Raw genomic sequence first — 108,338 nt, 5'->3', positions numbered from 1 at the left:
ATGACAGAGGGACACCTCTAGAACAGAACCAGAAAGTGGCAACCAGATCTGATGTGTAATTTCAAAATAAAAGCCTATCAAAAAAGTCATTTTTATCTTTTCCCCCTAAGTTGCCGTGCACATTACTGAGAAACTCTCTGTTTCCAAAGACTGCTACCACTTCTGGGTTACAGAGGGACAACTCTAGAACAGAACCAGAAAGTGGCAACTAGATCTGATGTGTAATTTCAAAATAAAAGACCATTAAATTAGTAGTTTAGATCTATTCCACCCAAGTTGCCGTGCCCATTGCTGAGAAACTCTCTGTTTCCAAAGACTGCTACCACTTCTGGGTGACAGAAGAACAACTCTAGAACAGAACCAGAAAGTGGCAACCAGATCTGATGTGTAATTTCAAAATAAAAGCCTATCAAAAAAGTCATTTTTATCTTTTCCCCCTAAGTTGCCGTGCCCATTGCTGAGAAACTCTCTGTTTCCAAAGACTGCTACCACTTCTGGGTGACAGAAGAACAACTCTAGAACAGGACCAGAAAGTTGCAACTAGATCTGATGTGTAATTTCAAAATAAAAGACCATTAAAGTAGTAGTTTAGATCTATTCCACCTAAGTTGCCGTGCCCATTGCTGAGAAACTCTCTGTTTCCAAAGACTGCTACCACTTCTGGATGACAGAGGGACACCTCTAGAACACAACCAGAAAGTGGCAACCAGATCTGATGTGTAATTTCAAAATAAAAGCCTATCAAAAAAGTCATTTTTTATCTTTTCACCCTAAGTTGCCGTGCCCATTGCTGAGAAACTCTCTGTTTCCAAAGACTGCTACCACTTCTGGATGACAGAGGGACACCTCTAGAACACAACCAGAAAGTGGCAACTAGATCTGATGTGTAATTTCAAAATAAAAGCATTTCAAAATAGTCATTTGTTATGTTCTTCCCCCCAGTTTGCCTTGCACATTGCTGAAAAACTTTCTGTTTCCAGTGACTTCTCTCACTTCTGGGTGACAGAGGGACACCTCTACAAGACAACCAGAAAATATCAAACACATATGATCTATAATTTCAAAATTAAATCCCTTTAAAATAATACGTTTTTATTTTTATATACACAAATAAGTAGAAAATGTAAAGAGCTGCCTCACTCAATCATCTTATTTATATACAGATTTTTCTATAATCTCCTATACATGTACTACTTGTATACAAACCAGATTTCAAAACAGGTGTGACACTAAACAATTTGTGAATAAAAACTGAATGCAATGATGTGGAGGTGGCAACATATAATATTTTATTCGTAATAGAACATAGATGGCAGATCAAAAGTTTAATCTGAGTAAATGTAACATTTTACAGGAGATATATGTTGAGTCAAAATTTCACAATGTCTATCAATCCCAAAAAAGTTGGAACACGGCCATTTTTAACACTCTGTGGCATCTCCCCTTCTTCTTAAAACACTCAGACGTCTGGGGGGAGACCAGTTTCTCAAGTTTAGAAATAGAATTGCTCTCCATTCATGTCTAATACAGGCCTCTAACTGTTCATTCGTCTTGGGCCTTCTTTGTTGCATCTTCCTCTTTATGATGCACCAAATGTTCTCTATAGGTAAAGATCTGGACTGCAGGCTGGACATTTCAGTACCCGGATCCTTCTTCTACCTCATGGTTGTGATTGCTGCAGAATGTGGTCTGGCATTATGTTATTGAAAAATGCAGGGTCTTCCCTGAAAGAGATGAAGTCTAGATGGGAGCATATATTGTTCTAGAACCTGAACATAGTTCTCTGCATTAACGGTGCCTTTCCAGACATGCAAGCTGCCCAGGCCACAAGCACTCATGCAACCCCATACAGTCAACGATGCAGGCTTCTGAACGGAGCGTTGATAACAACTTGGGTTATCCTTGTCCTCTCTGGTCCGGATGACATGGCGTCCCAGTGTTCCATAAGGAACTTCAAATCGTGACTCATCTGACCACAGAACAGTCGTCCATTTTGCTTCATTCCATTTTAAATGAGTCCTGGCCCAGTGCAAACGGCTGAGCTTGTGATATTTTCTGGTTGTCTTGTAGAGGTGTCCATCTGTCACCCAGAAGTGAGAGAAGTCACTGGAAACAGAAAGTTTTTCAGCAATGTGCAAGGAAAACTGGGGGGAAAAACATAACAAATGACTATTTTGAAATGCTTTTATTCTGAAATTACACATCAGATCTAGTTGCCACTTTCTGGTTCTGTTCTAGAGGTGACCCTCTGTCATCCAGAAGTGGTAGCAGTCTTTGGAAACAGAGAGTTTCTCAGCAATGGGCATGGCAACTTAGGGGGAAAAGATAAAAAAATGACTATTTTGAAGTGCTTTTATTTTGAAATTACACATCAGATCTGGTTGCCACTTTCTGGTTCTGTTCTAGAGGTGTCCCTCTGTCATCCAGAAGTGGTAGCAGTCTTTGGAAACAGAGAGTTTCTCAGCAATGGGCATGGCAACTTAGGTGGAATAGATCTAAACTACTACTTTAATGGTCTTTTATTTTGAAATTACACATCAGATCTAGTTGCAACTTTCTGGTTCTGTTCTAGAGTTGTTCTTCTGTCACCCAGAAGTGGTAGCAGTCTTTGGAAACAGAGAGTTTCTCAGCAATGGGCACGGCAACTTGGGTGGAATAGATCTAAACTACTAATTTAATGGTCTTTTATTTTGAAATTACACATCAGATCTAGTTGCAACTTTCTGGTCCTGTTCTAGAGTTGTTCTTCTGTCACCCAGAAGTGGTAGCAGTCTTTGGAAACAGAGAGTTTCTCAGCAATGTGCACGGCAACTTAGGGGGAAAAGATAAAAAATGACTTTTTTGATAGGCTTTTATTTTGAAATTACACATCAGATCTGGTTGCCACTTTCTGGTTCTGTTCTAGAGGTGTCCCTCTGTCATCCAGAAGTGGTATCAGTCTTTGGAAACAGAGTTTCTCAGCAATGGGCACGGCAACTTAGGTGGAATAAATCTAAACTACTACTTTAATGGTCTTTTATTTTGAAATTACACATCAGATCTAGTTGCAACTTTCTGGTCCTGTTCTAGAGGTGTCCCTCTGTCATCCAGAAGTAGTAGCAGTCTTTGGAAACATAGAGTTTCTCAGCAATGTGCACGGCAACTTAGGGGAAAAAGATAAAAAATGACATATATATATATATATATATATATATATATATATATATATATATAGTGTATTAGTTTTGTATTAGTTTCTCAGCATATATTATTTTCTGTTTGCAAATGCTGCGGCTGGATTTGAGTAGCTCAAACATGGACCGGATGTGCGCTTTTATTGTGAAAGCAGCACGTAAATGGGTGTACCATAATGTCTTGAGCGACCGCGCACTTGTATATTGTGTGCTGGGCCGGCTGGAGTCAGAGCCGGCTAGCTTTACCGCGGTTTAATAACTTGGTGTCGCCGGTGGCACTGTGATGGCGATGTTGTATTGTTACGAGCAGACAGAGACGAATAAAAATGAAATGTTTGTTCCGAATACACATGGCGTCCTGTCTCATTATGTATGTCAGAGTAAACGACAATGAGAATTGATTAACCTTTCTATGGTTTTGGGGTTGCCACTGATCCCGTTCAGTTTTTAAGTGCATAAAAGTTCTACATCAAGAATGTTTGACTTGATCAGAAACATCTGCATTATAAAATTATGCAAAAACATCCATCTTCATTTAATCTTAAAATACTTTGGTGTCATATCCGCTGACCTGAGTGCTTTTCTCCTGCAGGGTGAGTCAGGCAGGTAAAGTAAACTTGGATTAGTCCCCATACTAATGGAAATCAGGAGGTCCCTTTAAATAGGAGATGGATTCCTGTGGCAGAAGGAAGATGGTTCTATTGGAACTGTGGTAATCTGACTTTAGCTTTCATAGTAGTACTCTGTCTACTAACTTCGGTCCTGTCCCTTATCCCTTCAAAGTTAAAGTTTATGATTGGAAAGTTCAGAGGGTATGAATATTCCCAGTGACAGTCTCTCACTCTGCTCTAAATAAGTGTATTTAGGGCAACATGATTACTTTACTACCAGTTCTTGTCATGCTGTGGTTGATGTATGGGTTTTATAAAGAATAAAAACACAAAGTCATGTGTGATGGTCAGGGGGTGTTTACTCTCTTATGTACAAGCATGTGTCACCGAGTTGGAGACTGTCTGAGATATACAACAAAAAAGAAAATGCATAAGGTGCTGCAAAAACACAGATGGATAAATCTAGACTCCATCAACTTACCCCCCACACTTCCAATCTACCTCCTACATCATCCCTCCCCCACAGATTGCCATTGGCTCCCACTGGAGAACCCGACCTAATAGTTGAAGATTAAAGTCCCTATATGCTGCTGTCTTTATGTTAGAGATACTTATGCTGCTATAATTTTAATGACATCAAAAAACCTTTTATGGATCAGTGTCAAAGGTCAAATCAGGTCTCTTCATGTTATCTAATTCTCACACAAATGGTGTGGTTTGTGGACTCTGTGCTGCAAAAATATTTTGTGTTCCTATCATATTTTAATAAATACATTAAAGTGCAAAATAATAAAATAAAACAAAATAAATCAGAAACTGCCTCCTATGATTACCTATGGTTACCAAAGGGGGCTGCAGCCTTAGGATGACCTTTGGATTTGGATTTGGAAACCACTGAGACCATTTCTGTTTTACTAGAGTATTTTAGGGTGCCTGCCAGACCTTTGATGACTCGCTTATCAATATCTTTAGAACAAACCATTTGTTATGCAAAACACACAATTTGAAGGAACCATGTACTTGGAAAAAAAACACTATTTTCTTGTGTATTTTTGTAGAGCTGAACTGTGTGGATGCCCCAACCGAAGTTTCACTACAACATTGTACATGAGAGGCAGTAAAGTCGGTATCAGCAAATTCACCATTTCAGTCTGACATAGGTCATTATGAATGCAACATAGTGAGGATGGAAATCAGTTCATGTTTGACTCTGTGTGCTGCTGCTGTGGGATATGGCTCATAGAAATCTGGACACATGGTGAACAGGGGGAAATCTGACCAGTTTTCAGATCTGAAAGCAGATCTGTTTGATTCTTCCAGCTCTGACACATGCAACATGGCTGCCATCCATCAACACATAACATCAAGGAAGCAGAGTTTCTCTTAGAAGGCTTAGTATTTATGTGAATAAAAGCTGATAAAAATGAATCATGTGAAAGCTTCTCCTGAAGCAGATAACTAAGGATCTGTTTTGGTCTGGATTGAATTCAGACTCTGTTCTACTCAACATTAAACATGGATTTACCGACTGCTTTTCCACCTGGATCCACCTGACCATTGTGGATTTACCATATCTCTGGGCTATTTCAGGTAAAGAAGTTATTTTCAATGTTTTTGATAAATAACACAATGAATTAACCTTTTGACCACTCCATGTAGCCCAGCCTCCCTAGAATACAATCTCATCAAAAAACCAAGTTTGGTCAAAACAAATAGTAAAAAACTGAGATGGAATCTTTCCCATTAAACATATATTAGGAATTCATCAGCTTGTAAAAGGCTGGTCCATGAAGAATAGCTACCAAAGAGCATTAGTGGTGGCATTACAGGCAGTTACTGGAGAGTCCATATCATTTTAGCATCTGACCACATGGATGTGAGCCCTACTGAATTATGTTGCATGCTGCTAATATTACATTTACAACAATAGTTCTATCAGTGATAGTTGTTGACTTCCAAGGGGTACTTGTATCAAATTAGACAAATTAGAAGAAGTAACCCAAACAGACATAGTTAAGTAGCTAAAGACATTGATCTCTGCATAAAAAACATACCAGTTATATGTAAAGTGTATGGGAGAACAGCTCAAGGACTCCTTGAAAAACTGAGAAAAGAAGTAGTGCCGGTGATTACTTCTAGTTGGCCTCTTGTTTTTCTCAAATGTTTATACATTTTATTGCTAGCAATGCAAGCTTGCAGAAATGTTTATAGCTCAAACTTCAAACCTGCAAATGTTTATATTTTTTCAAGCATGCATGTCTTTTAGCATCACATTGACTAGTTCCATTTCCATTACAAATGTACCAAATCTTTATCCATATTCTGCTAATAATTTCTCAATTGCAATGTTCCCATTAAACAAGAAATGAAATTAAAATCACAAGTGAATAAGCTTGTTCACACGATAAATCATAAAAAAATCACGGCAGTGACAGATGTATACAACAACATAAGATATATTCATATTTCAGACATGGTGCTAGCACTCGTCTATCAGCCATCAGAGTATCTTATTCAGTCATCGGAGTGACAAACTCCTCACACCTGGGAACAGCTATGTCTGCAGCAATTTTGGGAAATTGTACTTGGCAACTTCACAGAAGAGCTATGGATTCAACACATTTGAATGACACACAAGTATTTATGAACTGTGTGATGCTGTGAGAGCTCTGGTGAAATCAGCTGAACATTGTCCAAAAAAAAAAAAAAAAAAAGACTATCATCCTCCTACTAAACTCCCGACCCCACTAAGGGACAAGAGTGTACAGAAAATAGATGGATGGATCCTCCTACTACTTCCTGTCATTTTGGTGTTGTTTTTGCCAGTGGCTGTTGATAAATTGACTCATATAATACAACAAAAGTTTTCCATTGCAGTTCTGCAAGATACAACTATTTCAACACAGCCAATAAACCATCTTACCGTAAAACAAAAACTATTGAAAAACATGAGCTTTTTCAAACTCTGCGTGCTTCCATTAAGTATATTTATTTTCATAATTACAGTTTACGCAATTTCCTGGATAATAGAAATGCAGCTACTGTTGGATGCTGTGATAAGTGCTTGTAAAACTATTTCTCCATCATTGCACACCACTTCTGCCTTTTCTAGACATGCTAGCTTTTTCAAGTTTACTCAAAATTGAGGCAGAGTTGTTTTGAAATTGTTGAAGAAAAGTAAGTGAACCCAAGATCCTATTCTGCTTTTTACCAAATTTTTTGCCCCGTCCGTGTTGTAAAACTAACAGAAATGCACCTCCAGTCAAAGGTCTTCCAATCTTTAGTGTTGTAACAGCAAGAAGTTATTCAGCTTCGTTTTTTCTCTAAGGAAGTTTCATTGTTATCTCGAGTGTTCTTCTGTTGTGACCCTGATTGACACAGCTCCACGAATGCAAAAAATGTGCTTGTCAAGAGTCACAAATTCTAAAAAAAACAACAAAAAACCCCTTTAAAATAATCAGCATAAATAAAAAAAGGGAAAGTCAGTATTTCCTTTAAAATATACAAATAAATACTTAGTTTTGTTTCTTTAAAACGGCATCAGAATTTTTTTAGTAAGAAATGTGGCTGCTTTTGATTGGATCACTTGGCACACTAATCATGCCAAAAAGCTGTGTGTAGTGATATGTATGGCATATAAAACATTGCCTCTTGGTTTAGCTGGTGGTAATGATATCCCTGTGTCTTATTGGGCACACACTCTGTCTGTATGAGCAGTCTTAAATAAATATATACACAATTTCTGCAGCAGAAAGGAGTGGAAGCAGGGTTGATGTGAAGACTTCAGTGGTTTATGAGCCGCTCTTCTGCTCCCATTCCTGTGAAACAAAAGCACACTCTATAACAACTTGGAAGCATTGTTTTGTATGTGTTTGAGTTTCAGTCTAGTATCTGTGAAGAACAAAAAAAAACCAGATTCTATACTTTTATACAGTCCTGACCAGTTACAAGATAATCAATCTCCCATGTTAGTTTTACTTGATCAGTGTATTTATGACCCTTGTACTATTTCCACATTGAATCAAATTAAAACCAAAAACTTCAGTTGTATTTACTAGGATTATATAGGATAGACCTTCACAGATTGATGGATAATGGTGAAAAAAAACTAAATACATAGATGGCGACTGATGTTAATTGTTTCTTGTTAAAAGCCTGATCTATGGTTGACACTTCTGCGAGGCCTGTCTGACATTTTGTAACGGTGCCTATAGTTTCATGTGGAAAAATATGGTGGATGAGCAAGAGCTCCGCCTAGCAGAGGTTGGCAAAGACAGGCGTCTTCATGACTCGGCCCATAAAGTGTATGCAGCCATACGACGTTCAGCCATGCTTTTGGCATGGCTGAATTCTGCTGAAAAGTAGAATTCAGCAGAATAACTCTGATGCAAAGGTACAATTGAAGATCCAACCTGCAGGTCCAGAGAAAACTGAAAAGCTTGGAAATTCCAACTCTGTTTTTGGCTTTTAACTGCTTCAAATGTTTGAGGGCTTTATTATCTTGGGTATCATTAATGTACTAATGGACATCATGTGGTGTCTGAAGTCAAACTGTTTTGTTCTGAATTTGGGCATTTAGTTATTTCTCTAATTCAGTTTTGTTCTAAAGCCCAGTGGAAAGTCCGATCAAGGTGTGCAGATTTTTTGTCTGTCTGGGAAAAAGTTAATGTTTGTAAAAACAAATATCTGCATTATTACGTCATAGACCAGCTTTGTGATGATGACGATGTATATCAACAGTATCACTTATTATATACCCCAGCATTGTATACTGGATTATATAATCCAATATATAATAAGAGGATTATTATATACTCCTTTGCTCTGGTGGGCAAAGTTCATATGTGCACAGATGAGATAAAGTTAAATTTAATCAAAGCTTACCGTATGTCCCTGTACACAGTCCCTTTGTGGTGGAAATTTAAAAAAGCAATAGCAAGCAGAAGTTTAAAGTTGCTTATGACTCCATGAGAATTCTGCTTAAGAAACCCAGGTTCAGTAGTACAAGTGAGACATTTTGTAACGCACATCAGGACTTTCCAGGCACTCTTGAGAAATTTGTTATACAAGTTTGTGTTGTTTGTGCAGCTCCAAGAATAGTTTTTTTGTAATGTTGTCATGTCCTTCTGTCTGTGCACTACAACACCAGTCGTCTTTGTGGAAACACTGATATGAAAATCTTTTTGTGTTATGTATCATGTCTGTTCTATTTTATGTCTATGTGGACAATGTGTCTATATAGTCTGAATCTATATATGTGTGTGCGCACATGCGTGTATGCGTGCATGTGCATGCGTGTGCATGCATGTGCGTGTGCGTGCATTATATATAAGTGAAAGTAGAAATAAATAATAACATGATGTAATTAGCTTGGTTAATTATTTCTTTTGGCCCATTGTTACAAATAGCATTTCTGGTGTCATGGACAGGTCTGTAAAGTGGAGAATTTTAAGTACTTCAGGTTACTTTATGGTGCTTATTCCATTATTTTTCCTCAAACCAAATAGTTTGAGGGAAAACTATATCCTCAAATTACCGCTGGAGGTACAGTAAGATGAGCAGTGACATGAGTCAGCAGAGTGAACTCTGACCTTGGCCTTCCTCAGCACATGTCCTCTGACTGTCGATGGCTTCTGGCTACTTTGCTGCCGGCGCAGTAACGATGCGCTGTTGACTGGCAGTGTACAGGACTCTGTGTCGCTGGTGTCGCAGCTGGAGAAGGGAGAGGACTCCTGTGTTTTCCGCAGCATGGCTGGAGACTGTTAAGGGGAGAAAAACAGAAAATTAGGCTGCCACCTTGGCCAACCGTAGGTGAGGAAACAGAGGTGGAGTTCCAACCTGCAGGTCTGAGGAGGCAGCTTTGGGTTCAATAGTGAGACCCAGGGTCACTCCTCCACTCAGGGCTTTCTTCAGACTCTCCTTGACCTCAGTTGCCTCCAGCTCCACGTTCACTCTCTCTTCCTCCTTCAGCTTGCACTCGTCTTCCACCTTCTTCAAGCGCTCCAGCAGAGATGCCTGTGAACGTTTGCCTGGAGTTTCCGGGAAAAATAATTACTAGTTTTGGAAAATCCAGCTAAAATGAGGCTTCTTCTTGGCTGATTTCCTACCTGCAGCACCCTCCACAACAGTCCGCAGGTCTCTCCTCTCCTTCTTCAACTGGTTCAGATGGTTCCTGATCTCCTGTTTCTTTTTCATAAGCTCCTCCTCTTTGGCCTGCAGCCTCTTGGCATCTGCCTCGACACGGTTCTTGCCATACTTGCACTGCTCTGCATCTGCACAACAAAGACTGGCTATTAAAGCATCTAATAAAGGAGACAGTGAGAAGACTGCATGATGTCAGCGACATGGCAACCCAGTGCACCCTTAGCCAGTGTTGGAGTACGCGAGACCGGTCTCGAGACCATTTTGTGATGTTCTCAGTCTTGTCTCAGACTCGACCACATTTGGTCTCGGTCTCGGTCTCGGGTGCTGAGGTCTCGGCATTTTATTTCAAGACCAGTCAAGACCACAACTGTGAAAATATCACTAAACGTACAGCATACTGTCCAGTTTATTTGTTAACATCTTTGTTTTCAGTGGATGCAAAATGCACCGATTAAAATCCAAGCAATTAAGTGTTTCTGTTACTCTCCCCTCCCCTCCCCATCTTTCACTCGCACATGGCGCTCTGAGACTTGCACAGTGGTTTCCTCTGAGCAGCAGAAGATGTCTATGTAATCATCAGTAATAGAATAGCGCTGCATAAATCATCAGAAATCCGATGGCCACAGATAACTCAGCAGCGCTTCGCTTTCACAGACAGTGGGGACTATGTCTAACTTGTTTTGTCACTTAGAAAAGAAGCTTAAAGAAAGGAAAGCTCCGTTGACGTGAAGTTAGCAAAGCTAGCTGTACAGAAACACATAAGCATTTGTGATGAAAAAAGTTCTCACTCACTGCACTTAATTATTGTGCGGAGGTGTTGACTGACTTGTCGCATATATGGGAGAACAATGTGTCCAAAAGTCTGCAATATAGTGATGTTGTCATGAGTTGTAGTTTGCGGTGGTGAGAATGAACGTAGAGAACCAGGTACTGATGAAGATGATGATGAATTTAATGAGGAAAGTGGCTCAAAAACAATCCAGATCAGGCAGCACGGCAGAGACAAAAGCACACAGCTAAATACCGGTAGCAACTGACAAAGACTGAACATGGAGCAAAGTAGCCTCAGGACTATACAGTTCGACTGAGAACTACTGACAACAAGCTACATACAACAAGGACCTGACAAGAGACAAAGACAGCAGGTGGGTTTAAATACACTGGGAGGGTGATCAAGGAACGAGACACAGCTGGGATCAATCAACAGGGGAAGACGCAGAGACAGAGACTCACAGGACAGAAACTGAACACAGAAAAACCTTACAATAACTACACAGAAACACAGATCATGACAGATGTGACATTCAGGAACAGTACGATTCTTCTGAACGGCTCTTTACTTAGAAAATAGGACTGGAGTGTCACTGAGAGCCGTTCTTTGTTCTTGTAATGCTCTGCGTACACTGCAGTAGCTATCATTATTTTATGTAATTATGTACATAGATATTTTTTAATTAAATAAATAAAACACAAGAACGAAAGAGCACACAGAGCATGCACATTGCTCTATGATTGACTTTGTTCAAAGTGGCAGCTGTAATGTGTACCATGGTGTCAGACTACCTGGCTTCATGTAGCAGGAGAGATGATGAGAACAGTCATGGTGAGCGCCTTGTACTTGGTTACTTCTTGCTTGTTGCTCCTTGGTCAGTGTTCATAGTTGAGCATTATTTACCGTCAGGGCATTCCCTCAATTGCTATGTTTAATGGTGCAGACAGTGATGGTTTCTGACATGAGCAATATGGACAAATGCCCAGGGCGTTATCTTTTTAGGGATGGCACGAGACCACCACGGATTGTAGTACAAAGATGGAATATTGGTAAAATGTATTAAATATTTAATATCTAGGTGTTTTTATGGGAATATGGATCTTCCAGATCAATTTGAGAAGCAATTTTGATCATATTTCACCATTTTAACGTGTCCTGTAGCGTGGGGCGCTGGTTTTGGTCTCGACTTCCCACGGTCTTGGTCTCGACTTGGTCTCAGACCCTAAAAGTCTTGGTCTTGGCTCAGTCTCAATATGCTCTGGTCTTGGTCTTGTCTTGGTCTCGGGTTATTTGGTCTTGACCACAACACTGCTCTCATCAATCTTCCTTATTTAGTAAATTTAATTAGTAAAGCTAAGCCCCGCATTCCTGTAAACCTGAGTGATGGCAACCGGAGAACTAAGTTCAGAAAGAAGGCTGGTGTTCTCAAATCATTTATTTGGAGGGGAAATTGAAGAGTTACTTTAAGTACATTCTGCAGAGTTACAGGAGAGGTTACAAACATTCTCAATCACACATTGAACACCAAAACCTTGGAACCCTCCTTCCCATCTTTCAGTTTCTATCCTAGACTCAAATCTTCCTGGAGTCCATCACACATGTTGGGATAACTTTTTGTGAGTTTTAAAAATTGCTCTGCTAGTCAGTCCATCCAGGATTTCAAGATGTTTTTTTTAATGATTTTTTGTGATCGATATGCTTGATTTTGTGTTGCTCCATTAGAAATATTTGCAAGGAACTTTGCAACATTTTTTGTCCTTAAATTTCTTCAAAATTCTATGTAGAGAACAAAAAAAGTGATAGAAACATAACAAGCAGGTAGATGGGACACACACAAATATTTGTATTCTTTAAAGAACTTAAATAGCTCAATTTTTCTTTCTGGCTATATCGATACCTTGACAGCAAGTAAGGCTGAAGCAGCAGAGTAGTAAAAGTAATAAATACAGCTACCTTCATGTGGGAGTTAGTCACTTAAAGTCAATGTTTTTAACAATTTTTGTGGAAAATTTGCTATAAATTCAGAATTATGCATTAGTAAAGAGGATTATAGCCACTGAAAAAAAGGAATTCTGACTTTTTTCTCAGAAATAGAATTACATTTTTCATTTTGTCAACAAGAACAACAATGTGACCATCGCTTCAGAAGAACAGGCTCAAGGATGTCTGACTAGGATGGAAGCCTCCGCTTATCAGGACCCAAATGTCCCAAAACACACTGATAAAACATTGACTGGTAACAGAGCAACTGGTTTCCCTCCTCATTCCCCCTTCCCTAATCTTTCCCCCCTCCCTCTCTGCTCCTACACTCACTCACAAGAACAGTCTCTCAGGAAGTCAATCACTAAAGAGAGTCGGGCTGCACCTGAGCCGCCTGAAGATGCTGGTGGAGGATCCGGGTCAGAGAGGAAGACGGACGGACTCCTCCTCCTCTCAGCAGGATAGTATGGATCAACAGGTTCACCTCGGCACAACTCTCCTTAGCGCTAACATAGCAGACCTCACTTCATCTAAGCCACCTGCCTCTGACCTCCCTGAGGATCCAGCACTCTGCGTTTCTGAGGTCTGAGACCGGGGTCCAGATATTATCGTTACACCCGTCATCCTGCAGAATGTGTCTGGCCCCCCGACTTTGCATAGCAGGATATTACCTGTCCGGATCGCTACAAGAAAAGTTATAAAAAACAGAAATACAAAAAGCAGCGGTCTTAATTCAAACCTCAGACTGAAGAACTTTCAGCCTCCAAGTCACTTAAACTGGCTCTTTTAAACACCAGATCTCTCTGTGCTAAACCTCTATTAATTAATGATTTCATCACCGAGCATAATATTGATGTTTTATTTCTGATAGAAACATGGCTGAATGACAATAAAGAAGCAATCATACTAGTTGAATCAGCGCCTCCTACGTACAATTTTTTAAGTGAGAATAGAAAACATAAAAAAGGAGGAGGCGTGGCTTCAATATTTAATAATACCATGAACTGTAGTAAAATCTCTCTGGGTAATTTTATGTCTTTTGAATATCTTGGAATTGAGGTAAAAGGCCACAAACGAACTTTGACACTAACTCTATACACCCCAACATATGTGGAAAATTTCTTTACGGACTTGAATGAGCTTCTATCTCTCATATGTATTGATTATGATTGTTCAATAATTGTCGGTGATTTCAACATTCATGTTGACAACCCCCAAGACTGAGGGGCAAAAAAGCTGTTTAATATATTAGAGAGTTTTGTTTTAACACAACATGTCAAACAAGCAACACACACTCATGGACACACACTGGATCTGGTTGTCAGTAAGGGTGTGAATATTTCCAGTGTCTCTGTAACTGATGTCGCCTGTTGGATCACTTTGCTGTTATCTTTGAATGTTCTTTATCCATTAACCCACTTGGACAAACAGCTACTATCACAAAACGTACTTTCACAGAAAACACAGCAGAAACATTTAATCAAATCTACTCTGCTTCCTCACCCTTAAGTTATAATGACGTAGATAAGTTGGTAGATGATTTTCAGTGCAAACTTTCAGATATCATTGATTACATTCCCCCCATTAAAGTGAAGGTTGTGTCTGGTAGGAAGAAATCTCCACGGAGAAATGCACAAACAGTTCAAGCTGCAAGACAACTCTGCCGTAGGGCCGAACGGAAATGGCGTAAAACTCAACTTCACGTTTATTATGACATCTATAAAGAAAGACTACGTAACTATCACACAACACTAAAACATGCAAGAGAGGCTTTCTTTGCAGATGTCATAAACAAAAACATTAACAACGCTCGAGCTCTATTTGCTACTGTTGACAGGCTCACAAACCCTCCTATGACGTTACCACCTGAACTTCAATCTAATGCTGCCTGCAACAAGTTTTCCGGTTTCTTTTCAGAGAAAATTCAAAAGATCAGAGGATTAATCTGCACCTCCACTCCAAAGCCAGTACCAATGCTGTGCCCAAACAAAACAAATGCAGGAAAAATGACCCAATTTCAACTACTTAATTATAAAACCCTAGAGGAAATTATAAGTCAATTAAGCTCCAGTTCCTGCTGTCTGGATGTCCTATCCACACATTTCTTTAAGAAAGTCCTGCCCGTCATTGCTAATGAACTGATCCAAATAGTAAACTCATAGCTGTCTTCAGGTGTTTTCCCCCAGGCTTTGAAAACAGCAGTTATCAAACCACTGATAAAAAAGAACAATCTGGACAAATCACTACTGCAGAATTACAGGCCAATCTCCAACCTCCAATTCATCAGCAAAATTATTGAAAAAGCAGTTTTTAAACAATTAATTAACTTCCTAACAATAATGAATCGCTTTGACTCCTTCCAGTCTGGCTTTCGTGCTCACCACAGCACGGAGACGGCCCTTGTAAAAGTGTTCAATGACATCCATGTAAATACAGACTGTGGGAGAACCACAGTGCTGGTTCTGTTGGACCTCAGTGCAGCTTTCGACACTGTTGACCACGACATTTTACTGAATCGACTGGAGAGTCGGAAACTTCTCATCAGAGAGGTCAAAGGTCACATGTGGTGTACCCCAAGGTTCAATCCTAGGACCCCTTCTTTTCAATATTTATATGCTCCCACTGGCTCAGGTTATAACAGGAAATAAGATCAGCCACCATAACTACGCGGATGATACACAGCTCTACATCACGATGTCACCAGGTGACTCTGAACCCATCCAATCACTGAACAGATGCTTAGAACAGATAAATGTGTTGATGTGTCAAAACTTTCTCCAGCTGAACAGAAACAAAACTGAAGTTATCATCTTTGGACCTAAAGAGGAGCGATCTAGAATCAATGCACAGCTTCAGTTATTACAACTGAAAACCAGCGATCAGCCCGAAACCTGGGAGTAGTGATGGACTCTGACCTGAACCTCCAGAGCCACATTAAGACAGTCACAAAGTCGGCCTTCTATCACCTGAAGAACATCTCCAGGATTAGAGGACTGATGTCTCAGCGAGATCTAGAGAAACTCATCCATGCGTTTATCTTTAGCCGCATTGATTACTGCAACAGCGTCTTCACAGGTCTGACTAATAAATCAATCAAACAGCTGCAGCTAATCCAGAAGCTGCTGCTCGCGTTCTCACTAAAACCAGGAAGATAGAGCACATAACACCAGTTCTAAAGTCCCTACACTGGCTCCCTGTAGCTCAAAGAATAGACTTTAAAATACTGTTAGTTTATAAATCACTGAAAGGTTAAGCACCACAATACATTAAAGATCTGTTATTGCTGTACCAACCGTCTAGACCCCTCAGATCTTCTGGTTCTGGTTCTGTTCTGCATCCCCAGAACCAGAACCAAACGAGGAGAAGCAGCATTCAGTTTCTATGCACCACAAATTTGGAATAAACTTCCAGAAAACTGTAAAACAGCAGAAACACTGAGAGCCTTTAAATCTCAACTTAAAACCCTGTTTAGAGTTGCTTATGGCTAAATTAGGATTAGAGTGCGGGTTTTGATGTCTTCGATGTTTTTAATGTTTTTATCTTTACTTTTTATCTATTATTAATTTCTTTTTATTTCTCTTTCTCACTGTCTACGTTTTAATGATGTAAAGCCCCCCGGAAAACGTCCCAGTTAAATGACGTTTAACTAATGTCCTACGGGGTTTAGAGTCCCAGTTGATGGCGTTTCAACTAAAATCCTAGAGGTTGGAGTCCTTGTCAAACGGTGTTTTTGACAAAAGTCCCAGAGGGTTAGAGCCCCAGTTAAACGACGTGAAATCCTAAAAGGGGTGAGGGTCTTAATGTTTTTATCTTTTTTTAAATCTTTTTCAAAATCTCTTTTTCTCACTGTTTATTCAATGTCACATGCTGTTTGCATTTTAATTATGTAAAGCACTTTGAAATGCCTTGCTGCTGAAATGTGCTATACAAATAAAATTTGATTGATTGATTGATTGATTTAAATTGTGTAAGCACCATCAGGCAAATCTAGTCCTAAAATTAAATTCTACCAAATAAATTTTGGACATACTTTCGTGTGTATAAAGTCCAGGTTTACAAATCCAAGGAAGAAACAGTAATATGACTATTTTCATAGGCTAACAAAATACTTGACTTGTTTATTTTGATTTTGACATAGATGGAGAAAGAATACAAATTCTGAGATTAAAGTCAGAATTCTTTTATTCTTCTGTTTTTAGTGTCCTTAATCCTCTGCTTTTCATTAGTGCAAAATAGGGATACTTTTGATTTTGCATAAATTTCCACAAAAAACTGGAGAGACTGATCAACGGAGCCAGACACACAAAAAACATGAGTTCCTTATGCTCCACAGGAAAATTCAGAGATGCTACTGTGATCCCAACACTTACTGGAGTTGTTGCGTTTCACAGATGGCATCCCACTGACTCCATTCTTCTTGGCCTGACTCTTTGGCTCAACCTTCTGTTTGGAAGCCACTCCATTGATACTCGCTCCCTTCTTTCCCTTGAACTGTAGCAAACAGGAAAAGGACAAGGGAAGCTTTTTAAATGGCAATTATAATATTGAAACACAAAGCCCTCTTTGGGATTTTTGTCAGACATCAAGTATGAACAGTGCAATAAAGTAGAGTCAAAGATTAATACTGAACTCAACGAATCTAAATCATCTGTAATTATAACTGACATATCATGTGCCAAGCACAGTGGTGTTAGCATCATGTTGAGGGACAGTTTTTTTTTACTGATGGCACTGGTGCATCAGACAGGCTACACCATTGTACAATTTTAAATCCCTTCTTGAAACTAATTTCTTTGGCTTGGCTTTTGACATGATAAGATGTTAATATTTTATTAGTCTTTTATTACATGGCAGGCATGATAATATATTTTTGCTTAAATAAAGCTGGAGGGCTGCACCGTGGCGCGGTTGGTAGCACTGTTGCCTTGCAGCAAGAAGGTCCTAGGTTCGTTTCCTGGCCCCAGGTCTTTCTGCATGGTTAAATTGGTTTCTCTAAATTCTCCTCAGTGAGTGTGTGTGTGTGCATGGTTGTGTGTCCTATCTGTCTCTGTGTTGCCCTGCGACAAACTGGTGACCTGTCCAGCCTCTCGCCTGAAATGTTTGCTGGAGAGGCACCAGCACCCCTCCCAACCTCACTGAGGGACAAGGGTGTAAGAAAATGGATGGATGGATGAAATAAAGCTGGATTGGATTGGTACATTGCACTAGGATGTTCTCAGGTTTTTGCCCAGTTGTGTTCACAGATTAGGCTAATAAAGATGCAGTTGACTGGCTTTGTTGCATTTGCACCAAAAAAGCATTCATTCCATTTAAATATTTTGTGTAGCAACATTTTGGCAACTTTAATTGAAAAGAATTGGTGACAGGATGATAGGCAAGATGCTACTGATTTGCTATTTATTTTTCTGGTGAGTGCGATCTGTGTCGAGAAAACATGGCACGCAAGTTAAGCTAGTTTTATTGGTGACACATTAAAATAGGCGTGAGGGTGTGTGCGCCAAATGCACCATCGCCCCTCTGGATGTTGGCCTTCCGCACTGTTGTGACACCTGGTTGTGTACCACTGATGTTTTTTTATTTTTTAAGATTTTTTTTTGGCTCTGGTGGCCAACTATTGACTATTTAACTAGTCAATACTTAATTGACTAGTTAAATAGTCAATTAACTATTGACTATTTCCTGTCAATAGTTAATTGACAGGAAAGTGGGTAATGAGAGAAGGGGGAAGACATGCAGCAAAGGTCGCCAAGGCCGGGAATCAAACCTGCAACAGCTGCATCGAGGACTAAGGCCTCCATATGTGGGTTGTGTTTAGCCCCTGCGCCACCACAGCACAGCCCTGATGTTTTTTTTATTATTAAGTTTATTTGATAGGGACAGACACACATCGACACAAACTGAGCAAAACAGCAGTTCCTTTTTGCGTCATAGTGCAATAGCAACAGTTAATTCGCAGCACTTGTTCCTAGATGGGCTTTTAAACAGTACCTCTAAAAAATTTAAGTGATAATCATTTAAAATAGCACAAAATAATGTTGACAACATATACAAACAAACAGTGAAACATAAAACATTATATATGGGTAAAGTTCTGTTTTTGACATAACCAGAGTTTTGTTTGTTTTCTGAATGTACTAAAACTGGTCATGGACTTTAAATCAACAGGAAGTGAGTTTCAAACTGCAGATCTTCTCACGGACAGAGCACTTTGAGCAAAAGTGGTTCTTTGAAAGAGGACCTTACGATTTCCATCTAATTTTCATCTTTTTGTACTCAAACTGGACAGGTTTTCGTGTACCACCTTTCATAAACACGTTTTGGAGAGTACTGCACCAAAAGACATATCAAAAGCCACACCACTTGCTTGACTCGTACATACTGTGAATTTAAAAATGCACAGAGGTTGGAGTGGTACAGTGGCCAGTTGGTAGAGCTGTTGCCTTGCAGCAAGAAGGTTCCGATTTCGATTCCCGGCCAGGGGTCTTTCTGCATGGAGTTTGCATGTTCTCCCTGTGCATGGTGGGTTCTCTCCGGGTACTCCGGTTTCCTCCCACAGTCAGGTTAATTGGTTTATCTAAATTCTCCCTAGGGGTGTGTATGTGTGTGTGCGTGCGTGTGGGTGTGTGTGGGTGTGTGTGCATGGTTGTTTGTCCTGTCTGTCTCTGTGTTGCCCTGTGACAGACTGGACAGGTGTCCAGGGTGACCCCGCCTCTTGCCCGGAACGTTAGCTGGAGATGGGCACCAGCAACCCTCCCGACCCCATTAAGGGACAAGGGCGTATAGAAAATGGATGGATGAAAAATGCAATTATAACTCAGCTACCTAAAATATTGGACGACAGGATGTATAGAAAGCCAGAAGTACCACAGTTCAATAATTTAAAAAGTCCCACAGTTGATACTTTATACCTGTAAAAATGTTCATAAAACTTTTAAATGTTCATCTAAAACCATTTCTAAAATTAATTATATATCTTGATTTACATGTGTTTAATACCGAGAAAAAAAAGTAATAAAAATCTTCTTTCAGGGCTTCATCTTCCATAAACTCACAACACAGAGTAGATTCTCTCTGTTCTTCACGCTCATGCTGTGCTTCACAGCATCCGCCACCTCAGTACAATGAGTAAAAATGAAATGATCGAAGCCTTTTATTAAGAACATTGTTGCTGTAAATTGCAACTAATTGGAGTTAAAATTAACCACAACTTTACATAAGTGGACAATAAAACCAGAACAACAGTGTCTCACAGTCAAGGGAACTGGAACACTGTACTGGTTTGTCAGCTGACTGGTTGACTGAGATCTTTCGTGTAACCTACATTATCCAAATATTTAGGATGCTTAGTTATTCCATGAATTATGATTTTGCATGATTTTAGTTATTATTGTATAAGCTAATTAATATTTGGTTCATACTTTGAATAATAGTATATTGCAAATGTAGTAAAATAGGTGAATCCTTCTGAAATAAAAACCTTTGTCCACCTCTACAGCCTTCATTATTCAACAGAGCAACACTTTGTGGTCTATGGTCACTGTTACAGTTACTGGCGGCACTACACAGCCCACACATCAAAGGGTTGTGGCTAAGAGGTAGAGCTCCATAATAGCCTTTGTGGTGCCATATATGGTTGCAGAAGGAGGCTCGTAATGTAAAAAATATTAAAGGAAAAGATAATCACACAACCATAAAACATAGTTTACATTAGCAAACAATGTGAAAAGCAAATTATCTATGAGATGATCTGAGGGAAACAGAAAATATAGTGGAAGGAATGCAAGAACGAAGTCATTGGTGAGGAGTAGATTAGTGAGGATTAAAAAAGGAATAAATGTAGAAGAGTTTGTATGATAAGTTTATTAGTTAAGCAGCAGAATGTTAGTCACCTGAGTGGAGTCCAAAGGTTTATGGTCAGCAGTGAGGAATCGAGCGGAGATTTTAGAAACAGAAGATTTATAGCGAGCAGCAGAAGAGGAGGAGAAGGAAGTGGGAGCAGAGGAAGCTTTGGGGGGATAGCGCATCACCAGTTGAGGTGATGGCATATTTTCATACAGATTTGTGCTCTTTTGCTGCACCTCCTCTTTCGTCTGGCCCCGCCCTGTGATGGGAGTGGAGTACTGCAACTCAAGTTCCTTGAGTTAGACGAGGAAAGAAAGCAAACAAGGTGAGGAAGAGGAATGAGAACAAAAGAGAGAAACAACAACAAAATAAGGATGACAGGAAGGAGGAGAGGTCACAGTTAGTACAAGCAGCAGGTCAATATGTAACATTATCTTGATGGGTAAACATTATCCACTCACCCCTAACATTACCCATTCAAATTAATGGACATCCATTAATGGATGGGTAATGTTTACCCTATTCTGGATGGGTCAGCTATTACTAAAAAGTTACATTCCAATGAAAAGTATTTCAAGTCTTTGTTTTAAGATTTCATTATAATTTTTTTTTTACATTTTTCACAAATAATCATCTGATTATTTTAATCATCTGAGTCTTTACATTCGGCCCCATGTGTCTAGGTGGATTTATGCCTAAAAACTGTATAATATTGTTGTTTGTTCTCAATAATTCCATTTCTTCCCTGCCAGGTTGTTATTGTAAATAAGAACATGTCCTCTTCGCTTACCAGATTAAATAGAGGTTGAACGAATGAATGGATGTTATTGTTTAGCACAAACATCTGACTGCAGATTGGAGAGGGATTGGCAATGACCCTGTCCACTCTACACTAAAATCACATTTGGTTGAAGAGTCTAGTTTTAGTATCGTGGTGAAGCTACGTTTGAGCTGGATATTTGATGAACATGACATGTGCTTCCATTAACCATAAAATTGAGCAATTTGAGAGTACAAAAATAAATCCGCTTGATGGAAACTCACCAATTAAAAAACAACTCACATTTTTTTGATCAAATGTTTTTGCGCTAAGATAAGGTGGTTTTTCAGACACATCAAAATCGATGTATTTCGTAAAACTGCAATGGAAACAACCAAGAAGATGGCAAGAAGAAGTAGGAGAATGATGATTTAGTCAAAAATATTGGGCTTACATGACTACTTGTACTACTTAGTTGCATCAACCTTACATTATGTCAATTACAGTTTATCATCAATAAGGCACGTAACAAAAATTGAGCTATTTAAGTTCTTTAAACTAGAAAAAAAATGTTTTTGTCCAAAAAGTCAATATGTCATATAGAAGAAAAAACATTTTTTTTTCTTCTATCTGTAGATTTTGGAATGGGTCTAATGAGGAAGAAATATCACAAAATTCCTTGCAAATGTTTCTAAAGTAGAAATTGATCTCTCTGATTGCCAAAAAAAATCATAAAAACAATTGCGAAATCCTGGAGAAACTGGTCAATGTTCTCCAGCAAACCTTTGAGTCCTTCAAAGAAAAGCTGCATTAATTTTCATTTAATAACCAAATATGTGTCTGTGCTCTAGTAAAACATAATGAAGTTTGTTGTTGCAAAGGGAGAAGAAAACTTGAATGTTCAAGATTATGAGAAATGTTATAAAGCACTGCAATAAAAGTGCACAGGTGTCCTTACCATTCCATTTATAGGCACATCATCATAGTGTAGAGCCATACCAGAGGGACAGGCATAGCCATTGACTTGGCTGTCAAGGTATGGATTTGGAGAGATGGCACGTTTACTAGTGAAACTGAAGAGATAGAAGCATAAAGTTACATGGCTGCTCATGAAGAGGGAGACAACAAACCTAAAAAGAGCAAGCAAATGCTGTTCTGCTCACCAAAAGGACTGCTTGGCCAGTTGAATGACGTTGGCAGTGGTCTCCACATCAATGTAGTCATAGTGCAGAGTGGCTGGGTCAGTGGTAGAGCCAGTCTCAGCCAATAACACCCCTAACCAACGCCCCATCATCTCAGAGGAGGAGGCCTCAAGAAAAACCAGAGAACATAGTAATAATACATGAGTGCAATGCATCTCTTCTTTACTAAGTGTCTTTCAGAGTCCTATCAGTAGTTCACCTCCAGCACCGCCACCTCCTGGCCATTACGAAGGAGGCGGAAAGCGAAAGGGTGTTTGTGGTCGAGGCCAGGGTTGACCTCGCAGCCTCGAAGGGGCAGTGAGGCAATGTGGCTCTTCAGGTCATCACGGTCTTTGTGGAGGAGTAGCTGGTTGTCTTTCAGGCGGCACCAGCGCTCTCGCCAACGGTTATTGGACAGCACGTTCAGATAGCCTGTCAGTCAAAACACAGGCAGTGCATAACAGATTTCTTTTTTTTTTGCTTCTCATGTGTCCTGTCTTGACATTGTAGACAGTTCTACAGAAAGGATATCCCAAAAAGGAATCCCAATTGACTACACTAAATCAAGACGTTAGCTACAAAGTAGACACGCCACATTGGTGTAACACGGGCGTCAAACTCCAATACACTAGGGCTGGTGTTCTGACTGTCTGTGCTACCCATTAATCCATCCTACCCTGTGGTAATACGCATACTACGTCTCATACTGCTTACTCACCAGATATCTTATCGATACATCCTACCTGTGGAAGTTTTGTTTTGTCTCTTTTATTTTGTCAAAGATTAAGGTAAGCTTTCTTTAATTTATTTTATATCTGGCTTTCATTAAGCTGCTGTATTTCTTCATGTTTTAAGTTTACCTGACAGGCAGCCTGTAAACATATTTATAAATGGCATTAGTTTGCCATCTGAGTTGTCACTACTGTACTGTAAACTGTAAACAATAAAGTCATTGCTCTGTGTTAACGTTAATAAGGACAAAATATGTTGTTTTTGTGAGCTTTTCTGTCCCTATACTTTAAAATATTTTAATTTAATAATACTTCTTTTTAATAAACCATGCTAAGAGCATGTCTGTAGCGACATTATGTGGGACTGAAGCCGTGTATGTATACAGTGTAATATTAGTGTATATTAAGCATAGCACAAAACCTGCACAGTTCGGAGGACACATTTTGACTGTGTTGCATATGATAAAGAGTGCTATATAATGTATTAATGGGCAAAAACGATTTTGCGGTGATCTGTATTTGTCTGTGCTTAATTTAATTTCAATAAAATCTTGTTTCCCCTATCTGAAGCAGTTTTATTCTTACAAACTACTTACAAACACCTCTGCATTTTAAATATTTTAAAAAGGTAGGCTCTTCTGATGCAGGGTCTTGATGCACCGATATAAGCTACCCACATACTGTATTTTTCAGGTATTTTGATTAAATAATTTAGTGCTTCACCATGTTCAAAGAGGTAGGATGTTCTGATTAGGGAATTTAGCAGATGAACATGTGCCAGCTACCATTGTGAAACTTTGAAACAGGTAGAATATCCTGATGAATGCTGCATCGACAACCTCTACCGATGTGGCTTAAATTTAAACAGAAGAAGATCACCACTACTCATGGCATATAGGCTACTAAGGTTTGGCATGGGTCAGGTTGGTTTGGATTGTGTTTTTTGCCTTCATAAATGAAATGAGCATTTAACACAGCTTTGCTCAGGTTATCTTTGTCCAATAAAATGTGTCAAAATAATCAAACATAAAAGAACTGTAAGAATTTGAATACTTTTTTCAAAGCATGGTAAGTAACTGAATTCATACCAGTCAAGTCTCCCATGTTGACCAGTAAACTAGAATATTTTACCTCTCTTTCCCAACGTCCTCCCGTATTAGTATTTTCCTGTAAAATTTCTGTATTATAATATAATTATGTCACCCCGTTCTGTCAGAAGCACCATTATTTTCAAATACAAAACTTGGCAAGTATGTAGTTTCCAAAATAACTTGTATCATACTGGCTACTGAAAATGAAATTGTAACATCATCTAAAACATAGAACACATTCTACATCACCTATCTGGTGTGTAAATAAACATTTATAAGTGAACCACTAATAATGCCAAGGCTTTGCCTTGTTATAAAATCAATAGTTGGTAGTGGCGATTCTAGTCATATACCTCAGCACCCCTGATTAGGGTTGCCACCCGTCCCGTAAAATAGGGAATTGTCCCATATTTGGCTATTAAATGTTGTGTCCCATATTGAAGGTAAAGCGGCTAACTGCGGATCTCAACGTAGCGAACGTTCCAGATTACAGAACAGTTTTTGGTGAATTAAAAAAATATATTTTTGGTGAATAAAGTGGAGTAGACTTGCTACTTGTCAGATGACGGAAAACATTGAACGTATCGTTTCTGTTTCAGCGGTTTAAGCAGAGAGGTAATGAAATACAACAGACACTGACAGGCCTCTGCGTCTGCTTTTCTCTGAAGAACTACTGAGCGGGAGGAGACAGCCAGGTGAGGAAAAACTGTTCTTATCTATCGATTCAGTATTTTTATCATACCGACATTAGGCTGTTGTTGTTGTGCTATTAGCTAGCTGCTAGCTAACGACTTTGCTATCAAAGCAAGATAAATAAGAAGCTTCTTCCCTGTATCTTTAATGATAATAGTCATTCTTCAGTATCGCTTATGCAATAGGGGCAAATCGCCCGTCCAAAACTTATCATCTCCATAATAGATGTATGTCTTCTGATTTCCTTTGCTGCATAATGTACATTGCATTTATTCTGGCGTTAGGTAAATGTATCGTGAAGGAGAATAGCACTTAAATAAAAGTCCAACAAGGATATTCATTTAGAATTAAAAATAACTCACCTTGAACTACCATGATAGATATAATGTATGTAATAAAAGTGTCATTAATGAAGGGGGAAAAACTCATTCCAGACTTTAAGTAAGTTTAGGGTCTGGTTCGCAGAGTATGAAGTTAATTCCCCCTCACCACCCCAATTATTCAATGAAAAATAAATAAATAAATAAACTCAGTTAAGTAAAATAAAATTGTAATCAAAACTTTTGGAATTGTAATGATTTTTTAAAAAAAACAAAGTTTTGTTTAAAAAACTTATTTTTAAATTAAATAACTCATTTTTGTCTCGTGAGCTTAAAAAGTTATTTGCCAAACAAACTTGTATTTGCACACATCAGAAATCTTTTGTTGCGATTTTAGGCCCTGCCCCCGATGTCATGTGAGAATCACAAGGAAAACTTTGAGTCACAAACAAAAACTTAGAATAGCAAGAAAAGATTTATGACAAGTACAAATAAGTTTGTTTTGCAAATAATTTTTTCACTTCATGAGACAAATATGTGTGATTTTAATTTAAAAAAAAGTTTTTTAAGCAAAACTCAGTAGGCTTTTCTCATGATGATGTGCATTAACAATTCAATTTTTGCTTTTGTTTTTTATTTTCTCTGCAGTTCCACATTAAAGTTTGATGCAGCTCTGCTTTCCTGAATGAACCATCTTCATCTCCACTGCAAGTGTAGCAAACAGGCAGCTCTTTTTTTATATAGATTACAGTCCACTAAAAGGTTGCATTGTGCCCTTGTTTATATTTTTAATAGTGTAATTCTGTAAAGACAAAATATGTCTGGTGGTCCAGCTCTGATTTACATATCTTGCTAAATTGCAGGTTTGAATATTGCAATACTTTCCTATAACAAAATAGACCAAATAGACCTGCAGAAAGAAATTACTAATAAAATATCTTACATATGCATAGTTATATGCTCTATATAGAGATGTTCCTTAGCTTTGATTGTATATCTCACAATTTTGTAATTTATCATTGTTTATTAAACTCTGAAAGCTGAGTGGCTTTGTTAATATTCTGTCCTAGAATGCGGTAAGATGTGCCCCTTTTATTTTTGAGCACCTGCCCCTTTCTCTGCACGGCCCTGATTGAAAGGTGACGACAAATAGTCATTGTGCAGTTTGGCGACAACGTCTGTATCACACTTGTTCTTTTCTCGACGGACCACGTTACATATGGAGGTCACATGTGAAGAGAGTGGTGGTGTTTGACACGTGAAGCTTTAAAGAGATTCAACCATAGCAACTGGTCGAATCGGCAGCATTTTACAAGCTACATTCGTCTTCTGTCACTGTAGTGTAAAATCACTTCATAATTTATGTCAAGACATGTAGAATGTGTGACTGTTGGTGTCACATTGACTAACTGTTGCATCGTATGTTGTGCCGCGAGTTTGTTATGGTCCAATAAATGAGAATCTCGTACAACATCGTTGTTCTTTGTTGTATCCTTCCTACCACCACGCATCTTACAGCATGCCATCGTGACCTATTCAGCAGAAAGTTATTACTACTTAGCATTAGCCATACTTAGCATTATTGCTAATGCTAATTAGCACTAGCAATGTAAAACCAGAAGTGTACTTTGGCGCATACGTGTCAGATCTCACCCTGTTTTTATGTACAGGATAAGTAATTTACAGAGTAGCTGTGTGACAGAAGAATGGTTTATTATTAATTTTTTATGCATACACACGCATAGACTTGGTGAGAACATACAATTTTATTTCGGTGATTGGCAAGACACACAGAGGTTATACATGTCTTCGTACATATTCACTTTCAGATGTGCCAGCCTAGTGAGTTTTCTTTCCATACTTGGAGTGAGTGTGCGCTGGTGTTTAGTCCATGTCATGTTCATTCTTGACGGCATCTTTCGGCTTCGCATCATGCCATGAAGCTTTATAGATATTCAACTGTAGCAACTGGTAGAATCAGCGGCATTTTACAAGATACGTGACTTCGGTCACTATGGTGTAACACCAGTTGATAATTCACATCAACTGGTGAATTATCAACCAGCATCAGGTTGGCTTCCTCTGTGTTACAGCCAGGATGGTGGAGCTAGCTAACTGTGTTCACTCGGCTTCATGACAGCCTCTAACGTGAACACTGGCGTTTGTGTTTTGTGTTGCATTACACCAGCGTTGCAGTGTTAACTCGGCTTGTTCATGCAGCCGAGTGAACACTGTTAGCTAGCTGACAGGGCATCGATGCAGCAGCATAAGCAGTGCGGCGGCAGGGGGGAACACAAAGCTGACAATTTGACAGACAAAACGGCTGTTTTAGCAAGCAAGTGTGAGGAGGAGAAGGAAAAGCTTCCTATGAGGCAAACAGTGTCAGACTTTCCTCAATTGTGGCAGGATCTCATTACACACGCGAGTGAGGTGGGGAGGAGAGGAACTGCTGAGAGAAGAAATTATTTGATGGATCTGCTCTGAAGTGGAGGACGAGGAAGGTACAGGGACAACTTAAATATATTAATAAGTTGGTAGATTTTTGTTTCCTTGCTTCTTTAAATGCTAGTGAAATGGAGGCAAATAGTCTGTAGCTAAGCTAACTGTGCTAAATGGTTGATAATCTCACACATTCTAACCACCTCGGCTACAGATTGACATTCTTGTCTTTTTCTCTCTCTCTTTTTGTAAACCTAACTTTACTATTTTTCTTAGCAGCATAGTAAATGCCACAGTCTTTCTTGTCTTCTACTGACTGCTGCTGAACATTGTCACCATCAAGCGCGCCAAGCAGGAATGAACCATTTCATGCAGATCCAGAGGGGCGTTGGGGTTTCAGTGCAAATATGGATGTGTGTATTTGGTCTTTGAGTGGTAACATTTATTTTTTACTGGTGAAAACAATTTAAAGAACACGATATAGCTAATATTGTGTTGTTTAATTTGATATTCACATTTACTCTCAACATTCTACTTCTGCTTTTGTTGGAGCCAGGGGCGCAAAAGTTAGACCTTCCTCCTCTGATTGGTTGTTGTTGGGAGCAATGCATTTCATCAGACAGCAATCGTAGCTCAGGGAGGATGAGGAGGAAATTGATCTATTCACAGATTACCCATCTCATAGCATTGTGAGCATTCACAAGGCTGGCATCTAGCTCAGGGTAGTTAGCATGACATGACCACCGATGACGGGGCCCCAATATTTTTCTATTTCTATGAAGAAAAATTTAAAAATTATTTTCAGGAGGGCCCCCTGTCGGTCATTGGCCCTAGGAATTGTCCTAACTTTTGCGCCCTGGCTCCAACAAAAGCAGAAGTAGAATGTTGAAAGTAAATGTGAATATCAAAAACAGGAAATTGAAAGTTTTATGTGGTACCGAAAAGTCATCAGTGCATTGATGAACAGGGCCTTCCAACATGGAATTGACATGAGTCATGCCTTTGAGAAGACATTGTCTAAATTTGATTAATGAAACCCGGTCTTACCACAGGTAGGAACATCTTCCTCTGCAGATGAAGTCTGTTCATCTGTGGATGGCTTTTTCTTCCCCAGACTGATGATCTTGGTGATCTTCTTGCTGGCTCCCTTTCCAACAGCCCCAGTTTTCTGCTCTGATTTGGAGTTTTTCTTTGCTTTTCCTGAAAGAATCAAGGCTTTTGTGTCTTAATTCACAGTTAGTGATTAAAATCAAAATAATTAAAACTTTGCATTGTTTCAGTTGAAATACCTCTGCAGAACATTCACTACTGTATATAATAGTTAGTTAATAATAATTCAAGCTTGGGGAATTACTATAGAAACATATTACCTGCTCATTTATGTGGATTACTAAATCAGTACAGTAAGGACAGCAAGGAAAAACAGAGATACCACAAATATTACTATAAACACAGAGCAAGTTTATAATCAAAAGCTAATCATCATCTGTGAATTTTGCTTATTTTAAATCCAAAAATCTCCAGTAGTGCAACAAGTTGGTTTGTTCCAGTTTTAATATAAAGAGAGAAGAGAAAACATGACTGGGTTCATTCTGCTGGAGGGAGAGCAGACATTTAGTAAGCCAAGACTTTGGGGTGCAGCTTGGTCCATTTGTTTAGTGAAAACTGGGGTTTGCGCTGGGTTTTAATGTGAAAGAGTCAAGAAGATATTATGTGTGCATTATTCTGACGACGTCTGCATTAGAACAAAATGCCATCTTACCCTGTGTGTGTCTCAGCGGGGTCACATTGACTCAGTGTCCACTTATACCCCTCGCTTCCCTCTGTCTAACCTGCGGTTAGCTGGTAGACTGCAAATCTCAATTATAGGCCAAATTTCTATTGTTTCAATTAATATACCATATATGTTGTGCCATGTTCTTATTTGAGAAGAACGTGGCACCTTCAAGAATCTGGAAATTATTCCTAAGGATGAACTAGACTTCACAATCTCATTTGGTGGTGCTCATCCTCTATTCCCCTGCCCCGCTTGCTCTCTGGGACGCTGCAGCTAGCATGGCATCTTGTGAATGCTCGGACTAGTTAGTATGACCACCGATGACAGCAGACAAATGGTTTTCCTGAAATGGTAAGTTGTTTCTCCACCATTAGCACATTTAGCAGCATTGCTAAGACCTTCCTCCTCTGACCGGTTGTTGTTGGGAGCAATGCATTTCTTCAGACAGTAATTGTAGCTCAGGAAGGATGAGGAGGAAATTGATCTTACCACAGATTACCCATCTCATAGTAAAGTGTCACAACATAATGACAGTTTTAACAAATATGAAAAAAAAAAACATTATCAAAATTATACGGCAGCTTTAACCTAATAGAAGTTTCCAAAGTCATGACAACATCTTAACCTTTTCTTCAATGTTTATATGCAAATAAATCTTTGACATATTTTTCTCTTATTATTGTTGCATTTAGAAAATATAATTTGGGTCATTAAACCTAAAACAAGAGAAGTGTGTAACTTCAGAAAGTGAAAAAAAGATGAATGTGTCATTTTAGTCAGTTTACATAAGCTTCTGGTTTGAAGTGTGCACTGTACGTGAAGCTTTGCATGCAGGTGGCATGTGATAAACTGTTCTTCCAGCTATTAACTGATGTAAAATCTATTTAGAAAAAAACTTTTACTTGAGTTGATTGGTACTCTGTGTGACACCTTACAAAAAGAACATGGTTGATCATGATGGGATTTGACAGAAAATGAGCAATGTTCTATTTGCTTTGTACGTTTCTGGGTAATAAGCTGAACCGATTGAGGATGATTTGGCAAAGACAGGAAAATACAAACATTAACATTCAGCATCTGGGATGAAATGCACTTCAAAGTCAATGTAGCAGAACTCAACCAAAAAGAAGTGGGAACAAAAGCACAGAGTTAACATTCAGCTGACGACCCAAATAACTGAGAAGACAAGCAAAGTGCTACTTGTTTCCACATGAATTTGGCCTGCTGATGGTAAATAATTGGTGTGCTTTGACAGATTCTCTGCTCTGGTGTGGGTTTCAGCAGGAGGAAACAATCCCAGCAGCATATCAGTCAATGTGCTTATATTTTGTGTAAATGTATTTTTAAGTTGATCTGACGGATTTCAGTCATTATCTTCTCTCAAATGTAGAACTTTTACAGGAAAAGTTTGTGTACTCAGTGATGACATGCAGGGGCACTGCCAGTAAACTTGGGTCCCATGACAAAAAATTAAATTGGGCCCCCCTGCTGTTACAATTTCTTGAGTCTATTGGACCCATAAAAAGCACCACAATCTTAAAGGCATGTAACTGCCTTGCTTTCTTGTCGTGACAGTTTATGAGACAGATAAACTGTGAAAACGTGAATCTCCTCCAGCTCCTCCCTGATCTTCTACTGACAGCTAAAGATTGTGATTGAAAGCGCTAAAACCCACCTCCTGCCTCTGATTGGTTGTTTCTAGAGAGCACTGGGAGAAGGCAGAGGCATTAAATTATTCTCAGGTAATCTCTCAATTTATTGACAGTCTTAACAAATGTGTGCTTTTTGTTAATAAAAGTTGCATACTGCAGCTTTAATTTCACTTAGGAGGTGTTAGGAAAATAAATTTAAAATATGCTAGTTTTAAAACTTAACCACATGTACAATATTATATAAAATTAACAGCGTTTTAAAATAAGAAAATTTGGTTCTAAATCGTCTCCATGGTCCAGTACGTATCTCATTTGTAGGATGTTTCTATTAAATATAACACAATAAGTTGAATTAAAATAGTTTAGTTTTAGTTTTCTATAATTTAAAACACAGTTCTTAACCTCTCTGTGGACTGAGCAGGCATTCACAGGGGGTCATGGCTGTTTGTGTGAGTTTAACCTTTTGACCATCTTGATAAGATTTAAACAGTTGGTGTAAAACTGAATGCAACATAGAATATCTGTAAAACACATAATCTAATTTGTAATCTCTCCTAGTTGTTAACATGTCTTGATTGAAAAAGCCTAAATATAGTTTTTGGACTAATATTTAGGTTACCTGTAGTTACAGCAGATTGCCTGCTAAATCTTTTGATCTGCCTTTTGTCTGTGTGGGAAAGAATCAGGAGAAGTTCCAGCTTTCACACTGATCTGTGAAAAGCCATTTTCACAGATCACATAACAGTATGAGTTCAGCCAGTAGAGGAGAAGCTTTGCTTCCACTTTGTTTAGATAAAGGGACAACTGATGTTTGATCTTGAAAACAAATTGTAGGGAGTTTGTAACTTTTAAGAGGGTCCGAGATAGCTCCTGGTTGGATGAACAAAGATGCGCTTTATTTGAATAAATTAAAGAGAAGAATACGCCTTTACTATAAAAATTTGTGCACGTGAGAAACAAACCAGATTTGCTTTTGCAACTCTCCAAAGATGTCTTTGCCTTTCTTTCTTCTTTTCTATTTGTCTCAGGTAAATGAATGTCTGTTTTAGTGTGTTTGAAGTGTCTGTGTTGTCAATGTGATTTTATACTTTTAAATGTTAGAATAAACTCTGAAAATGTATAACGTGGAGCGTTGACTGTCATCTCTATGTGGCTTTTGTTTCCACGCATGGGATCATTGATCATTGGGGTTAGAGCCCCAGTTAAATGACATTTAACTGAAGTCCTAGAAGGGGTGTGGGTTTTAATGTTTTTATCTTTTTTAATCTTTTTCAAAATGTCTTTCTCTTTCTCACTGTTTTTTCAATGTCACATGCTGCTTTTATTTTAACTATGTGAAGCACTTTGAAATGCCTTGCTGCTGAAATGTGCTATACAAATAAAATCTGACTGACTGACTGACTGACTGACTGACTGACTGACTGACTGACTGACTGACTGACTGACTGACTGAATCTGGGAGGACAACAGAATATAATGAGCCAGAAGTTAATGATTTTATTCTCTACAGAGAGTACGGGTCAGGAGGGACGTGGCAACAGATATCTGTAATTTAAATGCAAGGTAAGGCAGGACCATCTGGACTGACAAGAGACTGTTTTTTATAATAATTTTATAAAGATTGTTTGAATTCCTGTCACTAATAAATATATTGTTTTGTTGTATAATTGTCAAAAGAGCAGTGAGACAATAAAAATCTGCATAGACTCATTGGAATGACACTAACTAACTTGTCACTGAACACAGTGTTGCTCACCTTTTTCACTGGGACAGGGGTGAGGGCTTATGCTGGTATCGGGGTTAGAGCTGCTGCTGACTGACTTGTCTGTTGTTAAGTGTGGTAAAAGGTACAGGGACAACTTAAATATATGAATATGTTGATAGATTTTTGTTTCCTTGCTTCTTTAAATGCTAGTGAAATGGAGGCAAACAGTCTGTAGCTAAGCTAACTGTGCTAAATGGTTGATAATCTCACACAGCCTAACCACCTCTCGGAGAAAAAATGGGTTCCAGATTGACAGTCTTGTCTTTTTCTCTCTCTCTTTTTGTAAACCTAACTTTACTATTTTTCTTAGCAGCATAGTAAATGCCACAGTCTTTCTTGTCTTCTACTGACTGCTGCTGAACATTGTCACCATCAAGCATGCCAAGCAGGAATGAACCATTTTATGCAGATCCAGAGGGGCGTTGGGGTTTCAGTGCAAATATGAATGTGTGCATTTTGGTCTTTGAGTGGTAACATTTATTTTTTACTGATGAAAGCAATTTAAAGAACACGATATAATTAATTTTGTAATTGACAGGGCCCCAGTTTTTTTTCTATTTCTATGAAGAAAAACACAAAATTATTTTGTGGAGGGCCCTCTGTCGGTCAGGGACCCTTGGAATTATCCTAACTTTTCCCCCCTTTACCATGCCCCGATGACATGAACTGTATGTTTACATGCTGCTAAAGTCAACCGAAATGTTCCACATTGTTTACTTCCTGTGACTCTCACCTTGGTCTTTGCCGTCACTGTGTCCATTCTCATGGATTGCTTCACCATCTGAGCTCGGCCGGTCAGATGATGTTCTCTGTCAACAGAAAATTACCAAAGCAGAAGAGGAGTGGCTTCAGAGGAGTAAACAGAATAGTTCCTCAATACTGAAGGGTTGAAAAAGGCACAACAGTGCCAAAGTTGCAATCTAAACGTAATGTACAAAATAAAAATTCCAGGAATTTCTGTAGCAGGTTGAACTGGCTGATAAAGCCGACTCTTAATCTGCAGTGTTAACTTACCAAGGGTTTGCAGTACAGTTCATATTTGCGGCAAACACATCAGGAGGCAAGTGATAAATGTGCACTTCATGTTTTAACGGCTCTGGAAACCTTTGCATCTATTGCTGTAACAACCGATTTGGTTAACTGTCCACCTCTTGCCTAAATGGGAAGAAATTTAGATTTTTGTGGAAAACCAAATTCTGCCCTGTCTTTCAAATATGTCACCAAGTTAAATTTAGCTCAAAAATAGTAACTAGGACAGAGAATATCTAATAAAATTATTTAAAAGAATAATAAACTTGAAATACCAAGGCAAAAATTTTACAAATGTTGCAATTTTGGTCCCCAATCAAATAGAGTCTACTGAACTATCAGGCAGGAAAACATTCTTAAAGAGCAGACATACTTTGCAACGCCGCCAATCTTTAGAACATGTGGGTTTTATTTTTTACCTTCTCCAGTTCTGCTTTGAGGACAGGTAATCCAGATGCAGCTCCATCGAGGTCTGCACTTCCATTCACACACACCTCCCTCATCACCTTGAAAACAGAAGGAATACTATTTTAATTGGAATGCTGAGGACATTATACAAATGAAAAAACCCGTATCATGAATGAGTGCAGAGTGAATTCAGTTTATACATCAACATGTCAACTCAGGTTGGCAGAATATTATCCAATAACGAAGGTCAATAACAAATAGGCGGATTCCTCATTTTAAAATATGTGAATATTTTTTTTGCAACATACCACCTAATTAAGCAGCTCATTGTAGAAAGCCTTCCAATGAGGTCTACATGTATGGTCTCTACCCTGTCTCTAATATGTTATCCTTCACTATACTGACCATAAGTTAGTCTTTAAGTTAAGGGATCAAAAGCAATGAAGACCCGGCGTGCTAGTAACTGCAGAGGAAGTAGATGGTCCCTGCATATCAAATCTTGGCTTGGCAGTGAAAGGGATCTACATGCATAACCCAAATGGTGGGTAGTGGGAAATGTAAAAATCTGCCAATACACTCTTTAACACACAAAACCTCTCCTATGTCCAATCCACATGCAGTCTAGACCAGCTCTGGCTTCACTGGCGTCCTCAACTTGTCGGGTTTTGGCTTGCAGGAAGCATAATTGGGTCTGGTTGGGGAAATGACAGACTGTGGCTCCATAGGTCTGGCTAAGAGAGCGACTCAGAGGATGAGGGGGCGGGAATGGACTGTATATCTTCGATTGGAAAGAGGCAACCACTGTGGCTGCCTGATGTACTACTGAGCAAACTGGAGTCAGAGTTTGAGTGCCAAAGATGACTTTTAATTAAAGGGATCCAAGATTAATTGCATATGGGCTAAATATGTTGTAATTTTCATATTAACTAAAAAAAATCCTGTTTGTGATACACCAAAGAGTCATTGTACGAGCAAAATTGTTCAAGGCTCTAACAAGTGATTACTACATTCACAAGATAAAAACAAATGCACTGCTGACAGTTTTTATTTACAAATGACAGAACACCTGGCTAGAGAGCAAAAAACCCTGGGAGAAACGTCAGACAGGCAGCGCTGGGAGCTCTTTTTAATGCTAGTGGAGCTCTGTGGCAGTATAACCAGTTACTGCCGCCCCGTTTATTGCAGATTAAGATTAGACCCTAAATAGCTGTTACTGGACTGGATAGAGAACTATAGAAGTACTTACTGGATCACAAAGTCCAACCAGAGGTACGTGTCATTCATAGTTTCATTTATAAACACTTAACCAGGTAAAGACCTGGTTAAGTGTTGGAACTTACCTCAGGTATGAATGTCAATTTCTTTGCTTCACTCTGTGAAGGGTGTCGGTGTAATGGTGACCTGGAGCTCCCAAATAAACCCACGTCAACTACATTTTGTTGCCTCACTTCCTTCCTGAATGCAGTGCCTCCGCCGGTCAAAGTGACATACCTCTTATGATTTCTACATTGTTATTGATTTCAACGCGCTCTGGTTCAATTTTAAAAAGGCTTAAAGGTGTTCACTCACCACTATTTTGCCTGGACGGAGCTAGAGCAGTCGGACCTACAGACATCTTTTACCCAGAATGCAGCTGAAACAGCTGAAACACTGGGTGCCTTTAAATCTCAACTTAAAACTCACCTGTTTAGAGTTGCTTATGGCTAAATTGGGGTAAGATTGCGGGTTTTAATGTCTTTATCTATTTATTAATTTCTTTTTCTTCCTCTTTTTAATGATGTAAAGCACCCCCTGGAGAGGCGCGGGTACCGTCCCCCTCTCTTAGAAGTGTAAAGGGGTGCGGGTGTCACCCCCCCCAGTTGAAAAGGGGTGTGGGTTTTAATGTTTTTATCTTTATTTTTATTTATTTATTAACTTTTATTTTATTATTATTATTATTATTATTATTATTATTATTATTATTATCTCTTTCTTACTGTTTATTCAATGTTACATGACTCTGTGTTTCTGTTTTTAATTATGTAAAACACTTTGAAATGCCTTGCTGCTGAAATGTGCAATACAAATAAAATTTGATTGATTGATTAAATGCATTGCAATATGAACAACATGGCAATGTTCGTGTGACCATACACACTGTGCTATTGCTGTATTGCTTTCACATCTAAAATAAATATTTCTCAAACAAAATCTATTGTTACAACTAATCATGGATCCCTTAAAAACATACTGTTGACTGATTTGTCATTGTTGTGAGAAGAAGCCAATATAAAACTGATGTTTGTATCTTTGACAAACTCTGTGCTACCTATTGATTATTGCATCTATTGACTCTGTGTCAGAGTGACATGTTAAAATCGTTGTAATTAATTAATAGAATGAATATGTTAAAGTCCCGGCTCCAACTAAAATAGACTAAATTTACATTATATTGTGTCTCGATATCAAATAAGTATCCTGAATGGTTGGTTGTGCCAGTAACTGCTCATGTGACAATGTGAGGTCATATACTATAATATGAATTATACATTTTAATGAAGTATTCATTAGCCAATATGTCGCTATCCTTTTAAATCATATATGGCACAACCTATTTTGGTGTATACTTATACCCACAGAACCTACACTAACAGATACTTTTTTATACGACCTTTTTTAAAGGCTCAATTCTAGCCAGGTTGATAACATACTATCACAACATGTAAAGTCTGTTGACTACTGAATGGCAGTAAATATTACACAGTTAAAATTCAAAGTTCACTCTGTCAAGCGTAATAGTTCATGCCTGTCAGGGGCGCTGTCAGGAAACTTGGGTCCCATGACAAAAAGTTTAATTGGGCCCCCCTGCTGTTACAATTTCTTGAGTCTATTTGACCCATAAAAAACACCACAATCTTAAAGGCATGTAACTGCCTTGCTTTCTTGTCATGACGGTTTGTTATGAGACAGATAAACTGTGAAAACATGAATCTCCTCCAGCTCCTCCCTGACCTTCTACTGACGGCTAAAGATTGTGATTGAAAGCGCTAAAACCAGGGGTGAAAGTAAGGGGGTATAGTCGGGTACTGCATACCCCTAAAAGATTTAGTGGGGGTACGGAGTACCTGCAAGAGAGGGGAGCGGCTGTCTGCTGTAAAGAATCAACAGGTTCACTGTGCAGCCGTGACTGATACTTTTTTCCCCATTTCATATTGTTTCTGAACTCTTAATGCTTTACTAGAGCAGCGGTGCAAAACGTCGATCGCAGAAGGCTTTGAGTCGATCTCAGCATTAGGTGACAAACTGAACGCCGCCAGGAGGCTGAGACCAGCAGGTCCTCATCTGATTGGCTTATCAAAACGTTCATAACTTTATTAAAGAACAACAACAAAAAAATCAACAAAACGTGTTCAAATTAATGACCCAACAACAATAATAATCTCAGTGATTATTGTTTCAACAAGGTGTTGCGCAATTCTGTGCGTTTCGGTTCCATTATTAAAATAACGAGCAGAGCAGGAGTTTAAAATTAACTCATCAACAACCGCTGTGTTCATGAGGGGCTTATTAATGATCATAAAATAAATATCAAGCCTGCAAACCTGATATTGTAACGGATTGAATGTTATGTTTTTAACGTAATCTCTGGTCGGCTTGGGGAGCGCAGGAGGTTGCCATGGTAACGGGTATGCTTAAATGACAGAGAGAGACGAAGAGTAAAAAGGTGCCAGTGGTTTAGAGTTGATCACCTGTTCAGGTTGTTTTACCTTTGTTTACCTTTGCTGTGGCTCTTCACAGCCACTGTAGTTTCTGAAACACGGTAAATATGTTTCATTAAGTATTTAACAAACAAATGGCTTCTACCGCGATAATTATCTGAAATTAAATTAATTGTCTAATATAAAAAAATAGTTTGGTGCTGTCGGGCTCAGAGTCTGAGAGGCTTTTCCTTTATCAAACAATTTGGTTTTTTTTGCCTCTTATTTAGTGGAAATATTAATGTTGATGAGACTTTCTCCAAAATGATAACCTTTTTCAACCTTTATAGCTCCACTGTTGAAAATGAGGCTCTTAACATTCACAAATGACAGTGAAATAAAATCCAGTCCAACATCTGGTTTGAGGTGATTCCTCTGGAACCTGTTGGAGGAAAAATATCCCAACTTCAGAAGATGAGCTTTAACCTAACAGAGCTCTGTGGTTCCTCCTGTCAGTGTGAGAGTCAGGGTGAGGAGGCGCCATGTTAGGAAGAGAAGTGGAAGCTGGAGGATCTTCAGAACAAACAGGTCATGATGCTGGGCTACTGATTATCCCTCTGTCTGGACACAGGATCAATAGAACCAGTTTAAAAGCTAAAATGAATGGTTATATGCCAGACATGGAAAACTGGGATGCACTCCATGCCATGATGTTCACAATTTAGGTCTCATGGCATCTCTAGGTTCAACATTGCAGGCAAAGGGTTGAGAGAAATATAGCTTTATTTTGTAGCAATTCAAGAGCTACTCAGGCTGGCGCAAAAGTTACAACAGTGAAATTGAGCTATCCAGTGTGGGTCCTTAGGCAAGACCCTTGGAGCTATATAGCCTACCTCATACCATGAGAGACATTGATATGCATAACATGCCGGCTCAGACGTCGCCCGGCCAAACAAGGTCTGCGTCAGGTGCTGGGGAACCAGAGCACCTTGATGACAAATGGGCTACTGGAACAAGTCGGAAATGGGCGAGAGGTGAAAACCTGGATCTGTTGGAATGCTACTACTCAAGTAACCCTAGTCAGAGGGGCTACATGCAAAGACTGTGGGGAAAAATGGTTAGTTCGACATCCCCAGTCTACAATGACTGCTAAACAACTAGTAGCTCAGTGTTCCAACATCCGCAAATGACAACTGCTATCACAACTTGAGATTGACGAGTTAAGGGGGCAAGGGGGAGGAGCCTGGATGTCACGACAGGGCGGAGTTAACTACAACTACCCGCCCAGAGACTGGGTATGCAGCCCCAGTAATGAACGAACTATCAAAGCTGAACGAGGCAGCAGCTGACCTGAGAGAGAGAATCATGGCCCGAATGAACACCAGACAACCCCGACGCCAACTACAGCAGCTGAGTGAAGTACCATCAGAAAGTCTAATTGAAGATGTGAATGCAGCATTGAGAACTACCAACACCATAACTGAAACCAATGAGCTGATATACAACTCAGCATCAGTGATCCTTGAGATGCTTGGCTATAAGAGCAACCATGAGACCCAATATCCACCATGGAAAAGACAGTTAGAGGCTAAGATCAAGATAACAAGGAGGGAAGTGAGCCAACTGTCAGACCTGACCTGAAACTCACTGCCCTCCATGAGCGACTGGCAGCCCAACTGAACCAGCTGCTACAAAATGGGACTCACCCTGAATGGTTAACTGAAGGGCGCACAATCCTGATACAGAAGGATCCCTCAAAAGGTTCAGTCCCATCCAACTATCGGCCAATAACCTGTCTCCCTACAACATGGAAGCTCATATCAGGCATCATAGTGGCTAAGATAAGCGGACAAATGGATAAATACATGAGCACGGCACAGAAGGGCATCGGCACAGCAGAGGAGCCAAACACCAACTCCTTGTAGACCACACAGTTGCCCGAGGCTGCAAAACCCGACACCCAACCTGTGCACCACTTGGGTTGATTACAAGAAAGCCTATGACTCAATGCCACATACCTGGATCATTGAATGCTTAGAGATGTACAACATCAATAGGACTCTAAGAGCCTTCATTGCAAACTCGATGGAAAACCACCCTTGAAGCCAACTGTAAATCACTTGCCACTTGTAAACCAAGGAGATGCTCTGTCCCCACTGCTGTTCTGCATAGGCCTGAACCCCCTCAGCCAAATCATCAACAAGACTGGCTACGGATACCGACTCAAGAATGGGGCCACAATCAGTCACCTCCTCTACATGGATGACATCAAGCTGGACGCCAAGAGCGAGCGAGACATCGACTCACTGATCCACACCACCAGGATCTACAGCACTGACATTCGGATGTCATTCGGACTAGAGAAGTGTGGCCGGATGGTTACAAAGAGAGAGAAGGTCATCCACACAGAAGGGGTCTCACTCCCAGAGGAAACAATAGTAGACAAGCAAATGGCAACCTCGATGAGGTCACAAGGAAAGGAGCCACAGCCAAATACCTCCAACGAATAAGGCAAATCCTGAGAAGCCAGCTCAATGGCAAGAATAAGATCTGTGCAATAAACAGCTATGCCACAGCTATAGGTAATCAGATACCCTGCTGGAATAATTAGCTGGCCAATGGAAGAGATAAAGGCCACGGATGTTAAGACTCGGAGGCTACCAACCACGCATGGAGGGTTCCACCCCAAATCCAGCACCCTGAGACTGTACACAAGCTGTAAGGAAGGAGGCAGAGGACTAGTGAGTGTGAGAGCTACTGTCCAGGATGAAACATCCAAGATCCATAAATGCATCAAGGACAAAGCTTCAACAGACGATGTGCTCAGCGAATGTCTCAGACAATGGGGAACAGAGGACGAGGTGCTGGAGGAACCATCATGGGAGGACAAGCCCCTACATGGGATGTACCACCGACAAATAACTGAAGTGGCTGATATCAGGAAATCCTACCAATGGCTGGAGAAAGCTGGACTCAAGGACAGCACAGAGGCCCTCATCCTGGCTGCACAGGAACAGGCCCTAAACACCAGAGCAATAGAGGCTCAGATCTACCACACCAGACAAGACCCAAGGTGTAGGTTGTGCAAGGAGGCCCCTGAGACTGTCGAGCACATAACAGCAGGGTGCAAGATGCTGGCAGGGAAAGCGTACATGGAACGACATAACCTAGTGGCGGGCATAGTGTACAGAAACATCTGTGCAGAATATGGACTGGAAGCCCCGAGATCAAAGTGGGGAACACCCCCAAAGGTGGTGGAGAATGACCGAGCTAAGATCCTGTGGGACTTTCAGATCCAGACAGACAAGATGGTAATGGCGAACCAACCGGACATTGTGGTGGTGGATAAAGAACAGAGGAAAGCCGTTGTGGTGGATGTAGCAATACCAAGTGACTACAACATCAGGAAAAAGGAGCACGAGAAAATGGAGAAATACCAGGGCCTCAGAGAGGAACTGGAGAAGGCCTGGAAGGTGAAGACCACAGTGGTGCCTGTGGTCATCGGGGCCCTCGGGGCAGTCACCCCCAAACTGGAGCAGTGGCTAAAACAGATCCCAGGAACAACATCAGACATCTCAGTCCAGAAATGTGCAGTTCTAGGCACAGCCAAGATACTGGAGGAACCCTCAAGCTCCCAGGCCTCTGGTAGTCTTCCACCCGGGAGACCCAGGTTCGAATCCAGGCTGGGGCAAACATTAACAACAGTGAAATTGAACTATGCCGTGTGGGTCCTTAGGCAAGACCCTTGGAGCTATATAGCCTACCTCATACCATGAGAGACATTGATAAGCACGACATGCCGGCTCAGACGTTGCCCGGCCAAACAAGGTCTGCGTCAGGTGCTGGGGAACCACAGCACCCTGATGAAAAATGGGCTACTGGAACAAGACGGAAATGGGCGAGAGATGAAAACATGGATCTGTTGGAATGCTACTACTCAAGTAACCCTAGTCAGAGGGGCTACATGCAAAGACTGTGGGAGGAATGGATACTTCGACATCCCCAGTCGACACTAACTGCCAAACAACTAGTAGCTCAGTGTTCCAACATCCGCAAACGGCAACTGCTATCACAACTTGAGATTGACGAGGTACAACACAAAGGGGAGGAGCCAAGACGCCAGGTCAGAAGGGAGTTAACTACAACTACCCGCCCAGAGACTGGGTATGTAGCCCCAGTAATGAACGAACCATCTGAGCTGAACGAGGCAGCAACTGACCTGAGAGAGAGAATCATGGCCCGAATGAACACCAGACAACCCCGATGCCAATTACAGTGGCTGAGTGAAGTACCATCAGAAAGTCTCATTGAAGATGTGAATGCAGCATTGAGAACGATCCCTACCAACACCATAACTGAAACCAATGAACTGATATACAACTCAGCATCAGTGATCCTTGAGATGCTTGGCTATAAGAGGAACCATGAGACCCAATATCCACCATGGAAAAGACGGTTAGAGGCTAAGATCAAGATAACAAGGAGGGAAGTGAGCCAACTGTCAGAGCTCCTAAGGGGTGCAATGAAAAGATCAGTACCCAAGAAGTACAGCCAGATGCCCATACCTGAAGCACTCGAAACTGCCAAAGGCTCCAAGCCTTGGCCAGCCGCCTAAAGAGATACACAAGAGAGAATGAAGCCAGGAGGATTAACCGGCTCTTCTCCACCCAACCAGCTAAACTGTGCTCTCAATGGCAGGGTACTAACAACAGAGCAGACCCACCAAGGCTGGAGACTGAACAATACTGGAAAGGCATATGGGAAAGGGAGCCAAGATACTGCGCAGAACCCTCAAGCTCCCCGAGCTCAGAGGATGAAATGAAAAGAGACCACCCGCGGAGGGTGAGAAGGGACTTCTTTATATATATATATATATATATATATATATATATATATATATATATATATATATATATATACAGTGGTGGAGAAAGTACTCAAAAAATGTACTTAAGTAAAAGTACAAATACACAGGCAAGTAAAAGTCAAAGTACCACATTAACATTTTACTTAAGTAAAAGTAAAAAAGTACTGGCTTTTAAAAGTACTTAAATCTTCAAAGTAAAAGTACTTGCTGAATACATAACCTAATCGCTAATATCATTAAGTGTGCCGATAGTATTTAATTGAATACATCATAAATGTGCCATTTTAATAGACAATGTCACAGATTAAACATGTTCTTATTGTGTTTATTCTCTGTAAGAGTTTAGACTTAGATATGTGATTTTATGCATCATGTTTTCAGTTTCCTGTCCTAACATAGCATGAACTTCATTAGTGACATTTATTTAGAAAGAAATCCAACTGAAAGGGGATGGAACGAAGGTGTGGGGGGGAAGACATGCAATCGAGGAGCCACGTAGCAGAGTTGTAGTCAAGACCACCGAACCTGAGACCAAGACCAGCGCCCTGCGCTACATGACACAATAAAATGAAATGCACCTATCAAAATTGGTTCTCAGATTGATCTGAAAGATCCACATTTCCATAAAAACACCTAGATATAAATACTTAGAGCTGAAATATATTTAACCAGTATCAATTAAAACTCATTTCATTCTGTTTTGCTTTCATCGCTGTGCTACAATCCGCAGAGGTCTCCTGCCATCCCTATAAAAATAACACCCTGGGCGGTTGCCCATGTCAGAAATCACAACTGTCTGCACCATTAAACCATGAAACATAGCAATTAACGGTAAACAACACTATGAACACTGTCCAACGGCGCAACAAGCAGAAGGAGCACCGTGACTGTTCTCATCCTCCCTCCCTCTGCATGTTTGCCACCATGACAGGAGACGAAATCAATCAATGAGCATGCTCTGTGTTCATACGTTCAACTTTTACTTATTCGGCAATTAAATAAATGTGTGTGTGTGTTGTACTGCAATGTATGTGTATATGTATATATATATATATATATATATATATATATATATATATACACACACACACACATATAAGAAGAACAAGAACAAAGAATGGCTCTAACAAGGAGGGAAGTGAGCCAACTGTCAGAGCTCCAAAGAGGTGCAATGAAAAGATCAGTACCTAAGAAGTACAGCCAGATGCCCATACCTGAAGCACTCGAAAGTGCCAAACAAAGGCTCCAAGCCTTGGCCAGCCGCCTAAAGAGATACACAAGAGAGAATGAAGCCAGGAGGATTAACCGGCTCTTCCTCACCCAACCAGCTAAAGTGTACTCTCAATGGCAGGGTAATAACAACAGAGCAGACCCACCAAGGCTGGAGACTGAACAATACTTGAAAGGCATATGGGAAAGGGAGGCGTCCCACAACAGCAATGCACAGTGGCTAACCTCTCTATGAGAGGACCACAGCAACCTCCCTGAACAAGCCCCGGTAACCATCACTGTGGCAGATGTCCAAGAAAGAGTCTCAGGTATGAAAAACTGGACAGAACAAGGGCCTGACATGATTCATGCCTACTGGCTAAAGAAACTCACTGCCCTCCATGAGCGACTGGCAGCTCAACTGAACCAGCTGCTACAGAATGGGACTCACCCTGAATGGTTAACTGAAGGGCGCACAATCCTGATCCAGAAGGATCCCTCAAAGGGTTCAGTCCCATCCAACTATCGGCCGATAACCTGTCTCTCTACAACATGGAAGCTCATGTCAGGCATCATAGCAGCTAAGATAAGCGGGCACATGGATAAATACATGAGCACAGCACAGAAGGGCATCGGCATAAATAGCAGAGGAGCCAAACACCAACTCCTTGTAGACCACACAGTTGCCCGAGACTGCAAAACCCGACACACCAACCTGTGCACCGCTTGGATTGATTACAAGAAAGCCTATGACTCAATGCCACACACTTGGATCATTGAATGTTTAGAGATGTACAACATCAATAAGACTCTAAGAGCCTTCATTGCAAACTCAATGGGGCTGTGGAAAACCACCCTTGAAGCCAACTGCAAACCACTTGCACAAGTGTCCATCAAATGTGGCATATACCAAGGAGATGCTCTGTCCCCACTGCTGTTCTGCATAGGCCTGAACCCCCTCAGCCAAATCATCAACAAGACTGGCTACGGATACCGACTCAAGAATGGGGCCACAATCAGTCACCTCCTACACATGGATGACATCAAGCTGTACGCCAAGAGCGAGCGAGACATTGACTCACTGATCCACACCACCAGGATCTACAGCACAGACATTGGGATGTCATTCGGACTTGAGAAGTGTGGCCGGATGGTTACAAAGAGAGGGAAGGTCGTCCGCACAGAAGGGGTCTCACTCCCAGAAGGAACAATAGCAGACATAGAGCACAGTTACAAGTACCTGGGAATACCACAAGCAAATGGCAACCTCGATGAGGTCACAAGGAAAGGAGCCACAGCCAAATACATCCAACGAATAAGGCAAGTCCTGAGAAGCCAGCTCAATGGCAAGAACAAGATCCGTGCAAAAACAGCTATGCCTTACCAGTAATCAGATACCCTGCCGGAATAATTAGCTGGCCAATGGAAGAGATAAAGGCCACGGATGTTAAGACTCGGAAGCTACTAACCATGCATGGAGGGTTCCACCTCAAATCCAGCACCCTGAGACTGTACACAAGCCATAAGGAAGGAGGCAGAGGACTAGTGAGTGTGAGAGCCACTGTCCAGGATATAACATCCAAGATCCATAAATACATCAAGGACAAAGCCTCAACGGACGATGTGCTCAGCGAATGTCTCAGGCAATGGGGAACAGAGGACGAGGTGCTGGAGGAACCATCATGGGAAGACAAGCCCCTACATGGGATGTACCACCGACAAATAACTGAAGTGGCTGATATCAGGAAATCCTACCAATGGCTGGAGAAAGCTGGACTCAAGGACAGCACAGAGGCCCTCATCCTGGCCGCCCAGGAACAGGCCCTAAAAACCAAAGCAATAGAGGCTCAGATCTACCACACCAGACAAGACCCAAGGTGTAGGTTGTGCAAGGAGGCCTCTGAGACAGTCCAGCACATAACAGCAGGGTGCAAGATGCTGGCAGGGAAAGCGTACATGGAACGACATAACCTAGTGGCGGGCATAGTGTACAGGAACATCTGTGCCGAATATGGACTGGAAGCCCCGAGGTCAAAGTGGGGAACACCCCCAAAGGTGGTGGAGAATGACCGAGCTAAGATCCTGTGGGACTTCCAGATCCAGACAGACAAGATGGTAATGGCGAACCAACCGGACATTGTGGTGGTGGATAAAGAACAGAGGAAAGCCATTGTGGTGGATGTAGCAATACCAAGTGACCACAACATCAGGAAAAAGGAGCACGAGAAACTGGAGAAATACCAGGGCCTCAGAGAGGAACTGGAGAAGGCCTGGAAGGTGAAGACCACAGTGGTGCCTGTGGTCATCGGGGCCCTCGGGGCAGTCACCCCCAAACTGGAGCAGTGGCTCAAACAGATCCCAGGAACAACATCAGACATCTCAGTCCAGAAATGTGCAGTTCTAGGCACAGCCAAGATACTGCGCAGAACCCTCAAGCTCCCAGGCCTCTGGTAGAGGACCCGAGCTCAGAGGAAACCACCCGCGGAGGGTGAGAAGGGAATTTTTTTATATATATATATATATATATATATATATATATATATATATATATACACACACATAGAAGAAGAACAAGAACAAAGAACGGCTCTCAGTGAGGCTTCAGTCCCATCAACCTTAGTAAAGATCAGTCCAGAAGAATCGGATCGTTCCTGAATGTCATATCACTATATTGCACTTTGGTCACAGCGTTGTCCCATATATGCCACACCTCAGTCAACACCTCCACACAATAATTCAGGCATGATTGACAACTGTTTTTCATGTGTCTCTGTACAGCTAGCTTTGCTAGCATAACGTCCACAGATCTTACCTTTCTTTAAGCTTTCCTTCGAAGTGACGCTAAAAGTTGGACTAAGTCCTCACCGTCTGTGAAAGCGAAGCGATGCTGGTTTTACATGTCGCCATATCTTATGATTTATGCAGCTATTGTCAATTAGTTAGACATCTTCTACCGCTCAGAGGAAACCACTGCGCATGTCTGGAGCTCCGCGTGCGAGTAAAGGTGGAGGCGATGGGTGACAACAGACATTAAGTCACGTTATTGCTTGGATTTTACGGCGCCACCTTAAGTCCCTGAACTTCACATTTTAACGGAAAAAAAGAGCAATGCGAGTTGGATGTAACGAGTAACGCGACAGTTTTGTAGAAATGTAGTGAAGTAGAAAGTACAGATACTTACTGTAAAATGTAGTGGAGTAAAAGTAGAAAGTATCCATTATTAAATCTACTTAAGTAAAGTACAGATACATGAAAATTGTACTTAAGTACAGTAACGAAGTACTTGTACGTTACTGTACTTCCCACCACTCGTATTTTCCGCACTATAAGGCACACCTAAAAACCTTCAATTTCAACTACAGTAAGCAGCCGCCGACTTCATTTTTCGCCCGTAGAAGAAGAAGCGCACGGTGCATGCTGGGATAGTTGTCAGAACGCTGGTTTGTAATCTATTAATAAAGTTTGACTGACCTATCTACCTACCAACCGTCTAGAATCAAGTCGCCTGCAGGTCATTTAGCACCACGTTCTCCATGAACATGCTGTGCACGAACGGAGAAGGGTCATCATCGTCCGGCCACGCCCTGGCCCAGTCGCGGAAGGGTCTCCTCGCCAACCAGAGTCGGACTGTTTTGTTGACATTCCCTTTAGTCCAGCTTTATCTAGTGGATGCATAACGTAACTCCAGCCTCTACTGTAGCATCTTATTCTATGCGCCTTATATATATGAAAAAAGTTTTAAAATAGGCCATTCATTGAAGGTGTGTCTTATAGTGACCCACCTCCTGCCTCTGATTGGCTGTTCCTAGAGAGCACTGGGAGAAGGCAGAGGAATTAAATTATTCTCAGGTAATCTCTCAACATACTGACAGTCTTAAGAAATATGTACTTTTTGTTAATAAAAGTTGCATACTGCAGCTTTAACTTCACTTCAGTGTAAATATGGATGTGTGCTTTTTGGTCTTTGAATGGTAACATTTATTTTTTACTAATAAAAACAATTTAAAAAACACGATATAATTAACTTTGCAATTGACAGGGCCCTGATTTTTTTTCTATTCCTATGAAGAAAAATTAAAAAATTATTTTGTGGAGGGCCCTCTGTCGGTCATAGGCCCTAGGAATTGTCCTAACTTTTCCCCCCTTTACGGCGTCCCTGAAGCCTGCATTTGCATGTTGTTGAAACAAGGTGCCTTTTATCCATCCATTAATCCATTAATCACCCTCTAAACCTTGAAGGATATTGGAGGGGTTGTTGACTATAAACATACATTAGGTATGAAGTGGTGAAAATCTTGCATCCATGTCCTGGTGAATACCACAATGTTGCTTTTTCAGGGTTTTTAGCTTCAAAGTTTTTCTTTGCAAGTGCTCTAAAACCTATTTTAATTGTTTTATAGCAAGTGACTGGGCTATTGCACTAGTGATATAACCGGTCAACAGCCAAGTCTGTGACATATTCTTTAAAAATGTGAAACAAATATTCTCATAAAAAGTCACTGCTTCCTACTTTGTGTTAGGAGATTGAACAGTAAGTAAGTAGTCATGTTTGTTAACTCAGCATGTTGTGCTGTGCAGTTCGTTGTGTTTTGGTTCATTTAAAGGCGACCCTCACACACGCCTTTTCTTCTCAAAACTTGTAACGATTGCACTCCAAACTTCTCCTCACACTCAAACTTAGTCTCTGCCAGATATTTTTGTTATCGACGGACTATTGATGTGAGATCTCGGGGGATAACATTTCACAAGTAAGATGGACATATTACCATTTATATTTTGGGAATAGAATATTACCATAGGGCTGCACAGTGGCGCAGTTGGTAGAGCTGTTACCTTGCCTAAATATTCTTAATGGGGAAAACAGAATAGTTTAGGAATAGAATGTTTTGATATTGATGTATGATGAGCATTTTACAAAGCACACAACCAGTCATAATTTCTGAATATATATTATTTAGTAATGTGCACAGTGGCGCAGTTGGTAGAGCTGTTGCCTTGCAGCAAGAAGGTTCTGGGTTTGATTCCCGGCCCCGGTCTTTCTGCATGGAGTTTGCATGTTCTCCCTGTGCATGGTGGGTTTTCTCCGGGTACTCCAGCTTCCTCCCACAGTCCAAAAACATGACTGTCAGGTTAATTGGTTAAATTCTCCCTAGGTGTGAGTGTGGTTGTGTGTCCTGTCTGTCTCTGTGTTGCCCTGCGACAGACTGGCGACCTGTCCAGGGTGACCCCACCTCTCGCCTGGAACGTTGGCTGGAGATAGGCACCAGCAACCCTCCTGACCCCAGTAGGGACAAGGGTGTACAGAAAATGGATGGATGGAATATTACCAAACTGTATGTCTTATGTCCACCTGCAAAATGCCAGCTAATATTAGCTATAGTGCTTAGTGTAATACTGGAGTTCAATCCCCGCTATGAAGGCTAATCGAGATTTTATAATTTTGTAATTCTTTCACTCTGTCAAAAGTAAGATAGCTCCCGTTTTTGTTTAGAAGGTTTCACATTGAAAACGATGTAGGGAGAAGTGGAAATGTCTATAAGGAGAGATGGATTCACTGCACCTCACGGATGAATCTCAGCTGCTGAATCTCTGCTACAACAACTGGACTGGAAAACATGAACAAAACCTATATGGATATTATGTATTTACTCATGTGCATATAAATATGTGCAGTTTAATAAATATTATTCAGCATTAATCATTATTTAATCATCTTTGTTTCTCTATAATTCTGTGTTTGTATATTTATATAAATATGTATTGATATTACTATCCATTCATTTTGCTGGTGCCTATCTCCAGCTAATGTTCCGGGAGAGAGGCAGGGTCACCCTGGACAACACAAAGACACACAACCATACACATAAACACTCACACCTAGGGACAATTTGGAGAGGCCAATTGACCTGACAGTCATGTTTTTGGACTGTGGGAGGAAGCCAGAGTACCTGGAGAAAACCCACCATGCACAGGGAGAACATGCAAACTCCATGCAGAAAGACCCCAGGCCGGGAATCAAACCCAGAACCTTCTTGCTGCAAGGCAACAGTGCTACCAACTGCGCCACTGTGCACATTACTAAATAATATATTTCAAAAATTATGACTGGTTGTGTGCTTTGTAAAATGCTCATCATACATCAATATCAAAACATTCTATTCCTAATCTATTCTGTTTTCCCCATTAAGAATATTTAAATATGCTGAACCATGTATCAATCTAATTCAAAAATACTTAAAAACAATTTTCCTGCTTTGAAAATATAAATGTAAGCAATGTAATAAAAAATATTAAAAGTTTTCAGAGCAAAAGACATGAAATCCTGCTTTAAGACTGAACATGTGTGATCTTGGATTATGGCAGAAAAATTTCCCCATATTATTTCCTCATCAGGGGATTTAGCTCTGTGGTCCAATAAGTAAAAAACACATTACAAGCAGGTGCTGGTTCACTGAATTACCTTGAGCCACTCCTCGGCCTGTTCTTTGCTCTGCACTGCCAGCACCAGGGCATCTGCCCCCTGGTGGACTATCTTCAGTTCGTGCTTCTTCTTCCTGCCATCTTTGGGGATGTGCATGATGCTGCATCCTGACAGAGTGAGCTCCATCTGTGGGGTCTGGTCTTTAGAAGATTTGTAGCACTACAAGTAGATAGGAACAGGTGGTTTATCGCTTAGTGGATGAAAATGTGACTGTTGGTGCAGATGTTTAAATGCCACAGGCAGGAATAACAACCAGAAAACTTCATTTTCACAAAGCTTCACAATTAGAACACGAATAAACAATTATATTTTTTAAATCCACAAATGAAGTTAGTAAATTTATTACATTTTCTCACTAACTTCATTCGTGGCAGTTTTTTTATTAGCTCCAGGGGCCTTAATTTGAGAGTGCTCAGACAGGGAAGCGGGTTGTGAGAGAGGGGCAAAAGATAGAATAGAATTTATTATTTGTCACTGTACATACACTCACCTGCTACTTTATTTGGTACACCTTGCTAGTACCAGGTTTTGCCCTCAGAACTGTCTTAATCCTTGGTGGCATAGATTCAACAAGGTACTGGAAACATTCCTCAGAGTCTACCCCATATTGACATGACAGCATCACAGAGTTGCTGCAGATTTGTCAGCTGCACATCCATGATGAAAATCACATCCCAAAAGCACATTCAGTGTGATGGCTCCTACAGCATGGAATCAGCTCCAGTCTAAACTCAAGATGTCAGATCTGATTTCATTGGACTTATTTTGAGTGGTTCTTAAAACAATGCCATGTGATTCTATCAACCAGTGTCATTGTTTTTAAACTGCTTTGTAATTTGTTTTAAACTTGTGCATATGTTTTAATTTGTATTACTTTTGTGTAACCACGTTATTATGCATTGCAGATTTCTGCCCAGGTCCCTCTTGAAAATGAGATCTAGATCTCAATGGGGTTTTACCTGGTTAAATAAAGGGAAAAAAGTTTACCTGAAAAAGTAATTATTTCCATCCTATGTAAACCATCTAAGATCTGATGCCAGTCATTCACGCTTGTAACGTTTATGCTTAACCATTTCTGTCCGTATTTCTTTTCAACAATCTCTCACCAGTAGTTTGTTGTCTTTGATGACACACAGAAGTTTAGTCCACTGGCCAAAGCGTTTCTTGCGCAACAGAAAAGCACAGATTCGGGCATCTTTCACAAGGTCCATGGACGCCTCCTCAGATGGCCACTGGTGACGCATCTTCTGACTCTTCCCGTCTTCCTCTTCCTCATCGTACGATTCGTAGGAACTGCTCATGGCATCTGAATCATAGTCTGAGAGGAAACATAGACTATTCTTCATTTCGTTGACCAGAAATAAGCTAACTATGTTAGTGTTAGTAGTTTTCTATCGATAAAGGCACATATTACACTAATGAATAAAAATATACATCAGCTTATTACTTACTAGAGGTAATGTACTCAGGAGCCTTTCCAGGACTTAAGGGAACTGCTTCCTCATAGTAACCTTCTGGAAGAGAGGAGCTGGGCAGAGGAGGAGGGTCGCTGTTTGGAGCCTACAAACAGAACAAGTTTCCAATGAGAACACTGTATAGCTGCTTAAAGGGAATGTATCATGTATTTTCCACCCACATAGTGCAATATCATAGCACAATTAGGTGACCATGTTTCCTTTGGTTAGAATTAGAATTTATTGCTTGTCACTGTAAATAAAATGAGATTAAAGCCAGGTTGAAAACAGTGAGAACAATGTAGGACAATCTATACAATATAAACAGAAATATGGTGATAGTTACAATATTCAGTAAAATTTATATATGCACACATATACACAAACTATCATATAATTAGTGGATGTGAGAGTTCAGGGTGTTAATTGATTTTGGGTAGTCTTGGGTGTGGAGGTAATTCAGGAGGGGGCTCAGCACACGGCCCTGTGGGGAGCCGCTGCTCAGTGTGCAGGTAGAGGAGAGATGAGGACCAAGTCTCACAGTCTGTGGTCGGTTGGTGAGTTCTGAGCTGAAGCTGACTAGGATTATTGTGTTGAAGGCTGAACTGTAATCAACAAAAAGACTGAGGGCATAACTCTGTTGCTGTTCCAGGTGGTTCAGTGCTGAGTGGAGAGCTACAGCAATGGTGTCCTCTGTGGATCTGTTAGCACGATAGGTTGTTTTGAAAATGATGCATATATAAAAACAACTAAAAGGAAATTTGACTTTGCATCATAGCCGTGTATTTGATGCCTTGAAATTGGCCTTGGTCACATTAAGAATGTCTTACACTTTCTGACACTCCCCGTTAAGTAAGTCATCAGATGATCAACCTGGCCATTGCCTTCCTGTGCAATGCCGCTTGAAAAAAGCTCTCACTTCCAGCTCAGTCTGGGCTTTCTCACCTTGACTCAGATTGCCAAGTCAAGGTGCCAATTGAATTTCTGAGATGAGCTGGTTGGACCTTTTCGGGTTGAAGTTGGACTCAAAATCAAGTCCTAAACCTACTGCCAGTTTTTAGAAGACACTTTCTTCAAGCTGTGGTCCAGGAAAAAGTCTGCATCTTTCAAGAAGACCATGATTTTTATGCAGGACAATGCTCCATCGCATGCATCAAAGTACTCCACTATGGAAGGCCTTAAAGATAAAAGAATAATGAAGTGGTCCCCTTCCTCACCACCTAAACCCCACTGAGAACCTGTGGGCCTTTCTTAAACAGGAGCTTTATGGTGAAGGAAAACGGTTCACATCTCTGATCAGTGTCTGGGAGGCTGTGGCTGCTGCTGCACAAAAAGTTGATCGTCAACAGATCAAGAAACTGACGGACTCCATGAAAGGAAGGCTTATAAGTGTTATGGAAAAGAAGGGTGGCTGTAAGGGTCACCGATTTATTTTCTAAATGTCAGAAATATTTTACAATTTTGAGTTGTATGTTTAGAACTCTCACTTTAACAAATGACAAACAAGTAAGATATTCAATATTAAATATTAAATATTCAGGTTTTTAGAGGTTATTAATATTTTGGATTGACAGAGAGCGCTGTAGTTGTTTAATAATAAAATTAATCTTGAAAACTAAAACTTGTTTTCAAGTTTTAGTTTGAAAATGCCACAGTGTAGTGGCATTTTTGTCAGATGATTAGACTAATCTTATAAGAATCTAATTATCTTTCAGCTTGAATAGTGCCAGATAATATGGACAAATGCCAAAAGATTTCAATAGTCTTCAATTGATGCAGAAAAAATCTTATCTGTTAGCAAAGAATTGTTCTTACAGAACTGATATAAATACAGTGCATTCAAATCTTGACTGGCTAAAAGTCCATGAAAGGACATTATTCTCAATATGGAACATTTTCAAATTCCAAATTTTTACATTTTTTGATTGTTCAGTACAAAACAATGTAAATTCAAATCACTATGTCATCAGTTATGCAGTTGAAGGACATTTTCAAATTCCTCAGGCAAAAACTAATTTTCTCAAATGCACCATTACTTACACAGTGGAAGTCTCTACCATTAACTCTCATAAAAATGACAGAAGTTTGTTTTTGAAAGAAAACTGAAAAACTTTTTCGAATCAATGAATGTACCCATACTGAGATTGGCTGGTTATTGTATACTTGCTAAATTTATTAACATTTTGTATGGACTGTAATTAATTTGTATTGATATATGGGCTAACCCTGTCATCAGTCACATATTTCAAAGATTTCAATTGAGTGTTTTTAATGATGGACCCCAGGAAGATTTGATGGATGCATAGCTTAGCTAATGGAGATCCTAAACAATAAACAAAACAAAGAGCAATGCTTCTCCTTAATGCCATTTACAACCATTTCTAGGAGAAGTAGTTTGTATGATAAGCTATGTTTTTGATGAGGGAATTCAATTGTAATGTGAAATTCTGTTTAAATTTTAAATGTGAAATTTAAACAGTATTCCCTCACCTCATTAAAAACACCATATCAATTACATCTAGGGATGCCACCTTTCAGAAATCAAAATAGCAGAGCAGCTGCCTCCAAGCTATACGTCATCAAGTGCAATGCAAACCGTTGGATGGAGTTGTGTAAAGCATGCCGTCAATGAACTCTAGAGCAGTGGAGGCGCGTACTCTAGAGTGACGATTCACACTTCTCCATCTGCCAATCTGATGGACGAGTCTGGATTTGGCGGTTGCCAGGAGAATGGTACTTGTCTCACTGCATTGTGCACAGTGTAAAGTTTGGTGGAAGGAGGATTATGGTGTAGGGTTGTTTTCCAGGAGGTGGGCTTGGTCACTTAGTTCCAGTGAAAGGAACTCTGATTGCTTCAGCATACCAAAACATTTTGGTCAATTCCATGCTCCCAACTTTGTGGGAACAGTTTGGAGCTGGCCCCTTCCTCTTCCAACATGACTGTGCATCAGTTTACAAAGCAAGGCCCATAAAGACATGATAGAGTCAGGATTCTGTGCAGGCTTGACTAGCCTGCACAGAATCCTGACCTGATAGAAGACCTTTGGGATGAATTAGAGCGGACACTGAGAGCCAGGCCTTCTCATCCAACATTAGTATGAGACCTCACATATGCACTTCTGGAAGAATGGTCAAAAATCCCCATAAACACACTCTTAAACCTTGTGGACAGTCTTCCCAGAAGGGCTGAAGCTGTTCTAGCTGCAAAGGTGGACCAGCATCATATGGATTAGGAATGGGATGTCACTTAAGCTCATATGTGAGCCAAGGCGGGTGAACGAATACTTTTGGCAACATAGTGTAATTAAGATGCTACAGTCATTAAAAACAACTTGCACAAGCTTTATGCGCATCTACTCCATGCTTAGCGCTACATACAGGTCTGGGGAAGTAAAAATAGCGTTTTGGCCCATTTAGGTTTTTTTTTTTAAACTGAAATCCATTTTAGAAAGAAAACCTTCTGTGTGTACGGGGCCCCAAATGGACAATGTGGCCATACTTTTGAGAAATTCCCTGTGAAGCCAAATGTCGTGTTTTCGTGATCGTTTAGTTGGGGAGTTTAGGGGAAGCATGACAGCAGCAGCTTATTTCGATTTAAAGTGACAAAAGGCCATAAAACAGCTCATTTTGAAAGGAGCTCAAAAAAGATAGAACTGAACAAACTAAATTCTTATCTAGGAATTATTTTGTGCAAAAAAAATGTAATGAACATGTTTAGTAGAGTCCGTAAACCTTTCCTAACCTATTCAAGGAAGCATAATAGGTCACCTTCCAGTTTTTACTTACTGACATTATAACAGTGCCCTTCCATTACAATGAAGTGAGCTAAAGCAGTCATCCCCAATCCCCGGGCTGCGGACCGGTACCAGTCCATGGACCAATTGGTACCGGGCTGCACAAGAAATAATTAAATATTTCCATTTTAAAAGAGAACCTTTTATTTTGAAAATCCTTTAGCCCGATTCCCTCGGTTACGTCTTGCGTGCCAACATTGAGCCAACAAGCAGCAAAATGAGTAAGAAACAGATCAGGTGTCTTTGGAAAGTTTCTTTGCGAAGGAGAAAAGGCCCAGAGAAGAGACTAGGAGAATGGATTTATCCCGGTAACTTATTCCCACATTACAATCCTGCTCTGCATGATATGCAGCTTCTGGCTTAGTAATGAGTTAATGAATCCTTCAAACTGCTTTGCCATGTAGAGACCAAGCACCCTGTGCATAAGCAACACTTCGGGTGTCGTTGTCTCTCATCACTCCTTGATGTTACCGTCTCGTTGCAGAGAAACAAGCTCAGGGCTCCCGTTAGTCGTTATCATGAGTTAAAATTTTCATGAAAGTAAAATGTTTGTTTTTGTGATGCATTTGTATCTTATTTTGAAGGTGTAAACCATAGTGACCAGAGTCAGAGAGCATTAGGGCAGTGGTCGAGATTAGAGGAGTACAGCTTGTGAGTCTTAAGTCTGGTTCACACAGCACGATTTAAGATTGTTGGCAGATTTTCCAAACCTCTGTGACCACACAGGAGCCAATAAATGTACAGCAGGTTCGATAGGTTCGTGTGTCCATCCACACGGCAGGAGCCACACACGAACTGATTTCACTTACAAACATCCCGATTCCAGAACAAAATCCCGTAAAACTCCAAAATACCATATGTGAATTTAGAATAAACAAACACGGATGACAATGTCAGTGATAGTTTGTGGACTCCTGTCCACAAACTTAACTCGTGTCACCGTCAAATCCTGACTGAATGAATAATCATGTCAGGTTAATGATAGCTGAAAAGTTACCAGGTTTATCAACTGTGGTACCAGTTTCACTCCAGTTCATGTCATTGCCATTTCTGTTGATAATCCTTGTACAAAATGCTGAATAAACATTCATGCTGTTTTCACATATAATCTCTGAAGTTCACTGGACTCTCAGTTGCGCCATGTCAGCTGTTTGACATTCCCCACCTTGCTTCTGTTACCACACTTTCTGATTGGCTACCTGTCACATTCAACAGACTCCATTCTGGCTTCCAGTTAAGGAAAACCCCACAGGCTGGGGCAAGACAATCCAACATGTTGAATATGCCCGATTTTAGATTGGATCGATCCGACGTTCTATTAAAGTCAGATTTTTTTTTTTCAGTCGCCTTTAAATCCATCCGGTACTGTAGCACTCAAAGTGATGTTGATGGGGAGCTTTTGAGCAGACTCCACTGGTGAACATTCCACAGGTCCTCCAATGGTCCAATTATGTCATCATAACCTCCCAGAGAACTCTCCTCACTTTTATTTACATCTTATTCCTTGCGTCACTCTCCAGTCAACTATCAATAGAGTTAAGAATATTTTACTAACTAACCTCTAGGGTTAGACGCTTACATGAAATACAACTGGAAAATTTTTACTTTTCTGCAGAGAAAACAGCTACCAAATCTGTCATATGAGTATTTTTTTTTCAGCATGCTAAGCCAGATTTAGTTTTTTTTCGCCAGTAAACCCCAGTCCCTCCCTTAATATTCCGCTCCCTCCTCTCATTGTTGGACCAGACCTCTAGCAAAAACCTTATCGAGTATCCTTTGAGGGAAACGGCAATTTACTGAACTCAGTTCTTGACAAGGATAAATATCCTTGCCAATACATAAATACATTGCTGCCAGAGTTCTCCTCCCTGCCTGAAAGAGGAGAAAAATATTTTCCTGGAAAGGAAGACTGAAGGATAGAAAGGAAGAGAACTGAAAGGAACAAAATAACTCAGCCTGAAGGGTCAAACAGGAAGCCATAATGCCTGCTTAAAGAAAATGGAACTCCTTTACATTGGTTGAAATGCTCTGTTGAAAAGACAGCTGCTGTTCCATATCTTACTAAATAGAGACTTTTTCTTTTTAAATCATAAATATTAATTTTCAAAAACTAAGTGTTTAGATAAGCATTTTTTTATGCTTGCAACAGAATGCATTACATTTTACTCCAGAGAAAATGACTCTACTGCTTTGCTATGCAGTGACTAAGCTCAGAGAGACATTGTTTTTTTCTTGTTTTCATTCTCCAACAAAGTACCACAGCCTTACAGCAGTTATTATGTGCAGATGATATGCTCTCAAACTAACCAGAGCTGCACACTCTCTCCCTGTGTTGAACAGAAATCACATGCTCCTTCTCGGCCAATGCAACGTAAAAATAAACTAAACCTGACATTGAAATTCAAATTCAAAAATACGTAGTTCATCCGAAATGGAAATTAAATGTTATAGTTCATATTCATATTAATTCAAATTCTTTAAAGAGTTATTGTAAATAGTGATTGCTGTTGGAAGAAAAGATATCTTGAAGAGGTCTGCTTTACAGTTAATTTGAAGAAGCCCGTCATGATTTGCGGTTAGAAAATGGTGAGGACAGTAGCAAAGGACCCAAGTTATGGTGAAAATGGATGATTTAATCAAAGCTCTCGCAGGTAAACAGAAGTCCAGGCAGCACTGGACAATGACAATAGATGGGTGACAGTATAGACAGGGACCCAATGAGGAAACACAGACACAGGTGGGATTAAATACACAAGGGAGTAATCAAGGAAACAGGAGACAGCTGGGATCAATCAAGGGTAGACAAGAAGGCACATGAACTAAATTGACTAGAAAACAAACACAGAAACCTAAATCCTTAAAGTACCCCGCCCCTCAAGGGCAACTACTAGATGCCAGGTGGCTGCATGGACCCATGAGGAGGCATAGGCAGGCGGCCGGGTGACCGCAAGGAGACACAAAGAGGCGGAGGCGGGCGGTCCTGAGACCAGCTGGGGCCACGGGGAAGACCAGAAACAGGTAAGCCTGCTGGCGGCTCGGGCTGCTAGGAAAAGCTTGGCTCGGTGAGCTCGAGCTGAGCGCTGAGAGACTCGCTGGAGGGTTCGGACTGAGAACAGGGACTCTCTGAAGGTGCACTGGGGAACATCAAGGACACCGAGTTCACAATTAAATGACCCACTTATTGGAGTCACATGCCCGCTTACTGCGGCTGGAGGCAAGAAGACTGAGGCGGCTGGTGAGTGGAGACCAAGATGGGGCTCAGATGGACGAAGGCCAGTGGGGATTTAGAAGCCCGGGAAACTGCTAAAGTCTGGAGTCTGGGAACCGACCACGCTTTCAACCGTGCTACTTGTCAACCAGGAGACAGTCGTGCTGCTTGAAAACCCAAGACTAGGGGTACTGTGGCTGGCGGAATGGCTGGGGATGGTACCGGAAATGAAGGGGTAATTGGAGCTGTGGAGGCAGAGCGAAAGATACTGATATCAGACTTGGGTGGAAGTGCTTCGCCGACCATGACAGCTAAAGCTGCCTGGCGATGCCACTCTGCTTCTTCCCACAACTCAGTCATGTCCATGCCAGGGAGATGAGGCATCCAGTACTGCAGAGCCAAAACGCAGTTTGTGGCTACCCCACACCCGTCGGCAAATGGAGCAGGGTTTCACTACTGTATCCATAAACCCCTTTACAATTTGGTGAAGGCTTTCAAAGTCTGCTGGGTCCATGTTGAGATGTAATTTCTTCTTATTTTTTCGCTAACCTCACCTCAATTTTAGGTCGGGTCTTTTTGTTATGATTTGTGGTTAGAAAATGCTGAGGATGGAAGCAGAGGACCCAGGTTATGGTGAAAAAAATGGATGATTTAATCAAAGCTCTCACAGGTAAACAGAAGTCCAGGCAGAAGTGAACAGAAGTGAACACAGAGGCAAGGAACTCAACACAGGTAGCACTGGCAAAGACAATGACAATTACAGTTGCCACCCATCCCTTAAAATACAGAATCATCCCGTATTTGGCTGTTAATATTGTGTCCCGTATTGAACCGATACGGGACGCGATTTGTTCCATATCTCTATAAATGTCAGATAGACATGCCTATCACACATCAAAACTAATTGTAACAATAATGACCAAAATAAAACACAAGATATATTAAGGTAGCTAAATTGTCGCGGCGGGATGTAAATAGGACCCCCAAGAAAGCTACAGACTGTTGTGGTTGCCTAGAGACGGTCACTACGCAGCCGCGGTGAGCTGCTATCAACCCATGTCTTTTTAAAACGTCCTCGACCCAGTACTCCACCATCCTTAGGAGCAAGACCTCTCATAAAGATACAGACGTGAGAGGGAAGACTCAAATCCCAGGCTGAACATGTTAGTGAAGTTGAATACAGTCCATTAAAACAAATGTGTTCATCCTGGCACGGTGAGCAGTGCTGCATTGATATCAGACAGAATGGATCAGGAGAGGAACTGCAGACCCCTCAATCATCTCCTGAGGCTGATATGGTACAGAACATTTTTTTATTGATTAATTTTCTTATTGTGGTTTTAGTAGACTGCTGTGGTTTGATTATTAGATAATCAATTATTTGCTTATTTAATGTATAGTCGTATCAGCCAAAATAATACAAATGGCCATTTAAAGAACAAATCATATTAAGAGATTAGCAGTAAATACATAAATATATCCTACTTTAAAAAGATTTGTTAGTGCTTTCTGTTTGTTTTTTTTAAAGAAATGCTGACATATTAATTCAGTGTTCAGTGGTCATTTAATGTATTATTAATGTCAGACACAGACCTTCTGCCCAGGGGCGGTTCTAGATGGGGGCCAACAGGGGTACAGAAGAAATTAATCTTTTGTTAATATTCAGAGGTGGATTTTTTTAACCTTCACAATTTTACTTTAACAATGGATTTAAAATTATAGTGCAGCACTTTTAGCTGCTGTATCAAAATAGGATCACACTTTCCATCTGCCAGGGATCTGCAACCTGGATCTCTGGAGACACAAGTGGCTCTTTGTCTCACTTGATATATCAAATGATGAAATATTGCTCTGTTTTTTTTTTTTTGTATTTTGGTTTCATTCTTTTTTAATTGTCCCCATGAAAAAACACTGGCAACACTGGCCCCCGTGGTAAATTTGATCTAGAACCAGCCTCCAAATCTGACTCATTTGTATAAATATTTTAGTAATACTCTATACAGTACCAGAATTTTCACATAAGTTTTATACTTTTGGATCCCTGCCTGAGGACAATTAGGGTTGCCACCCGTCGCTTAAAATTTTGATTATTAAATTAGGTATTATGATCAGTTACTCATTAGTTGAGCAGTTTACCAAATACATTTTATACTTGCTTAATTAAACATGTTTATGGTGTGCTACTATGATTGGAGTACAATTTTGGAGTACTCAATGCATAAGCAGTTGCTCTATGGATCACATTTTAAAAACAGAAAACACTGCAATAAAATATTGTCTATCGCTGCAGAGGCCGTCCCACCCCTTGAGAGTAGGGCGACATACCGTGGTGGGCGTCCCTTATTTTAATTTCTGAAAGGTGGCAACCCTAATGACAATAGACAGGTTACAGTATAGACAAGGATGCAATGAGCAAACACAGACACACGTGGGATTAAATACACAAGGAAGTAATCAAGGAAACAGGAGACAGCTGGGACCATCCATGGGTAGACAAGAAGACACAGGAACTAAATTGACTAGAAAACAAACACAGAAACCTACATCTTTACAATGCCTCTGTCTGCAGACACTCTGTTTTTCCAAGGCAATCTCCTTAAGGAGATGGTCAGGGTTGTCTGCAATTTTATTGATTTTTATAAAGAATCTCTCTCGTCATCATCACCTCCAGAAGTTCCACAGTCGTCTCCAGAACAGAACCAGCCTTCTTTATCAGGCTGTTGAGCCTTTTTCGGTCCCTGGTTCTGATGCTGCTGCCCCAACAGATAGCCGTTTAAAACTTTTTAAGGCCAATTTGGATAATGACTTTTATGACTATAAAAGCCCTGTACTAGATGGAGGCCACCAACATACCAATATCTTGCATGTAGGTCAGAGATGGTGGAGATAAAAGCGTTTTTCACCGACTTAATGTCAACTAAACCATACGTTACACTTTAAAAACAGGCATAAACAATGCAAATACATAGAGAACTATAATTTCAAACAGGCTTACTCTTCAGAATACTGATGGGTGAGAGGGTTATCTGTCTCAGAAAGGGGAGAGATCCTTAACCCTAAATGACACCCAATCTTGTTTAGAGACTGCCATCCAGATTAGTGTGTACACTGCATTAATTACAACTATTTATTAATTAAACTATTCAAGTTGTTTGCAAAAGCAAACGGCTTGAATAGTTTTTATCTGCAGTTTGAAACTGATGATTCTAAGGAGTGTTGGCAAATATTAGAGAATGTAAATTTTGGAGCTGAGAGCAGAATTGTAATTGATTTACAGTCAGTAACTAGGGTCTTCAAGGATTTAAACACACATAAAGTAACTGGCCCACACAATATGTCTGCTTTCCTTCTCAAGAACTTTGCAGAGGAACTTTTTCCAATTTGGCTTAAACTTTTTCAGATCTCTACAGACACTCATTTGGTTCCAGATATTTGGAAGAAATCAGTTGTCATTTCCAGTTCCAAAAATTGCATGTCCTCAAACTGATAACAACTATCACCCAGTAGTGCTCACTTCTATTGTAATTAAATCATTTGAGAAACTCATGTAGGAGCTACTACAAGTGGAAGTGCAGCCATTTCTGGATCCCCTTCAATTTGCTTACGCCAGTAGACGAAGTACCAGTGATGCTATTATGACACTGTCACACCTCGAGGCTCGCACTAAAGCATCTGGAGAACTCTGCAACATACGCCATACTTCTTTTTGTCGATTTTAGTTCAGCTTTTAATTCTATCCATGTAAATATTCTTCTCAGGAAATTGGTACAGTTGAAGGTTAATCCTTCTTTAACTAAGTAGTATTATTCTTTTTTATAAAAAAAAAAAAATCAACAAGTAAAATACAATTCAGTTCTCTCTGATTCTATGTTAATAGCACAGGGGCTCCAAGGTTGTGTCAGTTCACCTTACTTTTTTATTTTGTACACAAATGAACGTATCAGTTCTCAACCCAATCAGTACATAATAAAATTTTCAGATGATACAGTTATTCTGAGTCTCTTAACAGACAATTCCGACAGTCATAAAGCTGCTGTAGATAAGTTTGTTTTATGGTGTGACTCTCATAAGCTATAGATAAAATGTTGAGTTATTTCTGGATCCTAAATCAATCAGTGACTGGAGTCCTATAGCCATGCATGGCTGCTGCATCAAATAGGTTCCATCTTTTAAATATTTAGGTGTGTTCAGAGATGGCGATCTAAGTTGGCGCACGCATTTGACAAATGTATGTGCAAAGGTTCACCAGCATCTCTATTCTCTTAGATGACTTCGATTGTGTGGTGTTTCTAAAATGATAATGCTGATCTTTTATAGGGCAACCGTCAAGTCTATTTAGATATGGCATTACTGGATGGTTTGGGAATCTCACTGTTAAATTAAAAACTCAAATTCAAAGTCTGGTGAAGATGGCAAGCAAGATTATCAACACTCCGGATCTATCTTCTCCACAACTCCTGCTTGAGCAGGCTACCATCAGGTGAACTCAGAACATCCTGTCTGATGGGTCACATGTGCTCGCATCAGAATATGTTCTTATGAACTCTGGAAGAAGGTTCAGGGTCCCTCTTTGCAAATACAATCATCTGAAACATTCATTTGTACCTCTCTCTATTAACTTGATAAATGGCAGACTAGTGGGGCCTGGACAGAGCAACAGGAGGTCCAGACAATGACCAAGGGTAGCATGTAGAGGATGTATTGGAGATGTACTGCTGATCTGACATTTGTGGCTATATGTATTTTTTTTTACTTAGTTTTTTATTTATTCATGATTACTGTCCTTTTGGATGAGCTTTTTATTGTTGTACTGCAGTTTTTTGCCCCTGCTTCCAGGATAAATTTCTCCTATGGGAGACTAATAAATTATCTATCTATCTATCTATCTATCTATCTATCTATCTATCTATCTATCTATCTATCTATCTATCTATCTATCTATCCAAAAGCTTTTTCTGTTACAAGTGCAGCAAAGAAAATGAACGTGATTAAAGTTGATATTTACATGAAGCAACACTCTACAAAGCTAGGCAAGGTCTATTTAGGCAAAGACGAGGAAAAAGAGGGGAGGGTGCAAAGGGTGGATGAGGTGGGGGAGGTTCGCTGTACTCTCCAACATCAACACAGATGGAAATCATTTGTGTTTCTACAAGCATGAGGACTTGTACACATTCTGTTTGAGCAGGCATGCTGCAGAGCATTGATTGCCCCATAGGACCCAACTGATGGTGTGACTAGACACTGGCTAGAAGCAACTACAGCATGCAATAGAGCTAAAACAATCAACATAACTACTTAAATATATTGGCCAGCATCTTTTTTTAAGGCCTCTACGCTTTTTTGGAGAGAAGAATTTAAAAATAATGTCGGGACCGTGGGTTGTTTTGGGGTTTTGATTTATTGGTTTCTAGTTTCATTATTATTTTGTGTTCCTGATTTAATCAAATCACTTTGATTAAATCAGCCTTGTTTCTGTTTTTCCTTAGTTCAGTTCTTAATGATTCTACTTTAATGATGTTCATTTCTTATCTGTGTCTAGTCATTCTTCGTTACTTACAGATTAGTTTTCTTGGTTCCCCTGTTGTGTACACCGTGTGCCATTTTCTCTCTTTATCTCCTCACACCCACAACCCATTAGCTAATCAGTCCAGGTATATTGTTCCAGCATTCATTCTCTCAGTATTTAAACTAGGGGTTCATTGACTGCAGTTTTCTGGCTGATTGCCAATTACCGATCTTTAATAAGAGTGATCCGATTATTTCGATTTTGTCTGACACCAATCTTTTTTGCCTGAAATGTCGGTAAATGTAGAAAGAAAGTTGTTGAGTTAGCAATAATGGGGTTAACTACTGTTAACTGAAAATGTGCAGATATGAGCCAGTGGGCCAGTCTGTCAGCCAAACCTCTTTTACAAGATAGCAGAAGAGGACAATGGCTGATTTCTAGACTTTTGCTGGTGTAGACAAGATTGGGGGATGAGCTCAGCTTTACATGCAAGTATCGGGTGATTATCAAAATCAAGAAAATTGGCGTGGCGAAATTGGCTGGTTGATGAATCGGTGCACCCCTAATTTAAACCCCTCTGCTGCCCTCACTCCTTGCTGGTTAATCCCATTATTTCCCTGTTAAGTCACATTTTTTGTCTGTGTGGCCCTGCTGTCTTTTTACCCTGGATTCTTGTTTGGTTCAGCTCTGGCTCCCTGTGTTCCCTGAGTTTTTTGTAAGTTTGTTTTTTTTATAATTTTTGTCATTAATTACTAAAATCTACTCGATGTCTCAGCCTATCAGAGTAAATAGGGTGAATATCCATTCCAGGCTTTTACCCTGCCAATGACTGAAGCATGATTTGTCCAGTTGTGGACACGTAGCATACAAAAAGCTTAATAACACTTTCTATAACCTGGGATGGGAGGAGACAGAAGGGAGAGGAGGGCTGTTCTATCTCTGCCAGGGCAGCTTATGCAAGACTGTGTGTGGAAACATGAGGGTGGCTCATTTCAAAGCAGAAGACTGAACTGGCAGGGAGAGGATTTCCATTCAACAGTATTTAGGGGAACTATTTTTCCATGAACTTATTCTTGTGCACTCTGCACATGTGTGAAATTACCTTAAACACACAGTGACAGAGAGGGAAAATTTGGGGTATTCCACTTCCAGACTTTAGTCTAACACCAAATTAATGTTAGATGTTTATTCACCACAATCAGTATGTTAAAGGAACAAATATCATAGATGGCTTAATATGTGGTTTCTTTGTCTTTCCTTTTTTACATTTGAAAAGAAAATCACAACCAGATCAGATTTGCTTCAGTTGCCCCTGGACAGAATAATACCTTCACATCCGGACATACAGTCACCAGAGGAGACTGAACTCTGTTTCTAATTACAATCTGCTATATATGTCTGTCAGTCAGTCAGTCAGTCAGCATACAGTCATGTATGCTCCTTATGTTGTCACTCACTGCCATGATTATGCATAAATTGATGTCAGACAGGAAAACATGCCAAAGGATTTACACAGGAATATGAAACACAGCACACATGGCTCCAATGCATAGCAGCATAGTTAAATCTGTCACCATGCTCATGAAGTATCAACAGAACAGTTCATATGAGGATTTGAGGTAGATGGAGTACTAACTGCTATCCCAGGAAAGTGAAACAAGCTATCAAATCAAAGCTGAGATTTATGGTTTTCTGTATCAAATTCAATGTTTTCACAAATAGTATCTCAGTTAACTTTCTCTAAGAATCTCAATTTTCTTGTATGATAAGATGGATCCTTGTGTTTCTTTCAAACTGCAAGCACCGAGAAAAGGCAAAAACTATTTCCAGCAGAAAGTTTTCATTTCTAGAGATTTTTCTGGACCAGTAAAGCTGGTCCATTATAGAAACAACCTTTAAATATGTTTAAGCTTGACAAGAAGTTGTATTCATCAATCAAGCACAACATTATGACCACCTGCGTAATAGTGTGTTGTTCCTATTTTGCCGTCAAAACAGTGATGATTATTCGAGGCATGGACTCTTAACAGAATCTATTGGCACTACCACAGAAATTAACATCTACCATCTGCTCTTGGGGGCTCAACCAATCCGTAAAAGAAAATGAATAGCGCTTCTGGTTAGGCTGCATCTCAAACTCCAGCAAATAGCTTGCCAAATAGCATTGAGTCTAGGTATTTCAGCTTTGCAAGCTGCATGTTCTGAAATCCCTTACAAGAAAAAAAGATTTGTGAATAGATTAAATTTCTATGAATAATTTCCACAGAAAAATGTGAATAAGTGACTGCATAACTGATCCACAAATAGGTGTAGTTCATGAGAAGACATAAATATGGTCTTAAAACAAGGTAACTACTTCAAAGTCACTCACCAATTTGAACTAAGCGATAAACTAGACTGGACAGCTCATCAAGCTGATGACATATACAAGTGAATAAAAATTATTAGAAATGTAATTGAAAGATTTAAAGATGCCCGCTAAAAAGAAGCATGTAAAAAGCAAACGATATACCCAGTGTTCTGTTTTTCTATGCTACCAGTAAATCCACCCTACCTTGTGGTAATGCACACATCGGTGCTACGTCACATACTGCTTACTCAGCAGATTTCTTATAAATATGTCCTACGTGTGGAAGTTTAATTTCATGTGTTTTATTTCATTGCAGATTACACTAAGTTTTATTTAATTTATTTTATACCTGGCTTTCATTAAGCTGCTGTATTACTTCATGTTTTTAGTTTACATGACAGGCAGCTTGTAAATAGTATGTGAGACTGAAGCTGTGTAGTGGTGTAATGTTAGTGTATATTAATCATATCCTATCATTTCAGGTACACAGTGACCTGCACAGTTCAGTGGACACATTGTGGCTGCGCTGCAATTAATAAAGTCTGTCATACAACATGTTTTGCGGTGATCTGTATTTGTCTGTGTTTAATTTAATTCCAATAAAAACATGTTTCCCCTGTCTGATATCGTTTTATTCTTACAAACACCTTCATATTTAAAATATTTTTTAAAAGGTAAGATATTCTAATAAAAGGATTAGTGCATACATCTAAAGCTTTTCATTTTAAATGGGTAGGATATTCAGATGAAGGAAGTGATCTTCTTGTGGTTTCATCATGTACATAAATTGTTCCAATACTAAGCATAACTCCTAAGCTTCCACTTCAGTCCCGTCACTCAAATAATGTTAGTCAATATATTTAACATATAGTTTTCTATTTGTAAACATCATGGTAGAAGTTTTGGATGCTTAGCACTGATAGACTTAGCTATCTATCCGTGCTGTGGTAGGAAAATCTGATGAGGTAGCACTGATAGTCAGAACACTGGAACTGACCCCTAAGGAACTCACAGGTTAGGACAGTTAGTTCTGTTTGATTTACAACAATGATTATTTTTTTAATGAATAGTAGCTACTTTGCTATAATATCTATGCATCCCGTATATTACTACAAGTTTACAAAACTGAGCTGTTTGGTTTTGCCCAAACAGCTTTCTCTCCATCCATGAAGAAAAGACAAAAACAAATTCTGCCACTTCACTGTCAACATACAGAGATGTTCACAAGTATCTAGAAATCTAAAATAAACCTGTGCTTGTGTGTTCTGGCAGTTTGGAAAGCCTCATTAACGTTTGTTCAACTTAATTCAGACCAACAAAAACTAACTTTCATGGTTTTAGTGTTGCCAGTTACCCTGGCAACACTAAAACCATGAAAGTTAGTTTTCACTAAACAAAATGGCAGAGTTTACTGGTCAACCAGTTTACTGGAAATGCATCCAGTAAGTCATTCTAACAAAGCACATACTGGAAATGAAAAACAAAGCAAAAGCTACATGTGAAATTTAGGCCCTGTTCACACAGAGAAAAACATAAGAAATTTTTGTAAACTATTGAGAAAAAATGTACATCCACACAACACAGCACTGTAGGAATTACTGTAGAAGATATGCTGGGCCAATCTATGGTGCTGTAACATGACCAGAAAATGAGGCAAAAAAAAAAAAAAACACCACCAAGCGACACCATGTTTGCTATTTGTGATAGTGAGGAGCATGCAGGACAGAGAGAAATAGAACTTCACATTCATCATTTCAAAAAAGATGCAGCATGAAACCAGCATTTGCAATTTATCCACCATGGGACCTAGTGTCAACAATGATTGTTTCAGGTTTTCCAAAGCATCGGATTGATGCATAATTGACAAGAAATCTTCGCAGATACACTTATAATTGTTTCTGTGTGGATGGGATCTTAGCCTGTGTTCACACTGCAGCCTGAAGTGACCCAATTCTGATTGTGTTTGACGTAATGCGACCTGTATCTGATCCTTTTGACAGTCTGAACAGCACAGCTCGGACTCTTTTCGAATGTGACCCAGGCCACTCGGGTATCCGATATGTATCCGATTCAAATGTAACCTAACGTCCAGGTTGCATTCGTCTGACCTGAATGTCATAGATATTCAACAAATGTCCCTATTCTGCGTCCTGATACGCCCAAACAGGAATAAAAACAACAATCATGACGGACCATAATGAGGATTAAGTTGCTATTATGCTGCTCCGGTCAGACAACATCTTCAAAATCATAAGCTAAGCTCCACCGTTAGCAACCATGTTTACTTCCGCAAACACTGGGCACTTCTTTTTTGTGGCGGTTGACAGAACACTGAGAACGCTGATATTATTGCGCCCTCTACTGCACAAGTGGGACACTTTCAGGTTGTTTGCCCGTTCACACTGGAAAACACATACAGGTGGCATATATTTGGAAGTGTGAACAGCCCTGGCAAAAAAAAATCTGATTTGACAAACAATCGGAAATAAGTTACTTCAGGCTGCAGTGTGAATGCAGTGTCAAACTTGAAGGATGTGAAACTTACCAGCCATGGCTGAGGAATCTCTGGCAGGGGCATCTGAGGTGGGGCTGGCAAACCACTGTGGATCTCAGATTTAAATGAAGGTTCTGCAAAAATCAAAGAGCTCACATTAGCACTAGTAATGACAGGAATAACAGGGACAACTGTAAAATGATCAACTCCAACTGGGTAAGGAGAATCTTCCCACATGAAAAGTTTGAGATAAGATGAAGACTCTTCATTTCACCTTTGTCTGAAAGCACACGTTGCAGGATGTTGGAGAGGTGGACCTTCTTCTCTCGGACTCCAGCACTCAGATATTCTCTGTCCAGCAGGTCCAGGAACAGGCGAAGCTCGGTCACTAGCTCCTCCATTGCTACAAGACAAACACAACATGAGGTTTCTTTTAAAATTACTCATTTTGCATCATACACAACATTAAAGACAAAACAGTTGAAAAGAAAAAATGAATAAAATCTTTCTGTGACACTACAGGCTGATGGTTTCAATAAAACCAAGTGGTACATTTTCAGACCATACATTTTGGTGGGTTTGTTGTAGCATTCTAAAAACCTCTTATCAAATCTTCCAGGGTTATCTTGTAATTAGTTCCATTTCCCTCAAATCTGACAAGCTTCTCTGTCCCTTCAGAAGAAAAATGTCGCACAACATAATGCAGCCTCTACCATGTATCCCATTGTGGCAAATTTCAACCAGGACTTTTTGCACTGCAAACCATTAGCACTTCTTACATTAACCTGGTTCCATCCCACTTCCAAGAACCCTGAAAGCCACGGTTCCAATTGGGCCGGCCAGACAGGGTTGGTTTGAAGTCAGCCATTGATTGACTCATTGGCTAAAGGGGGGCAGGACAGAGATGAGTCGTTTTCCAGATCTTCTCAGTCAGAAGAGCGCAAGGAAAGTGAGAGAGGGAAGACATGCAGCAAAGATCATCAGGCTGGAATTGAACCTGTGACGGCCGCGTCGAGGACTAAAGTCTCCTCGTGTGGGTTGTCCTCTACCCTTACACCACCGCAGCTTCTGTGTCCCTGGTGAGGCTTCTGTCAAGATGTCAGATGTAGGATATGAACACAGCACTGAACTTAATTGTTTCAAATACACTTTTGAGAGAGCACTTTAAGAAGCGTACTCTAAGAATACTCTTTTTAGAGAATACTCTAAATATTTGTTGAGAGAACACTCTAAAATGGTGTATTTAAAACAATTAAGTTCAATGATGTATGTATCCTACATCTGACGTCGTGATGAAAGCTTCACCAGGGACAGATCCTGTACTGACCGTGGTGCTGTGGTGGTGCAGGGGTAGAGCACAACAAATATAAGGAGACCTTAGTCCTCAATGTGGCCGTCACAGGTTCAATTCCAGCCTGATGGTGTTTGCTGCATTGTCTTCCCCCTCTTAATTATTAAGTTAAACCAACTTAACAAATTAAGTTGGATGAACTATTTTCTTTTTCAGTGTACAGGATCTTTGAAAAACTAAAACATGTTAAAGCATACGTTTAAAATAATTAAAATTCTAGTTGTATTTTAAGTACAATGTGAGTGATTTTGGATATTTTAGTTTATCCAACTCATGTAGAGTGAGTTGGAGAGACCTTTCAACCACAAATTCCGAGTAACTTACTAAAAGTGAGTGTTGATAGCAATTTGAAGAAAACTGATTTAAGTCAACTTACTATCTTCAATTAAATACCATTGTTGGAGCCTATTGAGAATTAGCAGCTGCTGTAGTTGATCTGATTGTTTGGTGAAGGAGTGAGGAGTGAAACAGTTTTTCTACCACACAATTAACGTTTATATTTAAATTTTTGTATGAAGTCAACTCGGAGAATATTTGTTATTTTGTAAGTAAAGAAAATACTCTCTTTGAAACCAGAAAACTCTCCGTGAGTGCTTTTTATTTTGAGTGAGTCAAAAACCTCCTCCTAAAAAACTACTCTGGCATTTTTGTTGTTTGGACATTATTATGATGCAAGAGTAGCCACAATAAACATGTTTTTTTTACAGTGTAAATTAAATCTGTGTTTACTTTAGATCCCCTGTCAGTGTTTCTCACTATTTTAAGAATTCAAAAAACTAATTTATGTCAATATGTATTAATATGTAAACACAGACAGCGGAAACAGACTTACAACTACGGTAGAGGCTAACATCTACCATGTTCCGTATCTCTGCTCTTGGGGGTACAGCCTGCCAGAAATCAAAGAAAATGAATGTCACACCTGGATTGGCTGCTTTGCAAATGCCAGCCAATGTTGTGTCAAGTAAAATGATGCCTAGGTACCATTTTCCTAAGATTCCGAAGATTCTGTGGTGATCTGTGTTTTCTGTATAATTACTTTGAGGTTTTTCTGTGTTTATTTAGTGCTGTTCCTCTGTGTCTCTGTGCCATCCTGTCCTGATTGTTCCCAAGTGTGTCTCAATCCCTGATTACCCTCCCTGTGTATTTAAACCCACCTGTTGTCTTCGTCTCTTGTCGGGTCCTCGTTGTGTGTAATGCCAGTTGCTTCTGTTTCCCTGTGCTGCCTGAGGTTCTGGATTTTTGTTCATTATTAAATCACCATTTATCTATGTCAACCTGGGCCTACCTGTGTTACTCCTCAACACCCTCACACAAATCATGACAAATTCATTTTCTTTTAAATATTTTAGATACTCAGTACAAAAAAATCTGCTAAAAGGTGAGTTTTCCACAAATAATTTGCCGTGATGATGGTATAAATCCATGATCTAGGAATAGGCGAGAGTTCATTATACTGAGGAGTCTATTGCCAACACACTGACCACATCCTGTGGCTGTAAAGTCAAAGCCTGAATCATGAGCCCTCCACCACCATGCTTCACAGTCAATGTATTTGTACGCTTTCTATGCAGCTTCTCAATATTGCTTAAGCACATATGTGCAAGGTAATAAGTACAAATGGACAAGATTTTATAGGTTGTTATGTACCCCTCTTGTTAGTGATGTTAGTAACCAACCTGGTAAAGCTTATGGAGTACGGAGAAGCTTTGAGGCAGATACATTTTCCTTGAGGAATTTTAATAATTGAGGAACTCGAATCACTCGAGGAATCGTTTCAACCCTAATATTTAGCAACATTTCAGACAAAAAAAATTCATATCAACCAAAATCAAAATCGATAGGTCAGGCTTTTTAAAGATCAGTAACCAGGGATCGGCCAGAAAACTGCAATTGGTGCAGCCCTATACAGATATTCATGACATTTTTTGATTAAATAAATTTCTCTTAAGCATTACTCCAATAGCTGAAAATTTAATTTATTTCCCCTGAGAATGTGGACCGGTACTGGACTGATTCTGAGCCTTCAAATGATTTTAACAGAAGTTTCACATAACTTAGAAGTTGATGTAAAAATAATGTTTGTTTTAGCCACAAAATGATTCTGCTCAGCAGCAAACAACATATGCCCAACTACAGCATAGAGCAGCTCATCAATGTAGCCTGATGTAAAAACATTTTGCTAGAGTTGACAATTTCAAACATTGAGAAGTTTTAATTATTATCAAACGCACTGCTTTGAAGCCAAAAATACCTCAGAAATATACAGAGCCAACCATGAGAATCAACTCATTTAAAGTTTAAACTCAGTTTCACACAAAGTCCCTAGCATAAATGTTTGGCTGTTGAATTTGGTATGGTCAAGCTAATTTTCTATAAGCAGCTTAATAAATATTTTACATTACATTAAAACAAACCTTTATCTTGGCTTTTTTCTATTTTTCCTCTTTTCTCCCTCCCTGAAGGATAAGTCAGACATTGTTTTGCTAACTTAATTAACTTCTGACCGGAGCTTTGGACGTTTGGATGCTCTGCACATTGCACAGCAGCTCAAATTACCGGCAAAGCATGCGGTATCTTCCCGACTACCAGGGGCCCCCGAAGAGCAGTTTTTTTTTTTCTTTTTATCCATAAAATAATGATTTCTACATACATTAGCAAATATATATTATTGTAAAAACAAATCACTCCATGGTGAAATTGTGTGTTTTTGATATTATAATGACATAGAAATTATTACAAAAAAATAAAAATCAGCTCCACTGAGGGGACCCCTTAATGACCCTGGGGCCCTAAGCGACTGCTTAGTTTGCTTATGCCTTGGGCCGGCCCTTTTCCTGCGGTTCACAGAGTTGCGCAACCAGAGCGCAACTCTGGTGGGGTTTAAACTCTTACCTTGATGAGGAGTTCGCCAAAGAAAATTAATTCCACACAAGTGGTTGATGTAAATATCCATACAGGTCAGCCTGTGTCCAGTTTGAAAGTAGGCACACAATCCGCACTGAGGTAAACTTCATCAAGCAGCGACAGCGCACAAGGCAACGTACAGAGGCGCCAGCTGTGTTATTGGTCCGCGCGCTGACGGCTTTAATTGCATGAACTATAAACCTATCTATAGTTTACAGTTCATCCAGACCACTGTGTACAATATAGATGTACGTAAAGTGAAGGAAATGCTTCACTTTACCTCCTAGGTTTAGGAATAGGAATAAACCTATTCCTAAACTTAGGAGTAGGTTTATTCCTTAACCTATTTTTTAGGAATAAATCTTCTTCACCAGTGAAATGCTCAGAGCAACAAATTGGCTTGCAATCCGTCTAAAATAAATAAATAAATAAATAATATGCTTTTTTTTTCATTTATTATTATTATTCTTTTCCTAATAACATAACATAATAACATAAACAAGCAACGCTTAGCCTGGTAGGGGGCTAGTAGAGAATGTTGAGCTGCCAGGCTTATAATACACTGGGGAAAACCCTGGATTACTTGGCCAGTAATCTAGTCCTAGAGTCCCGAAAAAAAGTCATAACAATTGTACGACACATCTTTACAACATTTGGAAAGCAATTCTTCTGATTGAGACCAAGAGAGCTAATGAGCCGGTCAAGGGTAAGAACAGGTTGGCAGATCATGCAGACAACTCAGGAATATAATTCATCCTGCACCACTTTGGCCACCCAGGATAGTACACCAATGGAACACCAGGAGTTCCCCAAGGTCACAGGGTCATTCTTCACCTGTCAATGTATCACCAGCTTCCTCACTGATACTATTGAAAGCAGCAGCTGAGGCTGGGGAGCATCTTCTCTCACACAAACCCCATCAGCACTAGTGTTCCTTTGTGTTCTGTTTTCTCCCCACTTCAAGTCTCTCTGTAGACAAATGGCTGCACCTCATCAGAAAGGTCTGTGAAACTCCTGAAGTTTGCAGATGACACCACTGTCATTGGTCTGATCCAGGATAGTGATGAGCCTGCTGGTCCACTAGAAGGGTCAGCACCACCTGGAGCTCAGTGTGCTGAAGACGGTAGAGATAATGGTGGACTTCAAGAGAACCAACACTGCCTCCCCTCACTGACCATATAAGACTGTCTCTACTCCCAGCCAGGAACTAAGCTTGGTTGAGAGGCAACTCAAGGAGCACAGGAGCTGCTGGTGAGCCATTGTTCAGTTTGTCCTGTGTTCGTCCATCACTATTTGGTTTTACTCATCCACAAAACAGGACAGGTCCAAACTATAGCAAACAATCCAGTCTGCAAAGAGGATTATCAGGGTTGGCCTTGCCTCTAGCCACGACCTGTACAGATTAAGGGTCAAGAAAGGGCAGCTAACATCTCTGCAGATCCCTCACATCATGCACCCAAACTGATTAGACGTTTACCTTCTGGTGGGCCTATGCACAACTACTTGCAAAAAAACAGCTAACAGGAAGTCTCACTAGTGAACACAATGAATACCTTACAATCTTAGTGGTCAAATAATCTACTGTAAAACACAAAAGACAACCTTTAAGAGCTTGCTATATGTATATGTATATCTTTTGTTGTTTTTCCTCTGAAATGTATATACATAAAGACCATACATTGTGAGCACCTGAAACAAAAGTCAAATTCCTTGTTTGTACACAAAATACTGGCTAATAAACTTAATTCTGATGTTGCACGCACCTGGGTCATGTTCACAATATACTGTTTTGGCCACGCAGAGAAATGTCAAGCAGTCTTTACTGCTCCGTTTACTGCCTCACATAGCTTCTTTCAACCTGAGCAATACTCCAAATGGGTGGTTGGAATGCTACACTGATATGTGTGCGTGTATGACTGTGTATCATTAACAAAAAGTTAGCTCTTTACAGACGACTATGAAAAACAAAGTGGCATGCAATGGGCCTACCCTCAAACAAGGCCTGGGGCAAATACAAGAAAATTCTGCTAGCAAAAAAAATTACAAAGGAAAAATAATATCCATCAGCTTCTTCCTTTCAATGCAATTCATTTAAGCTTTTTGCAACAATTCCTGTACTTTAATTCCTTCCCTTTTTCACTGTAACCTACACTGAGAAAAATGAATATGTGGCGAAGTAAATTTAACCTAAATTTGTGAAATCAACAATGAAAATTTAAATTAGTGTCTTTACACAAATATATTTAGTATTGAGCTCAAAAATATTTGTTCAAGAAACAAGCCATTGCATTCATTTTTCAGAAAATAAATTAACTAGCAAGAACCTATTCTTTAAGTTCATCCATACAACAAAAAACATCTTGATTTTACTGTTTCAGTCAGTATTTCAAAACATCAAATACTACCCGTAAGCTATCAGAGTTCCCAAGCACCAACATACCAGCAAAGATTTGAAGTACACTGATAAAAATATTCTGCCAGCATATGTCTGTCATGCTCTGATGACACACCGATATGTGTGCATGTGTGTCTGTGTATCATTTTTTAAATGTAAGTAGGTTAACAAAATAATGCTATTGTTGATTTAAAAAAAATCCTTAAGGAGCAAAATATTTTTATCAGTGTAAGATGGACCTTTATCATTGCCTTACAGCAGAAACATCCTCTAAAAGTAAGCCTTAAGATGTTCCCAAGTATCCATCTCCATCTGGATTCATTTAAAGTGTCAACACCATGCCCGCTTCAGGAACATCAAAAATATATTCCAAACACAGCAATTATGCCCCTTTTCCACCGGCTCGGCTCGCTTTAAATGCGTTTCCACCAGCCCTTTTCAACGGGGCTGGCCCTGCTTTTTAGGGTCCTGCTTCAGAGCAGGGCCAGCCGGGCCGTCCCTGGTTTGGTAGGTGACGCAAGCTTCGCTGCTGTTCACTGATTGGCTGAGGGCGTGAACAAGACGGAGCAGCAGAGAGAGAAGAAAAATGAAGGCGCAACGTTTGAAACTCGCTGCAACACGGAAGTGATGGAAGATACAAACAAGCCGTTAACTAAAAAAAGATGCCGGCTTTTTTCTTTGCTTCGGATTTCAATATTCAGCGGCATCTCGATGGAGCCGTGAGGAATGAGTCGTTGTTGTCAGTAGTGGAGCGAATGTAAAGCCTCGTTAGCTGCTTCGGAGCGATGGAGCCTCACGGTGAACACCGACCAGACGCAGCTGACGCCGCTGCTGCTCTCCAGCCAGGTGAGAAGTTTGTAGATATATCTGTCTGGTTTGTACTACATTTAAGGTTGCATACATACAGTCATGGAAGACATTTAAAACACAAAGTCTGCTGTATTTTTATTGCTCAAACACAACATGCGCATTTTCTGAAGACACTCGGTTGCACATTACAGTTATAAATAACTCAATATTGTACAGCATTTTACCTTCGCTTGTTTCTTATCTTTGCGTGAATCTAGGTGCTTGGATTGTTTCTCATTTTGCTGTTGCATCCGAGTTTCCCCCGTTGCGAGATAATAAAACATGTTATATGACATCATATTATTGTAAAATGGCTAGATATCAGTTCTCTAATCAAATTATGAATTAGTAATTGTAGAATGAGCAATAAACCTGAAGAAAACGATAGTGGTATTTTATCCATGGCTGTATGCATGCATAGGTCTAAAACTTACAAATAATTACATTTTGTCTTTAATTTACACTATTCCAGTTATTTATAATTCTGTATGGTTGGATGGTAAAAAAAAGTGTTTGCATGTATATATAAAGTAACATGTCTGTTTTAAATAACTCCTTATGTGTATGTGTAGCAAGTCTGTAAAAAAGGTGTATATTTCACCTCAAATCCATCTTCACTATTTATGTATATTTGTTTTTCTTAGTTTCTGAATTTTATTTTGGTGGTGACGCTTTTATTTTCTTGCTTCCTGTTTGGCGTCATATCCTGTGTGTTCCCGCTGCTCTCCTCAGTCGCTGAGCTGCGCTGGGGAGAGGTAAGCGTATAAAGTTGTCTTCTGTTTAAGTGTTAAAATATTCGAAATGTTCTTAAAAGTATGTTCACTGAGCTCACAACTTGTTATATTTTGTTGTTAAATTGTTTTATGTTTAGCGCAGCACGTTATTGGGTATTTAATTCCCACATTAAAGACAATTATCGAGTTTACCATCCAAACGCTTTTATTTTTGTTCTTTTGGTTGGTTAAGGTCTGTGTGGGGAGGCCGGAGCCCGGGAACTGCTGTGCTGAATTCATTTTTATTTTGAACAGGTATGCGAGTTGCTTTAAATGTCATTTGGATGTTAAATTTATGTGTTTAGTATATTTTCATATTGTAGTGAAGGATTCTTTTTGTGGTTTATTTGATTTGAACAGTGAAAGATGTGGCTATTTATTATTATTATTATTTTAATTGTTTTGATATTTTACTTATTTGCTGACCTTAAGTTTTGGTTGGTTGTGGCACATTCCTGCCTCAGTTCGCGCCGAGCTGCGCTGGGGAGAGGTCTGTGTGGGAACTGCTGTGCTGAATTCATTTTTATTTTGAACAGAATAAACCCGCCTTCCTGCTACAAAACACCCTGGGTCCTCGACTGCTGGTTTCTTTCTTCACCTACACACACAACGGAGAGTACATACAACAGATGAGTCGGATGGAACCAGCTACATATGTAACTTCCACATTAGTAACTGTTATTTATCTACATTTATGTGCTATAAGCTATAACATCTAATTACTTTTCTCAGGAAGCAGAAGGAGAGCAACATGGCTGACATGATGGAGAACGATGAGGAGAACCATCAGAACAGGATCTCCTTCAGGAGGAAGCAGCTACCAGCAGATATGGCAGAGCTCCATGGAGAATTGAGACGAACAGAAAAATAAAAGTTGTTGTCTCAGTGAACAAAGTCTCTATTTCTGCTCACTCCACACATTATTGTATATACTGTAGTTTATATGGCATCAAACTCCTAATACAATCCTCCCAAAATGTGAGGAGCTTTAGACAGAGTGAAAATAACATTATATTACATAAATATTTCATTGAACTTAACATTGTAGATTACCAATGAAGCCATCCGAAACTGAATACGTTATTCAGCAAACCAAACATTTTGACATTATTATCAGGGTTTCTATTAACAAGAACCCAAATCATGTTAGTTTCTAGTTTATACATCATCATTCTATCCACTCACTGTTTATCTGTCTTCCTGCAGAATCTTCAATGTAAGAAAGGGAGAAAATGTTTCCAAAACCTGTAACCTTAATTAGTGAAATAAGACTGAGTTTAAACTTTAAATTCTTAGTGTCCAAAATGTGAAAACATGGAACTAGAACCAGTCCGATTGGAAGGAATATGGTTTTATTTGTTCTCAGTATACTTTGGACATCAGGTGAATCATAATTAAACGTATTGAGAAGTTAAAAACAACAGACACATTTTTTTATCAGAAATGTTTCATCAGCATATTGAGCTCATGTGATTCCTGCTCCAGAAAGGTGAAGGTCTCTGGACATCCTGAAGGTAAACACCGACCAGCAGTCAGGAAGACGGACACTGATGAGACGTCCTACAACCCAAAGGCTGCAGAAGAACCACGATGGTCTGCAGCGGCAGTTTACCAACATGAAAACACATTGAAATATATTATGAATTAATTCTGATATTTGTAAGTTATTTGCAACACCCTGACTGACATCAGCTCATGTATATTCGGCACTATTACAAGTTTTATCGTAGTTTAATACAAAAATAACCGTTAGATTACCTGAACCGTCTGAGCCACCTGCTTTCCTGCCGCTGCTCCTCCTCACCACATCGCAGCTTTCCTCCCACTGTCACATTTTCTTTTAGTCTCAGAAAAATCTCAATCAGGCTATAAAAAATAGCTCAGCTCTCTCTTCTTCTTTTGTATCAGAAAAACAACAACTCGCCTTAGGTCGCATGCAACGAAGCACAGCACGTAACTCCTGGAGGCGGGGCGCTACACCCCCCCGCCACCAGGAGGCGGTACCCTGCAACAGAGCCAAGTGGGCCGGTGGAAACGCGGTCACTCCGAAACAGAGCCGAGCCGAGCCGGGTTGTTGAAGTAGAGCCGGTGGAAAGGGCATTAGTCCCTACAGCCTACAACACCTGGGCAAGTCAAGAAAAGCGTTTCCCTGCCAGGTATTCAAACTTCCTACAGCTCAGCAGAAAAAGGTGTCGTTTCTCCTGGCTTAGGCACCACTGTCTGCATGTGTGTGTGCACGCATGCATGTGTGTGTGGGGTCATTTCTGGGTCTTGCTGGAAACTTGAGCAGCTGCAGCTCTGTTATTTTGGAAATGCCTGACCAGGTTAGAGGGACGATATCATTGTTCCTTCTTCCCAGAATACAGCTGCTAGGACTGGATAGCACACATGCCATCCCAGTGAGCCAAACAGTGCCTTTAACAATTTTGGGATGTGTTCAGTCTCGGTGCTTGGCATCTGTTCAGGTTGAGGTCTGAATACAGAGATCTGTTTGAGGGGCAGGGGGCACAGCATCAAATATCAGCAAGTTTATGGCTTTGGTTTCGCTCACCGAGTAAAGTTCTGGGATTTTCCCTTGGGAAAATCTTTCCAAAAATTCTAATTACAAACCATCACATGGTCCAGACTCTGTCACAAAGCCATGCTGCTCCTGTAAATCAGTATGGGTCTGTACTTAGTTTGCTTGCATTAGTGGCCTTCATAAACAGAAAAGAAAAAGTCTAAGCCAGAACTCCAAACCCTTGAGGGCCAAAATGCCCTATCCACTCCTGTGGAAAGAAGCGGTTGGAATCAGCATTTCATTGCCATGGACGTAGGTCACCCCTTCCTAACTCCATTTCATACCTATAGGACAACTTTTTTCAAATCTTTGTACTGAAAAGATATCAAATTACATGTTCTTTGAAATTTGCCTGAATATAAAACTTTTCATAGTTTTATATTCAGGAAAATACCATGTTTAATTTAACTGTATAATTTCTCTTAAAATCATGTACTACAACTTAACTCCAGTGATGCAGTTCGTAGCACTGTTGCCTTGCAGCAAGGAATGTCCTGTGTTCAAATGCCGGCCCGGGGTCTTTCAGCATGGAGTTTGCATGCTCTCTCTAAATTCTCCTTTGGTTTGTCCTGTGATTGTTTGATTGTTTGCCCTGTCTGTGTGTTTCCCTTTAATGGGCAGGGTGAGCAGGGTGACCCCGCCTCTTGCCCATTAACCACTGGAGATAGGCACCTGTACTCCTGGTGAGATAAGAAAATGGATGGATTTTCTTATCTTACTTTCTTATCCGCCAGCATATGTGTGTCATGCTGGTCACTGTTGTGACCAGCCATGAAAGACTGAACTACATACAGAGAACAAGAGTGGTATGCAAACTATTAATTCCACAATTCAATGCAAACCTACTTTCAGTTACAAGGAGGAAGAGTTTCAGAAAAGAAAACATAATGTCACAGGGAGTTTATAAATTCCAAGAGAAAGGACTTCCTGTCCCATTTAGTGCATAGTCTTTACAGAGGTGCTGTCCACTGGAAAAGTCCCCCCCCAAAAAAAATCATTGAAGAAACGTTTGCATTTAAATAATATCAACATAAAAAGGCAAAAGAAACCTAGAATGGAATAAATTTGCCATTTATCAGAAGAAAAGAGAATTATTTTTAGGTCCCCCCCTACCATTGTTGGAACAATGGTTCAGTCCAACTTGAAGGAGGAGCAACAGCGCTGAACTGCACAAGCTCGTCAGAGCCACAGAAATGAGGAGCTAGCTGTTAGCTATTAGCTGTGGCTCTACAGCACAAACATAAAACCCTCCAGTAAGTAAATACTTAAAAGACATGTGACACGTTTTATTTACTTTCACTGCTCAATAAGAAGAAACACATTAACAATAAAAATCAGACTGCAGTTTGTTAATTTGTTACTTTGGCTGAATCATGATAAGCTGCCTCATTAGCAAAACTGCTACAATGCTTTGATAGACTTAAGCTTTTTTTTTGTCAAACATCTCATTCATATTTAACCCTTAAGTTCTAGTTAATTAGAAGAGTTTGAAATGGGAGGGAGGGGCTGAGCAAATAGACCAGCTCAGAGTGTGGGAGCCGAGAACAGAAGAGAGAACAGATAGAAAAAACAGAAAGCTGCCTTTATTTTTCACTGTCTTCAATGGAGAGCCTTTAAAACCACAAAATAAAATCTGAATATGTTTCTATATAAACCCTGGTGCTTTAAATGTTACGTTTAAATTATGATACTTCCCAGATATTAATTTCTATCTACTTATTTATTTTCAGTCACCCAGGACATGACAAAACTAAAAAAGGCTTAAAAAAAGCAACTTAAGTTATAATTTAAATAGCCAATAACTTGTATTGGGAGCCACAATAGATCAATGATTATGAGGACTTTTATTAAGAGCAGTTACTCACTAAAGCTTTTTTTATTTAGAACCTTAAACTTTTGTAAAGGTGTAGCAGAAATTAGATCAGTCAGACTGAACAAAACTCATATCTAAGGAACATTTGAATTTTAGTTTTACTTCTCAACAGTTTGCTTACTGAGAAAAACACGTTTGATGTGCATTACTAGTCATTTTTGGCCCTGCAGCTTGAATGTGGTTAAAAACATTTTAAACCACATTTTACGTTACGTTTCACTGTAACTTTGCCGACCCCCCCTAATATTGGTCTTAAGAAATTTTCCTGTTTATGGTCCCCCCCAATAATGAGATGGGATCTCCGCCCTTGGATTATACTGAAGGGGAGATTGAGATTGTTTAATGGTGTCAACAGTACAAAAAAAAAAACTTTAGTAATTTGTATGTTCCAGTATTGAATGGAAAACTTTAAATAGGATTTTACACCTCACTCCCTCCCTGCCCCAGCCTCCAGGTTCTGCGTTACGGCCCTGCATTTGGTGTCACAGCGCAGCGCATAGAGCTCCTCCTGCCGCTCTACAACTCGGATGGCTGCACAGATTTGTGACACTTATTTTAATATTAATAATTATAATAGTGTTTAGTTGCACAACTTTATGGACATGCTCATTCGTGGCTGTTTTCACATTTATTGCGCTGTTCATATTAATCTCGATGTTTGCAGTTTGTTGTAGCGCAACCCATTCACAGCAAATATATTAACTTGACATTAAAGACGCAGCAGGACGGATCATCTGGGAAATTATGGACAATTAGAGTCTGACTAAAACTAACAGGATGTCAGACAAATTCTGGAGTATGTCTGTTTATTTCCTAGCCCAAAAGCCACAACCAACGACTCATTAAATCTGCAAGCGACTTTAGAAAAAAAGAAAAAGCCTGAAGCCGCTTATAATAATCGAAACTCAAAGTTCCTGTTTATCCAACAACAAAATGCACATCTCTCTCTTCCCTCCATTGTTTGTTTCTGTCGCTGCATAGAAACGGCGATCACTCCCCAAGACGCACAGAGGAAATAAAAGTAGATTACAAAAGAAAATAGTAACGCAAAGTGTTTTCAATAAGTAACTGTAATCTGACTACTGGATTTGAAATAGCAACGCGTTAGATTACTTGTTACTGAAAAAAAAACCTGATTATATATATTGAAAGTATTAAAACGATAAAAGACCTGAAATATTTCAGTTGGTGTGCAATGAATCTAAAATATATATGACAGTTTAATTTTTATCATTACATTATGGAAAATAATGAACTTTATCACAATATGCTAATTTTTTTAGAAGGACCTGTATATATATCTTTAGACTACTTTGGTAACTGTTAAACCCTCCCATTATTTTGGGAAGATAATGGGAGGGTAAGACCACCCTCCATCAAGCACCACACCGGGTGCTTGATGGAGATTTATTGTTTTTGGGCAAATGTCCGGTCTCATGATGGGAGGTTTTTATAAAATGATTTTTTGACCACTTTTTGAACTTGAAATGTCAGATTAAGTTAACTTTTGTTTTCAACTAAGTTGTAAGAGATTTTTAGTAATTATTTTGTTGATATTTTTACAAAAAATAAAGTTTTTTTTTTTTTCAAACAAGTCGGAATGCGTGTAAGAATCAAACCACTTGTTACCTCCCTCGGCCTTTGTTGGAGGTCTTTGGTTTTGGAATCCAGAAGGCCACGACAGTGTGTGTGTCTGACAGCGCATTTTCAAAAACATGTAAAAAATATGACAGCTTTGCCGAAACACTGGGTGGTGTGGTACTATATCGAAATTCTGAGACACTATCTCATTATTTCGAGATAATTATTATTTTGTTTTTATCAAACTGGCGGAAAAGGCTTCCATACTTTTGCTATGTTGAACATAAGACAGATAATCTCTGAAAACATAATCGATCTCCTCTGCCTCCTCTCTGTGTTCTGCAGAATTACTCAGCTCAGTCAGAAACAGCCAATCAGAACCAGCATTAGCATTAATCAGCTGGCCATGCGCTCAGGAAGTTTTAATTTAACTCAGTATTGTTTATTTTCATGCAACCTGCATTTGACTTTGAATGGATGTTTCCATTTTTACTCAACATTACTTGATATAAACAGTGTTGCAAGATTTATTTGACTCATAACTTAGGCTGTTGAGAATCTTACTGTTAATATTATTTTACTGATTGCAGGCTTTTCAGTTGTCATACTTGCTGTATTATAACTGCAAGTATTTTGCATGTTTTATGACTAAATTAGGTGAATTTATTGCTTGGTAATTTTTCCACTTTGCCAATTGTCAGATCACATAGCATTTATACCTGAAGCAAAAAATTAACAGCCAATCCAGGTGATCGGCAGTGATTGGCCCTCATGGGTGATCGGATTCGTAATCGACAGCAAAAAACCTGATCGGAGCATCCCTAGTTTCTACGTATATGTATTTTTCAGTTATCCTATTTATTTATCTTTGATTTAACCCTGTAGTCACCAGGGTTGAAAGTAGTTTTAAATTCTTGGGAGTACTATGACAAAAAAAAAAAAAAAATCTATCTTTCCACTATATATATATATATATATATATATATATATATATATATATATATATATATATATATATATATATATATATATATATATATATATATATATATATATATATATATATATATATATATATGCTTTTTTGTGTGCTTTGGAGTTTCTGTGCTGATTTTTTTTAAGCATACCCGTTACCATGGCAACCTCCTGCGCTCCCCAAGCCGACCAGAGATTACGTTAAAAACATAACATTCAGTCCGTTACAATATCAGGGTTGCAGGCTTGATATTTATTTTATGATCATTAATAAGCCCCTCATGAACACAGCGGTGGTTGATGAGTTAATTTTAAACTCCTGCTCTGCTCGTTATTTTAATAATGGAACCGAAATGCACAGAATTCCGCAACACCTTGTTGAAACAATAATCACTGAGATTATTATTGTTGTTGGGTCATTAATTTGAACACGTTTTGTTGATTTTTTTGTTGTTGTTCTTTAATAAAGTTATGAACGTTTTGATAAGCCAATCAGATGAGGACCTGCTGGTCTCAGCCTCCTGGCGGCGTTCAGTTTGTCACCTAATGCTGAGATCGACTCAAAACCTTCCGCGATCGACGTTTTGCACCGCTGCTCTAGTAAAGCATTAAGAGTTCAGAAACAATATGAAATGGGGAAAAAGTTATTTATTAACTGATTAAGTCGTGTTTTAGATTGTTCTTGAAAAACTAATCAGTCACGGCTGATGGGTGCACTTCTTACAGCAGACAGCCGCTCCTCTCTCTTGCAGGTACTGCGTACCCCCGCTAAATCTTTTAGGGGTACGCAGTAGGGGTTGCACCAATTAGTCGACTAGTCGATTCTTTTCTCTGCACTGACTTTTTTCTGGGCCAGTCGACTAGTCGCAATTACATGACTAAACAGATTTTTCCCAGAAAATGAAAGAAGGTGGACTAGGTGAGTTCGTCAGAAAGCTCAAATTGTATAAAAATGTAAATAATTTAATAATTACAAACTGTAAATTACAGCATAGGCTACCGCAATAGGGGCGTTGCGCGACGCGGTGGTTAGCGTGGCGCCCCGCATACAGAGACTTTAGCCCGCGGTAATCAGGAGTCCGACTCCCGTCCTCCATTCGCTGGGCCCAGGCCTCGCTCTGCTCTCTCTGCCCCCTTACAGTCAGGTTGTTGTCAAATAAACTAGTGCCGAAAAAAATCCTTAAAAAAATAAATCAATAAAAAAGACTACCGGAGTAATGTGTTACAACGCGTCATGATGTCAGGCTTTTTTATCCATCCAACTGATCAGCGTCACCCTGCGTATTGAAGCTTTTAACCTGACAGCTTTACGCTCTTATAAAGATATGGTTTGACTACATCTGGAAACTAAGTCCAAGCTCCCATAGAGGCGATCTCGGCCGCCGTCTGCATGTCGGTTCAGAGAGCCGCTGCTGAGTCAGCAGAGATCATGCTGCTCATCGGGCGGAGGAGCAGCAGGAGGTTTCGTTAAATTCAACTGTAACCAAACGGGATCCGTTCATAATAAGTTTGGTTTGTGATGTTCCAAAAGCACCATTGTGGTCAGTGTGATAATTTGACTCCTATACGAGTAGCTATCCAGAGATCATCAGCATCAGCCGGTGTTTGGAAAAAAAAAAAAAAAAAGTCATACCCGACTTTGTACAAGGAACTTTTCTCCCTGCTCACGAAGAATGATCTGTTTATTGCTCTTTTAATTCTGCATAATAGACTTAGTAAAAGCAGGAGAAGGGGAGTGTGTGTGTGTGTGTGGGGGGGGTCCATACTTGCCGTGAAAATAGCTGATAAAGCCTCCAAGTAGTTGTGAAGGGTTTTTGCGCTTACGTCACTATGACGTCACCGCGACTAGTCGACATCGACTCGACTATTATCATGATGTAGTCGACCTTAAAAAATATGTAGTCGTTCAACCCCTAGTACGCAGTACCCTACCGTTCCCCCCTGCTTTCACCCTTGGTAGTCACCATTGGGATTATGCTGCTACTTACCAAATCTCCCTTTAAAAAAAATCTCATTTTCAGGAAAATAAAACCATAAATCCAAACATTACATACAGATAACATCCTCAAAAAGTACCTAAAAAGATTTTAGCACATACCAGTATGTACATTTCTCTCAATTAGGATGCGATTTTTTTTTTGTTTCTATTATAAGTTTAACACAGAAATATATTGTGATATACATCGTTACCGCCACCTATCACAATGTATATTGTGATATGAATTTTATGCAATAATAATATCCATGATCAGGACCTTGTAATTACAAGATCTATTCTCATAATTAGAAAATCAGGATCTTGTAATTATGACATTTTCTTGTATGTATGAGTATTTTCTTGTATTTATAATTAAGAGTTTTATGCAAACTTACTAAAGCTAGTAGAACTTCAAAACGTTAGGAGAAAGAGAAAACCCTGAGTCTTTGAACTGAGAGGTTTGACCTGACTTGCTGGTGAAAGCGCTATAACATGAAATGTTTCATAAAGTTTGAGCTTCAATGAGCACCAAGTGAAAGGAGAGAGTTATGAGCAGATCAGAGATGCTGCAGCATTAGTTTATGATGAAAGGCATGCTATGTAGCAGTTGCCCTCTTCCTCAGGACTGTAATTATGAGGTTTGTTACACACACCCCCAACCCCTTTTAATTTCGCCTTTCATTTTGTAGTTTTTGGACTTGGGGATGCCAAGTAAACATTATAGAGAGGGAACTGATTGCTATCAAACAGCGCAGGTGGTTTACCATAGGAGCAGATGTTTTCCAGAACACAAATATGCATATGTAAAATCTAGGGATGTGCCGATCAGGTTTTTTCCTGCCGATACCGATACCGATCACCCATGAGGGCCGATACACCGATACCGATCACCGATACCGATCACATAATTATTATTATTATTTTATTTTTATTTTTTTATCATAAACACTACCGGTTACATTATGTGGAAAAAGGAACCATGAATTCACCTTAATTTAGACAAAAACTTGTTTTTAATAACTTTTTCCAAGAAGAAAACTAAACAAAACAGGCTTTGTGCAAATTGTACTGCTATTGGTAGTGCTATCTTTAACAGACTGATAACATATGAAGGCTCTGAAGAGGCTAAATAATGCAATGAGCCAAAATAAAACCTCTCAACATTGCCAAAAAAATTCAAGTATAAAACTTAACATTCAAAGGCAAAAACAGGTTCCATTACAATAAACAATCCAGAGTTACTGAATGAAAACTTCCTGATAGCATGGCGGCTAGCTGGTTACTGCTAGCTCTGATTGGCTGTTTCTGACTGAGCGGAGTAATTTTGCGGATCAGGGAGGAGATCAATTATTTTTTCAGAGATTATCTGTCTCATGTTAGGACAGCGAAAGTTTTATGTAAAATGTTTTTTTTGTTTTTTTTTTAAGTTAGATGCTGCAGCTTTAAGCAGAGGTTCGGTGTGAGAGTCACTACCAGGTGGAGCAGAAGCGGCGCTCCGTCTGTCAGATATTACTACCTGTAGCGTAGCAGCGGTTCAACAGGAGAGCAGAACCAGCGTCTGACATCGCAGCTCGAAGACTTAAATAATTTTCCAGGTTATTTGTTTAGCTTTCTGACCGTCATGCTAATCCGGTTGAGTGTTTGTAGCTGTGCGCTGCTTTACCTGCTATCTGATCCTCCGTTTGTCTTTTTTACTGCAGTGAGCCTCGATGTAGCCAAACTCCGTCAAGTCTGGCATTGTTTTTATGTCGTATTAGCTTCGTTGTGTTGATGCATTTTGACGTGCTTCAATTTTCCGCAGCAACACGCAGCAAACTTCCCCATTCACTCAGTGCGTTATCGCTTAAGATTTGTTGTTGCGCGTTTGCGCAGAGTGAAGGAAAGAGGAGACCAGCTGCACAGGCAGGCTGGAAATGAGAAGTAGGTGATCGGTATCGGTAAAAGAGACAATGATCGCCGATCACGCACTTTTTCACGAAAATCGGCCCGATTATGATTGGTGACCGATCGATCGGCACACCTCTAGTAAAATCCTGATGTGAAGTAAAGAGGGGGAGAAGAAAGGGTTTGCTGCTGCTGGAGATACAGAGCAGCACTGTAGAGAGATAGGCCAGCACTGGCAAACACTTTCAGATGATATTAGGGGCAATCCTTAGGTGATAGGGGGCTTGTTCACAAGTAAGCTAAAGGCAGACTTGGGCAGAGTGATGACACTCATTGTGGTATCTCTTAAAAATATAATTGTAGAGAAGAGGATGATGGAGACTGTAGAGAAGCTCCTGCTTTGAGGTTGAACCTTCTGCTGGGGGAAAGTGGTTTCTCTGACTGAACTTTGAACTGCTTCAGTGTGAGAGAAATGAAAGGCTCACTAAAAATTATCTGATCAATAATTTTGGAAAGATTCTAGGTCATCAAGCCAATACTAGAGACCTACACAATACTAGTTTCTGCAAATAGCTGGCCTTTGAAGGATAAAATTGGATTCAACTGACTATCCCTACAACTAGGATTTTTAGTTACTTTTGTATTATTTATAAATGTTCACACAAGGACAATACACTTATAGGATGTTGACCCTCTAGCACAATGAATGACAAAAAGTATATTTTTCTTTCTCTACACACAAAAAACAAAACAAAAAATCCTTGACATAGTTTCATTTTTTCAGTTTTGTATTTTAAATGTCCATAAACAAAATAAACACAAAACAAAAGTGTTTGTAATTCTTTTCTTGTTTTCAATCAGGGCAAGAGCTATGGGTAACATATATACATATAAGCCCCATATACTATTAAAATGCTCACACTTACAAACATAAAAAGAAACAAAGAGACTTACAGGTCACATCTCACAAATCACAACGAGGAATTCATTCTTTTTTTTAACATGTGCAATGCACAAATGTAAAATTTTTATATTACAGAGCATAACTGAATAGTTTTTAGTAATATTAAATGTTTAATTGTAGAACTTGCATTTAAATTTTGGCATCACACCCTTCCTATGACTTCTGGCTTGCGGACGTCGGAGAGGCTGCTGCACAGGAGTTTACATATTTTTTGCTTTTGGTTTGTTTTTTATTTGTCCACGGTGATTGCAGCCACTACTATGACAGTGATGTAATTTGAAACAGGTGTGGGACTATACAGCCTCTGAATTATTTTAATAGTTCCAGCAAGGGATGCAACATTGGCAGAATAGTGGCAGTGGTTGTTGAAAGGTATGGAGGGAAACTACCATCTTTCAAAAGAGAAAGTGAACCCCCTTGAACAGAGGACCAATCAGGTGAGTTCATAGGAAGAGTAGCCATGATCAGGGGCATGTCTGAAAGTGTGGCAGGATGGAAGGGGCAGAGGGAGAGCTCAAAATAGTGCAAGCAGCTTTGTGCAGCAAGCGGGTTGTGACAACCAGATTTCACATTTGATGGGTCACACATCTGTAATTAAAATTTAAGATATGTCAAATGTAATTATTACTAGTCTGAATTACATTTCTAGACATCTGAATTAAGACTCTAAAACTTAAGACTGTAAGGACTCTTGTGCTGAGCTGTCCAAACCATTTCCTGCAGAATTGTGTGTCTGGCACCAAATTGTCAGAAAATGCTCAATGGAGAAAGAGCTCAGCATTATGAGATATAAGGATAACACACAACTTCATCCATTTGCAGACTACTTCAGAAATCTGTGAAGAAATTCCTGTTTATTCACTTCTGATAAATACAATGAACGTAAAAACAGATTTGAAAAGCCAACAGTGCTATCACCCATTCCTAAGCTGCATTTCAAAAATCTTTTTGTCTTTTTTATTGAAAGTTCAAAATGCTATGTAAATATGTGAGCAATGTTTCTCTTCTAAATGAACCCACTAAAAGATCTACTACTGCCATTCATTTTTTACTTTTCTTTACCATAGAAAGTCATCCTGGATCTGCGTCTGTGTTTTCTGTGAATTGGATTTGTTTCTTCACACTTCAATTTGGTAGTGGCAAATGGTCTTTCACAACCAGTTTCTGGTTCTGTTATAAGGAAGAAACTTCCTTATAACAGGAAGTTTCTTCCTGTTATAAGGAATGTCTCCACATTCATGCTCAGTGTAAGAGACTGAGATCCAGCCACCATCAGCCAGGACTTTGTTCACAAACTGAGATAGCTTCAGAGTCAACCAAAGTTAGGAGAAAGAATGATCTTTACTCAAAGATCATACTTTGAGCTGGGACTAAACATTTTAAAATGTGAAATATTTAAATACAAAATACATCTAAAACCTTCAGCAATGACTGTACATGCAATGAGTTTCTTCAGATGAAGCTTGTCTGCAAATCACAGACCATGGAGAGCGTAGAAAGGTTCCTGTTAGAGGACACTGGGGTTGGATTCTACACTGCTGCTGCAAAATGGATGTGTAAGTTCTGGACCAAACATCAGAAAGAGAAGTGCCACCTGGGCCACCCAATACCCTGCAGCTTTTTCTATTGTCATAACCACAAACAGGATAAATCAAAACCAGAGGGCAGCTTTTCATGTCAGGATCAGATCTGGTAGCTTTTGGGAACATAGTGGGGCTAGCTGAACAAATAGCCCACCTGGAATGTGGGACAGAGCTGTGCTAGGCTACTAGAGATAATGGTATTCAGCGTTCTTTCCAAATAATGATCTGAAAATGGGGTGCACATTTCCATTCAGCTCTTTCATCCAGATAGCAATTATTGTTTTTAATTTTGGATAATTATGATGTGTAACTGTGGGAACCATCTGAACTGTTTTTGCAACAACAAGCAGCTAAAGAGGTCAAATAATGCCTGAACTTAGGGCTGGATGATATGGCTGAAAAACTTATGATACAAGTGTTTCATATCAATTGATATCAAAAATTGTTGGTAGATAATTGATGATTAGTTTTGGTTTTAAATATCTGAAATACTGGCAAACTGGTGGTGTGACATTTCCTTTTTTATCTACAGTTTTCACTGTAGAAAACTGTAGATGTTTTTTTAAGCACTTATGACGCACATTGGCAAAACCTGAAACTGCTGCTGTGCAAGGTTGTTGCTAGGTAACCAGAGTGACTGAGTTAGGCTTTAATCACAATGCAGCCTGAAATAACCCAAATCTGATTTTTCTTTGCCCTTATGTGACCTTTATCTCACCTTTTTATTACAGTCTGAATAACACAGATCAGATTTTTTTGAATGCAACCCAGGCAACTTGGATATTTGGTCCTAAATCTGACACTTTTCTGATCATTTAAAATGTGACCTGTGTCTGTATGGCCAGGTCGCATTCATCCAACCTGAATGTCATTGGTACTCGGCAAACGTCACTATTCTGCATCCTGATGTGTGGAAGGGGGAGAAACAGCTGGCTCTTCCTTAAGGAGGAACAAAAACAACAACCATGGCGGGTGATAATGCGGATTAAGTTGTTAATGTCCTGGCTCCTGTTGGACAACAATTTTAAAATCACAAGATGTGCTCCACCATTAGCATCCATGTTTACTTCCGCAAACAATGAGTATGTGCTCTACATGTGATGTAACAGCGCCCTTTACTGCGCATGCTGGACACTTTTAGGTTTGCTTACAGATCACACTGGAGATCACATTTGGTAATGTGAAGACCATGCAAAAAAATCTGATTTGTTATTGATTTATTGTCCAGTCCTACCTAAACTATAACCCCAAATTCCAAACAAATTAAAAAGGAGGTTTCATGGAGGAAGAAGTTATAAAAAATCCCTTACAGACTCCAATGTCTCTTTGCCTAGCTTTCTAACCATACAGCAGACAGATATAAAGAGGAGCAACAAAAGCAAATCAGGTGAATTAGCAGTGCTCGTCAACAACTAATGGAATCATACGGGACATGAAATCAGCAGGAAAATTGAGGCCAGTTTAAGATGCATGAAGCTAAATACAATCCTTGGAGAAAAAGAAAAAACTGTTACAGAGGCTGTAAAAGAATTAAGACCATTGTCCATTAGGACGACAAATCTGAATTTCTTGGATCATTGCATATTCATGGGTTAGAATGAACTAGTCAAAGTTCAGACCTATTTATTTACCATCCCTTTGAAAACCATGCATGTTTTAATTTCATTTTTATTATGTAATCCACTTTGGAATAACTATTAAATGTATGTAAAGAATATTTTTTATATTTAAATTTAAAACACCACAGAGAAAATTCAGCATAAAAAACAAAGTTTTCAAATAAATACATCAAAGTATATTTGTTTTGTTTCACCAAATGTGAAAAAGTGGCAAATTAATGCTTCTGTTGTGCTTCAGCAGTGACACTGTGAACTTTTTTAGTGAAATCTGGGGCACATAAAAAGTGAAGCACTGAAGAAATATGATGAGAAACGTATTATGCTGAAACCTAATGTGGAAGGCAACAGCATCAACACTTTACACTTTACTGTGTAGGTGACGGACAGGAAAGAAAGCTGCGGCATCTTACCCAAACCAGACTGAGATCATTCTGGCCCAGACCTTAAGGAGGAGCCAGCTGTTTCTCCCCCTTCCACCCAAACTCCCCCAGCCAGCTGAACCCGCACACCTTTTACCAATACGACTCCCTCTTAACGTGAGCGCGTGCGTGTAGCCGCCCGAGGCCAGTTGCAAAAGTAACTTTTCTTTCTCTTAGGAGCCGGTCTAACTGGATGAAGCCCCAGTAAAACCAGCCCAAAAGATAAAAAATGGCCGACAGCGACACCGAAAAGTGAAAATAAAGCGTTTTCCTGTATTTAGAGACTCAAAAGGCGACTACTCACCCCTGCTGCAAGCGAATAGAATGGGCTCACTCCTCATCGTGAGTTCAAACTCATTTAATCCACGAGATCACGTATACACGGCAGGAGGCGCGCGCCCAGTGGCTCGAGGACCAGCAATAAAAATCCTCACGGTCCGGGTCGTTTCCCTCTTTATAGCTCTTTTTCCGTCGAACCGCCGGCTGCTGGAGCTTTCTTGTTCCTTTCAAACTTTTTCTCCGAATCTTTCTGATCCCTCCCTCTGTTCCTCCTCCCCTCCCATCATATCCCACTCCCACGAACTGCCTGCATGGACAGTATACTTCTGTATCTAACAAAGCTCATCGATCTCTTTTCGGTATATTTACCTGACAAACGTACTGCCGGGAAGAAAGAGAATATTGAATAACATATGAATATCTGAAAATTATGGGGTTTGGACTGGGGAAAATGTGGAGGGTATATTTTTTCCCCCCTTTGAATGACCTTAAAATCAAGATATTCAGATTTTAAAATCAGAATATCTGCTTTGGAACCAATATGATACACCACAAGTGAACAAAAAGCCACACCCATAATTTTTTCACATTGTCTAAAGCTAAATCAGACAAAACTTATCTTGTTGGTCAGTTAGAATGACCAAAATTAGTGCTATTTGCTAAAATGCCAGGACTCCTGGCAAAATCAAAGTTTACATGCAAAACGGCTCAAATAATGAGGGGAAAGCCCAAATGATGATTTCATGGCTTTGGAAATTTTTGCTAGATAAACCCACACATGTGAGTTAATCTGATTTGACTTGATGGAAAACTCAAAAGAAATCAGCCAAGGAAGACAATGGTCCTCAAGTCTGGTTCATCCTTAGGAACAATTTCCAAAAATTTGAAGGTGCCTCATCGATCTGTTCAAACAATTACACAAGTATAGACATGAAGGGAATAATACATCATCATATAGATGAGTTCTGTGTTCCAGAAATCAAAGTGTTTAGGTCTGAAATGTTGTAAGATGACCTCAGAACAAAAGTCAAAGATCTTGTGAAGCTGCTGCTGAATCTAAAAAGACAATTATCCACCGGGAAAATGTTGCGTACCTAAATAGGCTGAAAGGCCAGAAAGGGAGCAAAGACGAAATCATTACATCAAGGAAACATAAAAAAAAGCATTTTGCACTTTGCAGATACACACAATCAAATTCTTAAATACATGCGATTGGCCACAAGGTTGCAATGCTAATCAAAACAAAGTTCTGCCAAGGATTTTTGGCTTTAAAATTGGAGAATAAACCTAAGTACAGTCAAAGTCATTGCAAAGTGACTTAAAAGAACAAAGTTGATATTTTGACATGGCCATCAAAAGGTCCTGATCTCAATTGTTAGAGAGGACAACCATATCTGCAGCAATCCACCAGTCAGGGCTGTATGCAGGTGTAACCCAGGTTAACATAATCCTCACTAAATGTAAGCCTTTTCATAAAAATAGCTATAAAATAGATAAATAGAACATAAATAAATAAGAGAATACATAGAGAACTAGAAAATTCCTGCAGAAATTTTAAGGGGCCTGCCAAGTGCACCCATCACTTTAAAAACAGTCTTTCAAATTTGCCAAGAAAAATAGATATATATGCAGGTATGACATACTTAACCCACCACTAGCACACAGTAACTGTAGCTGTTGTGAGATATATTATGATGATGATATGAGTAACCATTGAAATTCAATGTATAAACCCAAAGTCAGTGAAATTCAATCCGAGAACGACGACTATAAGCTTCGCACATGTGGTTCTCACTCATGGTCCAAAATAAAAAAAACATTAAGAAAGTTGGTAATTGTTAATTTCCAAAAAAAAAAAAATTAAAAAAAATTCAATTTTCATACTAAAATTTTTAATTTACACTCAAAAATTCAGAGAAGTAATTATTTTATATAAGCAAAACATGAATAGTCAGGAAATATGTATTCTTCCCACAATGCATTGTGAGATCTGATTCAGCGCTGTGAGACTACTCACTACCTCTGTCTAGAACCGTTGCTATGGTAATTAATTATCTGCACCTGGGCTGGCGCTCTCTGTCAGACAGGATGCTGGTTTCTATACTTGTGAGACACCCAGCGTAGGTCTCAAGGACCCTCACAAAAAACCATAAGCCCCAGGAAAATTTTGAAAACATTTTACAGGAGCAGGCATGTGTATCTATGTCATGACCAACTTTGAGATCAATAGGCCGCTATTTGTACCTGTGAGGGGGAGTTAAAAAGAGTTTTGGAGTCAGACCTCCACTGTGCTGTGTGTGTGTTTCAGAGAGAAATCTTTGTGATTCTGTGAGACACTCAGACTAAACTTTTCTCGTTTTTCTCAATTTATGTCGTCATTTTATCTCAGAATCCCACTAAAAGTAATAGCTCCCTTCTCGGCATCGAGCCGCACGATTTGATACCACTTTTGTGGGGGTACACGCAGCGGTACGAGCCGCATTAACGGTGACGGAAGAAAAATAAATAATCTATAACTAGAAAATTCCTGCAGAAATTTTAAGGAGCCTGCCAAGTGTGCCCATCACTGCAAACCCAGCGTTTCAAATTTGCAGTGAAAAACAGATATATGCAGGTCTGACACACTTAACCCAACACTAGTACACAATAGCTGTAACTATTGTCAGGTGTATTATGATGATGATATGCAACATCATTGAAAAGCAGGGTATAAACCCCTAGACAGTGAAATTCAGACCTACGACTATAAGCTTCGCTCATGTGGTTCTCACTCATGGTCCAAAAAAAAAAAAAAAAAAAAAAAAACATGAAGAAAGTTGGTAATAGTTAATTTCTAAAAAAAAAAATTCAATTTTCATACTTAAGATTTTAATTTACACTCAAAAATTCAGAGAAGTAATAATTTTATGTAAGCAAAACATGAATAGTCACAGGAAATATGTATTCTTCCCACAATGCATTGTGAGATCTGATTCAGCGCTGTGGGAATACTCACTGCCTCTGTCTAGGACCCATTGCTATGGTAATTAATGATCTCCACCTGGGCTGGCTCTCTCTGTCAGACAAGATGCAGGTTTCTATACTAGTGAGACACCCAGCGTTGGTCTCCAGGACCCTGACAAAAAACCATAAGCCCTAGGAAAATTTTGAAAACATTTTACGGGAGCAGGCATGTGTATCTATGTCATGACCAACTTTGAGATCAATAGGCCTGTATTTGTGCCTGTGAGGGGGAGTTAAACAGAGTTTTGGAGTCAGACCTCCACTGTGCTGTGTGTGTGTTTCAGAGAGAAATCTTAGTGATGCTGTGAGTTCCTCAGACTCAAATTTTTTTTGTTTTTCTCAATTTATGTCATCATTTTATCTCAGAATCCCACTAAAAGTAATAGCTCCCTTCTCGGCATCGAGCCGCACGATTTGATACCACTTTTGTGGGGGTACACACGCAGAGGTACTTAACGGTAATGGAAGAAAAATAAAGATATAAATTCCTGCAGAAATTTTAAGGGGCCTGCCAACTGTGCCCATCATTTTAAACCCAGCGTCCGTGAAAAATAGATATATGCAGATCTGACATATTTATCCCACCACTACAACACAGTAACTGTAAATATTGTCAGGTGTATTATAACAATATGAGTCACCATTGAAAAGCAGGGTATAAACCCAAAGTCAGAGAAATTCAATCCGACTATAAGCTTCGCACATGGTGTTCTCACTCATGGTCCAAAATAAAAAACATGAAGAAAGTTGGTAATAGTTAATTTCTAAAAACAATTTCAATTTTCATAGTAAAGATTTTAATTTACACTCAAAAATTCATACAAGTAATAATTTTATGTAAGCAAAACATGAATAGTCACAGGAAATATGTATTCTTCCCACAATACATTGTGAGATCTGATTCAGCGCTGTGGGAATACTCACTGCCTCTGTCTAGGACCCGTTGCTATGGTAATTAATGATCAGACAAGATGCTGGTTTCTATACTTGTGAGACACCCAGCGTTGGTCTCCAGGACCCTGACAAAAAACCATAAGCCCTAGGAAATTTTTGAAAACATTTTCCAGGAGCAGGCATGTGTATCTATGTCATGACCAACTTTGAGATCAATAGGCCTCTATTTGTGCCTCTGAGGGGGAGTTAAACAGAGTTTTGGAGTCAGACCTCCACTGTGCTGTGTGTGTGTTTCAGAGAGAAATCTTTGTGATTCTGTGAGACACTCAGACTAAACTTTTCTCGTTTTTCTCAATTTATGTCGTCATTTTATCTCAGAATCCCACTAAAAGTAATAGCTCAAATGCCGGGATCGAGCCGCTCGTTTTGATACCACTTTTGTGGGTGGGCACGCAGCGGTACAAGCTGCATTAACAGTAACAGAAGAAAAATATGGAACTAGAAAATTCCTGCAGAAATTTTAAGGGGCCTGACAGAGTGTGCCAATCACCTTAATCGCAGCATTTTAGATTTGTCCTGATAAAGAGATCCACAGTGGTCTAACATACATGTCTTAAAATACTATCACATATATCATAGGGATATACAGAAAATGAATCAATTTTTCAATTTCAATAGTATTTATTAGTTCTTCACAAAGAAATAAACACTTTACCTTTTTTTGTAACAAAAATTACAATATCCCTTTAACATACATCACTTCTTTCTAAAAAAGTGAGTAAGACTTGTACTTACACAAAAAAAAAACAACAAAAACAATCTTTGATGACATTTCTAATCACCTGCTGAGGGGGGAAGGGGGGAAAGGGACTTGCAACAAAAACTCCTTAATTAACAATATTATGTAAATGTTCCGGCACTTTCCATATGCTAATATCCTCATTACTTTTTTTTCTCCAAATTTCATTTTCCACATGTAGTCCTTCACTAAAGAACCCACAATCTTTATCACATTATTTTCACCTATCTCATATTGCTTAGATATATAAATGTTTCTAGCCTTCCATATTGCTTCTTTAATACAATTTACCACTATCCACCACATCAATTCACTTTTCCCCCTTTCTTCTTTTAAAAATCCATAAACAATTTTGTCATAGGTTATCTCTTCTTGTTTTAATTCCCACAACCATGGTTTCAATAATTCCCATGTTCTTTATCAATGGGGCAAATCCAAAATAGATGTTTTATCGTCTCGTTGTCACCACATCTAATTCTAGGACATGGGGAAAGAGGGTTACTTTACTTTCACCCTTTTCGGACTTTTACCCGGCAATGTTCAATTCAGTAGTACAAGAACTTAAAGGAGGTATTGAGGAATTAACACCGGAATTAGTGAAAAGACAGAATATAGAAATAAAATTGTCTAGACATGAAAAATTAACACTTATAGAAAAATTTAATGAGGAAAGTATTAGGAAAATATGGAGAAATGTAAATAACAAACAAACAGTAAGATTTTGCCTGGCAAATCGCCAATCAATGTTTAACTACAAGAGACTTTTTGAATAAAAGAAATTGTACAAAAAGTCCAACATATCCTAGAAATAGATAATCTAAGTAACCATTGAAAAGCAAGGTATAAACCCCAAATCAGTGAAATTCAATCTGAGACCAACGACTATAAGCTTCGCACATGTGGTTCTCACTCATGGTCCAAAATAAAAAAACATGAAGAAAGTTGGTAATAGTTAATTTCTAAAAACAATTTCAATTTTCATAGTAAAGATTTGAATTTACACTCAAAAATTCATACAAGTAATAATTTTATGTAAGCAAAACATGAATAGTCACAGGAAATATGTATTCTTCCCACAATACATTGTGAGATCTGATTCAGCGCTGTGGGAATACTCACTGCCTCTGTCTAGAACCCGTTGCTATGGTAATTAATTATCTGCACCTGGGCTGGCTCTCTCTGTCAGACAAGATGCTGGTTTCTATACTTGTGAGACACCCAGCGTTGGTCTCCAGGACCCTGACAAAAAACCATAAGCCCCAGGAAAATTTTGAAAACATTTTACAGGAGCAGGCATGTGTTTCTATGTCATGACCAACTTTGAGATCAATAGGCCGCTATTTGTGCCTGTGAGGGGGAGTTAAACAGAGTTTTGGAGTCAGACCTCCACTGTGCTGTGTGTGTGTTTCAGAGAGAAATCTTAGTGACGCTGTGAGTTCCTCAGACTCAAGTTTTTTCGTTTTTCTCAATTTATGTCGTCATTTTTACACAGAATCCCACTAAAAGTAATAGCTCCAATGCCGGGATCGAGCCGCATGTTTTGATACCACTTTTGTGGGTGGGCACGCAGCGGTACGAGCCGCATTAACGGTAATGGAAGAAGATGTTATAACTAGAAAATTCCTGCAGAAATTTTAAGGGGCCTGCCACCTGTGCCCATCCCTTTAAACCGAGCGTTTCAAATTTGTCATGAAAATTAGATATATGCAGGTCTGACATACTTAACCCAACACTAGCATAGCGTAGATGTGAATATTGTCAGGTATATTATGATATATGTGTCACCATTGAAAAGCGAGACCGACGACTATAAGCTTCACACATGTGGTTCTCACTCATGGTCCAAAATAAAAAACATGAAGAAAGTTGGTAATAGTTAATATCTAAAAACAATTTCAATTTTCATAGTAAAGATTTTAATTTACACTCAAAAATTCATACAAGTAATAATTTTATGTAAGCAAAACATGAATAGTCACAGGAAATATGTATTCTTCCCACAATACATTGTGAGATCTGATTCAGCGCTGTGGGAATACTCACTGCCTCTGTCTAGAACCCGTTGCTATGGTAATTAATTATCTGCACCTGGGCTGGCTCTCTCCCTTGTTTCTATACTTGTGAGACACCCAGCGTCGTTCTCAGGGCCTTGACAAAAAACCATAAGTCCTAGGAAAATTTTGAAAACATTTTACGGGAGCAGGCATGTGTATCTATGTCATGACCAACTTTGAGATCAATAGGCCGCTATTTGTGCCTGTGAGGGAGAGTTAAAGAGAGTTTTGGAGTCAGACCTCCACTGTCCTGTGTGTGTGTTTCAGAGAGAAATCTTAGTGATTCTGTGAGACATTCAGCCTAAACTTTTCTCGTTTTTTTAAAATTATGTCGTGATTTTTACACAGAATCCCAATAAAAATAATAGCTCCCTTCTCGGCATCGAGCCGCACGATTTGATACCACTTTTGTGGGGGTACACGCAGCGGTACGAGCCGCATTAACGGTAATGGAAGAAAAATAAAGATATAAACTAGAAAATTCCGCAGAAATTTTAAGGGGCATGCCAAAGTGTGCCCGTCGGTTTTTAATCAAGCGTTCTGATGCAAAAAATTAGCATTAATGCTAAAGAAAGCTGCAATGTAGTCAATAACCTGTGGTGAGTCAGAAACATGTTGACTAAACTGTACCTGTACCATTCAGTATGTTGAAATTAATGCATAAGCCAAAATGCTAATATTAGCGTGAAGACTAATATTCATGTAGGATGTGTGGCATCATTAGCATGTTTTCTGTCATTGATTTACTCCATTCAGTATACTGAACATCGCTAATAAGTAAGAAAATTATCTAATAGCTACCTTTAGGGAAAAGGCTAATGCTAATGCTAATGCACTGCCTTGCGCAGCAAGGCAGTGCACTAGTGGGGGCAGTAAAATGCTAAACTTGTGCTAATGTTAATGAACTGCCTTGCTGCGCAAGGCAGTTCACTATCCTGAGGAAAAAAAATGCGAAAAAAGCTTAATATTATTGCAACGCCTACGGCGTTGCACTAGCATGAGAGGAATATGTAGACTTTTATTTTGAAACTTTCAGTAGGCTTCATTTTAACCACCACACCAATTCAATGTGTAAAAGTAGTTTGTTTAAACATTTCACATAAAGCCCAAAGCTGATGTGAAAAATATCAAGGCTTTTATTTTGAAATTTTCATTAAGCTTCATTTTAATTGACCACAGCAATAAAATGTGTAACAGTGGTTGGGTTAATCCAACTATATAATGCCCAAAACAGCAAGTAGTTCTAAATGCCAGTTCAGCCCTAATCTGTGGTATCTGAAAGTTCCGCCATGTTGTAGTTCTGACCTTCAGTCATTGTAGTTCTAAAGAGCAGCTCAACTATCATGTTAGTGAGACACACAGGGAGAGAGAATTCTAACTGTTTGAAGCAGTTAGTTTTTCTGATCAAAGCGGCTTACTGTTCAGCATCCATAAGAGCAATCCGAAAACTTTTTGAAGCATATAAGAGGGCAATTTCTTGTCTCCGATGGAAACACGATTTAAATCTGTAGTTGTCTCTGCACTAACCTGAGAGAAAAACATAATAAAGGCCCAAGAGGAATATTCAGGCTTTTATTTTGAAATTTTCAGTAAGCTTCATTTTAAATGGCCACACTAATCCAATATCTAACAGTGGTTGGGTTAAACCAGTTTATATATAATGCCCAGAACATTCTGCCCTGTCTGTAGTTATAACATTCTGCTCACCTTCTTTCTGTAATAAGTCAGAGTTCCACCATTATTTACTTCTTAACTGCCAGCTCAGCCCTCCTTTGTAATGATTGAGGGTTCCACCATGTTGACCTTCCGACCTTCTGCTCAGGCCTCTGTAGTAAAGTGTTCCATCGTGTTTAGAACTACAAAGATGGCGTTTTTGTAGTCCTAAGGAGCAGTTTGGCTTTTGTCTGTGTTCTGTTGCTATAGTGACCAAGCCTCCCCCTGTGTTTCTCCAGACAGGGGGAGAAACAATTCTATCTGTTTGAGCCAGCCAGTTTCACTCCAAAAAGCTGTTCGAACAACTCCTTTCCATTCGGGAACCGTGATACGTATTCGAAAACCGTTTGAAGCGTATGAGAGGGCTATTTGTCGTCTCATTTAGTACCGCGATTCATATCTGTAGCTCATTCACAGTAATTGCAGTGATGAGAGAAAAATGGTGTGCGCTGAGCTCAGAACTTTTTGCAGAAATGTATGTAAAAAGAGCAATTACATGATGTAAAAATTGTCAAGGCTTTTATTTTGAAAAATTTCAATAAGCTTCATTTGAAATTGCCACACTAATTTCATGTGTAATAGTGATCAGGTTAAATCAGTTATATAATGCTCAAAGCACAAGTAGTTTATAATACCAGCCAACTCCTCCTCTGTAATAATTGAGTGTTCCGCCATGTTGTAGTTCTGACATGCTGGTCAGGCCTCTATTTTAACTGAGTCTTGGCCATAGATAGAACTAGTTATGGCAGTTATGGCTGCTGGTTTGTAGTCCAAACCAGCAGCCTTTCTCTGGATTCTGTTGCTCTAGCGATTGGCCCTCAGCCAACTGCTGTGTGTGTGAGACAGAAAGCTGGGGAAGGATTTCAATCTTTAAGACAACCATGAAATGCTAATGTTAATGAACTGCCTTGCTGCGCAAGGCAGTTCACTATCCTGAGAAAAAAAACATTAAAAAAAGATTTTCATTTTTGCATCGCCTACGGCGATGCACTTTTGTCAGTGCAATTTTCAGAGTTTTATTTTGAAACTTTCAGTAAACTTAATTTTCATAACCACACTAATCCAATGTGTAACAGTGGTTTGGTTAATCCACCTGTATAATGCCCAAAACAGGAAGTAGTTCTAACTGCCAGCTCAGGCCTCCTCTGTAATAATTGAGTGTTCCGCCATGTTGTAGTTCTGACCTTCTGCTCTGCCCTCTGTATTAAAGTGTTCCGCCATGTTTAGAACTACAGAGTCTTTGTAGTCCAAACCCCAGCAGTTCTCCCTCATTCTGTTGCTATAGTGATGAAAGTGCCCTGTGTGTGTCAGACTTATCTATCTTTATGAGACACCCAGTCAGTTTTAATGGAAAAAGCAGTCCGAACGACTGCTTCCCGTTCGGGTTCCGTAAGTCCGATCCAAAAACCGTTTGAAGCATATGAGAGGGCTATTTCTCATCTCATCTATTACCGCGATTCATATCTGTAGCTCAATCACAGTAATTGCAGTGATGAGAGAAAAATGGTGTGCGCTGAGCTCAGAGATTTTTCAGAAATGTATGTAAAACACTGGAGAGGAGCGTCAGTTATCCTGTCCCAAAACTTTGCTCTGAAGCACCTGGACCGAAAACCATAAGCCCTAGGGAAATTTTGAAAACATTTTACCGGAGCAGGCATTCGTATCAATGTCATGACCGACTTTCATACCAATAGAGCAATTTTTGCACCCATGAGAGCGATTTCAAAATTATTTTTGGGTCAAAATTCCACTCTTTTTCTCACTCTAAAAAGCGGCAGTTGGTTTCAGTTACACTCTAAGGTTTCGGCAGTTGGAAATTTCGCTCGTTTTTCGCTTTTTACGTCGCCGTCGTAACTCCGATCCCCAATAAAAGTAATAGCTCCAATGCCGGGATCGAGACACACGTTTTGATACCACTTTTGTGGGTGGGCACGCAGCGGTACGAGCCGCATTAACGGTAATGGAAGAAGTTGTTATAATAATAATAACTAGAAAATTCCGCAGAAATTTTGAGGGGCATGCCAAAGTGTGCCCGTCGCTTTTTAATCAAGCCTTCTGATGCAAAAAATTAGCATTAATGCTAAAGAAAGCTGCAATGTAGTCAATAACCTGTGGTGAGTCAGAAACATGTTGACTAAACTGTACCTGTACCATTCAGTATGTTGAAATTAATGCATAAGCCAAAATGCTAATATTAGCATGAAGACTAATATTCATGTAGGATGTGTGGCATCACTAGCATGTTTTCTGTCATTGATTTACTCCATTCAGTATACTGAACATCGCTAATAAGTAAGAAAATTATCTAATAGCTACCTTTAGGGAAAAGGCTAATGCTAATGCTAATGCACTGCCTTGCTGCGCAAGGCAGTGCACTAGTGGGGGCAGTAAAATGCTAAACTTGTGCTAATGTTAATGAACTGCCTTGCTGCGCAAGGCAGTTCACTATCCTGAGGAAAAAAAATGCGAAAAAAGCTTAATATTATTGCAACGCCTACGGCGTTGCACTAGCATGAGAGGAATATGCAGACTTTTATTTTGAAACTTTCAGTAGGCTTCATTTTAACCACCACACCAATTCAATGTGTAAAAGTAGTTTGTTTAAACATTTCACATAAAGCCCAAAGCTGATGTGAAAAATATCAAGGCTTTTATTTTGAAATTTTCATTAAGCTTCATTTTAATTGACCACAGCAATAAAATGTGTAACAGTGGTTGGGTTAATCCAACTATATAATGCCCAAAACAGCAAGTAGTTCTAAATGCCAGTTCAGCCCTAATCTGTGGTATCTGAAAGTTCCGCCATGTTGTAGTTCTGACCTTCAGTCATTGTAGTTCTAAAGAGCAGCTCAACTATCATGTTAGTGAGACACACAGGGAGAGAGAATTCTAACTGTTTGAAGCAGTTAGTTTTTCTGATCAAAGCGGCTTACTGTTCAGCATCCATAAGAGCAATCCGAAAACTTTTTGAAGCATATAAGAGGGCAATTTCTTGTCTCCGATGGAAACACGATTTAAATCTGTAGTTGTCTCTGCACTAACCTGAGAGAAAAACATAATAAAGGCCCAAGAGGAATATTCAGGCTTTTATTTTGAAATTTTCAGTAAGCTTCATTTTAAATGGCCACACTAATCCAATATCTAACAGTGGTTGGGTTAAACCAGTTTATATATAATGCCCAGAACATTCTGCCCTGTCTGTAGTTATAACATTCTGCTCACCTTCTTTCTGTAATAAGTCAGAGTTCCACCATTATGTACTTCTTAACTGCCAGCTCAGCCCTCCTTTGTAATGATTGAGGGTTCCACCATGTTGACCTTCCGACCTTCTGCTCAGGCCTCTGTAGTAAAGTGTTCCATCGTGTTTAGAACTACAAAGATGGTGTTTTTGTAGTCCTAAGGAGCAGTTTGGCTTTTGTCTGTGTTCTGTTGCTATAGTGATCAAGCCTCCCCCTGTGTTTCTCCAGACAGGGGGAGAAACAATTCTATCTGTTTGAGCCAGCCAGTTTCACTCCAAAAAGCTGTTCGAACAACTCCTTTCCATTCGGGAACCGTGATACGTATTCGAAAACCGTTTGAAGCGTATGAGAGGGCTATTTGTCGTCTCATTTAGTACCGCGATTCATATCTGTAGCTCATTCACAGTAATTGCAGTGATGAGAGAAAAATGGTGTGCGCTGAGCTCAGAACTTTTTGCAGAAATGTATGTAAAAAGAGCAATTACATGATGTAAAAATTGTCAAGGCTTTTATTTTGAAAAATTTCAATAAGCTTCATTTGAAATTGCCACACTAATTTCATGTGTAATAGTGATCAGGTTAAATCAGTTATATAATGCTCAAAGCACAAGTTGTTTATAATACCAGCCAACTCCTCCTCTGTAATAATTGAGTGTTCCGCCATGTTGTAGTTCTGACATGCTGGTCAGGCCTCTATTTTAACTGAGTCTTGGCCATAGATAGAACTACAGTTATGGCAGTTATGGCTGCTGGTTTGTAGTCCAAACCAGCAGCCTTTCTCTGGATTCTGTTGCTCTAGCGATTGGCCCTCAGCCAACTGCTGTGTGTGTGAGACAGAAAGCTGGGGAAGGATTTCAATCTTTAAGACAACCATGAAATGCTAATGTTAATGAACTGCCTTGCTGCGCAAGGCAGTTCACTATCCTGAGAAAAAAAACATAAAAAAAAGATTTTCATTTTTGCATCGCCTACGGCGATGCACTTTTGTCAGTGCAATTTTCAGAGTTTTATTTTGAAACTTTCAGTAAACTTAATTTTCATAACCACACTAATCCAATGTGTAACAGTGGTTTGGTTAATCCACCTGTATAATGCCCAAAACAGGAAGTAGTTCTAACTGCCAGCTCAGGCCTCCTCTGTAATAATTGAGTGTTCCGCCATGTTGTAGTTCTGACCTTCTGCTCTGCCCTCTGCATTAAAGTGTTCCGCCATATTTAGAACTACAGAGTCTTTGTAGTCCAAACCCCAGCAGTTCTCCCTCTCTGCATTCTGTTGCTATAGTGATGAAAGTGCCCTGTGTGTGTCAGACTTATCTATCTTTATGAGACACCCAGTCAGTTTTAATGGAAAAAGCAGTCCGAACGACTGCTTCCCGTTCGGGTTCCGTAAGTCCGATCCAAAAACCGTTTGAAGCATATGAGAGGGCTATTTCTCATCTCATCTATTACCGCGATTCATATCTGTAGCTCAATCACAGTAATTGCAGTGATGAGAGAAAAATGGTGTGCGCTGAGCTCAGAGATTTTTCAGAAATGTATGTAAAACACTGGAGAGGAGCGTCAGTTATCCTGTCCCAAAACTTTGCTCTGAAGCACCTGGACCGAAAACCATAAGCCCTAGGGAAATTTTGAAAACATTTTACCGGAGCAGGCATTCGTATCAATGTCATGACCGACTTTCATACCAATAGAGCAATTTTTGCACCCATGAGAGCGATTTCAAAATTATTTTGGGGTCAAAATTCCACTCTTTTTCTCACTCTAAAAAGCGGCAGTTGGTTTCAGTTACACTCTAAGGTTTCGGCAGTTGGAAATTTCGCTCGTTTTTCGCTTTTTACGTCGCCGTCGTAACTCCGATCCCCAATAAAAGTAATAGCTCCAATGCCGGGATCGAGACACACGTTTTGATACCACTTTTGTGGGTGGGCACGCAGCGGTACGAGCCGCATTAACGGTAATGGAAGAAGTTGTTATAATAACTAGAAAATTCCGCAGAAATTTTGAGGGGCATGCCAAAGTGTGCCCGTCGCTTTTTAATCAAGCCTTCTGATGCAAAAAATTAGCATTAATGCTAAAGAAAGCTGCAATGTAGTCAATAACCTGTGGTGAGTCAGAAACATGTTGACTAAACTGTACCTGTACCATTCAGTATGTTGAAATTAATGCATAAGCCAAAATGCTAATATTAGCATGAAGACTAATATTCATGTAGGATGTGTGGCATCACTAGCATGTTTTCTGTCATTGATTTACTCCATTCAGTATACTGAACATCGCTAATAAGTAAGAAAATTATCTAATAGCTACCTTTAGGGAAAAGGCTAATGCTAATGCTAATGCACTGCCTTGCTGCGCAAGGCAGTGCACTAGTGGGGGCAGTAAAATGCTAAACTTGTGCTAATGTTAATGAACTGCCTTGCTGCGCAAGGCAGTTCACTATCCTGAGGAAAAAAAATGCGAAAAAAGCTTAATATTATTGCAACGCCTACGGCGTTGCACTACCATGAGAGGAATATGCAGACTTTTATTTTGAAACTTTCAGTAGGCTTCATTTTAACCACCACACCAATTCAATGTGTAACAGTAGTTTGTTTAAACATTTCACATAAAGCCCAAAGCTGATGTGAAAAATATGAAGGCTTTTATTTTGAAATTTTCATTAAGCTTTATTTTAATTGACCACAGCAATAAAATGTGTAACAGTGGTTGGGTTAATCCAACTATATAATGCCCAAAACAGCAAGTAGTTCTAAATGCCAGTTCAGCCCTAATCTGTGGTATCTGAGAGTTCCGCCATGTTGTAGTTCTGACCTTCAGTCATTGTAGTTCTAAAGAGCAGCTCAACTATCATGTTAGTGAGACACACAGGGAGAGAGAATTCTAACTGTTTGAAGCAGTTAGTTTTTCTGATCAAAGCGGCTTACTGTTCAGCATCCATAAGAGCAATCCGAAAACTTTTTGAAGCATATAAGAGGGCAATTTCTTGTCTCCGATGGAACCGCGATTTAAATCTGTAGTTCTCTCTGCACTAACCTGAGAGAAAAACATTGCTAAAATGCTTATTTTAAGAAAGTTTGATATAAATGTACAGCCTTGCTTCGCAAGGCTGTCAATTAACAAGAGTGAAAGAATTGCTAAAATGCTTATTTTAACAAAGTTTGATGTCAATGTACAGCCTTGCTTCGCAAGGCTGTCCACTAACCTGAGAGGAAAACATTGCTAAAATGCTTATTTTAAGA

The 108,338-nt window shown here is 39.6% G+C and overlaps 1 protein-coding gene across 2 annotated transcripts; it reads right to left on the bottom strand.

Annotated features, from left to right (window-relative positions):
- Positions 1–4,125: 4,125 nt before the first annotated feature.
- Positions 4,126–93,654, bottom strand: afap1 (actin filament associated protein 1). Of its 2 annotated transcripts, XM_088015098.1 has the most exons (18): positions 93,424–93,654; positions 69,683–69,811; positions 69,460–69,542; positions 52,054–52,162; positions 51,709–51,920; positions 50,582–50,761; positions 34,380–34,466; positions 33,665–33,740; positions 28,785–28,937; positions 22,684–22,895; positions 22,446–22,591; positions 22,241–22,355; positions 20,570–20,815; positions 17,051–17,171; positions 9,892–10,056; positions 9,623–9,813; positions 9,376–9,543; positions 4,126–7,602 (listed from the first exon to the last, which is right to left on the bottom strand). In XM_088015098.1, the coding sequence occupies exons 1-18, from the start codon at positions 93,458–93,460 to the stop codon at positions 7,576–7,578; spliced, it is 2,457 nt and encodes an 818-aa protein (XP_087871224.1). In that variant the 5' UTR covers positions 93,461–93,654; the 3' UTR covers positions 4,126–7,575. The 2 variants fall into 2 exon arrangements, with proteins under 2 accessions (XP_087871224.1, XP_087871223.1); XM_088015097.1 differs by lacking the exon at positions 20,570–20,815 and having other exon boundaries at positions 93,424–93,652.
- Positions 93,655–108,338: the final 14,684 nt, after the last annotated feature.

The sequence above is a fragment of the Poecilia mexicana genome, unplaced genomic scaffold, assembly GCF_051168715.1.
Source record: "Poecilia mexicana isolate PSO_F unplaced genomic scaffold, ASM5116871v1 scaffold_18, whole genome shotgun sequence".
NCBI lineage: Eukaryota > Metazoa > Chordata > Actinopteri > Cyprinodontiformes > Poeciliidae > Poecilia > Poecilia mexicana.
Note: the sequence above shows the minus strand (reverse complement) of the source record. Positions and strands in the feature narration are given on the sequence as shown.

Bases quoted from the DNA above. Each gene is read 5' to 3' on its own strand.
- afap1 (XM_088015098.1), bottom strand. From the start codon at position 93,460: ATGAGGAGTGAGCCCATTCTATTCGCTTGCAGCAGGG. The intron at 51,921-52,053 runs GTAAGTAATAAG...GTTTCCTCTCAG, and splicing joins TCCTGAGTACATTACCTCTA to ACTATGATTCAGATGCCATG. The intron at 9,814-9,891 runs GTAGGAAATCAG...CGGAAACTCCAG, and splicing joins TGTTGTGGAGGGTGCTGCAG to GCAAACGTTCACAGGCATCT.